Source organism: Bubalus bubalis, chromosome 8, assembly GCF_019923935.1.
Source record: "Bubalus bubalis isolate 160015118507 breed Murrah chromosome 8, NDDB_SH_1, whole genome shotgun sequence".
Classification (NCBI taxonomy): domain Eukaryota; kingdom Metazoa; phylum Chordata; class Mammalia; order Artiodactyla; family Bovidae; genus Bubalus; species Bubalus bubalis.
The window spans coordinates 58316220-58460398 of record NC_059164.1 but is presented as its reverse complement, the minus strand read 5'-3'; positions in this window follow the sequence as shown (position 1 = coordinate 58460398).

Sequence of the window (144179 nt, the reverse complement as noted above, 5' to 3'; positions counted from 1 at the left end):
ATTCATGTTACAGCTTTATTCTTTAATCATTGAATAGATCGATGACTTTTTTCTTCTATGAAGCATTCCTCTACCTATATGCTAAGTAGACTCTAGGAATGATATCCCCACTTACTTTTTAGGCGTTCTTTCTTTTAATCAAATTCTCACAAGTTTCACTGTCTGACAGTTCAACTTTTTTCCACTCAAGTATCCAAGAGAAGCATTTCTTTTTCTTCTTTTTGACTCCCATCATGTGAGGATGCCACCTATTATAATGCAAAAGCTTTGCGAAGTAGATTTCCCTATTATATTTTGCTTTAAACATGTAGCGAAGTATTTCACATAAAATGAGTACCAGTAACTTTTTCAAAGATTGATTGATCGACCTACTTTTTCAATATGAAATGATGTAGTGGCCTCATGAAACATTAGTGTTCATTTCCCATGTTGCTTTTCTGACAGAACATGCATTATACAGGGTATTTCTTTCACTTTAATTGAAAATAGGTGTTACAGATCATCCTCAGAAGATTGTAAATGTGTATAAATTCATACATCTTTGGTGAAGATTCTTTGCTGGCTAAAGTTGAATTAAATGACCTCCCTCTCTTTAGGGAAGTGAAAAAAAGTACAGAAAAGGCATTGCATGCAACCTGGTGAATGTTCAATAAATAGTAAACATCAACTAGAATAAACACTTTGAATAAGTATTGTCAATAATTGTGATGTTAAGTATGAAAATTTGATAAAGGGATTTTTCAAAATATTCTTTAATAAGTTGTATTTAAAAAGAAGACTTTCACTCATAAGCATTCTAAATACATGAGGAAAAAGTAAGGAGATGATTGTAAACATCGCCAACAATGATGTTAACCATAATGGCTAACCTAATAGGAAGAATGAAGTAGAAAATGGCAACCCACTGTATTCTTGCCAGGAAAATCTCATGGACAGAGGAGCCTGGCAGGCTACAGTCCAGGGGGTCGCATAGAGTCAGACACAACTGAATGACTGAGCACGTATGCAAAAGGAAGGAAGTTATATATCCCTTGTAGGAAGGCAAACAGTGACAAGGAATTCTCTGGAGATCATGTCTTGTTTTTTACATGTTTATGTATGAAGAACATTGATTATTTTACTATTCTTATAAAAATCTGAATTGTTAATTTTAAGGCATCAATATTATCAGGTTTTTTTCTGAAAAAAAATTTGACTTCAAAATTGGAAATTATTCAAAACTTTATTCAATTTAAGTAGAAATATAAAGCTTTCTCTAATATTTAGCAAAATTGACATTAAATATTAGATATTTTGGACATTCCAATAAAGTATTCAGGTTTAACTTTAGTAATTTAGAAGTTCTCAGACTAAATAGAGATGTGGCTTATAGACAGGCATGTAAAAATATATCATGTAAGATATATGGTAGCGTTCTATTTTTTGAACAAACTCAGCTCTATAGAAGAAGCCTAGTATGAAAAGGCTTCTTTTAAAAAGTAGTTAACACTAAGCCCTAATGCTACTTTTATTTATACTGTTTCCCCAAAATTATTTATTTGATTTACAATACTTTAGTGGATGCTTTCTTTCTTTTCTTTTTTTCTCTTCTCTTCTTTTTTTTTCTTTTTTCTTTTATCTTTGTCTGCTCGTGTTCCCTTCACTAGCAGGATGAATATTCACTGCTAATGGCCCAATGTTACCCCCTCTTTGAGAGAATTTCCTTCAGCTAAATAGGAGCAAACCTCCCTGGGAAGCTATGGATTCCTACCCCAAACTGCCCACTCCACTCCCCAGGATAGCCATCAGTCAACAACTGACTGAAATGAGCGAACGAACATAAACCTGACTGGCCAGGAGAAATCTCAATCACCTCAGATATGCAGATGACACCACCCTTATGGCAGAAAGTGAAGAAGACCTAAAGAGTCTCTTGATGAAAGTGAAAGAGGAGAATGAAAAAGTTGGCTTAAAGCTCAACATTCAGAAAACTAAGATCATGGCATCTGGTCCCATCACTTCATGGCAAATAGATGGGGAAACACTGGAAACAGTGTCAGACTTTATTTTTCTGGGCTCCAAAATCACTGCAGATGGTGACTGCAGCCATGAAATTAAAAGACGCTTACTCCTTGGAAGGAAAGTTATGACCAACCTAGATAGCATATGCAAAAGCAGAGACATTACTTTGCCAACAAAGGTCCGTCTAGTCAAGGTTATGGTTTTTCCAGTGGTCATGTATGGATGTGAGAGTTGGACTGTGAAGAAAGCTGAGTGCCGAAAAATAGATTCATTGGAACTGTGGTGTTGGAGAAGACTCTTGAGAGTCCCTTGGACTGCAAGGAGATCCAACCAGTCCATTCTGAAGGAGATCAGACCTGGGATTTCTTTGGAAGGAATGATGCTAAAGCTGAAACTCCAGTACTTTGGCCACCTCATGTGAAGAGTTGACTCATTGGAAAAGACTCTGATGCTGGGAGGGATTGAGGGCAGGAGGAGAAGGGGATGACAGAGGATGAGATGGCTGGATGGCATCACAGACTCGATGGACGTGAGTCTGAGTGAACTCTGGGAGTTGGTGATGGACAGGGATGCCTGGCGTGCTGCAATTCATGGGGTTGCAAAGAGTCGGACACGACTGAGCGACTGAACTAACTGAAACCTGACCCCCTTGCCTCATAATGTAGAATGGCTCTGGTTGAGTTCATGTTCCAGAGCTCCCTGTGGGCCAGGCTGAAGCCAGTACTCTGGGCAAAATCCCATCTTTGCTTGACTTGTTCTCCTTGTCTATCCAGCTTCCCTCATGACCCTTCTCCTGAGAGCCCTCCCTCGATACATCTTTGTCACCAAGTTTCTAGCTCAGGCTCTTCTTACGGAGTCGAGCCTACCAAAAAAGTTCCAAAATATTTAAAATCCACAAATTAGAAAATTATGGATTGCTAAGTATAGCCAAAATGAAAGGCAGTCATGAAAGATGATAGCTTGAAAAAAATTTCATTTCAAAACAGGACTCAGAACTTCTCTTTCAGCCTTAACGGGTTAAATGGCATTCGACTATATTCCCATACCAGGCATTTGACAACAGACAGCAAAGAATGATGAATCCTCAGAGAAGTGAAACATACAGATTAAGTCTCATGATTGTGTCGGCTTTCTCTCTGGGATGACTCTGACAGTACAGCATGGAGATAGAGCCGAAGGGGAGAGCAGTCTTGCTAAGCAGAGGTGGTACAGATCAAAGTTGGAAGCTTCTGAGGTGACTGTGGAGCGGAACACATGAGGAAGGACAGCTGAGCAGAGGAAGGCATCAGGGTCTAAGAGGGATTTAACCTCAGGCATTTGGTCCAAGGCTGGCCTGTGCAAGACAGCAAAACTCAGCAAGTCTAACAAAGATTGGGGATATACGTATAATTATGGCCGATTCGTGTTGTATGGCAGAAACAAACACAACACTGTAAAAGAAAAAATAAATAAATATTGGCTGCTGTGGGGCTAGAAATAGCTCGGACAGACATCAGGTTATTCAATGCCAGAAGACATTGATGTTCCAATCCAGACAGAGTGGAGAAAATGGCTGATGACCTCAGGCACTCAGTCAGATACCATAAAAATTATTACTAGGTGCTTATGGCTACAGACATGGAAAACTAGGAAATGATACAAAGAGACCTAGAGCAGTCAGTAAGTCTCACCTGGGAGTAGGATGAACCCTGCCAGTGGAAAGCACAGAAAAAGTTTCAGGTAGATTTGATTCCAGGCCAGCTATATAGGCATCCCGCAATGAATTAAAGTGAATTGTGTGATGGAAGAATAGATGAAGAAGAATAAACAGGCTCAAGAGGGCTATTGAAGATTGTAGCTGGGGATGAGGCAAATTCAGGGCAACATGACCAGAACTCTACTTTGAATGTACAGGTATCTCCTCACCACCCCACCTCCATTCCCAGACCTATGCTTCCCTAATATACTTGCCACCCCCCCACCCCCCCCCCCCGCCCACACACACACACAAGAGCTTTGAGGAAAAGCATATCAGGTAAGAATAAATATTTCTTCAAATGATGAAAAATTAAAAAGTTCCAGCTCATTTAATGTACCATATTTCTAGAGACACATTAAAATCAAGGTCATGCTATTTAATGATCCAATCACGTAGAAATATATTTTGAGTCCATGCATGTTACAGTTTTTTCCCTGTTGCTGCAGATTCTTTTCATTGGTTGTTAACTTTTGCATGTTTCAGAATCGATGGAGAAGCTCCTAGAATTTCTGATTCAGTAGGTTGGGAAGAGGCCCCAAGAATCTGCATTTTTATCATGGTCACAGGTGGCACTGACACTAGGCCAGGAACTACATTTTTAGCATTACTAGGCTCTATGACAGTGGCAGAAGAGGACAGATAAATCCTAACCCACTGAAATTCTTTTCAGGAGAGTATGTTATATGTTAGGAAGAAATAGTGTGTTTGGGGAGAGGTATCTGACTCCATACAAAATTAATGCTTAATAAAATGTCATAAAATTCAGAAGAGTCCTGGTCAATAGAAAATCTTTTGCTTTGCTGAGTTTTGGCATTAGTTGCAATATGAATGTCTGTGGAGAAAAACAAGGACTAAATTTAATCTCTCAGCATTTAAAGGAGAAAAGGCATTAAAAGATCTCAGGAATAAATGGAGAAAGGAGCCAGGAAGACCTCCTACAGAGAGGGGAAGAGAAGCAAAAACAATTCTTTAGTAATGCAAAGTTTAAGATGGAGTTTAGCAAGTGGAAAATGTATAAGGGATTTTAAAGGAATTAGTTCTGGGTTATGGATTATCAAAAATGCTATGGGGTAAAATAATCCTTAAGTTGTAAAGGAAATCAACCCTGGATATTCACTGGAAGGAGTGATGCTGAAACTGAAGCTCCAATACTTTGGCCACCTGATTCGAAGAACTGACTCATTTGAAAAGGCCCTCATGCTGGGAAAGATTGATGGCAGGAGGAGAAGAGGATGACAGAGGATGAGATGGTTAGATAGCATCACTGACACAATGGACATGGATTTGAGCAAACTCCGGGAGATAGTGGAGGACAGAGGAGCCTGGCGTGCTGTAGTCCATGGGGTCATACAAAGAGTCAGACTGAAAAAAAAACAAGGATGATGAGAGAGCCCTAATGCTTAACCCAGGTAGCACAGTGGTCAAGAATCCACTTGCAATGCAGGAGATGTGGGTTCAATCCCTGCGTTGGAAAGATCCCCTGGAAAAAAAAAATGGCAACCCACTCCAGTAGTCTTGCCTGGGGAATCCCATGGACAAAGGAACCTGGCAGGCTACAGCCCACAGGGGTACAGAGTGAGATGCAACTGAGCATGCATGCAAGAGAACCCTTTGCAAAAATGGAAAATATTGCTATTTGAACACAAGAATCAAAGGATAGTGAAGGAGTTGATGACCGGTTAAGGTAGCCTCATGGAAGATGATTAAAATAACCATTTTAAAATTTAAATTGTACCTCAAATTGGAATCATAATGATGTTTTATTTTTTCCTCTGTTGTATTCAAACATTTGAAATGTATGCACTACTTTTCAAATGAAATAGACACTTCAAAGCTGTCATTTGCAAGGAAAGTAGAACAAAAAAAATCTCAAGAGCTTTGGGGGCAAGTGTATCAGATAAGAATAAATATTTCTTCAAATGATGAAAAATAAACAAATTCCAGTTCATTTAATGTCCCACATTTCTAGAGACATGTTAAAATCAAGGTCATGATATCTAAGAATATTCCCTGGGCATAGCCATTAATCCCAGATTTATACATCTTTGCTAAAATAACAAAGCACTGACTTGACTGGTTAATTAAGCAAGACAAATGAGAAATATTCTGCTCAAACAAAGTAAGAAATAAGCCAGAGATATTTGTTTGTTTGCTTTTTCATAGACATTTTGACTCCATTTTTAAAAATCTTAAAGTATATAGTTTTAAGAAAGAAAACTGTAAATATAGAAATTACAAATTCTAAAATCACCCTCAAGTACCAATAAGTATAGAAATTTAGGGATATAATTTAGCTCTATCCATTCACATAGGCAAAATATACAAAAACACTTAAAATTTTCTATATTCAAAACTGTTTCACATTTTTAACTGGCTTTTTTTTACTCTTTTGCCTTAGTTATTCTCAAATACAGTATATTCTTGTAATTTATTGCTATTTTATCCAAATAAAATACATATTTTCTCTTAATGGGTATTTTTAATATGTTAATATCTAGTTTGTCTTTCTATGTATTATTTTTCATGATATTGGAAATTATTCTAATTACAGTATTGGTTACATAGGTAAATCTTTGCTTTTACACTTGTCTTAAATGATTTAAAGTTTATACAATAGTATTAAAATAATACCTGCAATTAAATTTATGATTTTCAAAATTTCCATATTCAAGAACAATTTTATTACTTCTGACTCCTTAATTAAAAATGAAGAATTTACCTTAATACTCTCTTGCTCCTTAATTTCTTTGTTTGCAATAAGACATGGGTTTATAGACTTGTATCATTCATTTTATGTAATCATCCTGTAAAAATCTATATTGGTCTTTTCCTTTTCCATTTTTGTTACCATATTGTTCATTACTTTTTGTCAGTATTTGTTGCCTAGCATAGTCCTTGGCATATTGGTGCTCAAATATATATATATATTGAATGAGTGAGTGACCTAAACTTAATTTTAAATACATAGAATAGCCATCACAAAGATGATGATATGAGATAGAATCAAGATTATGCCATCTTATATCCAGCCTTCAGTTTTAGCGTTTGTGTTTTCCATTAATGCACTTTGGGGTTAGGTAGCAGAGATCATTTTTTTTTAATTTTGTGTTCTTATTTTTCATATAAAATATCTCCTTAGGTTGTCTGTGCATGTTGGTGGTAGTTTATGAAAATGTAATAATAAACCAGAATTACTTAATATTCCCTAAAAATGGTCATTTATGTTTTTATACATGAATGTTTATGACTTTTATTTTCTCTATTATCAAAACTTAAAACTTTTCCAGAATATGCTAAACTTATGTTATTTTTGCATTATTTGAGCCTGGAATACAGTGAATTCTTATAGTCACTAGGTTATTTATTTTTTTTTTTTTAAAGAAAAACACATACACATTAAAAACATTTTTGTTTTTTCTTTATTTTTGTATTGTATTTATTCTAGTTTATTTTTCCAGAAATATACTTTACCTATGATATGAAACTATATTCTCTATATATTTCTATTGATATATATGCTCAGCTTTTGATATCCACCATGTCTTTAACAGGTATCATATTTTAAAGATACTTTTAGTGTATTTCCCAAATTGCATGTTTGACTTGGTGTTGGTTCATTCCATTTACTCATAAATAATGAAAAGTATTTTTTCTGTTTTCATCTTTAATATCTTAGCATTATTTCATATATATCTCAGTACTTTTTTCATTTAATTTTTTATACTTGGATTCATGAAGATTATGTTTTTTAATATTTCTGAAAACTCAAAGCTAATAGTTTTACATGTCCTATTGTTTCCTCTAGTAAAATTGTTAAGAAGGTTTGCCCACCTTCTGCTTATTGTACAAAAATGGCTCTATGCTTTAATATTGTGGAAAGGAATACATCAAAGCTGTATATTATCACTCTGCTTATTTAACTTACATGCAGAGTACAACATGAGAAATGCTGGACTAGATGAAGCATAAGCTGGAATCAAGATTGCCAGGAGAAATATCAATAACCTCAGATACGCAGATGACACCACACTTACGGCAGAAAGCGAAGAAGAACTAAAGAGCCTCTTGATGAAACTGAGAGAGGAGAGTGAAAAAGTTGGCTTAAAACTCAACATTCAGAAAACTAAGATCATGGCATCTGGTCCCATCACTTCATGGCAAATAGATGGGAAAACAATGGAAAGAGTGAGAGGCTATTTTTGGGGCTCCAAAATCACTGCAGATGGTAACTGCAGCCATGAAATTAAAAGGTGCTTGCTCCTTGGAATAAAAGCTATGACCAACCTAGACAGCATATTAAAAAGCAGAGACATTACTTTACCAACAAATGTCCATCTAGTCAAAACTATGGTTTTTCCAGTAGTCATGTATGGATGTGAGAGTTGGACTATAAAGAAAGCAGAGTGCCGAAGAACTGATGCTTTTGAACTGTGGTGTGGGAGAAGAGTCTTGAGAGTCCTTTGGACTGCAAGGAGATCCAACCAGTCCATCCTAAAGGAAATCAGTCCTGAATATTCATTGGAAGGACTGATGCTGAAGCTGAAACTCCAACACTTTGGCCCCATGATTTGAAGAACTGACTCATTTGAAAAGACCCTGATGCTCGGAAAGATTGAAGGCAGGAGGAGAAGGGGACGACAGAGGATGAGATGGTTGAATGACATCACTGACATGATGGACATGAGTTTGGGTAAACTCCGAGAGTTGGTGATGGACAGGGAAGCCTGGTGTGCTGCAGTCCATGGGGTTGCAAAGAGTCAGACATGATGAGTGGTTGAACTGAACTGAATATTTTATAAGCCTCTCAGCCTTATATTTGCCCTCATCTCCCAAGTTTGTACAGTTTTGAAGCAATAGAGATCTGTTCTGACCGAGAGACTGCCGACAGGATGTCTGTGTCCTGTACTTCCACATATCTTGACTTTGCTTCCCAAACTATGCAAGATAACTCTGTGTAAACCCTACTTTATATTAAACATTTATATAATGCAGCTCTGTCTTCCTGAGGTGAGAATTTTACATTTTTCATTCCTGGTTCGAGTTATAATTTAAAGCAATTTGTAGGCCTTCTTTTGCATGTAAACAGAGTTCTCTCTGGAGTCTACAGCTCTGTATGCTCATCTTTTCACTGCACATGACTTAACTGAGAATAAAACGCAGCATCACAGATCCCCGTCTGTCTCAGGCTGTGTTGCCTTACAGGGAATTTTTTGATCGATGAATATATAATAAATATTGAGATAAGAGGTGGAATGGAGAAGGAAATGGCAACCCACTCCAGTACTCTTGCCTGGAAAATCCCATGGACAGAGGAGTTGGCAGGAAACAGTCCATGGGGTCGCAAAGAGTCGGACACGACTGCGTGACTAAGCACCAAGAGGTGGAAAGAGGAGGAAGGCTGATCTAGAAACGGTGGCACAGGCACTAAGTCTCTAATGTTGAAGTGAGATTTGAGGTTTGGAGAAAGTCTCTTGTTTTCTCCCTTTCTAGTTGTTTTATTATTTCACAAGTCTTGGTATGAGTTGGTTGCTTACAATGTCTAAAAATGATACATTCATTTATTTATAAATTCATTCATCTCAGGTGAAATAAGCAGCATGGTCAAATCATGAAAATTGAATGGCCTGAAAAATATCCAGTTATACTGTAGAAGCAAAGGCAAGGAAGAGTATGTTGCAAAAGAAGCCTGAAGGATGGAACAATACATTCTAATAGACATAAACTATCAAATATTTTAAAGAAATTTTGCCCTTCTGCTAAGAACAGTGATGATCCATTAATTTCCAGTGGATTTCCAATCGCTTACTTAAGAGTAAAATGTAAATTATTATTATTTTTTGATAGATCATTTTATGTGACAATAACATTTGCCTACCTGCCTGGTGCCATGCATGCCATTTCTTCTCTTACCTGCTTTAATAACATAGCTGCTATTTTTATTTCTCAAAGATGTACAGTTAATTCTTATCTTAGGGTATTTGTACCAATTATTCATCCATTAGGAATTACTTTTATGATGATTTCATATCATTAATTATTCTTGTAATTCATTTAAAGAGATATTTCCTGTCTGCCTCCCTTTAAATAATCCTTTGCCTTAACTAGCTGAACTTTTCTGCAGAGTCCTTATCAGTTGCTATTTGTTCTTGTTTTTTTCCTCCCATGTTTATTATCCATCATTCCTATTAACATAAGTTCTATTAGAAGAGACATCTTACTTTACATCTTAAAGAACTAGAAAAAGAAGAATAAATTAAGCCCAAAGTTAGCAGAAGGAAAGAAATAACAAAAAGCAGAGCAGTAAAAAATGAATTCAAGGACAACAGAAAAGATCAGTGAAACTACGAGGTGGTTTATTTAAAAGATAAACAAAATAGACAAACTTTTAGCCAGACTCAACAAGGAAAAAAGAAAGGAATCAAATATACAAAATTGGAAATGAAAGAGGCAACATTACAACTGTTACTATACAAATACAAAGGAGCATGAGAGACTACTAAAAATAACCATACTGGAAAACTGGACAGCCCAGAAGAAATGGATACATTCCTGAAAACACACAACCTACTAAGACTGAATCATGAAAAAAATAGAAAATCTTAGCAAATAAATTACTGCTGAGCAGGTTGAATCAGTAATCAAAAATCTCTCAATGAAAATTCAGGACCAGAAGCCTTCACTAGTGAAATCTACCAAACATTTAAAGAATAATTAATACCAACACTTTTCAAACTCTGTCAAAAATATTAATAGAAGAGGAGGAAACTAAAACTCATTTACAGGGCTAAATAAGACAAAGATACCAAAAGAAAAGAAAATTAAAGGCCAGTATCCTTCATGAACATAGATGCAAAAATCCTCAACAAAATATTAGCAAACCAAATTCAAAATACATTAAGAGAATTACATGAAGAGGATCATACACTATGATTTAATGGGATTTATTCCAGAGATGCAAATGTCATTCAATATCTGTAAATCAATCAATGTGATGCACCACATTAACAAAATGAAGGATAAAACCACTTGGTCATTTCAAGAGATGCAGAAAAAGCATTTGACAAAATTCAACATCCATTTATGATATATATATATATATATAAAAAATCTCTCACCAAAGGGGATATTACCACTAGAAGGGAACATGCATTCATGCTTGCTAAGTCACTTCTGTTGTATCTGACTCTTTGTGACCCTATGGACTCTAGCTACTCAGACTTGTCCTTCTCTGCCCATGGGGTTCTCCAGCAAGAATGCTGGAGTGAATTGCTATGCCCTCCTCCAGGGGATCTTCCCAACCCAGGGATCAAACCCAAGACTCCTATGTCTCCTGCATTGGCAGGCAGATTCTTTAACCCTAGCGCCATCTGGGAATCCCAACAGGGAACATACCTCAACATAATAAAGGCTATATATGACAAGCTCACAGCTAACATTATATCAGTGGTGAAAAGTGAAAAATTTTCCTCTAAGATCAGGAAGAAGATGAGAGTGCACACTCTTCCCACTACTATTCAGCATAGTATTGGAATATCTAGTCACAGCAGTCAGACCCTCAAAAAGGAAATAAAAGAGATCCAAATTGGAAAGTAAAAAGTAAAATTGCCACTATTTGCAGATGACATAATACTTTACCTAGAAAACTCTAAAGACTCCACTAATAAGCTATTAAAACTAATATATGAGTTCAGTAAAGTTTCAGGATACAAAATCAATATACAGAAATCTATTGCATTTCTTTACATTAAGAATGAACTATCAGAAAGAGAAATTAAGAAAACAATCTCACAGTTGCATCAAAAAGAAAAAAAAAAAAGGTTAGCTATAAATTTAATCAAGAGGTGAAACTCCTGTACTCAGAATACTATAAGACATTGATGAAAGAAACTGAAAGCTGCATAAATAAATCAGATGATAGCCCATCTTCATAAATTAGAATGATTAACAGTGTTAAATTTCCACACTACCCAAAACTGTCTATAGATTCAAAGCAACTTATATGAAAATACCCATAGCATTTTTCACAGAACTATAACAAATAATTCTAAAATTTATATGACACCACAAAAGACATGGTATAGGGCAATCTCAAGAAATAACAAACCTGAGGTGTCACACTCCCTGATTTCAAATTATACTAACAATACTAGCTACAGTAGTCAAAACAGTACGGTTCAGTTAAGTTCAGTTGCTCAGCTGTGTCCAACTCTGCGACCCCATGGACTGCAGCATGACAGGCTTCCCTGTCCATCACCAACTCCGGAGTTTATTCAAACTCATGTCCACTGGGTCAGTGATGCCATCCAACCATCTCATCCTCTGTCTTCCCCTTCTCCTTCTGCCTCCAATCTTTCCCAGCATCAGGGTCTTTTCCATTGAGTCAGTTTTTCGCATCAGGTGGCCAAAGTATTGGAGTTTCAGCTTCAGCATCAGTCCTTTCAATGAATATGCAGGACTGATTTCCTTTAGGATGGACTGGTTGGATCTCTTTGCTGTCCAAGGAACTCTCAAGAGTCTTCTCCAGCACCACAGTTCAAAAACATCAATTCTCTGGCACTCCGCTTTCTTTATAGTCCAACTCTCACATCCATACATGACTACTGGAAAAACAATAGCTGTGACTCAATGGATCTTTGTTAGTAATGTCTCTGCTTTTTAATATTCTATCTAGATTGATCATAACTTTTCTTCCAAGAAGCAAGTGTCTTTTAATTTCATGGCTGCAGTCACCATCTGCAGTGATTTTGGAGCCCCCCCCAAATTCGAGCCTGTTACTCTTTCCTCTGTTTCCCCATCAATTTGCCATAAGTAATGGGACCAGATGCCATGATCTTAGTTTTCTGAATGTTGAGTTTTAGGTCATCTTTTTCACTCTCCTCTTTCAGTTTCATCAAGAGGCTCTTTAGTACTTCTTCACTTTCTGCCATAAGGGTGGTATCATCTGAGTATCTGAGGTTATTGATATTCCTCCCATCAATCTTGATTCCAGCTTGTGCTTCATCCAGTCTAGAATTTTTATGGTGTACTCTGCACGTAAATTAAATAAGCAGGGTGACAATATACAGCCTCGACATACTCCTTTCCTGATTTGAAACCTGTCTGTTGTTCCATGTCCAGTTATAACTGTTGCTTCTTGACCTGCATACAGATATTTCAGGAGCAGGTCAGGTGGTCTGGTATTCCCATCTCTTGAAGAATTTTCCACAATATGGTACAGGCACAAAAACAGACACATAGACCCATAGATCAATGGAATAGAGGAGAGATCCCAGAAATAAACCCACACTTACATGGTCAGAGGATCCAAAAACATCTGATGGGAAAAGGACAGTCTCTTCAGTAAATGGTGTTGATAAAACTGGACAGCTACATGTAAAAGAATGAAACTAGACCATTTTCTTACATCATGTGCAAAAGCCAACTCAAAATGAATTAAAGATCTTACATAAGGCCTGAAACCATAAAAATCCAGATGAAAACACAGGCAATAACGTCATTGACATTGGTGTTAGCAATGTTTTTGTGAATTTGACTCCAAAGGCAAGGGCTGTGCTGTGTTAGTCACTCAGTCATGTCCGACTCTTTGTGACCTCATGGAGTATAGTCCACCAGGCTCCTCTGTTCGTGGAATTCTCCAAGCAAGAATACCTGAGTGGGTTGTCTTTCCCGTCTCCAAAAGACAAGTGAAACAAAAGTGAAAATAAACAAGTGGGACCACATCAAATAAAATGCTTCTCTATAGTGAAGGAAACCATCATCAAAATGAAAAGACAGCTTATTGAATGGCATAATATATCTGCAAATGATATATCTGGTAAGTGATTAATTTCCAAAAAAAGTCAAGAATTCATACAATTCAATATCAAATAAGCAAACAATTCATTTAAAAAACAGAGGACTTGAATAGACACATTTCCAAAGAAGATATACGAATGGCCAAAAGAAATATGAAAATATGCTCAACATCATGAATTGCCAGGGAAATGCAACTCAAAGCCTCAATAAGATATCAACTCATATATGTTAGAATGGTTATTATCAAAAAGAAAACAAATAAGCATTAGTGAGGATGTGGAGAAAAGGGAACCCTGGTGCACTGTTAGTGAGAATGTGAACGGATGCAGCTAATATGAAAAACAGTTTCAAGATTCTTCAAAAAATTTAAAAGATAGCACCACCATTCTATTCAGCAAATCCACTTTTGTGTTTGTCTGAAAGAAAATGAAAACACTAATTCAAAAATATGTATGCACCCTGATGTTCACTGTAGCATTGTCTTTTCCAATAGTCAGATTATGAAAAAAACATAGCTGTCCATTGATAGATGAATGGATAAAGAAGATTGGCATATCAACCAATGTAATACTACTCAATCATGAAAAAGAGTGAAATCTGGCCATTTGCACCTTGATGCTGTTATTTTAAGTGACACATGTCAGATAAAGACAAATACCATATGATTTCATATATATGTGGAATCTAAAGAAAAAACAAAGAAACATAATAAAACAGAAATAGTCATAGACATAGAGAACAAAGTGGTGGTTGCCAGAGGGGAGGGAGAGAGGGATACGGGCAAAATAAGTGATGAGAATTAAAAGATATAAATTACAGATATAAAATAATCACAGAGATGTGATTTAAAGTATAGGGAATACAATCAATAATATTGTAACAACTTTGGCGGATAAATGTTGACGTAGTGTGGTGATCATTTTTGTAGTGTATAAGAATATCAAGGCAAGACTGCCTTTCTGAAGATTACAGGTGAACAGATTTAAAGGGGTAGATAAAACTGAATAAGAATAATGTATTCTCAAATATAAATCACATGACAGAAATATAGGATCTATAAAGAACATAGTATTCAATGTACTAACTTGAAAAATATTTTAACATCATCTTTACAACATTCACATTCATGTATTTTAATTGAAAACAAAATACTCTAATTTGATTAATTTAATTTAATTAATTATGTCTAACCATCATAAATTAGGTAACTGTTTCATGAAGATGATACTGTTTTGGTATATTCTATTTTTATGTCATCAGCTTTTAAACTCCATTAATTTCCAATTTTCAGATTTCAAATATTTTCATCAATCTGCTTGACATCTTAGGATTTTATATCTCTTTCCTGTACCTATATGCTTCATGAAACAAAACACTTTAATGTTGGGCTTTGTAAAATATATTAATGTGTACTTATGTGTTTACAATGATAATCTCTGCTAAAACCTTATAATTTGTTTAAAAGCAAATTTATATGTAGTTATATCTTACTAGATGTTAATAAAAACCCATACAGTGATCATTCACATGTTTCAGTTCAGTTCAGTCACTCAGTCATGTCCAGCTCTTTGCAACACCAGGGACTGCAGAACACCAGCCTTCCCTGTCCATCACCAACTCCCAGAGTTTATGGACAGACTTATGTCTGCCGCATTGGTGATGCCATTAAACCATCTCATCCTCTGTCATCCCCTTCTCTTCCCACCTTCAATCTTTCACTGCATCAGTGTCTTTTCCATTGAGTCGGTTCTTCGCATCAGGTGGCCAAGTATTGGAGTTTCAGCTTCAGCATCAGTCCTTTCAATGAATATGCAGGACTGATTTCCTTTAGGATGGACTGGTTGGATCTCCTTGCAGTCCAAGGGACTCTCAAGAGTCTTCTACAACACCACAATTCAAAACCATCAATTCTTCGGTGCTCAGCTTTCTTTATAGTCCAACTCTCACATCCATACATGACTACTGGAAAAACAATAGCTTTGACTTGATGGCTCTTTGTTGGTAAAGTAATGTCTCTACTTTTTAATATGCTGTCTAGTTGGCCGTAGCTTTTATTCCAAGGAGCAAGCATCTTTTAATTTCATGGCTGCCATCACCATCTGTAGTGATTTTGGATGACTGCAAAGGACCTCACTGTTTTGACCTCACCCAAGAAAATAACGCTACTCACTATTTCCATTGTTTCCCCATCTATTTGCCATGAAGTGATGGGACCAGATGCCATGATCTTAGTTTTCTGAATGTTGAGTTTTAAGCTGACTTTCCACTCTCCTCTTTCAGTTTCATCAAGAGGCTCTTTAGTTCTTCTTTGCTTTCTGCTGTAAGTGTGGTAGCTTGAATTTTTCTGATTGATTTATGGGAATTTCTTACATATGAAGGATGTTGGTCCTCTGTTATATATTGTAGATATTTATTCTAATAGTGTCATTTATGACCTTTATTGATAGTTCTTTTGTTTATATAGAACCTTTAAATGTTATGTATTTACTGCCATCATTTGGTTATAGTTTTCATAGAAACATTGTATAAAATTAAAATATATTAAATTAGAGAACTGTATTCATAATAGCATTTTGTTTAAAGGGAGGCTATTGCTAGCCAGGTCTAGCAGGATTTTTGTAGGGATGCAATACTACTTGAAATGTATAAGATTTGAGTTCTATAAAACAAGTCTCCTTTTATCAGGATTTCACTGCAGTGTTGTACTCTGATATGTATAGGTGAAGAAGCTCTTTTAGTATTCTAGTAGCAAGCAACTAAGAAGAACTCTGCAAAATTAAGATTATTATCAGTCGCAAAGTTTTGTTTGACTCTTCACGACCCCAAGGACTGCAGCACACCAGTTTTCCTATCCCTCGCTAAATTCCTGGAGATTCCCTAAGTTCATGTCCATTCAATTGGTGATGCTGTCCAACCATCATCTCCTCTCTTACTCTCTTTTCCTTCTACCTTCAGTCTTTCCCAGCATCAGGTTCTTTTCTAATGAGTTGGCTGTTTGTATTAGGTAGCCAGAGTATTGGAGCTTCAGCTTCAGCACCAGTCCTTCTGATGAATATTAAGGATTGATTTCCTTTAGGATTGACTGGTTTGATCTCCTTGCTGTCCAAGGGACTCTTAAGAGTCTTCTCCAGCACCACATTTGAAAGCATCAGTTCTTTGGTGCTCAACCTTCTTTATGGTCCACCTCTCACATCCATATATGACTACAGGAATGGGTTCTTAATGGAGATCTTTGGGTTGCAAAAGTTAATGAATGAGGGAGTGGAGCAGATAAGCAGTGCAAGAAAATAATGTCTGTGCTTTGGGTGATATTCAGTACAGTTCAGTTCAGTCTCTCAGTCGTGTCCAACTCTTTGCGACCCCATGAATCATGGCACGCGAGGCCTCCCTGCCCATCACCAACTCCTGGAGTTCACTCAAATTCACGTCCATTGAGTTGGTGATGCCATCCAGCCATCTCAGTCTCTGTCATCTCCTTCTCCTCCTGCCCCCAACCCCTCCCAGCATCAGGGTCTTTTCCAATGAGTTAACTCTTCGCAATGAGGTGGCCAAAGTTTTGGAGTTTCAGCTTCAGCATCCGTCCTTCCAAGGAACACCCAGGACTGATCTCCTTCAGAATGGACTGGTTGGATCTCCTTGCAGTCCAAGGGACTCTCAAGAGTCTTCTCTAGCACCACAGTTCAAAAGCATCAATTCTTTGGCATTCAGCTTTCTTCACAGTCCAACTCTCACATCCATACATGACCACTGGAAAAACCATAGCCTCGACTAGACAGACCTTTGTTGGCAAAGTAATATCTCTGCTTTTCAATATCCTGTCTAGATTGGTCATAACTTTCCTTCCAAGGAGTAAGTGTCTTTTAATTTCATGGCTGAAATCACCATCTGCAGTGATTTTGGAACCCTAAAAAATAAAAGTTTGACACTGTTTCCACTGTTTCCCCATCTATTTCCCATGACGTGATGAGTGATATTAGACAAGGGTTTTTAAATTTGAGGCTGATCAAAGTATCTGTTTGGACTTGTTGGTAAGGCATCTGTGTCTTTAGGGCATAAGGGTGAAAACTAATTCTTTAAAACATTATGGATGTGCTGAGTGCATGAAGATATAGTTCACCTATGTCTTAGATATCACCTTGTGTTAGATCCTAAATGTTTGTTTGGTATCTGGTAGGAGAAGTTACTGTAGTAGGCTATTACAGCACATTTTCACTTCCACATACAGTACATTTTAAGATGGTTTGACAAGTTTCATAAAAGTCCAGTAGGGATTTATAGAGTAATTGAAGGAGAAATGACATTTTTACAATGGTGAGCTCTCCCTTACAGGAATATGTTCTCTTTTAGTTCATTGAGGTCTTCTTTTATGACTTTCAGGAAAGCTTTATAGTTTTTTTCATTTCATTTAGACATGACCATTTTTTGGTTATTTGTGAGTTCTAAAGTGGTTCTTGTGTGTGTGCTACACTCTTGTTATACTTCGTTTATTTTCTATTTGATAAAAATGGTACATAAGTAGAAATTTATTTATGTGTGTTTTTAATTTCGCCACTTATTTCTTTATTTTATTTTATTTATTTTTTTAATTTAATTTTATTTTTAAACCACTTATTTCTTTTATATATCTAATATGGAAGTTAATTTTGTTTTTATCATTGTGAATAATTAACATGTTTGAAAATAATTACAACTTTTAATTCTGCATCCAATATTCTGTATCCATTTTAATCCTAGTTTACTGATTTTTAAATTACATAGGTGTTAAATTATAATTGTTAATGTATTGAATTATGTTAAATTGTTAATGCATTACATATTGTCTTTCACTTTGTATTTTCTCTTTTGAGTGTTGATTTTTTTTTCCCTCCTGCCCACTTATCCTAATGGTTTGTTACTTTTTTATTTATCTGAGGAAATCACTTATAGTTTGTTTTACAAACACTTTTCCCTGCAGAAGCAAAACTGATACTTTTAGTTCTGACTTTATGAGTAAATAGATTTTATAGTCAAAAGAGAAACAAGCAATCAAGCAAGCAAGCAATACTTTTCCCTCAAGATTAAAAAACAAAACAACAAACAGTTATTCTGTTTGTTTTGTCCCCAAATAAATGAAACCTGTAACATTTCCCTTAATTTACTGACTCCCTAGTAAAACCAAATTTATTTCTCAATTTTCAATATTCCCATTTGAAGCTATGTCACAATCTGTGTGGTTAGGGTAATCATGAAAAAAAAAAAAAAGTATTTTTCTGGTTGGCCTTGAATACAACATCGCTGCTGAATGCACTTATAATTAGATTGTTGTTGTCTTGTTCGGTTGCTAAGTCATGTCTGACTCTGATCCTGTGGACTACAGCATGCCAAGCTACTCCGTCCTCTACTGTCTCGCAAAGTTTGCTCAAACTGATATCCATTGAGTCAGTGATGCTATCCATTTCATTCTCTGCTGCCCCCTTTAAATCTTTCCCAGCATCAGGGAAAGATTTCCAATGAGTAATAATTAAATAGGTTACCTATATATATTTTAGACTCTCTATACAGTCATATCATCTAGGAACATTCTCTATATATTTTCTCTCATTTTATTTTTCATTACTTACATTACAATGCTGAATTATGATGAAAGTGGACATTGCTCTCTCATTTTCAATTATTGGAGGAAGGCTTTAAACATCCAACTGTTAAGCTTGTTTTTTCTGCTTTATTTTTCTGTATATACACTTTAATAACTTAGGGGATTGCTGTTGTAGTTTTAGATGGTTGAGAAATTTTCAATCATTAGTGATGCTTTTTTGCATTCATATATGATCATATTATTTTTCTCATTTATTTTATTAGCATGTTACATTGATTTATTTAATCAGTTTTAAAATTTTATTATATATAGAACTTGTATTTATTTTTATTTATAACTTTGATCATATTTTTTAGATTTATACCTAAGTGCTTAATTCTGTTTGTGTACTAATATAAATGATACTTTGGTGATTCTAATTTTTAGTATGCTATTAAAATTTTTTGAAACAGCTTTAAATGTGCAAAAAATGTAGAGATACTACAGAGAATGCCCATGTTCCCTACACACAGTCTCCTCCATTGTTACTATTCTATATTAGAGAGTAACTATGAAACAATCAACGAAGCAATACTAATATATTCTAATTTACTAAATCCATACTTAATATGAATTTCCTTAATTTTTACCTATTTTTTTCTGTAACAGGATGTCATATTACATTTAGATTCCTCTTGGTTGTGACAATTTCTCTGAATTTTCTTGTTTTTGATGACCTTTGTATTTTAAGTACTGGTCATTTATTCTGTAGTGTCCCTCAAGTGGGACTTATCAGTTGCTTGTCACATGATCAGACTCTGATTCCGCATTTTGGGGAGAAAGACCAGAAAAGAAAAGTGCCATTCTCATTACATCATATCAAGAATACATTGGCAACATGGCTTAAAAATGATGCTGTTAATCTTGAGTTTGTTTGGCAGGTGTTTCTATTGTAAAGTGACCTCATTCCACCCATTTCCCATCGAGTTCTCCTTAAAAGGCAGTCACTAATGTACAGCCCACCCATAACGAATGGGAAGTGATACTTCAACTCCTTGAGAGCAGAGTGCTAAAAAATTATTCAGAGTTTCAGGAAATTTGTCTATTTCTCCTCATTTATTTAATTCAATAACTTGTTTGTATCAGTATGAGACAGATGTTTATTTATATTGTAATGTACTATTAAAAATGCCTTATTTTTTATTGTTCAGTGTGTTCCAGCTTTGGCTATTGGGAAATCTTTCAATTAGCTTTTATATTCCTTTGACATAACCCCATCATTTGTGGGCTTCCCAAGTGGCACTAGTGATAAAGAACCCACCTGCCAATGCTGGAGATATAAGAAATGCTAGTTCAATCCCTGGGTCAGGAAGACCCCAAGGAGGGCATGGCAAACCACTCCAGTATTCTTCCCTGGAGAATCCCATGGACAGAGAAGACTGATAGGTTACTGTCCATGGGGTCACAAAGAATTGGATATGACTGAAGCAACTTAGCACGCACATCATTATGTATATACCATTTTGGGGAAGAGGAGGCATATCTATATTTTCTGGCATTATAAGGTAAGAAAGCTGTGTTAAATATAGACAGTGTATTATAAAGCAGAGACATCGCTTTGCCAACAAAGATCTGTATAGTCAAAGCTATGGATTTTCCAGTAGTCATGTATGGATATGAGAGTTGGACCATAAAAGAAGGCTGAAGACCAAAGAATTGATGCTTTTCAACTGTGGTGTGGGAGAAAACTCTTGAGAGTCCCTTGGACAGCATGGAGATCAAACCAGTCAATCCTAAAGAAATCAATCCTGAATATTCATCAGAAGGACTGGTGCTGAAGCTCCAATGCTTTGGCCGCCTGATGTTAAGAACCAACTCACCGGAAAAGACCCTGATTCTGGGAAAGACTGAAGGCAAGAGAAGCGGGTGACAGAGGATGAGATGGTTGGATGGTATCACTGACTCAATGGACATGAATTTGAGCAATCTGTGGAAGATAGTGAAGGACAGGGAACTTCAGGCATGCTGCAGTTCACGGGCTCGCAAACAGGCAGACACGACTTAGTGACTGAACAACATCTTGTACATTTACTGTCCCAGTTCTAGAATCAGCCATTTTTTTCCAGGAACACTAGTTATTTTGTTGTTGTTGTTCATGACATTAGAAACCATGAGCTGGGCAGTAGATGTGCTCTTTGCTTCTAGGCCCTCTCAGCTGACAGAACAAGGGAATATATGCATGGCTATTAACCCATGTTTATACAAACATATAACTATTTTTAAGTGTAACCGTCTGTATCTATATCAAGGTAATTCATGAGTTCATACTGATGTCACCACATCTTATCCATTACTACACAGAACATTTATTTGCTTATTTGTAACTCTCACTTCAAGGCTGAGAAACCTGGCTCTCATTATCTACTGTACATTTACTTGATTGCTCAATTCTAATATAAATATTAGTGATTTTAGCCTTCTTAGCCCAAATCCCTGGACACAAATTTATCAATGAGAGTACAGTGCTACAAAAGGTTACTTTGCCTTTTGTTTATAGACTAAACAAATTTACAGAGTTACTTAGGTAAGCACCCCTTTCTCCCATTGGTAGTGATATTGATGACTTTATAATACATTTATATGATTTTTATGTACATATTTCCATTTCTGTACCAAAATTCTACATCTTGTGTTTTTATGTGAAACAGTCTTGTGTTTTGTAAGATAATTTCCTTTAGACTTTTCCTGTAGTCCTTTTATTTTGTTTGTTACTGTTGTGTTTACTCAGTTTGTCCTGTTGTATTTGTGTGACTTTTGTTTACAAGTTAAACATTGCATCTGAAATGTTTTAGAGAGCATTTGAGCTTCTGGATAATATTGTTCTCCAAAGAGGATTTACTTTTTCTCTGGCAGATAGATGACAAATCTAATTAGTACAATCAGCCCTTGAAATTATCACAGCTGGTCTTTACTCTCTGGTTTATTTTCAGTTCAACTTTAATTATATTTTGTAGCCCTTTAGGTTCCCAGTGAGCACTTTTCCTCACTGCCCAGTCCTGATTTCCATCCCAATTTCCATGACTCCCTTAACTCCATGAGATGATGAAAATTTCTGTTCAAGTTTTCAGATACTTCTTAGTCACAGCTTTTGATATGACCAATCAATATTATAGAGAAGCAGCAACCAATGTCATTTTTACCTCTTTTGAATTCCAGTTTCTCCTAAATAATGCATCAAAAATTCATATTGCTTAAGTAACTTTTGGATGGTTTCAGTGAGATGGTGTTTAAATATTTTTGAAAATTATTGCATATGATCATCCCATCATTCCTGGAAAAAGCAAGTACTCACTCCAAATCCTATTTGTATCTCTATCCTTACATCTGGGATGAATTTTCTTCTTCCAGAATCTTTTAAAAACAAGAAAAACAGACTCAAAATGGTGCTGCTTAGGCTAATCCCTATGTTACCAAACTGAGACTTAATTACAGTTTGAACTGTCCAAGAAATGGAATCTTAAACCAGTCAGTCAGGAATCGTCTGATAGCGCTAGTGAGGTAATCTGCTTGATAGACCCCTGTGTGTGTGTGCATGCACACACACGCGCACAAGTGCACTTAGTTGCTCAGTTGTGTCTGCCTCTTTGCTACCCCTTGCACTGTAGCCCACCAGGCTCTTCTGTCCATGGTATTTTTCAGGCAAGAATATTGGAGTGGGTTGCCATTTCCTTCTCCAGGGGATATTCCTAATCTAGGGATCGAATCCACGTCTCCTGTGTCTCCTGCATTGCAGAAGGAGTCTTTACCCACTAAGCCATCTGAGAAGCCCCTGATAGATCCCTACTATCCCCCAAAGAAAGTCTTGCAGTAACCAACCCACTTTTTTGTCCAGTATTAACTACCTTGTTCCTGTTTCCTTATGCCTATAAAAGTCTTTCATTTTTATAGAGCTACTCAGAATTCCTTTCTATTTGCTAGATAGGATGCTGGGTAATTCACAAATCATTGAGTAAAACCAATAAGATCTTTAAAAGTTGAATTTTCTTTTTCATGTTTTTAAAGTCATACTTCTGTACTGCATATGTAGATCTTTGGGCATCGGGATTTATAGGTGGATGCATATACTTTTGGATTCTCTGCCTTAGGTCTCTACCTAGATTTGTTTTCAAACCTCTTGCTCCATAAAGATGAGAAAATCTGAAATCCAGTCCATTCAGGTTAAAAAAAATATCATTGGGGGGGGAACTGATTAATTCTTCTCTTTACCTTTCTGACTCCAATCTTTACCAGATTAAGTAACTTGCCATTTTTTCAATGCTTTGAAGATTTTGTTTTCTTGCTCCTGTACCAGTAGCCATATTATATTAATAAAAATAAAAATACTGCTTAAATCTTACCTCTTATCATTTTATATATTTTTCTTTTCTTTTCATTATGGAAAATGTCTTGTTTGACTGCTATTTCACGGAATCATGTTTTAAAATTTTGAATCTGTATTTTCGGCTTTCATTTGGTTTTATCTTCTTTTTTAAGTTCCATTCAATTTTTTTTTCTTATTTAAATGGCTCCTAATTGAGACTTCTGAAAATTTTATAGATGCAGTTGCTTCTTAAATATCATTGAAAACAGATTTACAAATTTTCTGAAATTCATTTGTCCTTCTTTTTCTATTTCATAAAATAATTTTAGAGAATTTACAAAAAGGTTTATTTCTATTTAATTAAAATTGCGTTCTTATGTTTAGTGAAGCTTTTAAAATTATGTTTTAAAGACAGTTTTCTTCTTTTCAGTAGAAAAATGTAGATGATATCTGTCCAATTGCTTCTATTCCTGTTTTGATATGATCAAACAGTTCAGTCCTAACAAAACAAAGTAGAAATGCTTAGCTTGTTCATAACTTTACATTGCTAATTTAGAAACACAGAAGCTTGCTGGGAATAGAGTGGAAGCCAATTATAGGTTGGCTTCTGTGTCAATTAATTCTGCATTTTCTGTGGTAGCAAGGAATTAGTGTTTCCATCCACGCCAAAATGAGCTTGTTAAAGCACTGCTATAGAATCCAAATTCAGGGTTGCTGGCTTGGTCTGGTGTGCTTCCCAGAAGTGATAGAGAGAAATATTTATATTGTGCATGCCCAATAACTTATCTCTGATTCCAACATTTATTAATTGATAAGGTTTCTAAGTAAATAAAGCTCTTCCAGGTTTTCCCCCATTTACTTTCATGTGGTATATTTTTTTGTATTATCAAGGAGCCAAGTACAGTGTCTCCTTTCTCCCATCTGGTTATGTCCCTACTATTTGTGGGAGAAATTAATCAGAATTTCTATTCTGTGGATTTTGTTTTGATATTTTTCTGAATTTGTTAAAATCTAATTTTAATGAGTTTTTTTTTTTTTAAAGTAGAGGCAGTGAAATTAAATTAGGTAAGCGTGCTCAGATGTTATCTGAGAGTACACAAAATATTATTTTATTTTAAACATTGTTTTCTCCTAAACTGATGATTTAACATATCATAACATAGGACATTGCTTTTAAAAGGAAATTGATGTCATAAAATCCATATTTATGAATGAAGATTTAAAAATTCTTATTGGAAGAACTCTTTTAAATATATATGTGCTTGCATGCTAAGTTGCTTCAGTCGTGTCTGACTCTTTGCGACCCTATGGACTGTAGCCTGCTAGGCTCCTCTGTCAATGGGATTGTTCAGGCAAGAATATTAGAGTGGTTTGAAATGCCCTCCTCCAGGTGATCTTCCTGACCCAAGGATTGACTTAAGTCTCCTGCACTGGGGGGTGGGTTATTTACCACTAGCGCCACCTGAGAAGCCCTTAAACATATATGTATATAATCATATAGCATTATTTATATACATTAAAACATATATAAGCAAAAAAAATTGGTAAGTTATTTATAACATTTTTACAAATTCTGAGACTTACTATTCTTAATATGTTTGTAACTTATATGCAGGGCAGAGAAGGCAATGGCACCCCACTCCAGTACTCTTGCCTGGAAAATCCATGGACAGAGGAGCTGGGTAGGCTGCAGTCCATGGGATCACACAGATTTGGACATGATTGAAGCGACTTAGCAGCAGCAGCAGTATATGCAGGGTGACTTGGTTAAATACTTGATCAGTTCAGATCAGATCAGTCACTCAGTCGTGTCTGACTCTTTGCGACCCCATAAATACTTGATACTCTCTACCTATATCTACTGGAATAGTTATTTGATTGGTTAGCTTCTTCTGGATTTGTCTAATCTTCACAACTGATGCATTTCAAGTTTTTCAGTTCAGTTCAGTTCAGTTGCTCAGTTGTGTCCAACTCTTTGTGACCCTATGGACTGCAGCACACCAGGCTTCCCTGTCCATCATCAAATCCTGGAGCTTACACAAACTCATGTCCATCAAGTCAGTGATGCCATCCAACCATCTCATCCTCTGTCATCCTCTTCTGCTCCCGCCTTCAATCTTTTCCCAGAATCAGGGTCTTTTCCAATGAGTCAGTTCTTCACAAGAGGTGGCCAAATCATTGGAGTTTCAGCTTCAGCATCAGTCCTTCCAATGAATATTCAGGACTGGTTTCCTTTAGGATGGACTGGTTGGATCTCCTTGCTGTCCAAGGGACTCGCAAGAGCCTTCTCCAACACCACAGTTCAAAAGCATCAATTCTTTGACACTCAGCTTTCTAGTCCAACTCTCACATCCATACATGACTACTGGAAAAACCATAGCCTTGACTAGACGGACCTTTGTTGGCGAAGTAATGTCTCTGCTTTTTAATATGCTGTCTAGATGGTCATAACTTTCCTTTCAAGGAGTAAACATCTTTTAATTTCATGGCTGCAGTCACCGTCTGCAGTATTTTTCAAGCTGTACTTGTTCTTTATTTTTCCAGTAGACTCTGGGGTCTATCTTGTATAACTGCCAAGGAAACATGGAGAACTAATTTTCAATCCACCTTCCTGCTGTGTATTATTGATTGTGTGCACCAAATAGGCTGACCATGTTCCTTTTTACATTTACTATTATCTAATAGAGAAGATCATTAAGTGATGTATTGAAACCTTGTGCTAAAAAATCAATTTAGATGTTTGTTAACAATGCATATTCCAGAGTCTATACTGTACTTATTGAAGCAGAATATCTTGGGAAATAGTGCAGAAAACTAAATATTTACCAAGCTCACTGGGTGATGATTGCACACACTGAAGTTGAAATCCACTGCTGCCTTGATTCAGAACAAGTCTTGTAACTAGACAAATGTGGAGTCTAATGGAATTGCTATTTACTATATGCAGGATTGTAAAAATGAACTTAACATATATGGTTTATTTTACATATCTGAAGTACAGGAAAGTGTAGACTAGATATAAGGATGCAGTAAAACACTACTTATAAATCTTTTAGTACAATTCTTGGAACCAACTATGTATTTTATCAAATATAAGATGCCATTGATTTAAAGATGTTTGGTTATTTATGTATGGTAAGAAGAGGAATTACACTTTGCCACAGTACTCAGTAATTACTTTTTATTTTATACTTTTATTTAAAAGACATTTTATTTTATACTTATTGAAAGAGTTCTTTTAAAATATATGTACATATACCTAATCATATACATTTGTGTAACTTAAAAGAAAACATAAGCAAAATGAATTTATGGAGGCATTTCTAAAACTTCTAAACATTCTGAGATTGATTTTTCTTAATATCTTTGCAATTCATATCTCCATCCTTTCTTCTACCAGCATCATTATACAAACATTATTGAAAATAATAGTCAACTGTTGGCTCAGGACATTTACTTTTTCAACCAGTGACTGATTTTTCCTGTTTGGTGCTAGAAATAAAATAATTTGATCAGAAGATGTCAACAGAAGAACTTTCAAATTATACCATGATTGACATTCTTTCTTCAAATTGGCCCCAAAAGATTTTGATTCAACTATTAAAGTGATTGCAATTGTCTAGTCAAAATTCCATGAGTAACAACCATATTCACTCAAGTACAATTGACAAACATATCACAACTGCCACGAGGCTGAGAGTGATTGAAAGATTTAGTAGTTAACCCAAATGTAGAAGTTTCTGAGTCTCCATTACTCTGCCAGATCCCCTTGTAGCATAGTTCCTCTTGCCTAGAGTTAATCAAATACCTGTTAACTAAGGTTGAATATCTAGAATCCAGGATTTTACACATAGCAGTCCTTCAATAGGACTCCAGGCAAGAATACTGGAGAAATGGCAACCCACTCCAGTATTCTCACCTGGAAAATTTCTTGGACAGAGAAGACTGGCGGGCTACAGTCCATAGGAATGCAGAGTCGGACATGACTGAGCAACTAACACTAATAAATGTCAGGTTTTGTCCTTTGCCCCTAGGCTGCTGAGACTCTCCCTAATGCCTTGTCTCCAGATCAAAACCATCCCTAACCTGGTCTTTCCCAGCATCCTAAACCCACTGTTAATGCCTATAAAGCTTTCTGAACTCCACCCAGAGATTTATTCTATTTCCATAAGGATTTTGTGAACCATGAAATACTGTACAAAAATATCAATGATGCATTTCTTCTCTTTTCTTTTTTTTTTTGCAGACACTTAGCTTTACTGCTGCAGGATATTGGAAATTTGTTCAAGGTTTTAACCTTTTATGAATCTGGATTTTGGGGTTCCAAGTTAGCCAGAGTATTTAATATAAGATGAAGATTATGTACAAAGATCATTTTCCCCCTTCTGCTTCATGAGCGGTATTTATTATAGTTAGTAATCATTTTTTACCAAAACTTAGAGAGAAGTGTCTGTTGGTCCCTATGTCATTTTGACTCGTAATTCTACAGAACAAAATCAACTATTTAAATGGACTTTCAATCCCCCTGGTAATCTGGCTCCATATTAATTCTTCAACCCTATCTCTTTATGCTCTTTTCTAAAAACCTCTGTTCAAGTCAGGTTGATCTCATCACGGTCTTCTGATCACACCATGAGCATTCCCACCTTTACTCTTCAAACATCCCTCCAGCTAAAATATACTTTTCCTGCTATTCTAGACACACTCATATTTTCCTTTTTTTCAAAAAATATTCCTTGAATACATAATATTATCAGGCAAGTAAAGAGACAAACAAAAGCCCTGTCATCTTGGAACAATAAAGGGTATAGGAAATAACCAAATAATAGACCTAATTATAAAATATATTTTTATAAGTTATGATTATGGAAAACTTGAGTGATTGGCTAGATTAATATACTTAATCAATAACTGTCAATTTCTTTTTTTTTTTTAACTTTATTTTATTTTTAAACTTTACATAACTGTATTAGATTTGCCAAATATCAAAATGAATCCGCCACAGGTATACATGTGTTCCCCATCCTGAACCCTCCTCCCTCCTCCCTCCCCATTCCATCCCTCTGGGTCGTCCCAGTGCACCAGCCCCAAGCCTCCAGTATCGTGCATCAAACCTGGACTGGCAACTCATTTCATACATGATATTTTACAAGTTTCAATGCCATTCTCCCAAATCTTCCCACCCTCTCCCTCTGTCAATTGATAACTGTCAATTTCAATCTATAGCATGTTCAAATATTGTGCACCGGATTGTTATTTTACTCATATGTATTATATATAGCTTGCTTCCATAATTAAAAGATAGAATCAAAGACACTGAATTAATTGAAATCTTCAGTAGAATTAGCAGTGCATTAAGAGAAAAGAAAGCAATTCAAATTTTACTCATTTCCCCCATTAGATGGCTTATGATCACCAGGTATATAAACACATTAAAGCCTCACAATACCAAAAACATCTCTAACCGACCCTGATTCTTGTGTTTTCCCTACCCTGGGCAGGGGAGGTGGACATTCTCATGTTCTCCTAGAGGATAAGTAAGAGTCAAAATGACTTAGAGGAGACGATGATACTTATCTCTTGCCAGATTATTGACCAACAACTCAGACTAAGGAGCAGAGAGGAAATTCCTATGTTCCCAAGTGTTTTCCGGGGCCACTAATTGGAGAATTTTTAGTATTAGACTCATAGTCCAGAAAGGTCTTGCTAGCCACAGAATCTGCCCAGAATAAAGCTGGAGTGAACAAATTCCATTCTATGCAATCTAAGTGCATAGACTCAATGAACAATGGAATAAGAAAAATAGACCCTTACATCTATGTTGACAAGCAATAATAAGTTATTGTAGAATTGCACTGAATATTTAGAGGGTAGTTTGTTTCACCTGTTATGGTTAAAACCAAATATGTTGGTAATATTTTCCATAGAGTTAGTAAGCATCTAATGTCCTTGCCACATGCTTAGTATTAACTGACAATTCTGTAGATACCAAACTTTTAGCACACTACTTATATAATTTTATAAAACTTCTCTTTCATGCTTATTGAGATAAAAACTTGACAGTAAATTCAACACATGGGATACTAAAATCTACCTTTCACTCCTGCATTTTAAATGATATATGTGAATAACTAAAAAATGTATAGGGAAAAAAAGAGAAAAAAATCTATAAGAATGTTTCTGGGTCTTTTCCCTTTGTCTGCTGGTACCTTCCGAGTTCCAATCTGAATTTGGGAATCTGTAATAGTTAGTTTTATGACTCCATGGATATTATATTGACTCCTTGTAATTGAAGATAAATTATCTTTATGTTTCCTTCTTCTGGTTGAAGAGCTCACACTGATTTCTCTTTAAACATGTGAAAATCTCAGTTCTTCTCCCACTCTTTGAGGCTTACTCAGATGTTTCTTCTGACAAATTATTTTTCCTCTCTTATTCATGAAGTTACCATTCCTTCCTTTTTATTTTTCAAGAGGCATTATAGTTTAATTGCAACAGATGTACTGCTTTAAAATGCCTTATTATGAATTGTATTCATCTCTAAAAACAGATGGGTGGACAAAATAACTCAAAGAAAAGTGTATACCAAAACTCATGATGTGAGTCTTGAATGATTCCAGTCACCTGGGGAAACAGGGTTACATTTTGTAATCACTCAGAGTTGCTAATCAAATATTGTCTATTTGGTTTTTTTACCCCTGTTCTGTTTTCTATTTTCTGCTATTTCTATCATCTTAGGCTCAGGGATTTTGACTTTGGATTCCAGCCCATTTTTCCCATTGGAAGGTTTTAAGAAATCCAGGGGGTAAGAGCATCTGCTATGATATTTATAAATGTCTGAGCTGCCTACTATGCCTAGTTACTAAAAACAAATATGGACCTGCACTGAAAAAAAAACCTGACAAATGCAGGCTTAAGCTTGGAAATTGTGTGGCATTATTCCACAGTCCTTTCCAACTGAAGTTTAGAAGGTCATGTTCAATGTCCTTTCTTTGCAAAGATGTCAACTTAAAAAATGATCTTATTTGCCAATACTGAAAATAGACTTCAGATAACCCATACAGCTTAGCACACTGCACAACAAAAGCTCTCTGATGTTTGAACTGATTCATTCTGAATGAGAGATTATACAACCTCTATTGCTGTTTGCTCATTACTATTTTAAAATGTTACTTTTTTCTTCTGGATAAATACTGCATATATCTACCTCAGTTTGGGGCTTCCCAGATGGCTCAGTGGCAAAGAATCCATCTGCCAATGCAGGAGATGCAGGTTTGATCCTGGGATTGGGAAGATAACCTGGAGGAGGAAATGGCAACACACTCCAGTATTCTTGCCTGGAGAATCCCATGGACAGAGGAGCCTGGTAGGCTACAGTCCTTGGGGTTGCAAAGAGTCAGACATGACAGCAACTAAACCATAGCAGCAACCTCAGTTTACTCATAACAAAATTAGAACTCATACATTTAAACCACATTATTTGTAAGTTAAATTCACTTTTCAGAAACAAGTTTTCTTTATCTGAAAAATGAAAGCAAAAAATTATGCTACTCTTGTCTGCCACTTTACTTCCTTCTGTACTTTTGCCTTCCTGGCTTTATCAGTGCTTACTCTTCTCCTTTTGATTTTATTATTTAAAAGATATGCTGTGCTTTCCTCTAATACTTGATGTCTATGGATCCTCCAGCTTTAACAATACACAGAAACTTATCTATGCACCATTTCTTCAAAAGGGTGCTACTATGATGCAAATGAATTTTAACATTATATTTCAGTTAAAAATAATGTTAAACATTCTTTTATACATAAAAATACATCTCTGATACAAACATAGTTCTTCACACATATGCTTTTTATCCTAATTACAAACTCATCCTTATTTAGAAATGGTGAAAAAGGATTTGGGTTGGACAAGAGATGATGGCACTGAAGACAAGTACTAAAATAATGGAATTGGAAAGACTTGACATATGAGCTTTTTCTGGACTAAATTTCTCCTTTTATAACATTTTTTCTTTGGGTGTGTTCTTTGGAGCAGCTCCAATACAGTGGGAAAGAAGATGAAACAGATATTCAAAAGACTTGGATGCTAATCCTGGCTCCACCGTTTATTAACTGGATGTTCTTTCGGTTAATTATCACCCTTACAAGGTCCTTGTAAGGATCAAATATGTATGAAAGTACTTTATAAATTATGAAATTCCATCTAAGTCTAATCTATTAATATTTATTGCCATATCCCTAATTTGCAAAGTGGGGTTATTTATAGAAGCTTCATAATGAATTGTTTTCAATTAAATGTTTTTAAATTGCAAAAGATGGATGCTCCTTGGAAGAAGAAAATCAATGAAAGAATATGTAAAGACACAATTGATAACTCTCCTGTAAAATCCTTTCTTAACTTTCAGACACAGGTAATATTAAAAGCACAGTATATAACATTCCACAACTTTGTTATGTTTGTGTAAATTGTATATTAATGTAGTTAATTTTTTGTTTTGTATTTGCTAATTATACTTATCTTCCTTCATTATTCTTTGCTTTTGTATGTTCCTGTGGTTTTGTGTTTCTTTTTTGCATCCTCTTTTTAGCTTAAAATATGTCATATTTGTGTACTTTTAGATGTCTATACATGAAAGTTGGAAATCTAACACATTCTTTAAAATTTATAATTTTATATTTTGAATGTACCATAAGTTATTCAACTATTCCTTTATTGATATATATTCATGTTGTTTCCAAGTTTTTGCCACTAGAAATCATTCTAAATAAGCTTCCTTATGTAATAAAGCCTTACTTTCTATTTGATAGATTCATATAGTTGGGTCAAAAATATATGCTTTTTAACTACAGAAGATATCTGATCACATACTAAATTCAAATTCACACAAGTCATGAATGAAGAGGGCCGATTTTTAAAGTTTGGTTAATCTTACAGATTTTTTTTAAGTCATCATGAATACACTCATTTTATTTGACTAATAGTTATGTTGTGCTTATTTTCATATGATAGTCTACTAGTTAACATTATGCCTGTTTTTATTCTTAGCCAATTAAGAAAAAAAATCTATTTTTTATCTTTTTATTGTCCATTTGTAGAAAGTTAGAACTATGGTAGTCAATAACCTTATGTTCAATATTATTATATCTTTGAAGACTCCTATAAGACTTAATAACTGGATGGTCTCTAAGACACAAGAGATTAATTTCAGCCAATGAAATTCTCTAGATCCATGTCACCCAATAGAATTTTCTGCTCTGATGGAAAGGTTCTGTATCTATGCTCTCCGGTATGGAAGCCCTGAGTCACATGTGACTGCTGAGCATTTGAAATGGAGCTAATGTGACTGAGGAACTACAAACATAATTTTACTTAATTTTAATTCATTTAAGTTTGAATATAAATAGCCACACGTGGCTAGTGGCTTCTTCAATGGAGAAGAAAGTCTAAAGTTCTTTTATGTGTTTAGAGTTGATTCTCTTAGGGGTGGGGGTAGGTGTGATTTTTAAACTCGACAGTTAACATACATGGACGTGGTCATTTTGGCACAAATAACCATTTGTGTGTATTACTGAAGAAATGGTGAGAGTGATTCACAATCCTTTAAGTTGATCCATTTGGGCCTGTCTAGTGAATCAGTCCGGAGAAGGCAATGGCACCCCACTCCAGTACTCTTGCCTGGAAAATCCCATGGACGGAGGAGCCTGGTAGGCTGCAGTCCATGTGGTTGCTAAGAGCCGGACACGACTGAGCGACTTCACTTTCACTTTTCCCTTTCATGCATTGGAGAAGGAAATGGCAACCCACTCCAGTATTCTTGCCTAGAGAATCCCAGGGACAGAGGAGCCTAGTGGGCTGCCATCTATGGGGTCGCACAGAGTCGGACACGACTGAAGCGACTTAGCAGCAGCAGCAGCAGCAGTGAATCAGTTAGAGAAGGCAATGGCAACCCACTCCAGTACTCATGCCTGGAAAATCCCATGGGCAGAGGAGCCTGGTAGGCTGCAGTCCATGGGGTCGCTAAGAGTCGGGCACAACTGAAGCGACTTAGCAGCAGCAGCAGCAGCAGCAGCAGCAGTGAATCAGTTCTCTTGCAATCAGACTTATTTAGTTGCTCATTAGTCAAAAATAGTAAATGATTCTGTTCAACTGAAATTGAATTGGTCAGCTATGAGGAAATGCCTCTATAACATTGCTATTGCATTTTGCCACTATTTTGTTAAGATATTTTTACAAGGTATGCACCCTTAGATCAATAATATGCATTTTTATGTAATGTCTTGTAACATCTTTTTTCCTATTTTATAGAAGGAAATGTTTTCTTTTACCTAAGTTCTGACTCACGTGACTTTAGTCAGCACTGGCATTTTGGCATTTTTTAAAAAGGTAAGTTTAATAAAAATAAAGTATTCTACTATTCACCCTGAATTTTGAATTTCCTATAATTAGCACTTGAAATGATTTTTTTCTCTCCCTCTTTCTGTCTCGCTCTTACGATATCAGAGTCTCATTTAATGACTGAGTCTCATCTAATCATGAGCTTTCAAAGCAAATACTTCGAAGGAGTACTTTTATCTCCTATTTTTTCTTTGCAGAAAGAAAAGTTCTAGCTGTTATTGGCACAAATCTGGGCTTAGTAGTGCTTTGACAGTTTCTAAAACTTACCAGTTTCATATGCAAATATTGATGGCTTGAGTAGCAGAGAGTGTAATCCTATTATAGTCTCAAATTTATCTGAGTTTTTAGAAATGCTGATTAGCCTTGGTAATCACCTGGCTTCTTTCTCAGATACTATTAGTATCTGTGGTGGTTTCACATCCTTTCATGTGAGACAACATGATTTTGGCTACAGCTGCTTCCAATGTTCTCTTCTGTCAGAGAAGTATCACAGCATAATTCCATTTACTTCTGAGTTTTAGTTTTAATAATAAAATATCTACATAGATTTTTTTGTTCTATATCCCTTAAATTAAGAAATTATCTATTTGAAAATTGAATCCATATGGAAACTTAATTGTTTGCAATTCATTTACCATTTAAACCATAAATGGATTTCTGTCTTAACTCTAGTTTTACATATAGGTAATGGAGTCATGTGATGTTTTCAAATGCTCATATCCACTTAATATTATTTAAGGTGAACTGGAGATGGGAACACTTGTAAATGCCCAGCCAAGATTATTCCACACTTCCATAAAAGTATGGGCTTAGCTATCATTTTCCCAAGTAAGCTACATTTTTTTTTAATCTGTAAAAATCCAACAAATGAACTATAATGATATATTAATATTATAATCATTCCTATTGCAACAATTAAATAAGGTATGTTATCTGCCAGTGGTTACTATATATCAGTCAATATACCCAGCAATGTAGAGCCACTGATACATGGTACTCTCTTTTGTTTCCTTTTCCTGTCAATTTCATTCTGATAAGATGTGATCGTACTATCCATTCTTTATTCACAAAACACTTTAACAATATGCAATAAGCCCAAGCAGTGGAAAAGGCTTTTCAGATCAAATTTACATGAATTTGAGTCTCAGTGATATCAAAACCTTACAACATAACCATCAGTTCAGTTCAGTTCAGTCACTCAGTCACCTCTGACTCTTTGAAACCCCATGGGCTGCAACACGCCAAGGCCTCCCTGTCCATCACTAACTCCCAGAGTTTACCCAAACTCATGTCCATTGGGTCAGTGATGCCATCCAACCATCTCATCCTCTTCTCCTCCCACCTTCAATCTTTCCCAGCATCAGGATCTTTTCAAATGAGTCAGCTCTTCACATTAGGTGGCGAAAGTATTGGAGTTTCAGCTTCAACATCAATCATTCCAATGAATACTCAGGACTGATCTCCTTTAGGATGGACTGGTTGGATCTCCTTGCAGTCCAAGGGACTCTCAAAAGTCTTCTCCAACACCACAGTTCAAAAGCATCAATTCTTCTGTGCTCGGCTTTCTTTATAGTCCAACTCTCACATCCATACTTGCCTACTGGAATAACCATAGCCTTGAGGGACCTTTGTTGGCAACAACATAACAATAGTAAAACCAAAAATGTATGAATCATGTTAAGTTGAAAGTTTAAATAAAACTAAAGTGTTATATGACAGTTTACAAGTATAAAATAAAGAAGGGCCCCTTTAGTTATTTCAGTGTAACTTAGAATGCCTTAAGATTACTATAAATTCTGATTAAACATTGATTAAGAAAGCTTTAGATATTCTAAGTCAGAAGGATAAAGGAAATAATATAATTATTAAAGCTTTGAATACAGCCTTTGTGCTCATAATGAGTCATGCAGGATTAGGGGTAACTATAAATGATTGACACTCCTCCTATCACTGAGTAGTGAAGGGTTACTTCACTACTTCCTTAACAAATAAAGCATGGTAGTGGTAACACCATGACAGTTCTGGCTTAGCTTTTAGCAGGACAGACATGTTCCCTCTTATCTCTTGGAGCTCTAGGGTGCCATGTAAGAAGTCCAATGACCCTGCTAAAGAGTTCACATGGAGAGGCTCTGAGGTTTACATGGAGAAAGAAAGTGATACAGTTGAGACCAATCTTATAGCCATCTACACCAATAAAACAAAAATCTAGGTAAAGTTATCTTGGACCCTCTAGATTTACCCATCCACCAGCTGAATGCCATAGAATGGCCCCCAGGAATGTGATGCAGAGCAGAAAAATCCCTAATCTGAGCCCTGCTCAAATTCCTAATCCACAAAATCATGAAATATACTAACTTGTTTTAGATCACTAAATTATAGCGTAGCTAGTTACACTGTAATAGATAACAAAAGAAAAAAAGGGAAGGAAAAAAATTCTTATCAATTACCATAACATAGACAACTATATGATTAGTTTTTTATGTATTAACTGTTAAAATAGTAATCGTAAACTAATGTATGCAAACTCTTTTTGTTTGCATATATTAACAGACCAACAGCTTGATTAATATGTATAAATAATCTTTGTAATAATTATTGGTCTTTACTATTTTATTGTATAGAAGTAAACATAAAAAATCAAGAGAGGACACAGGAAAATTGGTTATTTATAGAGGCAGTTTATTGTATTTATAGAAAAGAACTAGGTTCCTATCAAAGATCTGAGATAAAAGATCTACTCTGCCATTCTTTAGCTGGAGACTTTGATCAAGTCACTATCTTTGTGGGTTTTAAATTCTCCATCTGTAATATTAACTCATTAGACTGCCTCTCCAGAGGTTGCCTCAATCTCCTTGAAAAATCTTTAAGCCCCTGCTGTGCCAGTGTCCTATATTCTTTCATCAGATGGTCAGTCAGGTGTGGCCACAAGAGAGGACACAGGACAGATGCAAAAACAACATTTCTTATACTCACAGGTCCCAGAGTGACAGGGTCATGAAGGGGCCTCATGAGGGGAGCGCCATGGGAGCTGGCTCAGCCAGGTAGTTCAAGAGCTGAGAGAGAGTGAGGACCTGAGGGCTAGCGAGGGTCAGGGCAGAGTACTCAGCAAAAAGTGCCAGAGGATTTCATCAGTGTGTTTGGATGTCACTAGGTACAGTCAGGGGAGGGCAAGAAGGTGAACTTCTTATCATGGCAGGGGTCAGCCTTATCATACTAGTGTACTAGGTCACCTGGGAGGGGTGCTCATCGCCTATTTAGGGGTATGCTGAGGCAGCAAGAAAATAGAGTTTTAAACTTTACCATCTAGTCACTAGGTTGTGCTATGGTTCATATTGTTTGGGTCCCCCTGAGATCCATATATTGAAATCCTAATGCCCAATGTGATGATATTAGGAGATAGGGGCTTTGGGAGGTGCATAGGTTATGAGTGTGAAGCCTCTTGTACTTTTATAAAAGAGGGCCACAAAACTCCCTAACCTCTTCTGCCACATGGAGATCCAAGGAGAAGTCTGCCCTGAGAATAGGGCCACCCAACATGCCAACCCAACCATGCTGGCACCTATCTCAGCCTTCCTGCCTCTAGAATCAAGAGCAATACGTTTATAATATTGTTTATAGGCTACTTGGTCTATGGTGTTTTATTATATCAGCCCAAATAGACTAAGATGGGTTACAAATATTTTAACATATCACAACTAAATTTACACAGCTAGGAGTTTCGAGAGCAGATAACTTCCTTCCCTGCCACTAAGTTGTATAGTATTGTAAAATTTCATGGCTTTTCTTAAGTATTTCATTCTCATAAAATAACCCATGATAGTTTCCCAGTAAGAACTACCTTTAGGAGAGGGAGTTGATACATACAGCTTGATTCTCAGGTACTGGATTGTCAAGTAACAGGTGTACTTAGGAGAATGCTTACCTATACATTATTTATCACAGAGGCTATACTTTCTTATGCCTCATGGTGAGCAATCAAATATATAAATAATAGGTATTTTTCCATTAATTTGATTCCTTCTCTAGAGTTTCCATACTTTAATTGAGACAGATTCAAATTATAAAATAATATTAAAGATAATTCACAATATAATATTAGCTATAGAAATTTTCTAACTTCATTGAGTTCCCTAAGCATCTGAGTTTTAGGGGGCACATTATTACTGCTTGTGGGTTTTACCTTTAGATTCAAGTAAATTGCTTACATTGTGTGGTTCACTGTAGCATTTTCTGTCTCCTTGCTTTCATTTAAGGTGACACTTTGATCAAAGGTGACAAAGCATGAAATTATGGCCGGCTGTAAAAATGTCACATGCTATTTCAAAGTCCTCCTGCGGTTGGAAAATTTCCTGATTATCAGGATACACCATGGGAATTAAAATTCAGTGCGCCTGACATTACAGCATGTTTTAACAAGAGCACAATTATATTCCTACCCTGTTCCAATATAGAGTTGCCTAGTCAGAATTGTCAGACAGCTCCATGGGGAAAAGGAACTGTCACCAAGTATCAGCTCACACAGGAGGGTAAAATGAAGTCAATGGTTTCTTCCTTTATGAAAATCACTAATTGTATTTTCTTTGAAAATATGTGCTCCTATGCCTGGAGCAAGCCCTGAGAATGTAAAAAAATCAGTCTATTTTCAAGTTTTATGGCAAAATCCTTTATGTAATAAGAACTGTTAGCTATTTTCTCCTCTGTAAAATGAAAAAAAAATACTAGGACATATGCAGCAACTGTCACAATTGTGAAAAATAAGACATTTTGAAAATATGTCTGCAAAATTACCAGATTTATTTTTATGGAGAAAGAAAAAATGTCCTTTGTGGGCCTCAGTTTTATTGAAAATTACTGACTGAGCACCTACTTCATACCAGGTTATTTGCTAGGCTCTAGGAGTACAAGAAATGCATAAATATATTTTCTGCCTTCATAGAACTCACAGGCTAGTAGAAGAGACAAAAATGCAAATAAAATTAATTTCCTAGTCAGAAGGAAAACAAAGATGAGAAGTAAATAATTATAACTCAAAGATGATAAGGCTGTCTTATAACATAAGTTCAAAGTGCTTCAGTTCAGTTCAGTTGCTCAGCCATGTCCGACTCTTAGCGACCCCATGAACTGCAGCACGCCAGACCTCCTTGTCCATCATCAACTGCCGGAGTTTACCCAAACTCATGTCCATCGAGTCGGTGATGCCATCCAGCCATCTCATCCTCTGTCATCCCCTTCTCCTCCTGCCCCCAATCCCTCCCAGCATCAGGGTCTTTTCTAATGAGTCAACTCTTCGCATGAGGTGGCCAAAGTATTGGAGTTTCAGCTTCAGCATCAGTCCTTATAGTGAACACCAAGACTGATCTTCTTTAGGATGGACTGGTTGGATCTCCTTGCAGTCCAAGGGACTCTCAAGAGTCTTCTCCAACACCACACTTCAAAGGCATCAGTTCTTCGGCACTCAGCTTTCTTCACAGTCCAACTCTCACATTGATACATGACCACTGGAAAAACCATAGCCTTGACTAGATGGACCTTTGTTGGCAAAGTAATGTCTGCTTTTGAATATGCTATCTAGGTTGGTCATAACTTTCCTTCCAAGGAGTAAACGTCTTTTAATTTCATGGCTCCAGTCATCATCTGCAGTGATTTTGGAGCCCCCCAAAATAAAGTCTGACACTGTTTCCACTGTTTCCCCATCTATTTCCCAGGAAGTGATGGTACCAGATGCCATGATCTTTGTTTTCTGAATGTTGAGCTAAAGCCAACTTTTTAACTCTTCTCTTTCACTTTCATCAAGAGGCTTTTTAGTTCCTCTTCACTTTCTGCCATAAGGGTGCTATCATCTGCATATCTGAGGTTATTGATATTTCTCCTGGCAATCTTGATTCCAGCTTGTGCTTCTTCCAGCCCAGCGTTTCTCATGATGTACTCTGCATATAATGCCAACTGAAGAAAACTGATGTCTGCCAAAACAGCAATCATTCCTTGAACTGTCATTGTTATAAGAAGGTGAAAATATAATTCAGCAATTTATAATAGTTTTCTGATTAATGTATATCTTCTTTCTGAATTCAGGAACCAGTAAATACTTGAAATGTGTTTAAAATTGTCAAAAACGTTTAAACTTTAGTTGAAAAGAGAACTAGTTTTTATGGATGTTTGTTGTTTGCACCTAAAAAATAATAAGAATTCTAACATAACCAGAAGTCACAAAGTAATGGTACAGTTAAGAAAAAGGAAAAAGGAGTTTTGTGGAGCTGTCTCAGTAGCTCCATGGTAGGAAGATGCAGGTATGCTGAAGAGGTATCTGAGCTTCTATTCTGCATCTGTGAGAGTAGCTTTAAATTCATCTACATCAGATACTGAGCATCAGCAAATGACTTACTTGAAGAAAAGGTCATCCTGCTGAAAATATTTTGTGTGCTTCATTTTTTTCCTCACTGCTTTAATGCCATAAGAAGGCATTCCCATTTCTATGTCAGGCAAGAGCAGTTTAATCCCATTGCATATCTGACCCACATTTATAGCTTTTTGATTCCTCTGAGACTCATGGTCCCACTCATTTTTGTAATTAGAACACCAAGTATTTTAATATACTGCCTTTTATCTCTTTGGTGTTTCTCTTCCCATCATCTGGCTGACCTAAAAAATATCTCAATATGTGAACTTAACTAATGACTGCTAATCAAAGGTGATAGACCTCTCTTGTCTTCTGTGTGCCCTTGATCCATCTTTTGTGAATTCTTCTTACTCAACACCACGGGGTCTGTGGGGTACGTTGAGATACCCCTTCCAAAGTGAAGAATAAATTGTTACATATGGCCCCTCCTACAACCAAATTAAAAAAAAAAAAAAGGCACAATATCTAGTGTCGTCTTTAGATTCTGAAAGCAATGTTTTGCTTATTTGAGTGTGTTATTCTGGCTCATTTACTTTTGACCAGAAAAGCTACTAGTTTTAAGTGGGGCCAGAACAGAAGGCTTTACGACAGGTCCAGGCTGTGGTGCAAGCTGTTCTACCACTTAGGCCATAAGATCTAGCATATCCAGTGGCACTTGAAGCATCAGTGGCAGAGACGGATGCTTGGAACCTTTGACAGACAGGCTCAAAGGAGCCTGCCTAAAGTCTGGGCAAGAAGAGAGAGGATGGGGTCAGTGTAGCTACAATTTTTCAAGTTTGTTCATCATACAAAGAAACTGTTTTTGGTTTTATTTGATTTTCTGTTGTTTCCCTGTTTCCATTTAATTGACCTCTGATTTTTACTTTGATCTTCTGCCTAATTTTTGTTTAATTATTTTTCCTAGTTTTTTAAGGCAAATGTTAGAGTACTTCTTCAAGACCTTTATAATTTCTCAAAATAGGCATTTAAAACCATATATTTTCCCTCCAAGAATTGATTTATCTGTCCCCATAAATTTTCATTTGTTGCTATTTTCACTCAGTGAAAATATATTTAAAGTTCCCTTGCGTGCATGCCTGCTAAGTCTTTCAGTCTTGTCCAACTCTTTGTGACCCCATGGACTGTAGCCTACTGGGCTCCTTTATCAATAGGATTCTCCAGGCAAGAATACCGGAGTGGGTTTGCCATGCCCTCCTCCAAGGGATCTTCTCAACCCAGGGATTGAATCCGAGTCTCTTAGGTCTCTTGCATTGCAAGGTGAATTCTCAACCACTGGACCACCAGGGAAAACCCCTCTATGCTTTTAATTTTCTTAGATTTTACTCCATGTTCTTTATTAGGTTCATATATGTTAATAGCATTATATTTTCCTGATATATTGATCCATTTATTATTATGAAATGTTTCTCTTTGTCTCTAATAGTATCTTTTGTCTTATACTCTGTTCTGATATTAATCTATCCATTTCACCTCTTTAATGTTTGGTTACTGATTGCATGATGCAATTTCTTCCATCCTTTTACTTTTAATCTACCTAACTTTATGAAGCTATAGTCTTATAGACAGGCTATAGTTGGATATTGTTCTTTAATCCAGTCTGGCTAAATGTTTGGACTAGAATTTTAATCTATCCATACTTAGTGTTATTGCTGATTGGATTAACCTTGTCATTTTGCTATATTATTTTTAATGTGTCGAGTCTTTTTGTTTCCTCTATTTTTTTCTTTCTACTGTTTTTGTGATTATTAAATTATATTTATTGTATCATTTTCTCTGTTTTTCTTAGCACTTTTTAAAAGTTATTTTCTTAATGGTTGCTATAGAGATTAGAATACAAAATTTAATTTATCATAGTTAACTTCAGGTTAATACTTTGTTAATTCTGAATATAGATAGCAACACTTCTTGAGTATGGCTTTACTCTTTTCCTTCTTTCATACTAATATTTTCACTTATATTTCATTTATGTATGTAATAAATCCAGCAATATAGTGTTATAGCCATTGGCCTTTGCAACAATATTTTCTTTAGCTATTTAAGAAGAAATGGAAAAATACATTTGCAGTTTATATTTATCCATGTTTTTGCCATCTACAACGCTCTTTATTTTTTCTTGTAGATCTGAGTTATCATCTGATGTCACATATCTTAAGACTGAAAGACTAATATATTTTAAGGCATTGCTGGTAGGAATGAATTCACTTAATCTTTGTTTACCTCTGAATGTCTTTATTTTCCTTTATTTTTGATGGGAGTTTTATTACATATACGTTCTTGGTTGACAGGTTTTCATTTTTTCCCTCAGCACTTTGGAAAACACATCTTGTTGCCTTCTGGATTCCATTGTTTCTGATGAGAAGCAAGCCATTAATCATGTTGTTGTTTCCTTGTATATAATTAGTCATTTTTCTCTTGCTGCTTTCAATTTTTTTATATATTTGTCTTTTGGCAGTCTGACTACTACGTGCTCAGATGTAAGTCTCTCTCTGTCCCATTTGAAGTATTTTCAGGTTCTTGGCTCTGTATAGTTTTCTCTCCTTTACTTCTGGGACTCCTGTTACCTACGTGTTGATATGTTTCATGTCATTCCATAGGTTTTTAAAACTCTATTATCTTTTCTGTCTTCAGATTGGATAAATTAAATGGATTCATCTTCAAGTTTGATGGTATCTCTTCTGCTATTTAAAATATGATGTTGGGCTAATCTATTTGCATATTGGTTATAGTACTTTTCGATTTTAGGTTATCCATTTGGTTCCTTTTAAAGTTTCTATTTCCTTATGAGATTCCTTTAAGTGTTGATTCATTGAACATATAAAACCTTAAAGTATGTCTTCTATTAATTATTGAACATATAATATGTTCTTTGAAGTCTTGGTTATATCAATATCTGCACCCATTCAGAAACAGTTTCTACTGACTGCTTTATTCTTGAGTTGGTCACATATTCTGTTTCTTTGTATGCCTCATGGTCTTTTGTTGAAAACTGGACATGTTAGGTCTTGTACGTACCATAGATTGTGCAGTAGTTGATATCTTTGCTCAGTTATTTTATTTTCTTATTTTTTTCAACCTCCTTGACTTCCTGGGGTTGCTCCTTTCTCCACATACCCCATTGGTCAACCAATGATTGATTAGTGTTTGTGCTTGAATATTGTAACCCCATATGATTTCTACCATATGCAGATTGATGTGTTTAGTTAGGGAACATATGTAAAGTTCAGATAGCTTTCAAGTCTTTTGGCATTTGCTTTGAACCATGACCCCTTGGGGCTCCCTTGCCTGTGCGCTTAGTGTGCTTGGAAGCCAGGTATGAATTCAGTTTAATTTTTTTTAACTCTTAATTTTTAATTTAATAATTAAGAGTTTATAAAAGTTTCACTCTTATAATGCTCTTGCATTCCTATGATTTCCCTGTAAATTAAGTGGCAGGTCCATTGATAACCTCAATTGGGACTAAATTTAAAGACAGCTGAGCTGAAGGCTTTTCTTGTGTATTTCTTATTGAATGTTCTACTTTACTGACGTTGCCCTTTATCTCGTGCTTTGCACCTCTGCCACACGTCATGGCAGCACTTCCCATGCAGTGAAGTTCCTACTCTACATGGTCAGCACCAACCTGGGAGTGGGTATAAGACCAGGTTCTTGGGGAAAAAATGGATTTTATTCAGTTTTTTGGAAGCTTTTCATAAATAGTCTTTTCCATTTATTGCTCATAATTTTCAGAGTGATTTTTGCCCAGTTTTAGTTTTTCTAGGGGGAGAAAATAATTTACCAATTTTGTATTCTTTCATATTCATATTTTTTTAATGAATATTGAGTGGGGATTAATAGTAATCCAGTGTATTTATGACTTACTATAAGTAAACTATAATTAATACAGTATGAACCTGGAGTAGAAATAATTTACAGTTCTATAAATAAAAGTTCATAAAAGAATCTAAATGAAACATGAAAAAGCTATGTGACAGTGTGCTGCTTTAAATGAATGGGAAAAGGGTAGTTTATTTAATAAATCATGGTGGTATAGTTGGCTCTCTACCTAGAATAAACAAAATATTGTCTAGCAAGTATGAATTACATCATAAAATACTAAATTTCAATGAATCAAAGAGTTAAAAGTCAGTAATTTGAAAATAATAATAATAGCAGAAAACTATAGAGGAAGGGGGTGAGTAAGATTTTTCTTAAGCAAGACTAGAAACACAAAAGCTTCAAATGAAAACAAAATACCTGGGTGGTGGGGGTTCGGGGGATGAGGGCAAAAGCCAAATAACACTCTTAGAAAAAAAAATTGGTAATAAAAAGACCCAATTTGGCACTATTCAAAATGTATCCTTTTTTCTTTAAACAGATATGAAGATGATTCACCTGTCAAACACAGATCCCTAGTGTATTAGTCAGGACAATTTTTTTAATGACAAAATTCCATAATCATAGAAAAATATTAGTGACTTCTATATAATTAAAAATTGTAAGATGAGAGGTGGTTTTAAGCAAGACAGGTACGTGGTATGGATACAATTCCCTCAGAACTATGTCTCTCTTTTTCCATTTTTGTCTGTACTTTTTGCCTTTTCATTTTTTTTCTCAGGCAGGCACTCCTATGTGGGCAGGAATTGACTAGCATGGTTTTTCCAGGAGTATCCAGGAGCGTCAGGAGGAAAGAAATTCTCTCCGAGCATCCATAGCAGTTCCAAAATTGATGTTAACTTCCCTGCTTGAGTTATATGCCCACCCCTGGACCAAGTGTGGAATCCAAGGATACAGCTTATCACTGTTGGCCCTCCCAACTAGGTGAGTTGGAAACCTTTTAATTGACAACTCCTGCATATGGGGCCAGTATAGGTATGACAGCAAACTAGTGGTCTATTCAAAGAAAGGAGAAAGAATAACTAACTCACTCTGCTGTACACTTGAAACTAACACAAAATTGTAAATCAACCATACTCCAATGAAAATTTGAAAGAAAGGGGAGAGAGGACAGACAAGCAAGGATAACAAGTCCATAGGGGACATGTTTGCATGATGGTACAAGTTTTTTGGTATCCCCATTTTTTTTGTCTGGTATGATAAAGGGAGCAAAACCCTAATCCACCTTGAAATAGCAGTGTCTGTAAATAAACACTCACACTATATATTTTTTTTTCTTGAAAAGTAAAATGTGCTTTATAAGCAGTGTTTGGCACCAAGATTTCAAAGAATTAGTTCTGGAGAAACTCAGGTTCTATTCAATTTGTTCTCAGTTGAGATTCACTTTGTGTTTTTCCATATTGAAAGCAATGGCAGAAAACCAATGAAACAACAAAGTAATCTTGCACCTTAATAATATCAAAACCATACACCGTACCTGAATGTCCTCCTTTATCCTTCTCAACAAGAAGTTGTTAAGCGGCACTTTGCTGAATCTGAAGTCATCACATGACAGTTTAATCAACTCTTCCCTTTCCTTTGCCAAGAAGCCGTCTGGCAGTGTGTCTTTTTCATTGAAAATGTGTCCCTGATCCAATTTTCATTTGTTACTCTGTCGAGAAAGCATTCATTCCAATGGGGGACCAAATTTGAGCACTGTTCTTTCCTTTCAAGACTAAGGGTGAATCTTCCCTTTATTTCCAATGAGTAAATTTTCTTAAGGTTATGGAATGATTGGCAATTCTTTTCTTGCTGCTTTTATATGTTCTGCTGATGTTGCTTTCTTGTGGCTTTTGTTTTGTCATGAAAATTCAAAGGCAAGCTTTTTAGTTCTAATATACTGGCATCCTTTGCTTGCACTGTGTATGTTAACAAGTCAGTTAAGTAGATTCAGCTTCACAGACATGATACATCCAAAGAGAAATGGCTGAATTAAAAATAAAAAAAATACATACCTCCACAAAAACATACCTCTACAAAAAAAGGAGAATAAGTCCTTTGGAAATATTTATTTTAAAAATATAGGAAATACAGTTTTTGAAGTGTCTTTCCCTCCTTCCTTGTCCCCTCCAGCTTTACTGATGTATAATTTACATTTAATGTGTATGCTTTTAAGACATACAACATGATATTTTGATATATGTATACACTGTGAAATTATTGTAACAATCAAGCTAATTAACATATCAGTCACCTCATATAGTTACCATTTTGTGTGAGGGGGGAGAACAATAAAGTCTTACTCTCTTTGCAAATTCAAGTATACTAACTATTATTAACTCTTGCTGCCATGCTGTACATTAGATCTTTATAACTTATTTGTTATAGCTGAAACTCTATACCTTCTAATTAACATCTTCCAATATTCCAAACCCCTCAGCCGCTGGCAACTATCAATTCTATGCTCTCTTCACACTGAACTGTGCCCCATAATAGAGGAGGAATAACTTGAGTAAAGTGAAATTTGTTCTTTTTACCTTACTCGATACATCTATCTTCAGGCACTTTTTGCTCAACAGAGTCCTATGGCCTCTCTGCTGGAGTCCCTGGTTCCCAAAATGGTATTGTCATCCATGTGTGGTTCTCAAAATCGATGTATCTGCAAGGCAGATTGATTATATTCTTTGCAGCCAAAGATGGAGAAGCTCTATATAGTCAAAAAAAAAAAAAAAAAAAAAAAAAAAAAAAAAAAAAAGACCAGGAGCTGACTGTGGCTCAGATCATGAACTCCTTATTGCCAAATTCAGAATTAAATTGAAGAAAGTAGGGAAAAACCACTAGACCATTCAGGTATGACCTAAATCATATCACGTATGATTATACAGTGGAAGTGAGAAATAGATTTAAGGGACTAGATCTGATAGATAGAGTGCCTGATGAACTATGGACTGAGGTTCATAACATTGTACAGGAGACAGGGATCAAGACCATCCCCATGGACAAGAAATGCAAAAAAGCAAAATTGCTGTCTGGGAGGGCTTCCAAATAGCTGTGAAAAGAAGAGAAGCGAAAAGCAAAGGAGAAAAGGAAAGATATAAGCATCGAATGCAGAGTTCCAAAGAATAGCAAGAAGAGATAAGAAAGCCTTCCTCAGTGATCAATGCAAAGAAATAGAGGAAAACAACAGAATGGGAAAGACTAGGGATCTCTTCAAGAAAATTAGAGATACCAAGGGAACATTCTATGTAAAGGTGTGCTCGATAAAGACAGAAATGGTATGGACCTAACAGAAGCAGAAGATATTAAGAACAGGTGGCAAGAATACACAGAAGAACTGTACCAAAAAGATTTTCATGACCCAGATAGTCACGATGGTGTGATCACTCACCTAGAGCCAGAAACGTGAAGTCAAGTGGGCCTTAGAAAGCATCACTATGAACAAAGCTAGTGGAGGTGATGGAATTCCAGTTGAGCTATTTCAAATCCTGGAAGATGTTGCTGTGAAAGTGCTGCACTCAATATGCCAGCAAATTTGGAAAACTCAACAATGGCCACAGGACTGGAAAAGGTCAGTTTTCATTCCAATCCCAAAGAAAGGCAATGCCAAAGAATGCTCAAACTACCACACAATTGCACTCATCTCACATGCTAGTAAAATAATGCTCAAAATTCTCTAAGCCAGGCTTCAGCAATACATGAACCATGAACTTCCTGATGTTCAAGCTGGTTTTAGAAAAGGGAGAGAGCCAGAGATCAAATTGCCAACATCCGCTGCATCATGGAAAAAGCAAGAGAGTTCCAGAAAAACATCTATTTCTGCTTTATTGACTATGCCAAAGCCTTTGACTGTGTGGATCACAATAAACCGTGGAAAATTCTGAAAGAGATGGGAATACCAGACCACCTGACTTGCCTCTTGAGAAATTTGTATGCAGATCAGGAAGCAACAGTTAGAACTGGACATGGAACAACAGACTGGTTCCAAATAGGAAAAGGAGTACGTCAAGGCTGTATATTGTCACCCTGCTTATTTAACTTATATGCAGAGTACATCATGAGAAACGCTGGACTGGAAGAAGCACAAGCTGGATCAAGATTGCTGGGAGAAATATCAATAACCTCAGATATGCAGATGACACCCTTATGGCAGAAAGTGAAGAAGAACTAAAAAGCCTCTTGATGAAAGTGAAAGAGGAGAGTGAAAAAGTTGGCTTAAAGCTCAACATTCAGAAAATGAAGATCATGGCATCCGGTCCCATCACTCCATGGGAAATAGATGGGGAAACAGTGGAAACAGTGTCAGACTTTATTTTTGGGGGCTCCAAAATCACTGCAGATGGTGACCGCAGCCATGAAATTAAAAGACGCTTACTCCTTGGAAGGAAAGTTATGACCAACCTAGATAGCATATTCAAAAGCAGAGACATTACTTTGCAAACAAAGTTTTGTCTAGTCAAGGCTATGGTTTTTCCTGTGGTCATGTATGGATATGAGAGTTGGACTGTGAAGAAAGCTGAGCGCCAAAGAATTGATGCTTTTGAAGTGTAGTGTTGGAGAAGACTCTTGAGAGTCCCTTGGACTGCAAGGAGATCCAACCAGTCCATTCTGAAGGAGATCAGCCCTGGGATTTCTTTGGAAGGAATGATGCTAAAGCTGAAACTCTAGTACTTTGGCCACCTCATGTGAAGAGTTGACTCACTGGAAAAGACTCTGATGCTGGGAGGGATTGGGGGCAAGAGGAGAAGGGGACGACAGAGGATGAGATGTCTGGATGGCATCACTGACTCGATGGATGTGAGTCTGAGTGAACTCCAGGAGTTGGTGCTGGACAGGGAGGCCTGGTGTGCTGCGATTCATGGGGTCGCAGGAAGTCGAACACGACTGAGCAACTGAACTGAACTGAACTGAACCACAAATTGGCAGTTGCCAAGAGCATTTCTAATGACTGGACAATGAGGGCGTTTGCCATCTACCTCCGTGGAGATTAAATCTTGTGCTGCTGCAGCTGCTGACCTTCAGCACCCCCTGAGGGAGCTCAGGGTGAAGTGAGGCACTCTGTGCTCCAGGGAATCTGCTGGGACAGGTCTTTGACAGGTCTTTAGATAGTTGGATATTTTCAGGAATAGATTTTATGATCACAATCCTTGCCTCTCCTCATATCTAGAACAGCACTAAATCCCTTCATGATAACATCAGATCATCATGACTAGCAGAAAACCACTTGTAAAGTGAGGACTTGATTGCACTGAACTCCCCCTTCACCGAAATCTTACATATTGACCTTCTCTGACTGTCTCTTTGGAACAGTCTCTCAGAGCTATCTGAGGTTCTGCCCCCTGGGCTGCAGTCCTCATTTTACCTCAAATAAAACTTAATTCACAACTCTCAAGTTGTGCATCTTTTTTAGTTGACAATAGGCATTTTTTATGATATTTGGAATTAGGTGATATAAAATAAAGTGAATGCATTCAGCAAAATATATAAAATTCCTGATTTATTGTTTAAGTGTAAGAAATAGACAATCAAGGAGATGGGCTAGAGACATTATGACAAAATAAAAACAAGCAATTTGAATATTGTTTTAGAAGTTTGTAGATTGCTGCTTGAAAAAGGTAACACTTAGGCAGATTAGCTTGCCTGAAAAATTCTATCTTCCAGTGACTGACAGACTCCTTGTTTTTCACAAGCAAGGGCCTCCTCTGCTGAGAAGTCTTTGTTGACCCCTTTGTTCTCTCCCTGTGTGTCTCTTTGTAACATTTACCGTATGACCTTGCTATTATATGTTTAACTTCTTGTGTCTTGTTAAGATATGAACTCCTATAAAGTCTGTTCCTCATTATCTTTTTTTGCCAATGCCTAGCATTTTGTGCTAGGTACATAATTTGCATGTATGAATGACAAGGTGTTTAAATTAGCAAAAGACAGCTCTCTCGGAAACTTCCAAAGGACTAAAAACTCTATAGTTATTTAGAGGAAGAAGAGGAAAAAAATACATTTATCTAAAATCTCAGAAAATGTACTCATATGGACAGCCTGCGGGATCTGTGTTTGTTAATAAATAAGCACAGTATTATAAATCCATACTTAAAGAAAGATGTGAAATAATTTGAGAAATGGCAGTCTACACATGGCTTGCTAGAGAGGATGAAAATTTAGTAAATAAGATGAACAAAACAATAAAATCTGGAATTAAAAATGTTTTGAGCAGCTTTTACAGAATCAAAGATGCCTGTTAGGCCAATAGAATATCACAAGGGAGGTGAGGAAACAAACCAGCATTAAAATAAAAACAAACATGAGGTTTCATCTATAGAACATTAAACCTTCAAAAGAGATCATAGATAAGTCATTTCAAACCAAAATAAAGGGAATGTTCACTGACACGAATATATATATATATATATATATATATATATATATATTTTAATCTGCTATGAGTTTCTGGAAAAAAGATTTGTAATATGTGAAAAATTGTTTAAGAATTATAGTTGACTTAAACCTAAGACCAGCAGTTTAATTTAGAAGGGGAAAGCCTCAGCTAGTTCTAAATTAATGTATTTGGTTTCAGCATTTGAGTTTCAGAAGTCTCATTAAAAAAAAAAAAAGTGAAGTATACATAGAAGAAGATCTAGGCTGGTAGTCGGAATTCTAGAAATGTTGTCATATGATGAATAGAATGAATTTGGAGAATGGGATTGACGTATATGTACTATGTTGTATAAAATATATGACTAACGAGAACCGACTATACGGCACAGGAACTCTACTTGATGCTCTGTGGTGACATAAATGGGAAGGAAATCCAAAAAAGAAGGGATATACATATAAGTATGTCTGATTCACTTTGCTGTACAGCAAAAACTGGCACAGCAATGGAAAGCAACTATACTCCAGTAAAATTTGTAAAAAGTATAGAAAAGTTCATATGATCGTAACATTTAAGCATCTAAAATTTAAACCCATTTGTTAACAGGAAGCAATAAGAGGAAGTAATTTTACCATCAACTGAAAAACAACTTAGCACAGAAAAAAAAATTATCTTTATGATGCTAAGAAAGGAATTTCTGCATTAGTGACCTATTCAGTTGGTGACCCCTAATAGTCTCTGCCATCCTTAAGATGGAGCTTCCCAGGTGGCTCAGTGTTAAAGAATTTGCTTGCCAATGCAGGAGATGCAGGAGACATGGGTTTGATCCCTGGGTCTGGAAGATCCTCTGAAGGAGGAAATGGCAACCCACCGTAGTATTCTTGCCTAGAAAATCCCATGCACAGAGGGGCCTGGCAGGCTACAGTCTATGGGGTTGCAAAGAGTCAGACACAACTGAGGGACTGTGCACATCTTTAGGATATTATCATTTTGGGTAGCGAGTGGTAACAGATCTTTGCAAGGTAATTTATTGTTACCAAGTATAAAAGAATTAACAACCTTTCTCCTAGCCACCCACATTAAAAACTTGAAAGCCTTGAAAGAAAGTGAAGTCGCTCAGTTGTGTCCAACTCTTTGCTACCCCATGGACTAATAGCCTACCAGGTTCCTCTGTCCATGGGATTTTCCAGGAAAGAGTACTGCAGTGGGTTGCCATTTCTTTCTCCAGGGGATCTTCCTGACCCAGGTCTCCCACATTGAAGGCAGATACTTTACCATCTCGAGCCACCAGGGAAGCCTCCTAAAGTGAAAGTGGCTCAGTCATGTCCGACTCTTTGCGACCCCATGAACTATACAGTTCACGGAATTCTCCAGGCCAGAATACTGGAGTGGATAGCCTGTCCCTTCTCCAGGGGATTTTCCCAACCCAGGGATCAAACCCAGGTCTTCTGCATTTGGTATTGCATTAAACCAGCTTCTTTATTAATATGATTGGTTTCATCATTTTTTAAATGCTATTTTCTTTCTATCCACAATTCTTACTATTTTAGTAAAAGTTCTTTTTCTCTCCTAAGGATTCTCTTGCCTCCAGGGTCTGTTCTCTACACTACTCAATAATCATTTTTGTACATAATATAAAAGAGAAATGGGCTCGTCTCTCATCTACTTAAAAAATATTCAAGGAAAGAAGGAGTTTTGTTTATATATTAAGATGATCATAAAACCACAACACCTGGACACAACTGAATCTTATTTTGTCATAGTCACCTTCTTTCTCATAAGTTGCTTGAAGGACATATACTCAAGAGCAAAAATAACAAATGTCAAAAAGTTACTGCTTTACAGCTGGGCTTTGGCCTGAGACCCTAGTACTAGAATCTTTTGATCCAAACTTGTGGTTTGACCAAGATGTCCTTAGTGTCCCCCTCCAGCAGTAGCAGCAGCAGCAGTTAGACTACATTTTAGATTTTTTTTCCTGACTATAGGTCCCTGACCTTTCTTTCCTTACAGCATTTACTTTAGAAAACCTATAATTCCAAATTTTGCTCTGCTGCTTTGAAATGAATATGAATCTCTTTAAAAGCCTCTTTCTAATAGTTTTAAGACTCAAGAAATTCCTGGGAATATCTTTTTTAAGGACTTGGGAGTCCTTTCATAGAAATGTAATTATCAAGGAATGTGTGCCCCTCTCTACCAGTCTCTGTGGGATGGGATCTACTTAACTTCAGTGGGTTCTGATCAAGGTTGTAAAACTACCTCCTGTCATAAAGATAAGAGAAAGTTTAATTTTTGGGGGGGTAAACTCAATTAGCAAACAAAGATGCCCTAAGATTTTAGGTCCTAAAATCTCTCCAACCATTTTTTTTTTTTTAGTGGAATTGAGGTCAATCTCTCTCCTTGTTGCAATAGTCTTGAGTAAAATTGTCCTTGCCTGTTTAACTTTGGTGCTTTGTTTTAAACTTACATAGGCATTTGCCAGTGGAGAAGGTAAAAGTTCTTCTCCAACATCAAATTCAAAGCTCTTAACATCAGCCATCTGTTGAGCCTTAACCATGGTCATATTCAGTGAATGATGAGAGGATAAATAAGGTGACCTATCTTACTATTAACTACCTCATTCTGAATCATTTTTCTAAGGGCAAAGAAATACAAGAGTATAAGAAGGCAACATGTAGCTAGGCTGGACAAGGTAGAGTATCAGTGAGTGAGAAGCCACATCTAGTGTCTACCAAAATGCACACCAAAAAATGGAGCTTAATCAGTGTCCTAGAGTGAGCCCCCATCTGATTATTATTAATTCTTGTCATTTAAAGCAGAAGCCAAGGCAGGAGAGATAGTTTGGGAGAAAGAAAGACAAGTGCATTCAAAAGTTACCCTTGACAATGCAGTAAAGCCCAGCCTCAGACTATCAGCTAACTTAAGAGTTTCATTTCCAAATAGTGCTGTGATGAACTAGGCTATTGTTTGGCAGGTATGTACTCAAATCGTTTTCATTCTTGAGGTTTGCATGCATTCACTGATGCATGAGCTTAACCATATGACTCACTCTGGTCAGTGATAAATGGTGTACGACAGATTTTAAATAAACCAAGGTTTTTAACATGCCAGGATAGGTTGGCTTGTTCTGCTACACTAGTATAATTTCCCATGAAAAGAATTTGCCCAAGCAGCCACTAGCAAAAGGATAATGGGAGAAATATAAAACAGATTACATTCCAGTCCACAGTTTGGAGACAGGCCCAGATGCTCCAAAGCCTGAAGCAGTGCTGCTAAACCCATCCAAGGCTAGATCAACTGAACCTGTGTGCAAGAAACAGTTTCCCATTTGTTAAGACATTGAGATTCTGAATTGTTTCTTATGTGGTTAACACTAATACATGTGCTAATAAACTGCATTACAATGATTATATCTGTCTCTCTCCTGAACTATACCATGGAAGTTAGAGGGCAAAGACACTATCTTATTCATTGTTATGGCTAAGAACCCAATACATAGTAGATGTTGTTACTGTGTCTAATATACACGTTTGATTGAACTAGTCATTCTGGTGATGCTAACCAAATTATTCCTATTCAGGACATAATTTATTATTTTTGAAAACTCATGATAGATGTTATTTTTTCATAGTTTTTGGAAGTAAATAGAATATAAAATTAAAATTCTAAATATTTGAATGATTTCAAACCCTTGGGAGTTAGGTGCATATTTTAGCTATAAACACCTGCTGCTATTGAAATTTAAGAAATGCAATACACATATATATGTGTGTGTGTGTATATATATATATATATATATATATATAATGTAATTTTACTTTTATTTATTCATCCAGTTATCCAGCAAAATAACATCTTTTCACTTTCTACCTTTGTGACACTATTAAAATAAGTAGAACTTTCTGGCCAGAGACATAAGTAAATGCCAATTTATTTCCCAAGCAATTGTTTCTGTGTATAAATTCAGTTATTTTACATAAAAATGGGAACACTTTAAGGAAAATATTAATCTTTTCAATGGAATATGTTGTGAATATTGATAAAGGAAAGCAAGAGCCTAAGGACACAGAGGATATAAAAATTAAAAACCTGAATGAATGTCTGCATAGAGTATTATTACAAGTTCTTTTTGATACTCAATCACAAAGCCCAGTGTTTTCAGCATCACCAAACACTGGAAAAATTTTACTCTATTGCCAAAAATTCATTGGGAAATAATAGCTAGGTGAATCTAAACTATCAAATATCTTCTAATTTCCTCAAATATTAAAAAAGAACATTTTTTTGCATGCAGAAAGCCCTAATTAATTATTTAGCAGCCTTTATGTCTGATCTTTTAATCAGTTATCAATCTATCATTTGAAGTTTCGTCTGGTTCTGATTTATCCCTCAAAAGGATATGAAGTGAGGATGTCAGTGCCTATTAAAGCACAACATATTTAGGAAGCTGCTGTAACAGTGAGAGAAAATGAATGCTAGAAATTCAACAGGAGCTGTAGAACCTGAAATGAAAGAATAAATATAATTCACATTAATTCTTCCAAGCTTTCATGTGATTGAGTGAGCTGAAGTAAAGGGAAATATTTATATATTTTAATTCAAATTAATTTGATTTCAAATGATTACACATGGATTGTATCATACTATGGACACAACTGAGCGACTAAGCATACACCACATATTTTAACCATGAATTATAAAATGGTGTCATATCATTTCTGTATTCAGAAGTATTTAGGCAGGACCAATGCCTATCACTGGAGAAGGCAATGGCACCCCACTCCAGTAGTCTTGCCTGGAAAATCCCATGGACGGAGGAGCCTGGTAGGCTGCAGTCCATGGGGTCGCTAAGAGTCGGATACGACTGAACGACTTCACTTTCACTTTTCACTTTCCTGCATTGGAGAAGGAAATGGCAACCCACTCCAGTGTTCTTGCCTGGAGAATCCCAGGGACGGGGGAGACTGGTGGGCTGCCGTCTCTGGGGTTGCACAGAGTTGGACACGACTGAAGCGACTTAGCAGCAGCAGTATCAGCAGCAATGCCTACCACAAATTGCTATTTCATATTAATTCCTGATATTCAATTGTATATATTTTTCTTTAGCTCTCAGATATGAAAAAATCATGAATTCTGTGACTTAAAAAATTTCTAGAAACTGTTAGCATTTGAAAAATGTCTGAAATCTTTTCCAGCCTCCTGCAATTAAGGGTTGACCAAAAATATATGTGTTTCCTCTTTACACTGAAAATCTAGCAGGAATTTTTCTCTTCCCCATGGTTTGTGTCCTACCTAATCACTACCCTTTCCAGAACCTCTACTTTACAGGAGTGGTCAAAACATAGAAAGACCCTGAGCTCACTTCCTCCCAGGGCTATGCCAACATTGCAACATATACAAAGAAACTATTGATGAGATTGACCTGAAGACTGGCAGAAAAGATCTTATACAATTAAACAAGCAAAAGGATCCATAATGAGGTGGCAGGAGGACAGAGATGCAGTATAGTCAAAATACATAGTCTTGGGTGAAGACCCACAAAGGGAAGGACAATTAAAATTGCAGAGGCTGGCAGCCTCTGCACAAGGTAGGGCTTGGTAACCAACCAGATTGGGGCCCATTATGTTTTCAAGAGGGTCCTCAGAAGTCAGCCAGCCACAACAGAATGACCTACACAGCCCGCATAGAGGGTGCTCCTAGAGCACAAATGAACCTACACTTAAATGAGCAATTAAACCCACCACAAAAGAGGTATCATGGAAGAGACAGCCTCTTCCATAAATGGTGCTGGGAAAACTGAATAGCTGCATGCAAAAGAATCAAAACTGGACTCCTTTCTCACACCATATATAAAAATAAAATCTATCAAAGACATAAAATATAGCAGTTGAAACTGTAAAAGTTCTAGAAGTAAACAGATAGTATACATTTTAATGTGTATCAGTCTTAGAATATTGTCTTTTGGGATACATCTACTCAGACAAGGGAAATAAAAGCAAAAATAAACAAATGGAACTACATCAAATTAAAAAGCTCTTGCACAGCAAAGAAAACTATCAACAAAATGAAAAGCCATCTAAGGAATGGGAGAAGATATTTGCAAATGATATATCCAGTGAGGGTAACCCCTTACAAGATTATATCTATAATATACAAAGAACTCATACAACTCAATATCAAAAAACAAGCAACCTGATTTTTAAAAATAGACATTTTTCCAAATAAGACATATAGATGGCACGTAATGTTGGGCTCAACATCACTAATCATCAGGAAAATGCAAATCAAAAACTCAATGACATATCACCTCATGCTTGTCAGAATGGCAGCAAATAAGTGTTGGTGAGGATGTGAAGAAAAAAGTACCTCTGTGCACTGTTAGTGAGAATGTGAATTTGTGCAGCCACTATGGAAAACAGTTTGGAGATTCTTCAAAAAATAAAAATAGAGCTACCATGCACTCCAATCTTAGGGCCTCCCTGGTAGAGCACTGATAAAGAATCCGCCTGCCAATGCAGGAGACCCAAGAGCCACAGGTTCCACCCCTGGATTGGAAAGATCCCCTGTAGTACGAGATGGCAGCCCACTCCAGTATTCTTGCCTGGGAAATCCCATGGACAGTGAAGCCTGTCAGGCTACAGTCCAGTGGGTTGCAAAGAGTCGGACATGACTGAGTAACTGAGCACACAGACCCCAACAATTCTACTCCAGGGTATTTATCAGGAGTTAAAGAAAACTAAAATGCTAATTAGAATAGATACACACACCCTATGTTCACTGAAGTGAACATAGGGTATGTGTACATACACAATGTATGTGTGTACATACAATAGCAAGGAGGCAAAAGCAACATAAGTGCCCATCAATAGGTGAATGTATAAAGAAGATTTTACATATATATGTAGATATAAAATATATATGATACATATAATTGGCTATTATTTACATAATAGATTATTACTTGGATGTCAAAAAGCAAGACAAATGGCTGTCTTGCTATTTGTAACAACACAGATGGGCCTAGAGTATATAATGCTAAGTGAAATAAGAGAAAGGCAAATATTGAATAATTTTACTTATATGTAGAATCTGAAAAAAAAAGGAACAAACATAAAACAGAAACAGACTCAGAGAACAAACAAATGGTTGCTACAGGGGACAGGGTGGGAGGAGGAAAGAAATTGAGGGAAATAAATTGATACAAACTTTCAGCTACAAAATAAATGAGTCACAGGGACGAAAAATACAGTGTGGGAATATAGTCAATAATTATATAGCATCTTTGTATGTTGACAAGGGTACTGGTCTTACCATGGTGATGATTTTGAAACATATAGAAATATTTAATCACTATGTTGTATACCAGGAGCTAGCATAGCATTGAAGGTCATTTACAACTGAAGAACAAACAAACCCATGAAAGAAGATAGCAGATTTGTGTTTACCAGAGGCAGAGGCCTGGGGGAGAAGGCATTGGATGAAGATGCTCAAAAGGTATAAACATCCATTTGTATGATAAACAAGTACTATAATATAATGTGTGTGTTAGTCCCTTAGTCATGTCTGACTCTTTGCGACCCCATGGACTGTAGCCCATCAAGTTCCCTTGTCCATGAGATTCTCCAGGCAAGAATACTGGAGGAGATTGCCATTTCCTTCTCCAGGGGATCTTTGTGATCCAGTGATCGAACCTGGGTCTCCTGCATTGCAGGCAGGTTCTTTACTATCCGAGCTATAGGGAAATCCCATGAATGTAATGTACAGAATGATAAATATAATTAACATTGCCATATGGTATATGGAAGTTGTTAAATTCTAACAGTTTTCATCATAAGGAAGAACATTGTTTAATCTTTCACTTTATATCTACTTGAAATGATGGATGTTCACTAAACTTATTGTGGTAATCATTTCATGATGTACGTAAGTCAAATCATTATGCTGTACACCTTAAACACATACAGTGCTGCATGTCAATTATATCTCAGTAGAACTGGAAGGGGATAAAAAAGCAAACAAAAACAAAACAAACAAAAGGAATCATTGCTTTGATTAGCCACAAATACTCATAGGATTATATCAATGCCACAAGCATAGGCATTAAGAACTTCTGATAACTGTGCAACCCCATTTACACATGAGATAAAATAATGTGCCCAACTTGCATAAGTAATTATTGACAGGGATAAGAGAGACCTCATTCTAGATAATCTAACTCCTAACCTAATATGATGTCTAGTATATTGATGATGTTTAAACCAAGGAGAATAGTAGACATATTGATCAATCTGTTAGAGAGTCATCAAATTTTCATCTACTTCTTCCCTGTATGTCAGTGGCAGGGCAGAGAGAGAAAGCTTTCTTTTTATTGTGTCATGAAGCTATTGGGATTTCAAAAAGGTCTATAGGATGCAAGAATTTTTGATGTCAGTGAGTCCTAAAACTTGTGTATTCTTTCCCCTCCTGTAATACTTAGGTCCTTACAAGTAAAAGCAGAAACCTGTAGCTAGGCAAATACAGCAAGTGATTCCACATGGCACAGTGGCAGAAATACATTCATTTTTAGATAGATGTGGTAATCTGAGAAGGGTAAGAAGAGTTTCCTCAAGATGTGTTTTAATTAGTGGAAATACACTTTAAGTTCAAGTTGTAGAGGCAAGAGATGATAGGAAAGATAGGAACAAACTACTTCTTGGGTGAGGAGGCAAACAGTCCTCATGTTACTCATTAAATTTAATGAATAAAGTGTTATTCAGAAAGAGAATGGTAATTTGAATTAAAAAAAAACCCCACAACTCTGTAGTAGCAAACTCTAGAGGTAATATCCAAGAGATGATGTTTTAATTGATGTAGTTCTCAACTGTCAGTCCCCTAAGCAAAAATAATCCTCCTTGGAAAATGGACATATCAGGCTGTCATAGATCTAAACCTTTAAAGGCTACTTCTTCCAGCTCTCCTTATTGTATTTCAAGGACTACTCATCAACCTTCAGTTTATATTTAGTTTCCTATATACCTCTACCTATAGGGAAAGAATGCAAAAATTATGTGATGAAATGTGCCATTTAAAATGAATCCCTTGGAGTAGGAAATGGCAACCTACTCCAGTATTCTTGCCTGGAAAATTCCATGGATAGAGGAGCCTGGTGGGCTACATACAGTCCATGGGATCTCAAGAGTTGGACATCACTGAGTGACTTTCATTTTCAAAAGAAAGGATGAGGAAAAAAAAAATCATCTAACAGTCAAATATTTGATTCTGAAGGACAACTGTTATTTGATTGTCTTGATTTCTGAAGAAGATCAGATTTTTTTAGTATTCATGAATATGTTTTCTCCTCTCCTATAGTATTAAAGGACAAAGTTGAAAGAGTATTCTATATATCTATTAAAATTACAGTGCATACCAAATGAATATTCAATCCCACAAGGATTGATTTATTAGTACTTGCACAGCCTTGTGAAAAGTGCATGCTGCGCTAGATCCCTTGGGGGCACATTCATTCTTACAGAAAAGAGTAGCATTTTAGGGTCAGGAACTGCGATTTCATGGAGAGAAATTCTATAACTATCAAAAATATTTTGGAAAACAATTATGTTCAAAATTTAAAAATAAATGGGAAACATATGCCTTAAACACACACACACACACACAAAATAAAAAGATAAAACGAATCCCTCAGTGTTCTGGTGTTTATAAGTAATCCCATTATCTTGATTAGTGAGACCTGGTCTCTGAGAGACTGATGCACTCAGTGTCTTGAAACATTTAGATTGAAGTCATCAAAACTGATCAACACATCCTGTCTCAAGAAATTCACTAATGTAATGAAAGGTCCCTTTGAGGTTTCTGGGAGTTGATCTATAGCCCTCACACCTGGAGTATATGGTTACTGAGAGAAAAATAATTCTATGTCTTTCCACCTTCCATGTTTATTCAGTGCAGTTCAGTTGCTCAGTGGTGTCAGACCCTTTGCAACCCCATGAACCGCAGCACATCAGGCCTCCCTGTCCATCACCAACTCCCAGAGTCCCCCCAAACCCATGTCCATGAGTCAATGATGCCATCCAACTATCTCTTCCTCTGTCGTCTACTTCTCCTCCTGCCTTCAATCTTTCCCAGAATCAGGGTCTTTTCCAATAAGTCAGCTCTTCGTAACAGGTGGCCAAAGTATTGGAATTTCAGCTTCAACATCAGTCCTTCCAATGAACACTCAGGACTGATCTCCTTTATGATGGACTGGTTGGATCTCCTTACAGTCCAAGGGACTCTCAAGGGTCTTCTCCAACACCACAGTTCAAAAGCATCAATTCTTCCACGCTCAGCTTTCTTCACAGTCCAACTCTCACATCCATACATGAGCACTGGAAAAACCATAGCCTTTGACTAGATGGACCTTTGTTGGCAAAGTAATGATTCTGCTTTTCAATATGCTATCTAGGTTGGTCATAACTTTCCTCCCAAGTAGTAAGTATCTTTTAATTTCATGGCTGCAATCACCATCTGCAGTGATTTTGGAGCCCAGAAAAATAAAGTCTGACACTGTTTCCACTGTTTTCCCACCTATTTGCCATGAAGTGATGGGAACAGATGCCATGATCTTCATTTTCTGAATGTTGAGCTTTAAGCCAACTTTTTCACTCTCCTCTTTCACTTTCGTCAGAGGCTTTTTAGTTCTTCTTCACTTTCTGCCATAAGGGTGGTGTCATCTGCATATCTGAGGTTATTGATATTTCTCCTGGCAACCCTGATTCTCAAGCCCAGCATTTCTCATGATGTACTCTGCATATAAGTTAAATAAGCAGGGTGACAATATACAGCCTTGATGTACTCCTTTTGCTATTTGGAACCAGTCATTTGTTCCATGTCCAGTTCTAATTCTTGCTTCCTGACCTGCATACAGGTTTCTCAAGAGGCAGGTCAGGTGGTCTGGTATTCCCATCTCTTTCAGAATTTTCCACAGTTTATTGTGATCCACACAGTCAAAGGCTTTGGCATAGTCAGTAAAGCAGAAATAGATGTTTTTTCTGGAACTCTTGCTTTTTCAATGATCCATCGGGTGTTGGAAATTTGATCTCTAGTTCTTCTCCCTTTTCTAGAACCAGCTTGAACATCTGGAAGTTCATGGTTCACGTATTGCTGAAGCCTGGCTTGGAGAATTTTAAGCATTACTTTACTAGCGCGTGAGATGAGTGCAATTGTGCGGTAGTTTGAGCATTCTTTGGCATTGTCTTTCTTTGTTTATTAATTTAACAAATATTTATTGTGTGCCTGCCATGTGCTGAGTAAATAATTTTGCTATATATTAATATTTGAATTTTCTCAGAAGCTTTATAATTTGGCCATATTTTTCCTACTTTCATTATTTCTTAGCATGTGATACAGCAATTGTTTTTTGTCTGATTCAGCCAATTGTTTATACACCAGAGTAGTTTCCAGCATAAGGCCTAACACTTTCTTGCATTTTCTAATTTTGTTATTATGCTTTAATTTTCTGAGAACTCTACATTTACATTTGTCATTGAAGTTACCCTTCAATACATTTTTTTACTGCCCTGCTTATGACCTGTAGTGCCATAATTTGTGTTGTTTTGGTGTTGATGTTGGCTAAGTTCAACTCTTTGTGAGTTGAACTCTCTGTGTTCAACTCTTTGTGACCCCTGTCGACTGTAGCCCAACAGTCTCCTCTGTTTAAATGATTTCTTAGGCAAGAATAATGCAGTGGGTTGCCATTTCCTTCTCCTGGGGATCTTCCTATCCAGTGATTGAACCCATGTCTCCTGCATTGCAGGCTAATTATTTACCATTGAGCCACCTGGGAAGTCTGCTAAAATTTGTACTTCTTTAAAATAAGAGATAATGTTCATTAAAATATTTGATTTCATGTGGAACAATGGGAATATTAAAATTGGTTGATTTTAATAGTGAGATTTGAAAACTCAAAATTATAATAAAATAAAACAAATGTTATGCCACATAATTTTTATTATGATAATAATTACATTATCCCTCAATATATCACTTGGTCTTTTGCTTAGAACTAGACATGGAACAACAGACTGGTTCCAAATAGGAAAAGGAGTACGTCAAGGCTGTATATTATCATCCTGCTTATTTAACTTATATGCAGAGTACATCATGAGAAACGCTGGGCTGGAGGAAGCACAAGCTGGAATCAAGATTGCCAGGAGAAATATCAATAACCTTAGATATGCAGATGACACCACCCTTATGGCAGAAAGTGAAGAGGAACTCAAAAGCCTCTTGATGAAAGTGAAAGTGGAGAGTGAAAAGCTTGGTTTAAAGCTCAACATTCAGAAAACTAAGATCATGGCATCTGTTCCCATCATTTCATGGAAAATAGATGGGGAAACAGTGGAAACACTGGCCGACTTTATTTTTCTGAGCTCCAAAATCACTGCAGATGGTGATTGCAGCCATGAAATTAAAAGACACTCCTTGGAAGGAAAGTTGTGACCAACCTAGATAGCATATTAAGAAGCAGAGACATTACTTTGCCAACAAATGCCTGTGTAGTCAAGGCTATGGTTTTTCCAGTGGTCATGTATGGATGTGAAAGTTGGACTGTGAAGAAGGCTGAGGGCCGAAGAATTAATGCTTTTGAACTGTGGTGTTGAAGAAAACTCTTGAGAGTCCCTTGGACTGCAAGGCAATCCAACCAGTCCATCCTAAAGGAGATCAGTCCTGGGTTTTCTTTGAAAGGACTGATGCTAAAGCTGAAACTCCAATTCTTTGGTCACCTCATGCAAAATGTTGACTCATTGGAAAAGACTCTGATGCTGGGAGGGTCTGGGGGCAGGAGGAGAAGGGGACGACAGAGGATGAGATAGCTGGATGGTATCACCGACTTGATGGACATGAGTTTGGGTAAACTCTGGGAGTTGGTGATGGACAGGGAGGCCTGGCATGCTGTGGGGTTGCAAAGAGTCGGACACGACTGAGTGACTGAACTGAACTGAACTGAAACAACATAGATATGGAAGGGATCAATCTGACTAAATAGTATCTTCAGTGCAGGCTTCTGGTTCTTTGATATGCTTTATATTTCTTTTTTTTTTTACTTTTAAATTTTATTTTATTTTTAAACTTTACATAACTGTATTAGTTTTGCCAAATATCAAAATGAATCCGCCACAGGTATACATGTGTTCCCCATCCTGAACCCTCCTAAGAACTATAGTCTTAAGGCATGAAATTTAATAGTAAAGTAGTTCTTCAGACTCATTCTTCAAAACCACTCCACAACTGGTGTTTAAATATAATACAATAGAATTAAAGTTGTACACCAGAGAGTAAATGGACTCAAATATAAGAGTTTGTTCTTAATAACACCCAGCTGTGTGATAAGAAGTACTTCAATTGAAACTAAGTTAAACATTAAACATGTAATTATCTCTGTTTTTGATATTTCAATGATATTAATTTTGTGAGGATGTTCTTTCTTGTTTTCTACAGAATACTTCTAAAGACATTTTTCAAACCAAGAAATGTATTAAACCTTAATCATGGATGGATTTATAAAAGAAGCACTAGTAAGTGCTAAGAAAGTATAATCTTCGATAGCCCAAATATTCATTATTTAGGTAACAAACCACCTAAACAGTAAAACAAACAAACAAACAAACAAACACGCCTCAGTTCAGTTCAGTTCAGTTCAGTCGCTCAGTTGTGTCAACTCTTTGCAACGCCATGACCGCAGCACTCCAGGCCTCCCTGTCCATCAACAACTCCAGGATTCCACCCAAACCCATGTCCATTGAGTTGATGATGCCATCCAACCATCTCATCCTCTGTCGTCCCCTTCTCCTCCTGCCTTCAATCTTTCGCAGCATCAGGGTCTTTTCCAATGAGTCAGCTCTTTGCATCAGGTGGCCAAAGTATTGGAGTTTCAGCTTCAACATCAGTCCTTCCAATGAACACCCAGGACTGATATGCTTTAGGATGGACTGGTTGGATCTCCTTGCAGTCCAAGGGACTCTCAAGGGTCTTCTCCAGCACATTTAAAAGCATCAATTCTTCGACGACTCAGCTTTCTTTATAGTCCAACTCTCACATCCATACATGACCACTGGTAAAACCATAGCCTTTGACTGCTGCTGCTGCTGCTAAGTCACTTCAGTCGTGTCCGACTCTGTGTGACCCCATAGACGGTAGCCCACCAGGCTCCACCGTCCCTGGGATTCTCCAGGCAAGAACACTGGAGTGGGTTGCCATTTCCTTCTCCAATGCATAAAAGTGAAAAGTGAAAGGGAAGTCTCTCAGTCGTGTTCGACTCTTAGCGACCCCATGGACTGCAGCCTACCAGGCTCCTCCGTCCACGGGATTTTCCAGGCAAGAGTACTGGAGTGGGGTGCCATTGCCTTCTCCAAGCCTTTGACTAGATGGACATTTTTGGCAAAGTAATGTCTCTGTTTTTTAATATGCTGTCTAGATTGGTCATAACTTTCCTTCCAAGGAGTAAACATCTTTTAATTTCATGGCTGCAATCACCATCTGCAGTGATTTTGGAGCTCAGAAAAATAAAGTCTGACACTGTTTCCCCATCTATTTGCCATGAGGTGATGGGACCAGATGCCATGATCTTCGTTTTCTGAATGTTGAGCTTTAAGCCAACTTTTTCACTCTCCTCTTTCACTTTCATCAGAGGCTTTTTAGTTCCTCTTCACTTTCTGCCATAAGGGTGGTATCATCTGCATATCTGAGGTTATTGATATTTCTCCTGGCAATCTTGATTCCAGCTTGTGCTTCCTCCAGCCCAGCGTTTCTCATGATGTACTCTGCATATAAGTTAAATAAGCAGGGTGACAATATACAGCCTTGATGTACTCCTTTTCCTATTTGGAACCAGTCATTTTTTCCATGTCCAGTTCTAACTCTTGTTTCCTGACCTGCATACAGGTTTCTCAAGAGGCAGGTCAGGTGGTCTGATATGCCCATCTCTTTCAGAATTTTCCACAAGTTTATTGTGATCCACACAGTCAAAGACTTTGGCATAGTCAATAAAGCAGAAATAGATGTTTTTTCTGGAACTCTCTTGCTTTTTCAATGATCCATCGGATGTTGGCAATTTGATCTCTGGTTCCTCTGCCTTTTCTAAAACTGGCCTGAACATCTGGAATTTTTCATTAATCTTACCTATTTTAACAATCATTTAATCTTCATTTCTTAATCTCCATGTATAGAAATAGGATCCCTGATATCCTTGACCCAAATGAAATATGTGCAATTTTCTATGGCAGAACATTTGTGTTTTTATAATCCACTAATTTAATATAATTATATTGTAATGAGTTTAGGATTTAGCTAATTCATCATCAAAGCAGTTAGTTCATTACTCACATAAACTCTATGTGCCTATGGAGAATAACCTTTGCACTGGCATAAGGGGACTCAACCACTCACCAGCTTTGTGGCACTCAGTCTCTCTATCTTGCTTACCTGATAGGCGGCTTATAAGGGCAATTAGAAGCTTTGACTCTGGAGCTCAGAACACCTGGGTTTATATCCTGGTGCCATACACTCACTGATATTTCTGACATTGGCAAGTTATTTGTCCTCTTCACCTCAGTTTTCTTCTTTTTTGAATATAGAGAAGGGTAGTACAACTCACATTATAGTTATGAGGGTTTAGTAGGAATCCTGGGAAATATATTTCAGACAGTGCATTTGCACACATTAGGTTTTTAATAAGTGTTCACTATTATTACCTGTTTGCAGTTATCTTTTAAAAGATTTGGGTGTTTAATAGACTAAACAAAACAGATAAAAGCAACAAATTGAAATAAAAATGGAATATAGAAAGTAAGAAAATTCCTACCATAAGCCATCTGAGACAAAAACTAATTATCACAGGCAATTAATTTGACTTTGTTTCTCTATTACTAAAGAATGTTCTGATAAAAAATATGAATAAATGGTAGTTAGAGATTTTAGTCTTGAATAGCCTTTTGCAGAGTATATCCTCAAATTTTATTGGAATAATATGCAATCTGAGCCAACTGCTATGTTGTGCCTTCTACCAGCAGATCTTCCTGACCCAGGGATCAGTTTTGCGTCTCTTGTGTCTCCTGCATTGGCAGGCGTGTTCTTTCCCACCAGCACCACGTAGGGAGCTGAGCTAACTGCTAAGGTATCATCACATGGCAGCAGCAGGTACTACAAACAGCAAGTGGTTCATGAGTCCTTCACGTGGGTCCTCAGTATGCTATTTTAGGGTCCATGTTTCTGCTAGTAGCTGGGTAATCAATGTGTTTCATTCCAAATTTTCAAAGTGTAGAACAGAAAGCCAACTTTGCTAACAGTTGGATTTGCTATGAAAATAGCACTTACATCTTGCTTTCTAGAAACACAATATAATGTTGATGTTAATTGTTCTTTCAAGTTTTTTATGGAGTGGGCTCAATTCAGTGTTGCTGGCTTTGGGGGCAACATACTTGCTATTTATCATTCACATTCTGGTATTAAACATCTCCTAACTTTCCATTAATTTTATATCAAATTTACATTTTAATAGTTTCAAAGTGTATTTATTTTCTAATATTTATTTTAAGAAATTTTGGCAATTTTTGAAACAATCATTTACTCAGCACAATAAGTTGCCATTTCTTAACTGATGGAGAGTCACACTTACACATACCGGATTCCATCTGATTATTCTGTCTAAAAGTTATGCTCATATTGATTGTTAATAAATTAGTAACTCTTTACAAAAATTCTCATTATAACTTGTACATTTAATATCAGTAATGCTCATATTCAAAAGTGGGAATTACTATCATACTTTTATTATTATTGAGGTATAAGTGTAAAAGAAAGGAAAAAAACCTCATAGCTTTAGGAAAGGTTAAGACATGCTCAGATTTCAGAAGACTGCTCCTAAATACATTTCTACTTATTTTCATTAAGTGTATAAAATAAATATCAACTTTTAATCCTCCAAAGTCATGTTTATTTAAATTCTTAAGCCCTGGCCATATTTTTCTTTTCTTTAGAAGATTATGTTTTACTCCTAGAGCCAATTTCTAAATAGTTACAAATACTACACAAATTCTATTTAAATTCCCCATGTTACTGTAAGATTAAGCAGTGCCTGTTTTGACCACGTGTCTATGTGTCTGAATATACAGGACACAGAAGTTAATAAAAAGTTGATGAGTAGATTTTTTTAGCGTCTAAAATGTATTTAAATAGGATGGATGCCTGTAAACCCGCCTATGAATTCAGCATAATCTTAATATTGGCAAAAGTGAAAGCAAAGTTATGGTTTTATGCTAATGGTATATATTTGATGGTTGCTCAGGGAAATAACTATTGTAAGATTAACCTGAAGAGAGCAGGAGCCAGTCCCTTTCAGTGAATCATTTTGAATAAACATCCTTCCTTTTTATTGGTAGGGGAAATAACAGAATCTTTCCAAACTGTGAAAAGCAAACTTTTTTCTTTCAAAGTTTTATGTGAAACAAAATAATGAGTAGTGGCATATAAAGCTGGAAATTCACCTCTTTTAAACAATTTTTATTTTTGTAACATCAGATCGGATCAGATCAGTGGCTCAGTCATGTCCGGCTCTTTGCGACCCCATGAATCGCAGCACGCCAGGCCTCCCTGTCCATCACCAACTCCCGGAGTTCACTGAGACTCACGTCCATCGAGTCAGTGATGCCATCCAGACATCTCATCCTCTGTCGTCCCCTTCTCCTCCCGTCCCCAATCCCTCCCAGCATCAGAGTCTTTTCCAATGAGTCAACTCTTCACATCAGGTAGCCAAAGTACTGGAGTTTCAGCTTTAGCATCATTCCTTCCAAAGAAATCCCAGGGCTGATCTCCTTCACAATGGACTGGTTGGATCTCCTTGCAGTCCAAGGGACTCTCAAGAGTCTTCTCCAACACCACAGTTCAAAAGCATCAATTCTTCGGCACTCAGCCTTCTTCACAGTCCAACTCTCACATCCATACACGACCACAGGAAAAACCATAGCCTTGACTAGATGAACCTTTGTTGGCAAAGTAATGTCTCTGCTTTTGAATATGCTATCTAGGTTGGTCATAACTTTCCTTCCAGGGAGTAAGCGTCTTTTAATTTCATGGCTGCAGTCACCATCTGCAGTGATTTTGGAGCCCCCCAAAATAAAGTCTGACACTGTTTCCACTGTTTCCCCATCTATTTCCCATAAAGGGGTGGGACCGGATGCCATGATCTTCGTTTTCTGAATGTTGAGCTTTAAGCCAACTTTTTCACTCTCCACTTTCACTTTCATCAAGAGGCTTTTGAGGTCCTCTTCACTTTCTGCCATAAGGGTGGCGTCATCTGCATATCTGAGGTTATTGCTATTTCTCCCGGCAATCTTGGTTCCAGTTTGTGTTTCTTCCAGTCCAGCGTTTCTCATGATGTACTCCGCATATAAGTTAAATAAACAGAGTGACAATATACAGCCTTGACGAACTCCTTTTCCTATTTGGAACCAGTCTGTTGTTCCATGTCCAGTTCTAACTCTTGCTTCCTGATCTGCATACAAATTTCTCAAGAGGCAGATCAGGTGGTTTGGTATTCCCATCTCTTTCAGAATTTTCCACAGTTTATTGTGATCCACACAGTCAAAGGCTTTGGCATAGTCAATAAAGCAGAAATAGATGTTTTTCTGGAACTGTCTTGCTTTTGTAACATACAAGGTAAATATAAATTGTTTATAGTGGGCAACAATGTAGGTCAATTAATTCGATATGTTAACTTCTCTCAAATTAAAGATGTTAGAAACATATTTTAGTATTTGGGGCTATCTTGATGCAGCAAAGTAGGAAATGGCACCTGTTAATTATTCTTATGCATCCAATGATTTAAACTTTTTCTGGGAGAGATAGGAAATAGGACAAAAATCTTTATTGAAATAATAAGTCCTAAATGGTCTCACTGACAGAGACAAGATACCATAATATCTAGAAATGGCCCAGAGAATATGTAAAAGAAGTGTTATACATTCTTACTGGGTATTGTTTAATTGAACATGGAACATTAATCAAAAGTTCCAGCTCTGGCACTTTTATGTTGTATGATATCAGACCCTGAGATTTATTTATTTTAATTTATTTATTTTAATTGGAGGCTAATTACAGTATTGTAGTGGCTTTTGCCATCAGATCAGATCAGTTGCTCAGTCGTGTCCAATGAACATTTGTTGGCAAAGTAATGTCTCTGCTTTTGAATATGCCATCTAGGTTGGTTATAACTTTCCTTCCAAGGAGTAAGCGGTTTTTGCCATACATTGACATGAATCAGCCATGGGTGTACATGTGTTCCCCCATCCTGAAAGCCCCTCGCACCTTCCTCCCCATCCCATCCCTCAGGGTCATCCCAGTGCACCAGCCCTGAGCACCTTGTCTCATGCATTGAACCTGGACTGGTGATCTGTTTCACATATGGTAATATACATGTTTCAATGTTATTCTCTCAAATCATCCCACCCTCGCCCTCTCCCACAGAGTCCAAAAGACTGTTCTATACATCTGTGTCTCTTTTGTTTTCTCACATATAGGGTCATCATTACCATCTTTTTAAATTCCATATATATGTGTTAGTATACTGTATTGGTGTTTTTCTTTCTGGCTTACTTCACTCTGTGTAATAGGTTCCAGTTTCATCCACCTCATTAGAACTTATTCAAATGTATTTTTTTAAACAGCTGAGTAATACTCCATTGTATATATGTACCACAGCTTTCTTATCCATTCGTCTGCTGATAGACATCTAGGTTGCTCCCATATCCTGGCTATTGTAAACAGTGCTGTGATGAACATTGGGGTACACATGTCTCTTTCAATTCTGGTTTCCTCGGTGTATATGCCCAACAGTGGGATTGACATATGGGTCATATGGCACTGAGTCATATGGCAGTTCTTTTTTTTTTTTAATTTTATTTTATTTTTAAACTTTACATAACTGTATTAGTTTTGCCAAATATCAAAATGAATCCACCACAGGTATACATGTGTTCCCCATCCTGAACCCTCCTCCCTCCTCCCTCCCCATTCCATCCCTCTGGGTCGTCCCAGTGCACCAGCCCCAAGCATCCAGTATTGTGCATCGAACCTGGACTGGCAACTCATTTCATACATGATATTTTACATGTTTCAATGCCATTCTCCCAAATCTCCAGTTTTTTAAGGAATCTCCACACTGTTCTCCATAGTGGCTGTACTAGTTTACATTCCCACCAACAGTGTAAGAGGGTTCCCTTTTCTCCACACCCTCTCCAGCATTTATTGTTTATAGACTTTTGGATAGCAGCCATTCTGACCGGCATGAGATGGTACCTCATTGTGGTTTTTTGTTTTGATTTTTTTAATTAATTAATTTATTTATTTTACTTTACAATATTGTATTGGTTTTGCCATACATCAACATGCATCCGCAACGGGTGTTCACATGTTCCCCATCCTGAACCCCCCTCCCACCTCCCTCCCCGTACCATCCCTCTGGGTCATCCCAGTGCACCAGCCCCAAGCTTCCTGTATCCTGCATCGAACCTGAACTGGCAATTTGTTTCTTATATGATATAATACATGTTTTAATGCCATTCTCCCAAATCACCACCCCCCCCCCCCACAGAGTCCAAAAGACTGTTCTATACATCTGTGTCTCTTTTGCTGTCTCGCATACAGGGTTGTCATTACCATCTTTCTAAATTCCATATATATGCGTTAGTATACTGTAATGGTGTTTTTCTTTCTGGCTTACTTCACTCTGTATAATAGGCTCCAGTTTCATCCATCTCATTGGAATTGATTCAAATGTATTCTTTTAATGGCTGAGTAATACTCCATTGTGTATATGTACCACAACTTTCTTATCCATTCATCTGCTGATGGACATTTAGGTTGCTTCCAAGTCCTGGCTATTATAAACAGAGCTGTGATGAACATTGGGGTACATGTGTCTCTTTCAATTCTGATTTCCTCAGTGTGTGTATGCCCAGTAGTGGGATTGCTGGGTCGTATGGCAATTCTATTTCCAGTTTTTTAAGGTATCTCCACACTGTTCTCCATAGTGGCTGTACTAGTTTCCATTCCCACCAACAGTGTAAGAGGGTTCCCTTTTCTCTACACCCTCTCCAGCATTTATTGCTTGTAGACTTTTGGATTGCAGCCATTCTGACTGGCGTGAAATGGTACCTCATTGTGGTTTTGATTTGCATTTCTCTGATGATGAGTGATGTTGAGCATCTTTTCATGTGTTTGTTAGCCATCTGTATGTCTTCTTTAGAGAAATGTCTATTTAGTTCTTTGGCCCATTTTTTGATTAGGTCATTTATTTTTCTGGAATTGAGCTGTAGGAGTTGCTTGTATATTTTTGAGATTAGTTGTTTGGCTGTTGCTTCATTTGCTATTATTTTCTCCCATTCTGAAGGTTGTCTTTCCACCTTGCTTATAGTTTCTTTTGTCGTGAAGAAGCTTTTAATTTTAATTATGTACCATTTGTTTATTTTTGCTTTTATTTCCAGTATTCTGGGAGGTGGGTCATAGAGGATCCTGCTGTGATGTATGTCGGAGAGTGTTTTGCCTATGTTCTCCTCTAAGATTTTTATAGTTTCTTGTCTTACGTTTAGACCTTTAATCCATTTTGAGTTTATTTTTGTGTATGGTGTTAGAAAGTGTTCTAGTTTCATTCTTTTACAAGTGGTTGACCAGAGTTCCCAGCACCACTTGTTAAAGAGATTGTCTTTTCTCCACTGTATATTCTTGCCTCCTTTGTCAAAGATAAGGTGTTCATAGGTGTGTGGATTTATCTCTGGGCTTTCTATTTTGTTCCATTGATCTATATTTCTGTCTTTGTGCCAGTACCATACTGTCTTGATGACTGTGGCTTTGTAGTAGAGCCTGAAGTCAGGCATATTGATGCTTCCAGTTCCATTCTTCTTTCTCAAATTGCTTTGATTATTCGAGGTTTTTTGCATTTCCATACAAATTGTGAAATTATTTGTTCTAGCTCTGTGAAAAATACTGTTGGTAGCTTGATGGGGATTGCATTGAATCTATAGATTGCTTTGGGTAGTATACTCATTTTCACTATGTTGATTCTTCCAATCCATGAACATGGTATATTTCTCCATCTATTAGTGTCCTCTTTGATTTCTTTCACCAGTGTTTTATAGTTTTCTATATATAGGTCTTTAGTTTCTTTAGGTAGATATATTCCTAAGTATTTTATTCTTTTCATCGCAATGGTGAATGGAATTGTTTCCTTAATTTCTCTTTCTATTTTCTCATTATTAGTATATAGGAATGCAAGGGATTTCTGTGTGTTGATTTTATATCCTGCAACTTTACTATATTCATTGATTAGCTCCATTAATTTTCTGGCGGAGTCTTTAGGGTTTGCTATGTAGAGGATCATGTCATCTGCAAACAATGAGAGTTTTACTTCTTCTTTTCCAATTTGGATTCCTTTTATTTCTTTTTCTGCTTTGATTGCTGTGGCCAAAACTTCCAAAACTATGTTGAATAGTAGTGGTGAGAGTGGGCATCCTTGTCTGGTTCTTGACTTTAGGGGAAATGCTTTCAATTTTTCACCATTGAGGATAATGTTTGCTGTGGGTTTGTCATATATAGCTTTTATTATGTTTAGGTATGTTCCTTCCATTCTTGCTTTCTGGAGAGTTTTTATCATAAATGGATGTTGAATTTTGTCAAAGGCTTTCTCTGCATCTATTGAGATAATCATATGGCTTTTATTTTCCAATTTGTTAATGTGGTGTATTACATTGATTGATTTGTGGATATTGAAGAATCCTTGCATCCCTGGGATAAAGACACTGAGATTTAGAGCTCTGATATTTAACTTCATGCTTTCTCCTCAGAAAACTTTATAGAGTATCAATTAGGCTTAGTCTTCTAAGAAAAAAACTGAATAGAGAGTAAATTTGTAATCTATTCCGTATTTCGGGTCCTTTTCTACACTCCTCAGTCTTTCTCCCCTGCACTGTAGATCATCAGAGTTAGATCAGAACTCCCTGAGTTCTGCTTCCTGTCAGAGAACTAATTGAGTGATATTTGTTTAGAGATTGATGATCATAAGTTATATAATCAGATACATTTTAAAATAATTTGTTAGATAATCTAATAACTCAGTAGTCTTTAAACTGTATCATTGGAGGTATGATAAGTCACACCTCAGTTGTGAATAGATGGGTAACATCAACTTTCATATATATTCTTTCCTAAAACTGCTCTACCTAAGGAATACCTCTGTTGGCGATGTCTTGATCATTCCCTTTTCTTATCTTCTGTTTTATAATCTTTTTTCTTTCAGGGCATCAAAAAAAGGAATATTTTTTTTTCTGTCTTTAAAATTACTATTGTGCATTTCCCAAAGTTGTATAAAATTCCATAGTGCAACAACAGAAAGAGAATTTGAAATAGGTATGTTGGCTGAGCCTTTTCTAAATAAGATACCAAAAAGCCAGGTTACTTTCCTTATCTTACTACACGTTTCCTAAGGGTGCCATTGTACTTCATGGAGCACATAAAAATTCAGCAGTTGTATGGCAGATGGGTGGCAAATTTGGAGGTACATAAAATATAGGTCTTTTAGTTTGATCAGTTCATGAGTATTTCCTCTCACGGTCCAGTTAGTCATTTTTATACATTATTCCAGCAAAGGGAACATCATATCTAATCATTATTTGCTTTCAAAGACCTCTGAAAAATATTGATTCTTTGGTAATTGGCAAGGGGATTTATAAAACTTTGCATATTTTATTTTTAAATATGAGGATGCTGGGATAACTAGGCTCTAAAGTAATTTTATTAAGATATTCACATTTTAAATTATAATATGGGAAATGTTTGGTTGTAAAAGTATTGAACTGAGATTAACATGACATTTCTTTATTTCCTTGAAACAATAAATATGGCTAAATATAGGACTTTAAATTTCCATCTTTATAATGTGCATTTAGAAATGAGAAAGCAGAAAAGTGAATGATATTAATATTTCTTTATTTGAAATTTTTTTCTGACAGGGAGTATAAATTAATTCTTTTGAGAAAGAAAACTGGCCTTTCCCATTTTGTGATGGCAGACTTCTTTTCCACATTTTTAACCAACGTCTGCAGTCCATTCACTTCCTTTGTTGTGTAGGGGTGGTTGGGTCTTGAGTAGCTAAGTCATGTCCGACTCTCTGCAACCCCATGGACTGTAGCCTGCCAGGTTCCTCTGTCCATGGGATTCTCCAGGCAAGAATACTGGAGTGGATTGCCATGCCCTCTTCCAGGAATCTTCCTGACCCAGGGATCAAACTTGGATCACCTGTGTCTCCCTGTATTGGTAGGCATTCTTTACCACTGAGCCATCTGGGAAAGCAAGTAACCTAGTCTGCTTTCTTTGTGAATAACAGATCTTCGGGCATATAAATGTAACATGTGCTATTAGTAGGAGAACTCTAAACAATGGATTTTAGCAGAATGTTCTAGTTGTCTAAAACTGTTTATGACTAACCAGCAATCCATGAAGGGGCCAGAGGCTCTCTAGAAAATGTCATATTAACTATACATACTATCTGAGTGTAAAATGGAAATGTTGCATGAATCCACTGATTATTTGTATGTAAGCAGAATAATTATAAACCATCTTTATAAACTACATACATTAATCTGTGCCAGAAAATGTCAGATCCAAATGGAACCTGGGACAGTACTCCAAGGGTTCAGGACATTCCCCAGGCTTTGTGCATGGGAAGTATTCTTGAAATTATTAGGAAAACTCGATACTAGATAAGACCTGTGATTCAGGTAAGTTTGATTTGACAATCCAGTTTTTTGGATTATCTCAGTTGGTTTCTAATTCTTTAACAACTTGGAAAAAAGAGTTAATTAAATTATCAGCTGATTGATCAATAAACATATTTTTTTCATGGACATGCAACTCAGAAGTTGTTCAGATAATTGAGTGACAATGTTATAAGAACACATCTGCATTCGAATGCTTAAGCTATGATTCTTAACACTTACATGTGCAGAAATAAAAAAGTATATCAACTTTAGAAATGGAAATGTAACAGACCATGAGACCCCATCCTTATGCCTAAAAGACACCTTAAAGACACAAATACTGGAACATACTCCAGTAGGCAGTTATTGATTTTGTTTATCTTTGGGGGAAAATGCAAATTACTTCTATTGAAGTTCAACCTTCAATTCTCAAAAGATTTTGAAATCATCTCCTATAAGACCAGGTTTAAACCTCACCAGGAAATTATATAACTTTCCTTGGCACACAATAGACTTTCATTTAAACATATTAATTTTCTTATCAAATATTTATAACTTTTGAAAGTACTAAATCCATTTACTAAATTTTAGAAAATAAAAAAAAGTACAAGAACCCAAAACAACCTCTTATTTCATTAACCAAAAAATATAAATATTGCTAACATTTATATGTATTTTTATCTCTTTTTTTTATGGTTCATAAATATTAGTGAATTTCCTTTTTAAAATTTGGAATCATAGGCCTTACTTAGGTTTTTCACTTAAATTTAGATCATTAACATGCTCATGTATTACTAAATATACTTTGAAAGTATGACTCTAATGGCAGAATAATATTCTAGTAGAAAATAAACCAAAATGTATTTCAGTATTTTGTGACCAATAATGTGACCTCAATCATCTTTGTATAGAAATTATTGCCTAAATGTATCTATTTGAAAGAGTGTTCCTGGGTCAGGAAAGTAGAATAGATTACTACACTGATGGGGAGCAAAAATGCCTATCTCTCCACATCGTTCACATCATTTAATATCATTTTAAAAGTGTTTTCCACTTTGATAAGTGATAACTTATAATTCCCTGATTATTTAGAGGTTGAATTTTTTTTCTATTTTTTCTATTTTCTATTTTTTCTATTTTCTATTCATATTTTTGGCATATGAAATTTTTTCTTCCATGAATTGTCGAGAAACCTAATCTTGATAATTAAATGTGCTGTTCATTTTATTCATTCTCCATATCCCCAATAATAAAATACACACATATATATATGTGTATATATGTGTGTGTATATATATATATAACTATCTCTTTATGTTCATCTTAATGAACAGAATTTAAGGTCAATCATTTCAGAATGTGCACAGAGAACATGCTCTCTATAAATGATATCATTTCAAGAAAACTTCATTTTCCATTACATAAGAGGAAACTAGTAACTAGTTCCTACTTGAGTACATGGAGTTTTAAGGGTCTAGTGTAGCAGACAAATGAATTTTCATTTGTCCTGAAATATATGATTTTCTCACATGACTCTGCCAAATGCTTTTCATATATCTCTAACTGTTCTATTTAAAAAAATGTAACAAATCATTTATACACAACTAAGGAGGAAATGTGGTTTTTATTTTAAAACAGTGGGAAAATAAAAAATAAAAGCTTATCATTTTCCAGTGCAAAGGACCTTATTCTTCCTGAAAAGGAATCATGGAAATCTCATGAATTACATATGAAAACTTTCAAGCTGCATTTGTAGTGGAAGCCAAAAATCTCCACACCTACGCACTGCTGATGTAGTATTTTTTGTTGTTAGATTATTTTTAGTTCTAGCTGAGACCAAGCATTTCCATATTTTTGCATTTGCATACTTTTTGTATAATAATTCGCAATTCTGTTTCACAGTCAGCAGTACAACCAATTTACTGACATCAACATTAATTTTCAACAAAGTTTAGGTTACTATTCAGAGTGAAACATTATGTGTTAACTACAGTTAGCAACAGGAATCTTTTAAAAGTCATTGTAGTAAAATTTTAACTATGAACATTTGATGCTTTATATTTGTAATTTGACTCATGTCATCAGTTGAAAATTTACTTAAGTTTATTAAAGCAATATAGAAACTTTTGCAGGTATATTAAGCTCTGCTTATCTGATAAAGAGTAACTGAATTTTAAAGCAATATTTCTGTGCAAGAAGATGAAAAAATAGCAAAGGAAAGCCTTTGGTATTGAGATTTTTCTAAGCCATCCTGGTAAACAGGATGGTAGACACAGTTAAAGATGGTAGACAAAGTTAAATTATTTTCAGGAAACTCTTTGCATCAAGCTGACTGTCTAATTTAAAAGAAAACGTCCTTCAGGAATAAGATAAGCCTACACCTGATAAAAGTTGAGCCTGAATACCTCAAAAGTAAAAATAAGTGACTAGAAACAAATGATTGCAAACATCTATGAAAGAAGATTTTGAAGATTTTTGACAACTATAAACTCTCCTCTACAAACATACACACATATACTCAGAAAAATTCTTAAGTATGACACTATTTCTGACTCTGTGGGCCCAGCCATAGAATCAAACTCATACTATGCAGCTGAATATATTCAGTTGGCCCAGTAATCTGATTTCATGAGCACAGTGATGGGTACATGGAATAACTGTGGGGTCAAGTTTTCTTGACTGTGCCAGCTGGTAATTAAACTTCACTTATGTAGTTGTTTCATTATACATTTACGTGTGCCATGGGTCTGTACATTACTTACAAAAACAGATCATCTGGAGGAATATTAAGCTTTGTGGGGTATAGAATGTTCAATCTGGGAGAGATTTTGGCTCAGTGACCCAATACTTATAAATTCCCTATTAATTCTCCTAACAGTTGAGCTTTTTCCAATGTAGTCCAGAGAGGAGAACTGTTAAAGCTAAACTGAATTGTGTATACAAATTCCAGCATTCCCTATAGGGAAAAACACTGATACTAACAGCAAAAAGAGAGAGCATGCTTGGCACTGCACACCTGAAGAAATAATTTAAAAAACTGAGGTTTGAAGAAATAGATATAGCCATAGTAATATATATATATATATATATATATATATATATATATTCACATTAATTGGAGTTACATCTTATGAACACCTATTATGAGCCAGATATTAAAGACTCTCATATGCATTTTCTTATTTCCATATCAAATTAATTCTGAGAGGAGAATCCTAAGTACCAGATTTGAGCAAAAACATAGCATTGTGTTAGGACTGCTCTTTCATATCTTCAGTTCTGGAAAAATTATTTGATGTGAATAATACTTTTAGGAAAAAAAAAGTTTACTTCTATTGTCCAGACAGCATTCAGCCAATTCTCTTTCTCAACCCCAGTTGCAAGAGAAGTAATGCACTATTCAAAGAGCTAACTCATTGGAAAAGACCCTGATGCTGGGAAAGATTGAAGGCAGGAGGAGAAGGGGACAACAGAGGATGAGATGGTTGGATGGCATCACTGACTCAATGGACATGAGTTTGATAAAACTCTGGGAGAAGGTGAAGGACAGGGAAGCCTGGGGTGCTGCAGTCCATGGGGTCACAAAGAATTGGACATGACTGAGGGACTGAGCAACAACAACAATGAACTATTTAAAATTAGAGCTATTTCAGATAACTATAGAGAGGGAAATTGGTAAAACAGTTAGTAACTAGCATTTAGTTTTTTGGATTCCAATTGTTAGTGTGCATTTGTGAAACTGGTATCCTTAGACTACTGTATAAATGAGTGAATTTTAAATCTAACAGTAAAACAACTAATATTGTTATTGCTCTTATTTAGTCATTAAGTTGTGTCTGATTCTTTTGCAACATGAACTCCTTATTGCAAAATTCAGATTTAAATTGAAGAAAGTAGGGAAAACGACTAGAGCATTCAGGTATGACCTAAATCAAATCACCTATGATTATGCAGTGAAAGTGACAAATAAATTCAAGGGATTAGCTCTGATAGAGTGCCTGAAAAACTATAGATGAAGGTTTGTGACATTGTACAGGAGGTGGTGATCAAGACCATCCCCAAGAAAAAGACATGCAAAAAGGCAAAATGGTGGTCTGAGGAGGCGTTACAAATACCTGAGAAGAGACGAGAAGCTAAAGGCAAAGGAGAAAAGGAAAGATATATCCATCTGAATGCAGAGTTCAAACAAAAACAAAGAGAGGTAAGAAAGCCTTCCTAGGGGATCAGTGCAAATAGAGGGAAAAATAGAATGGGAAAGACTGGAGATCTCTTTGAGAAAATTAGAGATAACAAGGGAGAATTTCATGCAAAGATGGGTACAAAACAGGACAGAAATGGTATGGACCTAACAGGAACAAAAGATATTAAGGAAAGGTGGCAAGAATACACAGAACTATGCAAAATTGATCTTCATGACCCAGATAACCACAATGGTATGATCACTCACCGAAAGCCAGACATCCTGGAATGTGAAGTCAAGAGGGCCTTAGAAAGCATCACTATGGACAAAACTAGTGGAGGTGATGGAATTCCATCTGATCTATTTCAAATCCTAAACAATGATGCTGTGTAAGTGCTGCGCTCAATACGTCAGCAAATTTGGAAAACTCAGCAGTGGCCACAGGACTGGAAAAGGTCAGTTTTCATATCAATCCCAAAGAAAGGCAATGCCAAAGAATGCTCAAACTACCACACAATTGCAGTCATCTCACACGCTAGCAAGTGATGCTAAAAATTCTCCAAGCTAGCTTTCAAAATTACATGAACTAAGAACTTCCAGATGTTCAAGCTGTATTTACAAAAAGCAAAGGAACCAGAGACCAAATTGGCAACATATGTTGGATCATAGAAAAAGCAAGAGAATTCCAGGAAAAACATGTACTTCTGCTTCATTGACTATGCTAAAGTCTTTGGCTATGTGGATCATAACAAACTGTGGAAAATTCTTCAAGAAATGGTAATACCAGACCACTTGAACTGCCTCCTGAGAAATCTGTATGCTGGTCAAGAACAATAGTTAGAACTGGACATGGAACAATGGAACGGTTCCAAATCAGGAAGGAGTACGTCAAGGCTGTATATTGTCACTTTGCTTATTTATCTTATATGTAGAGTACATCGTGTGAAATGCTGGAATTGATGGATCACAAGCTGAAATCAAGATTTCAGGGAGAAATATCAATAACCTCAGATATGCAGATAACTTCACCCTTATGGCAGAAAGCAAGGAGGAACTAAAGAACCTCTTGATGAAAGTGAAAGAGGAGAATGAAAAGCTGGAATGAAATTCAACATTCAAAAAAATGAACATCATGGCATCCAGTCCCATCACTTCATGGCAAATAGATGGGGAAACTGTGGAAACAGTGAGAGACTTTATATTTGGGGGCTCCAAAATCACTGCACATGGTGAATTCAGCCATGAAGTTAAAAGACGCTTGCTCCTTGGAAGAAAAGTTATGACCAACCTAGACAGCTTATTAAAAAGCAGAGACATTACTTTGTCAACAAAGGTCCGTCTAGTCAAGGCTATGGTTTTTCCAGTACTCATGTATATGAGAGAGTTGGACCATAAAGTAAGCTGAGTACTTTAGAATTGATGCTTTTGAACTGTGGTGTTGGAGGATACCCTTGAGAGTCCCTTGGACTGCAAGGAGACCAAACTGGTCAATCTTAAAGGAAATCAGTCCTGAGTATTCACTGGAAGGACTGAAGCTGAAGCTGAAACTCCAATACTTTGGCTACCTGATGAGAAGAACTGACTCACTGGAAAAGACCCTGATGCTGGGAAAGATTGAAGGCAGGAGAAGGGGAATGACAGAGGATGAGATGGTTGGATTGCATCACCAACTCGATGGACACGAGTTTGAGAAAGTTCTGGGTGTTGGTGAGAGACAGAGAAGCCTGACTTGCTTCGGTTAATGGGGTTGCAAATAGTTGGACATGACTGAGCAACTGAACTGAACTGAACTGAACTGATAACTGACAGACACTACATGTCTGTTCAAAATCAAACCAATAAAAATATATTTCCTAGGAGGTGAAACATAAGTATCACAAAATTTTGTGTCTCCTTGTCAATAGCAGATTAAATCAGATGGGCTGGGGGTGAACCTGGCAGATATTAGTAACCTACAAGAGAGGTGAATAACCAACATATAAGCTCTCAGCAGAAGCACAATAGCTTAATTCTAACCACAGTAGTTATAGTAGTCTATGGGCCAAGGAAAAAGAAAACAGATGAGCAAAGAGAATGGCAGAGGTATAAAATAAAATTAGAAACTATAGTGATTGTATAGTTCTTTGGTCAGGCCAGACTTGCTGTCTTTCAATTCCAGTTCACTTAAAGCCTGAACATAGTTTCTCTACTTAGGTTCCATGAGATTCTCTTTATATTTAAAAACACATACAGTCTTTTGCGTGGAACTTTTTTTTACTTCAATCTTAAAAGACCCTAGCTACAACATATTTGTTCATTAAAAACATCTCTCAATCTCATATATATACAGTAACATACCAAATTACCAAGTGTCTTAACATTAGGAAGCTTCAATAACAATTGGAAAATTGTCCCTCTCTTCATTTTTATCTCTGAAAATAGATACCTGGGTTTCAATTGGGCTGATCTATGTAGTTCTTTGGTGAAAAACCTTTTCTTAGTAAACTTCTGAGTTCTTGATTGCTAAATCGCTGTTATTAGGTAAACCGCATTTAACCTACAACAGATCAACATTGATTTTTATTTTGACCTATGGATGTATTATCAGTCTATTTTTTCTGAACTTCACTTCAAGTTAAGAAGGCTAGCTGAGTTCTCTACCATTATAATCAGTGTAGGTCACCTAGAATTTGTGACTGTTTTGAGGATACTTTGCTCAATTTAGATACTCAAGCTCTATACTTAATTTTCCTAAGAAATTTTCATTGAATGTTTGAATTATCAGAAACCATATATTTGCATTTATTTTTCCCAATGCCTGAATAGTTTTGTTCCTCTTGAAAGCTCCTATTATCATGCAAAATGTGTAGTTCTCATCTTTGAATGAGAGGTTAATATAACTCTGGACAACCTGTGAAGTAGTTAACATATCTGAACTAATATTTAGGTTGTCTTGCACAAGCCACTTAACTCTTCTGCCAAGTATCTTTATGTTTTTATCTCAAATATCTCTTGATATTTGAGAGAAAGTACACACTCACTTGGGAAGGAATTTTTCTGAGACATTAAAATGTCAGTGTAAGAAGATGTCAAAATTGAAATTTCAATTCAGGTACCAAGAGGCAGTAATTGTCACAGAAGGTGCCAGGTCAATATTAAAAAGAAAATGAAAAAAAAAAAAAAAAAAAAAGACTGGGAGCCAAGATTCTTAGGAAACTCTCAAGCAAGAGCATAAAAAGGTATCAGGTTTAGAGGCAAAAGCTTTTTAAAGAGTTTTTGTGTATGTGTGAATATTATTATTTTTCCTGTATGTATAAAAGTGCTACTGTAATACTTTGAATGAAGATTGAAATATTGATTAATATCTTACACTAAATGCTTCTAATCTCTAAATTGATATTATGTTTTAGAATGAGATAAATCTAGACCCATCCATTACACTAGATTCAGCACACATTTTCATCCAGAGGGAGAAAAAATAAGCTTCCTCACTGAATAAAATTAAAAAATGAAACTGCGTTTTATCTATATCCACAGGGTGTACATTCCAACATATTGGCTACACCAATTTTTATTTAGCCAAAATATGCTGTTGGAAAGTTATTTCTTTTGTGTTTCACACATAAGGTAGTCAGGAGAGGTCATTAGAAGTAAAACAATTGTTAGGGTTTTTTTTTTCATTGCTTTATTCACTACTTGGCACCTTGCTTTAGTTTTGTTTTCCAGTTTGCACTTTAGTTAGTTTTGTTCTTAACTGGTACATATAATTTTTACTTTCCTTTGTTTGCCGGGTCAATCTACTGTACTTTATTTTTGTAGGACTGTTTTGATTTTACTTATATATGTGTGTGTGTGTGTGTGTGTATTCCATTATTTTGATCATTATTTGCCTGATTTTGTAACTGCCATTTGTCTGGGATTCATCTCAGGTTTCTCATTTTTAAGTATTTGTTTTAATCTCACTTAATGCCATAACAAACCACTTGTGGACTCTTCTTTCCCGACCAGAGATCAAACCCCGAGCCTTTGTAGTGGGAGCACTGACTCCAAGACACTAGCCTAACAGAGAGCTAACCCTAGGGAGTATCAAATAGTGAGAATTCACACAAAGGAAACCACTTGAATACAAGACCTGGCATCACCCAACCACCAGTAGCACCCTGTGCAGTATGCCTCATCTAAACAACAAACAAAACAAAAATACAAACCCAATCATCAGCAGACAGGATTACTACCTCACTCAGCCTTGCCTATCAGAAGAAAAACAAACAAACAAAGGGGGGAAAAACAGAAAGAAAACCCAGCACAAATCTCACAATCTTACACAAAACACTGGACCAACCTTAGGAAGGAAGAAACCAAAAGGAAGAAAGGATTCAGCCTTGAAGCCTGGGAAAAGGTGACCTCAAACACAATAAGTTAAAAAGAATAATGAAAAGGCAGAGAAACACTACACAAATGAAGGAACAAACTAGAAACACAGAAGTCCAAATAAAAGAAGAGAAAATAGGCAAACACCTGAAAAAGAATTCAGAATAATGATACTAAAAATGATCAAAAACCTTGGAAACAGAATGGAGAAAATGCAGGAGTCAATTAACAAAGACCTAGAAGAATTAAAGAATAAACATACAGGACAAACAGCACAATTACTGAAATTAAAAATACTCTAGAAGGAATAAATAGCAGAATATCTGAAGCAGAAGAACGAATCAGTGAGCCAGAAGATAAAATGGTGGAAATAACTTCTGAAGAGCAGAATAAAGTAAAAAGAATGAAAAGAACTGAGGATAGTTTCAGAGACCTCTGGGACAATATCAAACAAACCAACATTCAAATTATATGGGTCCCAGAAGAATAAGAGAAAAAGAAAGGATATGAGAAAATTTTTGAAGAGATTATAGTTGAAAATTCCCCCAACATGGAAAGGAAAATAGTTAATCAAGTCCAAGAGGTGCAAAGAGTCCCACACATGATAAACCCAAGGAGAAACATGCCAAGACACGTATTAATCCAACTAACAAAACTAAACACAAAGAAAGAACATTAAAAGCATCAGGGAAAAAGCAACAAGTAACATACAAGGGAAACCCCATGCACTTAACAGTTGATCTTTCAGCAGAAACTCTGCAGGACAGAAGGGAATAGCAGGATATATTTAAAGTACTGAAAGGGAAATATCTACCACCAAGATTTCTGTAAAAGACAAGGATCTCACTAAAAGTTGATGGAGAAATAAAAAGCTTTTCAGAAAAGAAAAAATTAAAAGAATTCAGTACCACCAAACCAGCTTTACAACAAATGTTAAGGGGACTTATATAGTCAAGAAATACAAGAGAAGAAAAGGATCTACAAAATCAACCCCAAACAATTTAAAAAATGGCAATAGGAACATATATGTCAATAATTACTTTAAATGTAAATGAATTAAATGCTCCCAACAAAAGACACAAACCGTCTGAGCGGATATAAAAATAAGACCCATATATATGCTGTCTCAAGAAATCCACTGCAGACCTAAAGACACATATAGACTGGAAGTGAGAGGATGGAAAAATATATTCCATGCAAATGGGAAGCAAAAAAAGCTGGAGTAGCAATCCTCATATCAGACAATTAGACCTTAAAGTAAAGAAGATTACAAAAGATAAGGAAGGACACTCCATAATGATCAAGGGATCAATCCAAGAGGAAGACAACAATTGTAAATATCTATGCACCCAACATAGGAGCACCTCAATACATAAGACAAACACTAAAAGACATAAAAGGAGAAATTCACAGTAGCACGATAATAGTAGGAGACTTTAACACCCCACTCACACCAATGGATGGATCATCAAAACAGAAAATTAATAAGGAAACACAATTTAAATGATACATTAGATGAGATGGATCTCACTGATATCTTCAGGACATTCCATCCAAATGCAGAAGAATACACCTTCTTCTCAAGTGCACATGGAACATTCTCCAGGATAGACCACATCTTGGGTCACAAAGCAAACCCTAGTAAATTAGGAAAATTGAAATCATATCAAGCATCTTCTCCGACCACAGTGCTATGAGAGTAGATATCAATTACAAGGGAAAAAAAAAAAAAAAACTGTAGAAAAACACAAACACATGGAGATTAAAAAATAGTTTCTAAATAACCAACAGGTTATTGAAAAAATCAAAAGGGAAATCAAAAAATTTCTAGAAACAAATGACAATGAAAACACAACAACTCAAAACATATGGGATGCAGCAAAAGCAGTTCTTAGAGGAAAGTTTATAGCAATACAATCCTACCTCAAGAAACAAGAAAAATATCAAATAGACAACCTAGCTTTACACCTAAAACAACTGGAATAAGAAGAACAAAAACAAAAACAATAAATACCCAGAATTAGGAGAAGGAAAAAAAAAAAAATCATAGAGTTCAGAGCCGAAATAATTGAAAAAGAAATGAAAGAAACAATAGTAAAGATTAATAAAACTAAAAGCTGGTTCTTTGAGAAGATAAACAAAATTGACAAACCTTTAGCCCTACTCATCAAGAACAAAAGAGAGAAGAATCAAATCAACAAAATTAAAAATGTAAAAGGAGAGGTTACAACAGACAATGCAGAAATACAAAGGATTATAAGAGACTATTATGGATAACTATATGCAAATAAAATGGATAACCTGCAGGAAATGGACAGACTCTTAGAAATGGAAATGGAAATGGAAGCTGTGATCAAAAGTCACCCAAAAAACAAGAGCGCTGGACCAGATGGCTTCAGAGGAGAATTGTATCAAACATTTAAGAAGAGCAAGGAAATGGCAAGCCACTCCAGTACTCTTGCTTAGAAAATCCCATGGATGGAGGAGCCTAGTGGGCTACAGTCCATGGGCTCGCCACGAGTGGATCGCGACTGAGCGACTTCACTTTCACTTTTCACTTTCACTCATTGGAGAAGGAAATGGTAAACCACTCCAGTGTTCTTACCTGGAGAATCCCAGGGATGGCAGAGCCTGGTGGGCTGCTGTCTATAGGGTTGCACAGAGTCAGACACGACTGAAGCGACTTAGCAGCAGCAGCAGCAGCAACAACTATCCTTATGAAAACTCTCAAAAAATTGCAGAGGAAGGAACACGCCCACACTCATTCTACAAAACCACCATCACCCTGATACCAAAACCAGACAAAGACAACACACAAAAAAAGAAAACCACAGGCCAATATCACTGATGAACATAGATGCAAAAATCCTCAACAACACTTTAGCAAACAGAATTGAGCAACACATCAAAAAGCTCATACACCATGATAAAGTTGGGTGTATTCCATGAATGCAAGGATTCTTCAATATATGCAAATCAATCAATGTGATACACCATATAAACAAACTGAAAGATAAAAACCATATGATAATCTCAATAGATGTAGAAAAAGCCTTTGAGAAAATTCAGCACCTATTTATGATTAAAACTCTTCAAAAAATGGGCATAGAAGGAATGTACCTCAACATAGTTAAGGCCATATACAATAAGCCTACAGCAAACATTACTCTCAATGGTGAAAAACTGAAAGCATTCCCCCTGAGATCAGAAATAAGACAAGGGTGTCTAGTTTCCCACTATTATTCAACATAGTTCTGGAAGTCCTAGCTACAGCAATCAGAGAAGAAAAAGAAACAAACGGAATCCAGATCGGAAAAGAAGTAAAGCTCTCACTGTTTGCAGATGACATGATACTGTATATAGAAAATCCTAATGATAGTATCAGAAAATTACTAGAGCTAATCAGTAAATTTAGCAAAGTTGCGGGATCACTTACATTTCTATATACTAACAATGAAAAATCAGAAAGAGAAATTAAGTAATCAATCCTATTCACCATTGCAACAAAAGAATTAAATATTTAAGTATAAGCTTACCAAAGGAGACAAAAAAACTGTACACAGATAATTAAAAACACTAATGAATTAAATCAAAGATGACATAAACAGATGGAGAGACATTCCATGTTCCCAGGTATGAAGAATCAATATTGTGAAAATGACTATACTACCAAAAGTAATCTACAGAGTCAGTGTTCCCTATCAACTTACCAATGGCATTTTTCACAGAACTAGAACAAAAAAATTCAAAATTCATATGGAAACACAAAAGATCTCGACTAGCCAAAGCATTCTTGAGAAAGAAGAATGGAGCTAGAGGAATCAACCTTCCTGACTTCAGATTATACTACAAAGCTACAATCATCTAGACAGTATGGTACTGGCACAAAGACAGAAATATAGATCAATTGAACAAGATAGAAAGCTCAGAAATAAATTCATGCATGTATGGGTACCTTATTTGACAAAGGAGACAAGAATATACAATGGGGTAAAGACCGCCTCTTCAATAAATTGTGCTGGGTAAACTGGATAGCTACATGTTAAAGAATGAAATTAGAACACTTCCTAACACCATACACAAAGATAAACTCAAAATAGATTAAAGAACTAAATGTAAGACCAGAAATTATAAAACTCTTAGAGGAAAACATAGGCAGAACACTTGATGACATAAATCAAAGCAAGATCCTCTATGACCCACCTCTGAGAGTAATGGACATAAAAACAAAAGTAAACAAGTGGGGCCTGATTAAACTTAGAAGCTTTTGCACAGCAAAGGAAACTATAAGCAAGGTGAAGAGACAACCCTCAGAATGGGAGAAAATAATAGCAAATGAAACTGACAAAGAATTAATTTTCCAAAATATACAAGCAGCTCATACAAATCAATACCATGAAAACAAACAACCTAATCAAAAAGTGGGGAAAAGACCTAAACAGACATTTCTCCAAAGAAACTTACAGATGGCTAAAAAACACATGAAAAGATGCTCAACATTGCTCATCATCAGAGAAATGCAAATCAAAACTACAATGAGATCCTCACACCAGTCGGAGTGGCCATCATCAAAAAGTGTACAAACAATAAATGCTGGACAGGGTGTGGAGAAAAGGGAATGCTGTCGCACAGTTGGTGGGAATGTAAATTATAGCCATTATGGAAGACAATATGGAGATTCCTTAAAAGAATATGAAGAAAACCACCATATGACCCAGAAATCACACTCCTAGGCATATACCCAGAGGAAACCTAAATTGAAAAAGACACATCTATCCCATTGTTCATTGCAATAGTTAGAACATGGAAGCAACCTAGATATCCATCAACAGATGAATGGGTAAAGAAGTTTTGGAGCATATACACAATGGAATATTACTAAGCCATAAAAAGGAACAACTTTGAGTCAGTTCTAATGAGGTGGATGAACCTAGAACCTATTATACAGAGGGAAGTAAGTCAGAAAGAGAAAAATAAATGTGTATTCTAATGCATATATATGGAATCTAGAAAAAAAATGGTACTGAAGAATTTTATAGGGCAACAATGGAGAAACAGACATAGAGAATGGACTTATGGACATGTTGAGAGGGGAGGACAGTGTGAGATGTACGAAAAGAGGAACATCAGTTCAGTTCAGCCGCTCAGTTGTGTCCAACTCTTTGTGACCCCATGGACTGTAGCACGCCAGCTTCCCTGTCCTTCACCAGCTCCCGGCATTTACTCAAACACATGTCCATCCAGTCAGTGATGCAATCCAACCATTTCATTCTCTGTCATCCTCTTCTCCTCCCATCTTCAATCTTTCCCAGCGTGAGGATCTTTTCCAATGAGTCAGTTCTTTATATCTGGTGGCCAAAATTTGGAGTTTCAGCTTCAGCACCACTCCTTCCAATTAATATTCAAGACTGATTTCCTTTGGGATTTAATGGTTGGATCTCCTTGCAGTCCAAGGGACTCTCAAGAGTCTTCTCCAACACCACAGTTCAAAAGCATCAACTCTTTGGTGCTCAGCTTTCTTTATAGTTCAACTCTCACATCCATACATGACTACTGGAAAAACCATAGCTTTGACTTCATGGACCTTTGTCAATAAAGTAATGTCTCTGCTTTTTAATATGCTGTCTAGGTTGGTCAAAACTTTTCTTCCAAGGAGTAAGCGTCTTTTAGTTTCCTGGCTGCAGTCACCATCTGCAGTGATTTTGGAGCCCCCAAATATAAAGCCTCTTACTGTTTCCATTGTTTCTCCATCTATTTGCCATGAAGTGATGGGACCAGATGCCATGATCTCTATTTTCTCCAGTAGCATATTGGGCACCTACTTACCTGGGGAGTTTATCTTTCAGTATCATATCTTTTTGCCTTTTCATACTGTTCATGGGATTCTCAATGGAAGAATACTGAAGTGGTTTGCCATTCCTTTCTCCAGTGGACCACATTTTGTCAGAACTCTCCACCATGAACTATCCATCTTGGGTGGCCCTACATGGCATGGCTCTTGGTTTCATTGAATTAGATAAGGCTCTGGTCCATGTGATCAGTTTGATTAGTTTTCTGTAATTGTGGTTTTCATTCTGTCTGCCCTCTGATGGATAAGAGTAACATGGAAACTTACATTACCATATGTAAAAGAGATAGCCCATGGGAATTTACTGTATGACTCAGGAAACTCAAACAGGGGCTCTGTATAAACATAGAGGGGTGAGATGGGGAGGAAGATGGGAGAGAGTTTCAAAAGCAAGGGGATATATGTATACCTATGGCTGATTCAGGTTTGATAGAAAACAACAAAATTCTGTAAATCAATTACCCTCCATTTAAAAAAATGAATAAAAAAAGAAGCAAAACAAAATTTTCAAAAGACTATAGTGTCAAGATGATGACTCTTCTTGGAAACCACAATTTATCAGAATGTTTTATTTTGTGATTTATAGAACTAGTGAGAGGTATTCCTTAAATATCACTAATTTTTTTTGAATGACATGCTTTTTTATATGCCCAAGGTAGTTGGGTGAAGCAGGGTATTTTGATGCAATATATGGAACCCTTAAACTAGAGCTATACAAACAAAAGCAATGATATAATTATCATTCATATAGAAGTGATAAGGAATGAATTCAGGTTGGGCCTGAGATTTTGAAAACAGCAAACTAATTAATAGGAGAGCGGTATTTTAAATTTTAGTTCCATTAATAGCTAAAGATAAGATTTGTTGCATTAATCCTGACAAGAATATAAACTTTGAAAATGACAACTGGCTGCAGTGAGGGCAACCAACACATTACTGGAGAGTAAGAGTTAGTTGGCTAGAATTTTGTTTAAAGTAGCTTTTTTATATGCTCCTATGAGAGCCAATGGAGAAACCTGACTATATTTGTATGGAGAAGTGAAGAAAATGGAAACTACAACAACTCATATTTTTAATACATGATTGAAAGAGAATGAGAAAGAAAGGACAGGCAGTGAAAGCTAGCACTGAGGTTATGAAAGAGGCCATGAGGGTACATGCATTAGTTTTTATCATTAAACCTAGTTACTCAGCAGAATAAGGGACAGAAGGAGAGAGCAGCTGCCAGCACTAGAAGAGAATGTCCTCGTGCTAAGAGACAATTCTGGAGACACTGTTTCACTTCACTGAATATGTCACTTACTCAAAAAGCCTCTTTAACAACCCATGGTTGATTTTACATGAGTTGGAATTGATATAACCAAATTGATGGAAGAAATAGAGAACAATAAAAGTAGTGTCCATTTATCCAGTTTGCCATCATTAAAACATCCCCATGCAGCTTAATGCCATAATTGACAATAGAGATCTGAGAAGCTGTAGTTAATTAGAGAACCGCCTTAGTAATAAATGTAAGTGAGCTATTGACATCTGCATACTATTATATTTGAGAAATAGAGTCACATAAACGCAGGGTAATTAACATTTTATATTTAACTTTCAGGTTTCATAGCCTGATTAAAATGGTACTGGATTCGTAGTCTCCCCCTTTCCTTTAACCTTTTTTATTCCCTGTTGCTGACCACTTTTCAATTATTTCCCTTCATGTCAAGAGGTCCATCAAAGAGTTGGAAGAAAACAACAGAGATGCTGTAAAACCTGATTCAGTATTTGCAATTGCTAGTAGTATTGCTAAGAGTTTATACAGAGTGAGATTGAAAATACTGTTGAAAATGATAGTGTATTATTTGTGGCTTTAAATTACCCAAGCAATTTTTGTCTCACATTATCACATATAATTGAGAAGTAGCCACTCATGACAAGTCAATAATAAGCAAAATCCTTGTCCTTAACAAACAGTAGAAGCTATTAGCTTTTTAAGTATTAGCTTAAGTATTAGCTACGGAGAAGGCAATGGCATCCCACTCCAGTACTCTTGCCTGGAAAATCCCATGGACGGAGGAGCCTGGTGGGCTGCAGTCCATGGGGTCGCTAAAAGTCGGACACGACTGAGTGACTTCACTTTCACTTTTCACTTTCATGCATTGGAGAAGGAAATGGCAACCCACTCCAGTGTTCTTGCCTGGAGAATCCCAGGGATGGGGGAGCCTGGTGGGCTGCCGTCTATGGGGTCTTACAGAGTCGGACACGACTGAAGTGACTTAGCAGCATTAGCTAATATTCTACCAGTTTTAATTTGTGAAATTATCCCTTCTGCTACTCGAGAGCTTACTTAAATGTAAAGAATCCCGACTGTTTCTGAAAAGCAGGACAAAACTTATTCCATTCCTTTCACAGGCATATGTTCTTTCTGAATGTTATGAAACTGAATTTATGAAGTTGTTTTCAATTAATCTACAATTATAAAATTAATATATTTTATTATATTTGATTTGCCTGCCAATACAGGAGATGTGGGTTCAATCCTAGGGTTGGGAAGATCCCTGGAGGAGGAAATGGCAAACCACTCCAGTATTCTTGCCTGAAAAATCCCATGGACAGAGGGCCCTGGCGGGCTACAGTCCATCAGTCCATGGAGTTGTAAAGAATCAGGCATGACTGAGTGATTGTATGTACACACATTATATTTTGTATAAAATTTTTCTTTAAAACACAGTCTTACAACCTGAAGATATATTTCCTGTTATAATATCACCCTTTTAAAATCTTACTTCCTAGAGATAAGCAGCCACAGTTAAAAATTTAGTTTGTAACTTGCCAGAATATCATCCATGAACATATAGCTATACATTTATCCTACTTATAGGTAACCTGCTTATTGAGGAGTCACAATTCATTCATTAATTAACATAATGACTTTTAGTTTTATGCCTTCTATCTTCAGTGGGTTTAATTCTTCTCTTTCAATTACTACTTCCCTTAAGTTCCCTACCTTTGTATATTAAAATTGAATTCAGTATTCAGTATATTTTAAGATTCCAGTATCTTATTTCATTCAGCAAATTTCCTCCCTCTAGCATTGAGCATTTCTCATTTGTTTTTTTTTTTTCTTTTTAGGGGGAAGGGAGCAGTCATTGGATTTAAAACTGGAAGGCAGAAGAGACAGTGGTCTGCTCTTTCACTCCCTGGCCACAGCCCTTTGAGCATGGGACAGGAAAGGGGAAAAGTGGAGACCAGTGGTTTTCTTATGAATATGGACTAAACTCCAGTGGTGAGGGACATCTCCAGGCTCATGCTGATTTGTTCAATTTCTATCAGGATCTTTCCATTGCTAGTGACTTCCACTGGTGTGTGATTTCTGAGTTCACAATGTGTATGATTTCTTGAGGTAGATTTTAGCTTCACTCCCAGTCACATAGAAACACCTGAGTGAGAACAACTTATCTCACTTTTGCCCCTGATCAGCATCTGTTTCTTCTGCACGGGATATGGCCTCTCTGGGCACCAACAGCTCTTACGCCTACCCTAGGCTCCATACACCTTTATGAGACCCTTTTTATTCTTCAAAAACTGCAGAGATTAGACATGGGAGTCTTCTTCCCTCATCTCAGGCAGACTATCCCAAAAATCTTTTCCAACATTTTGCTGGCTACAATTAAAAGTCCCTACCTTCAGAAATTTCACACAAGATATTGTCTTCAGCCTCAAAATTCATACTTCCTCCAAAACTCCAGAAACACAAGTCCAATTTTTGAGAAACTTTGTCACCATATTGCTCTATTTTGGTTGCAGTAAGAGTCCCGACTTTCAGCAGTTGAGCAAACTGTCAGTGGGAAAGAAGATGCTTTTTCATAGAATTTGGATGTGATTGCTTTAAAGTTTTCTTTCAGTTGTACTAGATAAACTGTATTTCCTATTTGTAACTCTTTTAGCCTTTTTTTTTCTCATGGAGACATAATGTTCTGATATTATTTTCTTTTAGAGTTACACTATTTTCTTATAATATCTAATATCTATTCTGCCTTCAACTTATATGTACTCATGTTATCTCCCTTCCCTTTGACCAAAAGTCAAAAAGCATTATTTGACAACTTCATATTTTATAAAGACCTGGCCCTTGGAATGACTTAGCCATGTTGCTGCTTTACTGCTTTTATAACTCATGATTTTCAGTATTTAATTTGGCTGTCCATCTTCATTTGTTTCCCAAAAGCTTTGTTTCACAGTTTCTGATTTTATGAGTTTACTGAATTTCTCCAAAAGGTCAGTCATATATCATTTACTGTAACTGTTTAATGGACACTAATCAAAACTTTATTCTTTCATTGCAAGGTGAAAATGTGGAAATATAATCATCATATAATATTTAATAATTACTTAATTCAGTTATCTCATTTATTTTTCTACTCAATAGAAAAGGAAGTTATGTTAAAACTGTTAATCTTTTCTAAGAGTTCAATGATTTATTTATATGTGTAATGACATACAAAGCAATGCAATGCATACAATGCAATCTATTCCAGTATTCTTGCATGGGGAATCCCATGGACAGAGGAGCCTGGTGGGCTACAGTCCATGGGGTTTCAAAGAGTCAGACATGACTGAAGTGACTTAGCACAGCACACGGTTTATTATTACTTGTTTCTCAAATAATAAAAACTTCATTTAGTAGATTTACTTCATAGTCTACCTAGATTCATATTTTTCTTTTTGTTTCCTTTAATGACCTGTGGCTGGTGTGTATTTTATCTTATATTTACCTAATTATTTGAGTTTTTGTGGCAACAATGTTTGCCTAAATTATGGTGTTGTTTTTCTATGTTAATCATGGATTTACATAATTTAATTGATTGTCACAGCTCATTTTAATTATTGTTTTATTTTCTATTCATTACATTGCCAGTTTCTTGAGGCCTGGCATTGTGTAGTTTGTCTGAACATCCTCAAAGACCAGTAAAAATTCTTATTCATAAACCATACTAAAAAAATATTTCTTTGATGAACAAATGAATCTTTCTATCCCTTAATTTTTCATTCGACAATGTATATACTGAAATCCCAGGTCAAGTGTCAAAACATTTCCTTTTAGTCCTCAAAACTCCAAATTTCCCATTGTTTTTTTAGCAATTAGTCTATAAAATAAATATGAAATTAAGCACATTTCTAGTCATGTATAAATGTTTAAACTGATAATACCAGACTCTTCAGAATGATTTATAAACTAATGCAGAAATTTTATTTACTTTTAGAAGTGTAATCTTTAAATTTTTCTAAAATAATTGACCAAATCATCAGAAGCAATATTTATTTGGAATAAATAATGGGATTGTGCATGCTCAGTCGCTTCAGTCATGTCTAACTCTTTGAGACCCTACAGATTGTATTCCATCAGGCTCTTTTATCCATGGGATTTTCCAGGCAAGAATGCCAGAGTGGGTTGCCATTCCTTTCTCAGAATAATACGACTAGTAATCACACTGAACTGTTGAAAAGAATTCTGAGTAGGCAAGTACACTTTCTGGGTTAAATTACAAAACATAATAAATTCTGTTAGAAATAAATACTCTGGAAATTCTGGTACATACTTTATAGATGAGCTACTTTGACATTAATTCAAAATTTAATCCTTAAAATTATTCTCACAGTTAATTGTAAGGTTACATACAGAGTTATTCTCCATCACATATATTAAAATTTATTTTCCTAGGCATTTTGAGTGTAGTAAAAATTGTATTTATTTAAATTGCTTAATTAAAAGAGCAGTGGGAGTTAAATATTAACTGCAGGACATTTTTCAATCAATGTGATGACTGGTAATAGACCAACATATTGCCTTGAAGATGATCAGATCTCAGTGTGCTTTATTATTTTGTACAAATGACTTATGCCCTGAAATCTAAAGCTTTTAATATGTAAAATTAGAGTCATATATATTTCAATTAGTTTTGAGGTAAGAATGAAATTGCGAATTTAAACAAAATTAAAACTGTGTCTGGATTTAGTACATATTATGCCTAAGATTAGAGTCCAGATCAGTCACCAAATTCTCAGGAAGGAGTGGAAGAAATCATGGGTATTCTCACTCACACACCTCACATATTCTCAAGGAACTAGCCAAAAGAATTCATGGCAGAACAGAGGTCCCCACCAGCAGGTCTTTAGTATCCTCACAACTCTTTCTCTGACTAAGGGCTAATTCTTCCCTTTACTTTCCAGGACTAGGCGTGAATAAAAAATCTTCCTCCTATTCCACACTAAGAGCCTCTGGAGAAGGAATGGCTATCCACTCCATATCTTGCCTGGAAAATCCCATGGACCAGAGGAGATTGGCAGGCCACAGTCCATGGGGTTGCAATGAGTTGGACACGACTGAGTTAGAGGAAGCAGGGTGATATTATGAAAAATCATCAAAAAGACTACTGAAGATACAAAGCAAAGAAAAGAGGGCAAAAAAAAAAATTATGGAACAGAACATAAATCTACAATACTTTTTGATAGTAAATGGGTTAATGGAATTCACAAATCTGAGTTTTATTCTTCTTATACAATCTCATGGTGTTTGCCAATAAAATTTTCTTTTCATATGTGTAAATAATTATTCCTATTATTTTCCCCTGCATTTTCTCTTGGAGTGGACCAATATATAAGTTTTTTAGACAGCTATTTTCAAGATGTCATGGACAATAAATAGTATTAATATTATTCCTTAACTCATGTTCAGAGGCTTTCTTTATCTTAGAAATCTATAACAGAAAATTTTATAAATTACTGTGTAAACGAATGCATAAATATATTAGTGCTTATGTGTGAAAATACCACCAGTGAATTATGTTTATCTAGAATGAACAATTGGAGAAGGCAATGGCACCCCACTCCAGTACTCTTGCCTGGAAAATCCCATGGATGGAGGAGCCTGGTGGGCTACAGTGCATGGGGTCGCTAAGAGTCGGACATGACTGAGCGACTTCACTTTCACTTTTCACTTTCCTGCATTGGAGAAGGAAATGGCAACCGACTCCAGTGTTCTTGCCTGGAGAATCCCAGGGACCGGGAGCCTGGTGGGCTGCCGTCTATGGGATCGCACAGAGTCGGACACGACTGAGGTGACTTAGCAGCAGCAGCAGCAGAGTGAACAATGTTTTATAATCTAAATATGCAAGTTTACTATGATATTATCTTGTCCTTTCTGCTGATTATAATTTGTATCATTTCTAAATCTGTATCAGGGACTTCTCTGGTGGTCCAGTGGTTAAGACTCTGTGCTTCCAATGCAGGGGGAATGTGCATTGATCCCTGGTGGGACAATTAAGATCACACATGCTGCATGGTGCAGCCAAAAATAGAATAAAATAAAATCCACTGAAAAAATAATAAAAATAAACTAAATCTGAATCAAAGTCTGAAAATATTATTTTATACCTTGTCCTTAATAAAAGACTATTCATGATTTACAACATATCCTCTTCCACTGCCTAATTTCAACAAATTAATGGAAATATTATCACTTAATGAGTATATGAGAAGTGTCCCAATAATAAAAATGAAAAATATTTTTATATGCAATCCCAGGTAAGATTTCTCATCAGGGGAAAAATGATAATTTCAAAGCAGAAATTTTAAAATATTTTTAAAATAATTGATGGCAGTAATTTGAAGGAGATAAAGACATTTTATAAAGAAAGCAAAATATTTCTGGTATCATATTTGCATAAAATTTAAATATTAAGACAATTTTATCATATTAATATGCAGTTACTTCAAAGATGTTCCACACTCGAAAACTTATATTTACAAACTATGCTTTATCATCATCATCTCTGTTCTTTATTTAAATCTCTCTTAAGAACTAAAACCAAGTGTCCCTTTGTCTATTTCAAAACTTTTCTCCCCTAAACTCCTCTGCAACATTGTGTATTAGAAATGAATAACAGTTTCAAAAGACCTTCTCCTAGTACTCTGTTTATTTCAGCTCCCATGACTCAGTCCACCATTTTTCCTTATAATAAGAATGCAAAATGTTTATTCTGAATCTAGTTTATTTTTGACCTGTAAAGTTTGAGACAAAGTAGATCTTTCAGCTTGTGTTCTAACTAGTGTATGAAAATAACTTAACATAGTAGAATGCTTGTTGTTATGCTAAAACTATTCCCAAGGGTTAGCTGAGCTGAAGGAACAGCTGTTACAGTAAAGAAAATGCAAAAAAAAAAAAAAAGAAAAAAGGTTTTATATCAGTCTTAGAGAGGAAGATGAATGGCATTCCTCCCATTATTGAAGAAAGACTGCTTCAAATGTGAATGGACAATCAACTTCAGTTCAAGAGTAGGTTACTGAGAAACTTTCATTTATTAACACAGAAGGTGCTCTCAAAAATGACTCAAATTATTTTTCTAAAATTTTTAAAATAGCAATAAGTTTTAATTTTAGTTTAACAATAATACAAATTTATATTTGAAATTGCATTAATTTTTGACATTCATTTTATAATACTAATAAACCTAATTAATTCTAAGTGGAAAATACTTATATAAATCTAACAAATTACAGGTCTTCTAAAAATAATTGATCTTGATTTAATAACTTTATTTATCCTTATTATTTGAAAACACCAACACTACCTACAGTAAACCACCATACAGTTAACACTTTATTTTTAGAATATCTACTCCTTTTATTCAATTACTATTTAAAGCTTATAAGAGTAAAAGTAAAGCAAGTTACTAAGTTTTATACTCTTCTAAATTCAGGATGCTGGTAAAATATAGAATATTTTCTTTTAATACTTTACTAAAATTATTTCAGATATGTGGTAAAATGGATGTCTGCTCTCCTGCCAGATCTCTTATGTTGGATATTGTGCTCTGATTTGATCTACTTCCTTGTTATTACATGTAAACTCATGTTGGGTTTAGCCATGTCCAACATTTTGACCTTGTATCAATTAATATCATAAATATTAATAGATATCTAATTATACTTTGGTGTTGTGGTACATGGGCCAAATGATTTTTGCACTAAGCAAATTATTAATAATACTATCCTGAATGTTTTTTGATTCTTAAAAAACATAATAGAACCTTGAAAGGTTGTGGACTTTGTACAATATAAAATTAAATATACATATATTGAACCGCTCTAAATTTGGTATTATACACACACACAGACACACACATATATATTTTTAAATCCATTTTGCTTACTCAACTTTAGCTTTACCACTTCTAAAAAAACATGATGTTAGATTGTATTCTTAATCCATTCAGTCTTTGAATTTTAATAGGAAAATTTACTCCATTTATAACAGTTGTCATAAGTGTGTTGGTTGTCTATCATCTACTTTAAGTTTTCTATTTTTTATTCTTTTAACTAACATGAAGTATATTTTATAGACTTTTTTAAATTTTAAAGGAATAATATCTCCATTTTTACCAGTTATTGTTAATACCTTTAAGTTCAAACGAGCGTTCCCTGGTGGCTCAGAGGTTAAAGCGTCTGCCTGCAATGTGGGAGACCTGGGTTTGATCTCTGGGTCGGGAAGATCCCCTGGAGAAGGAAATGGCAAGCCACTCCAGTATTCTTGCCTGGAGAATCCCATGGATAGAGGAGCCTGGTGGGCTACAGTCCACAGGGTTGCAAAGAGTCCGGACACTACTGAGCGACTTCACTTTCACTTTCACTTTAAGTTCAAAATGCATTGTTTGATTATGAGATATGAAAAAGGTGCTTACTCCACATCTCATGTGTACGCTGACGTACAGGTTATAAGTTTAATTTCATGTCTGTGTCATCTTCCCCACAGCAGTTCTCTTATTTAGTTTATGTAATTTGGAAATTTAGATATAGATAAATCTTATTTTATTTCAAGGTGGACTGCTTTCTCCACCTGATAATCTGATTGATTATGAAATAATGTAATCAGGTCAAATGAAGACCCTATATTTCATCAAACTCCACATGTACATAATGCTATAAAAGTCATGATAAGAACAAGAGTTGTCAACTCTTCTCATTATCAACAAATGGCAATAGCAATTATTATAATTTAGAATTTTAATAAATATATTTATAAAAACATTTTGGATCTCTATAATTATTAGCAAGGGTATTTAGGAAACAATTTTGGAATTTAACTTGCTTGTAAATAGAGTCTATGTATTTTATCATGGCAGAAGGATTAAGTATAGAATACCTAACATTCACTGCTTCTAAGAACTTTTCTCCATTTTCCAGCAATTCATTCCATTTTCAGTGATTCAGTGTGCCAATAACTATCCATCCCAATCTAAGTCACATTCTATTTTTGATAATTACTATGTCCCAAATAACTTAGAGCAGAGAGATCTTCATGGTGGAAGTGAGATGAAGTGAAATTTCCCTGACCACCTCTGAGGAAGACCTTTCAATGCATTAGGGATATGGCTTCCCTCCCTTAAACAGTGAATATTCTAGGTGTCTAAGTTAGAAATGCTTACTAGCTATGCATGAAATTCCATTAGTTCTAACTGGCCTTGGTGTTTTTCTATAGAATTTAATTTGCTATTTTATTAGTGGAAACTTCTCTTGATGTCTAGTAGATTGCTGAATAATATTTCAATTTCTCTGCACAATTTTATATTTTTCCCATTTTCTATAGGTACTTTGATGAAAAACAGGAGATACCAACACTAGTGAGCTAGCACTTTGACTGTAAAATTTGAAGAAAAACTTTTAAATAGCTTGAAAAACACTTGTCAGACATTAGATAAATCATCACAGTAAGGCAACAGCTGTCCAAGGAAAAGGGGATTTCTTTTCTTGAATGTACCTTTGCCCATCATTTAATATGTTCATCTTTTAAAGATCAGAACTTTCCATTTTGCTGCCAAGTCTCTAGAGTTTAGCTGCTTTGAGTATGAACAACTGACTGCTTTTTGCCTCAGAGAAATTGCCAACCACGAGTGTGTCAATTAGTACACCTTCAGTCCCTCCATTTGATACTCATCTACTTGCTTATCAGCTTGCATATATATTCACTTTCCATAAACTTGTGTATACATTACTCATCATCCTTATTCTCTCTTAATCTTCTGAACAGTGGAGAGATCTGTATGAGTTAAAACAACAAAGACAACTATGAAATTATAGTAATTTAGTCTTCTAATAGCCAGGAGTATATATATCACAGGAGGAAACATGATATGGTCTTGGGAGTGATGAGATAAAAGTTAGGAAGCCTTAGGTTATGATATCTGTGGGATCAGTCCTAAGAATCAGCAGACCTGGTAAACAATCAAGTTGCCTTCTTTAACGTTTTACCTGATTATTCATTTATTTTTTTTTCCAACCAGATACTGTTCTGGGCATCACCTTGGGTATCTGCACTGGCAGCTGGCCCTGGGCTCGGATTGCCTGAATTCTCTTCTATTTTTGCATCTGGAACAAAGTTAAGTTCACTGACAAGATGAGGTGTTCTGGCTCCTGGTCAGCTTTTTGGGTACACCAAAGTCCCTGGGAATCCTTACAAAGATACTTCTGGAGAGTTCAAAGAAAGAATAGTGCAGTGGATGAACAATGAAGACAAGAGAGTTTCTTCCTGTGCTTACTAATAATTGGTTAGAATGACTGGTTAAATGGCTGCAATGACTCACTGACAATAATGGAGAAATTTCTTCAAATGATCAAGTCAAGGACTTAATGAGGCTGTTCTTATAAGAATGGCAACTAACAGAAAGTGCCAAAGATTAATAGCATCAAGAACCTGTTCTCTGTTTATGAAATACCATGTCTTTGCTGTTGAAGCATATTTCTTAATTCCTAACCTTTAAAAACAGACTCTTGATCAAGAGAATAGAGCCTTATTTTTATGAATAATCAGTTGACAACATGCTAGTTTGGAGAGATTATCACTTTTTGCCAAAGTCTACACCATCTGCTCCACATTCTAATTACCAATAAAAGAAGGACCTAACTCACAATTGCATCATAAAAAAGTTAGATGTGATTTAAATGCACTTGTTTGTATTTTATTTAAAGAAGCTTCAATGATACATCTGTTACACATTTTTCAATATTTTGACACAGATCATAAGAAAGTACTCAAAAAAGTATATGGCAAGTAAACATGCCACATTTCAAAAGGGAAAATTTCTATTAGTATATGGACCTCAGAAATCTGTTATTAATCTTTAGACTAATGATTCAGTAAAGGAAATTCATTAGAATTAGTGGGCATTTTAAAATGTTTAAATTTAGATCACCTAATAAAGCTCATAAGTAAATTTACAAATCACCATTATTTCAAGAAAAACAATCAATTTATATTAGGAGGTGAAGCATTTGGGAGGTAATTAGGGTTAGATGAGGATGTGAAAGAGGAGCCCTCATGTATGAGGCTACTGCCCTTATGAAAGGAGATTCCTTATACATGAACTGAAAGATAGTATTATGAAGATGTTGGTCTCTATAGATTCAATACTATAATCCCAATACAGGTCTCTCCAAGTCTTATGTACAGGCATGTGTGTAACAGGAAAAGCTAATTTTAAAGTACACATAGAAACTCCAGTGGCCAAGCACAGCAAAGATGCTCTTCATGTATATAAAAGAATAATGGTATGTTTTACAAGCAGACAAATGTAGAAGAATAGAGAAATGTGCTATAGCCCTGAATATGTATGGACAATTGATTTGTGACAAGTATTACTGTAGACCGCAGGGGAAGAACTCTATTTTTGATATAGAGTGCCAGAAAATCAGACTTCTATGGAATAAGAAAACAAAAATAAAATGATCTAAATGCCAAAACCAAAGCTATTGTAATTCTATAAAATAATATTGGAGATTATTTTCAGGACCTCTGGATAAGATAGGACTCTTTAAATAGATTACAGGAAACTCTTACCAGAAATGAAAAAATGGATAAATTTGACTACATTGAAATTAAAAACTAAATTTAAAAAATCTCCTGAAGGAATTGAAAAATAAGCCAAGAAATGGAAAAATATATTTATAACACTAAATCCTGCAGATATAAACTACTACTACATTTCCATTAAGAAAAAAATAATAAAACAGAAAAAAATGGGTTAGAATCATGATGGGTACTTTCCAAAATGGATATCCAAATAGTCACTAAGGATATGAAAATATACACAATCTCATTAGTAAGAAGGAAAATGAAAGTTAAAACTACAGTAAGATACACCTACAGTACTCACCAGAATGGAAAAAATGAAAAAGTATAAAGAAAGCCAAAAGTTGGTAAGGATGTACAGCATTCGGAGCTCACATAAATTGCTAGTATATAAGAAAAGTTTGACATGTTTACTATGTTTGAAGCTGCATATGTTCTGAGAGCCAAAATTATATACCTAGATATATAACCCATAGCAATTCATGCACATATGCACTAAGAATTGTCCCATGGCAGCAATATACATAATCTGCATAAACTGAATTATCCATGAATATTAAAATGGATAAACAGATTTTTAATACAATGGAATAATATTCAACAATGAAAATGAACAAACATGAACAATATAGTTAAGTCTCATAAAATCCATGTCAAACAAAAGAAGCCAGACCAAAATATGAATAACATGTGGTTCTATGTGTACGTTCAGAATGGAGAGATATTCAACTACAGTGTTGTTTAAAAAGAGAGAACAGGTCCAAAGGGAGTCAGTTATAATAAGAACATATCACTAAACACAGACTTAATACTTAACCTCATTGCAATTCCAGCCTCTCCCAGGAATGTAGTCTTAACCAGTCTGTCTAGAATTACCTGGCCAGCACTAATGAAGTAATCTGCCTTATAGACCCCTGCTGTCTCCCAAAGGAAGGTGACCTTGACTGAAATAATCCACTCATTGATAGAAGTTTCTTTTTCCCACCCATTTCCATCAATAGTTCAGTTCAGTTCAGTCTCTCAGTCATGTTTGACTCTTACCTGCCCCATGGACTGCAGCACGTCGGACTTCCCTGTCCATCACAAACTCCCAGAGTTTACTCAAACTCACGTTCATTGAGTCGGTGATGCCATCCAATCAACTCATCCTCTGTCATTCCCTTCTCCTCCCACCTTCAAACTTTCCCAGCATCAGAGTCTTTTCAAATGAGTTGGTCATTTGCATCAGGTAGTCAAAGCATTGGAATTTCAGCTTCAGCATCAGTCCTTCCAATGAATATTCAGGACTGATTTCCTTTAGGATGGACTGGTTGGATCTCCCTGCAGTCCAAGGGACTCTCAAGAGTCTTCTCCAACATCACAGTTCAAAAGCATCAATTCTTCGGTGCTCAGCTTTCTTTATAATCCAACTCTCACATCCATACATGACTACTAGAAAAACCGTAGCTTTGACAGATGGACCTTTGTTGGCAAAGTAATGTCTCAGCATTTTAATAAGCTGTCTAGGTTGGTTGTAACTTTCCTTCCAAGGAGGAAATGTCTTTTAATTTCATGGCTGCAGTCACCATTTGCAGTGATTTTTGGAGTCCCCCCAAAATGAAGTCTTTCACTGTTTCCCCATCTATTTGCCATAAAGTGATGGGACCAGATGCCATGATCTTCATTTTCTGAACACTGAGTTTTAAACCAACTTTTTCACTCTCATCTTTCACTTTCATCAAGAGGCTCTTTAGTTCTTCTTCACTTTCTGCCATAAGGGTGGTGTCATCTGCATATCTGAGGTTATTGATATTTCTCCTCACAATCTTGATTCCAGCTTGTGCTTTGTCCAGTCCAGCATTTCTCATGATGTACTCTGCATATAAGTTAAATAAGCAGGGTGACAATATACGGCCTTGACGTACTCCTTTTCCTATTTGGAACCAGTCTGTTGTTCCATGTCCAGCTCTAACTGTTGCTTCTTGACCTACATACAGATTTCTCAGGAGGCAGATCAGGTGGTCTGCTATTCCCATCTCTTCCATCAATAAAAACCCTTCATTTTATGCAGCTCCTTGGAGCTCCTTTGTATTTGCTAAAATGGGATGCTGCTCAATTCATGAATCATTAAATAAAGCCAACTGTATCTTCAAATTGTGTTTTTAAAGTGGTTAGGCACATAGTTGCTATATAATGAATCAAACTTTATGAAGAAGAAAGGACAGGAAACACTTCGGTAAAATTCAGAATAGTGGTTATCTTAGGATAGGAAGAGTGGGTTTAGTTGTTTAGACAGGACAAGATGAAGAATGGGCTTCTGAGGATATCATTTGCTATTTGCTCTCTTGATACTGGTAATAATTACATAGGATTCACTTTGTGATAAAGAATTGAATAAAGAAAATCAAAACAAAACAAAATACTCATTTGTTTTTTCTTTTTGGCTGAAGCATGTGTGATCTTAGTTCTCCCAAGCTAGGGATAAAACACTTGCCCCTTGCAGTGGAAGCATGGGGTCAACCCCGGGACTATCAGGGAAGTCCAAAAAATACACAATCGTAAGTGTCACTCCTTACTAAAATATCCTTCACATTATCTTCACTGTAGGACATCATGCCACTGGGAATGAAATAGGTAATTCAGGCAAGAGTTTTCATGATCTAATATAATTTAGTGTTTTATTTTAATGTAGATACACACATATGATTGAAGTGATGGTCTAAATGTCCCTCTCATTTACAACTTGTTAATGACCTGCTGAGTAAGAAGCCTTGGGCAATCTTTAGATATTGCTAAATCAGTCATTAAGAGAGGAAACTGTAAATGACCAGCAGGAAGTAAATTGCCCTTAGTTAAAAATGAAAATGTGTTAACTTCATTTGACCAGTAAAATTACTTTTGGCACTAGGCCTCAAAATAGGAAACAGCTACAATTCCTACTAGGAACTTGAAATTTAAAAAGTGGCATGATGGTCTTTGATGCCTCTGGACTTGTCACATCATGCTTATGTCCAAATAGTTATAGTTCAAAGGGCTGCAAAGTCCTTTATACATAATTTGTAAATAACAAATAATTTCAAAAAGCATAGGAGCTATAGCAAAACAGTGTATAAAATTTTGAATTCATTTTGTTAAGCAATTGTTTTAAATGAAAGCATAGTTTACTGATGAAAATATGCTTTATTTTTGGCATATCTTAAGGTAAAATACGAACATCAAATTCTGTGTTCTCAGTGTACACAGTACTGCTATATGCACTATAGATTGATACAATGTGCAGGTACTCTTGAGTCTTCCTGCTTGGCTCTCTGCTTTTAACCTTATGTTTTCCTAACTGGAAAGGCATGTCCATCCTCTTTTTTTCTGTTTTCTTCATGGCATGGCCTGGCTCTAATGCCATCTATTCTAGGAGCACTCCTTTTTTTCTCCATCTGCATGAATAATCTATCCTTTGTTCCTGGATCCCTTTGTTTAACTTTCTACTATATTAAGTATTATAATTAACCGATTATTGATTTATCCATTAATGTTTCTATAGCACTAGATTGTAAAGTTCCTTAAGGGCAGGGATAGATTTTATCTGTGTATCTAAAAGACCCCAACTTGGTATCTTAGAAGCCTAGGGAATAGTTGTTGAATCGAACTAAATTTAACTAAGGTAAAGAAGACAGTTATAAGGTGGATTGCAAATTTCATGTTTTCTCCTCTCAAGATAAAATCATTTCAGCTCATTTGGGAATACATGCCTGCTTAGGGACAAAGTTAACTAGAGTGGGTTTCAGTGGTCCTTGTTCAGAGGTTTATAATTTGGACAATATTAATTCCAAGCTAGTGCTGGAAGGAGCCACATTACCAAAGATATGTGATTACATTCACATTTATTAATCAGATGCCTCTGCCATTTTAATAGCTAATGTTTATTAAACACTATGTGCCAGGAAGTCTGATAAGCACTTTAGTTGATTTATCTTTTTTCAATCTTACCACAGACCTGAGGTTGTACTATTTTATCTCTGTATTATTTAGTGAGGAAATAGAAATTTCAGGGCACTGATAACTGGTACAAAATAGCTGAGTTACTGGGGTCACAGTAAAGAATAGTAGATAAAGGTGATACCTAGACTCTGATATCCTAAGCCAGAAATGCATTCCACTACTAATACTCTGGGTACTATGAATTCAAAGACAATACCTTAGAACGTTATGATAAGTACTTTGTACAAACTGCATGTTGAAACACTTACAAATGACTTTGGTCCAGGCATCAAGACTTCTAAATTATTCAGATTTTCATTATTTGCAACAGATGATGGTAAAACAAACAAACAAAAAAACTATGAACAGGATATATATTGACAGTTCAATCATGAATTAAATCATAATTAAGTTTTATAGTATAATGCAGTGAATATGAAGTCAAAAGTGGTTTCAGTTTTGCCCTACTATAAACTTTTGAACAAATTACTTGGTATATAATGCTGATTCTGTGATATTTCTGGTAATATTTAGAAGATTTATTAATTAATATTTGAAAAAACACTTTAAAGAATCTATACATTAAGGAAAGAGTTGAAGTTATTATATCATATTATGGTTCTCTTATCTGAAGAAACTATTATGATGGCAAAATATATCAGGTTTGTTTATTTAATGTGTTGCTTACTTGGGAGTGGAGATGTCTCCTTAAAACATCAATTAAAAAAAAGAGCCAGCACAGTCTTTGCTTGAAAAATGTTTTACTTATTCAAGTTTCTTTAGACAAGCTGATAAGAGATCTATGATCTTGAGAATGCTCTTGTAGCAGTACTTCTTTTCATTTCATTCAGGTGACATTTATTCAAGTATGAGTCTGAGTCATTTAATAATTAGGCTTACTTGGCTTAACATTAGTTTCTCTTAAGCAAAGGGATTGTATTTTTAAACTAGCTGTTTTTTGCTGAATACACAGTAAGGACTCAGAAAATGTTATGGGATCATCCTTTGGATAGAAATGAATTGGGAAGGTATACTCACTGCAACATGTTAGTAGAACACTTAGAGATACAGTGAAGAATTTGAGAAATCAATTCCTCTCATGCCCCACCCAAGAAATCAAACTAAAGCAAGTGGCAGTGGCAAAGGGTGAACCTGGTTATCTTTGCACTTATTCTAGTGTGTTCTGAAGTTAAATGGTTCAGTGTTTGCATGGCTATACCTTGCCTATTTCTCATAGAGATCCAATATTCAGGATTAGGCTCTTTACAAGCAAATCTAAGAACACAATACAATATTTTATGAACTATACATTCAGTGACTTGATTTAGTTAGAGCAATTTACACACCAGTTCAAATCAATAGAATCTAGGATAAACCTACATTCTTAGAAATTGTTCAGGTAGAAGAATTTTAGTTTTAACCTACCCGCACCAAAATATACAATCATGGCTTAAATTTAGGTAGCCCTAAGCTCTATACAGTCAACCAAAACAAGACCGGGAGCTGACTGTGGCTCAGATCATGAACTCCTTATTGCCAAATTCGGACTTAAATTGAAGAAAGTAGGGAAAACCAGTAGACCATTCAGGTATGACCTAAATCAAATCCCTTATGATTATACAATGGAAGTGAGAAATAGATTTAAGGGCTTAGATCTGATAGACTGCCTGATGAACTATGGAATGAGGTTTGTGACATTGTACAGGAGACAGGGATCAAGACCATCCCCATGGAAAAGAAATGCAAAAAAGCAAAATGGCTGTCTGGGGAGGCCTTACAAATAGCTGTGAAAAGAAGACAAGCAAAAAGCAAAGGAGAAAAGGAAAGATATGAGCATCTGAATGCAGAGTTCCAAAGAATAGCAAGAAGAGATAAGCAAGCCTTCCTCAGAGATCAATGCAAAGATATAGAGGAAAACAACAGAATGGGAAAGGCTAGAGATCTCTTCAAGAAAATTAGAGATACCAAGGGAACATTTCATGCAAAGATGGGCTCAATAAAGGTCAGAAATGGTATGGAACCTAATAGAAGCATAAGATATTTAGAAGAAGGGCAAGAATACACAGAAGAAGTGTACAAAAAAGATCTTCATGACCCAGATAATCATGATGGTGTGATCACTCACCTAGAGCCAGACATCCTGGAATGTGAAGTCAAGTGGGCGTTAGAAAGCATCACTACAAACAAAGCTAGTGGAGGTGATGGAATTCCAGTTGAGCTATTCCAAATCCTGAAAGATGATGCTATGAAAGTGCTGCACTCAATATGCCAGCAAATTTGGAAAACTCAGCAGTGGCCACAGGACTGGAAAAGGTCAGTTTTCATTCCAATCCCAAAGAAAGGCAATGCCAAAGAATGCTCAAACTACTGTACAATTGTACTCATCTCACAAGCTAGTAAAGTAATGCTCAAAATTCTCCAAGCCAGGCTTCAGCAATATGTGAACCGTGAACTTCCTGATGTTCAAGCTGGTTTTAGAAAAGGCAGAGGAACCAGAGATCAAATTGCCAACATCTGCTGGATCATGGAAAAAGCAAGAGAGTTCCAGAGTTTCTGGTTTATTGACTATGCCAAAGCCTTTGACTGTGTGGATCACAGTGTCACACTGTGATCACTGGAAACAGTGTCAGACTTTATTTTTCTGGGCTCCAAAATCACTCTAGATGGTGACTGCATCCATGAAATTAAAAGACGCTTACTCCTTGGAAGGAAAGTTATGACCAACCTAGATACCATATTCAAAAGCAAAAACATTACTTTGCCAACAAAGTTCCATCTAATCAAGGCTATGGTTTTTCCTGTGGTCATGTATGGATGTGAGAGTTGGACTGTGAAGAAAGCTGAGTGCCGAAGAATTGATGCTTTTGAAGTGTGGTGTTGGAGAAGACTCCTGAGAGTCCCTTGGACTGCAAGGAGATCCAACCAGTCCATTCTGAAGGAGATCAGCCCTGGGATTTCTTTGGAAATCTGAAGCTGAAACTCCAGTACTTTGGCCACCTGATGCGAAGAGTTGACTTATTGGTAAAGACTCTGATGCTGGGAGGGATTGGGGGCAGGAGGACAAGGGGACGACAGAGGATAAGATGGCTGGATGGCATCACTGACTCGATGGACATGAGTCTGAGTGAACTCCGGGTGTTGGTGATGGACAGGGAGGCGTGGCGTGCTGTGATTCACGGGGTCGCAAAGAGTCGGACATGACTGAGTGACTGAACTGAACTGAACCTTATAATTATTGTGGCTGAAATTATGGAATATTCTCTGTGGTTTTCCAATAGGGTAAGATTAGCACTTCTACCGAGAGCGTGTTAAATTTGCAACTGGAAAATATAGTTTCATAAATTTGCAAAGCATCATCAGGTGGCCTCGTCACATCTTTATCCATGTACTGACATCCACATGATGAAGGAAGTCAAATCCCATTTCACGGAGTTACCTGGACATGCTGTAGTCTCTAATGCTACAAAACATTTTTACTTACACTTTTTTTAGAATGTTCTTCACTGCCCATGATGAATTTTTTTTTATAACTCAGAAAAGACTATCAGATCAAAATGGCATCATTCAGAGAATCTGTTCCAGATTTTCATTAAAATAACACATGGAACAAGATTTTAAAGGGCCACAAATTGAGACCCAAATTGAGATTCCAAAAGCTAAAAAATGAGTGGAACTTTCTGATTATAAGACAGATGAAAAGAATACCTTTTGGGAGGGACTGACTGGAGGAAGTATATGACAGACTCTTGTCACAGGCATGCCTGGCTGGTGAAACAGAGATAAGACAAAGATAGAAAGAGAAGAAGGAAATGGTATAGTAAGCGCCCCCTCACTACAGCACTATCACCAGAATCTTGACTCGGAAACACAGAAACCAACAAAGCAAGTTAAAATTCCACATGCTTACAACTCATATTGAGATTCAGCTGTTTTTCTTGAATGTGTGTGTGTGTGTGTGTGTGTGTGTGCGCGCGCGCACGCTAAGTCACTTCAGTTGTGTCCCTCTCTTTGTGACCCTGTGGACTATAGTCTTCCAGGCTCCTCTGTCCATGGGATTCTCCAGGCAAGAATACTGGAGTGGGTTGCTATACCCTCCTCCAGGGGGTCTTCTTGACTCAGGGATTGAACCCGTGTCTCCTGCAGTTCCTGCTTTGAAGGTAGATTCTTTACCTCTGAGCCACCGAAGAAGACTTTTCTTGAATAAACACCCTTCAAATATTGTAACTTTTTAATTACTATTCAGTTTTTAAAAATTTATTTTGACAGTTTTTGCCACATATCATCGATTTTATGGAGGAGTGAATTTTCAGAGGTCCTCCCTACACCATTCTGGAAGCCAGATCTTAGCTCTTCTTTAATAAAAAATAAACAGATTTCACTGACTATAAATCAATTCTTTGAGTACTGTGAACATTCCCAAGAACATATGTAGTTGGATACTTTAAACACTTCCTTGACCTGGAGAATGTCACACAGAAAGAAAATGATTTGTAAACTATTTTATTGTGACATTGGTTATGGGTGTGCAAAAAAAGAACAATCTGGGATATTCTCCCAATGAGCAAGAAAATTAAAAAAAAATAGTAACTCAAATGCAAATGTGCATGCTGTTTTCAATTAACTGCATTTAATATTCCCCTCATTTGAAACACAAGTAGCAGTTTTGCAAAACATTCAAGCAAAAAGCAAAGAATTATTTCACATTATTTCAGCTAGGGTTTAAATAGGTTTTTATGTAATAATAATAACAAAAGTAAGATGACTGAAGCAACTTATTAAACATGGTAGACAATTCCAAAAAATAATTTATTCAATTTGAAATAAGAAAATATCACTACTTGAGAATTAAATTTTAGAATCCCAGTGCTCTTCATTTCATCACACCTGGAAAATCCCATGGACGGGGGAGCCTGGAAGGCTGCAGTCCATGGGGTCACTGAGGGTCGGACACGACTGAGCGACTTCACTTTCACTTTCCACTTTCATGCTTTGGAGAAGGAAATGGCAACCCACTCCAGTGTTCTTGCCTGGAGAATCCCAGGGACAGGGGAGCCTGGTGGGCTGCCATCTATGGGGTCACACAGAGTCGGACACGACTGAAGTGACTTAGCAGCAGCAGCAGCAGACTTGTGTAAAATAATGCACGTACTTCTGAAAAACGTTTGCGTTAAATTATTAACAAATGAATGACATTGTATTTACTTTAGTGGTAAAGATACAGTTTTCCAGTATAATGAGAAAGAATTGAGAATATACTCTGTGAGAAGTATGGATAAATCAAGTGATGTGGCCTGATAATGTAAAGAAAACTTTCATGGCTGCTTAAGGAAGAGTTTCAGGAAATATTTCAATAAAATTTTTGTTTAGCTCACAAAATTATCAAATTAAAGTTGTCACAAAAAAGAGAGAAATTCTCATTTTACTCACTACCATATAGATCCATCTTTACATAATTTGTTTAAAGGCATACTCATTTTTTGTACTTCACTTTATTCACTTGGCAGATGCTGCATTTTTTATGAATTCAAGGTTTGTGGTAAACAAATCTTATCAGTGCTCAATTTTTCCAATAGCATTTGCTCATTTTGTGTCTTAATGTTACATTTTGATAATTCTCAAAATATTTTATTTATTATTATTATATCTGTTATGGAGATCTCTGATCAGTGATCTTTTATGCTACCACTGCTATTCCCTGTAGGTTCAAATGATGGTTAGCATTTTTTGTTATTAATAAAGTATTTTTTAATTAAAGTAAGTACATTTTTAAAGACATATGCTATTGCATACTTAATAGATTTATGGTATAGTGTAGAGCCAAATTTTATAAGTACTGGGAAATCAAAAATAATTATGTGACTTGTGATATTTGCTTTAATGTGGTGGTCTGGAACTGAACTCACAGTTATCTCCAAGGTATGCCTATATTTATTCATTTCCTTAATTTTTCACTGATACTCTCCTCCTCTCCAATGGTTCCCAAATGGCCACAGAATAAATTGTAGACCTTGTGTTGGTATAAAGGGCTCTTTATCAGTTGATCCCCACATATTGTCCCAGGCTTATCTCTTGTCAGTTTTCCCCCATCTGTCTCTAGAAGCCCAAAGACAGGTAAGCAACTGACTATACTGACCAGATTTGTAGTCCAATGCATTAGTATGTCTGATTCTTTTTGCATGTTCTGTTTTGGGAACTACCTTCTGGTTTTCGGCCTTCAGGATTCCATTTAAATGTTACTTTATAAAGCCTGTTGTGACTTTAGGGCAATATTAAACTACCCTTCTACCTCTAATCACTCCCACCAACAATGCTTTTAGAATGTAAGGAACTTAGGAAGAATTGTGGGAGATGAAACTGGAATGGAAAAGAGGTGATAATTTTTCAATGGAATCTGAAGAAAGGAATTAAGAGACAGCAACATGCTAAAACAACCAAGTGTGGACTCCTCATTTCAGTCATGGCAGGAACAAGACGTGACTAGAATATTCAGAAAGATCATCTTGGGACCTGAATTTCTGCTGCTGCTGCTAACTCTCTGCACACTGGCCAAAATTTATGATAATGCTGCCTTTAAAGTCTTGTACAGTCTCATATTCCTATTACACCCAATTTAGCTTCATTTGAACAAGAAGCACAGAAGACGTTTCTGTCAGAGCAAAAAATGAGTATGCTGGTAGCATTTTTCACAATATATTCCTCAGAGACTTGGTCCCCTGAGATGTTCCTTGAAGAAACATATTACATGCAAAAGTAAGTATGGGAAATATTGCATATTGTCAAAATATATTCCTGTCTTGGTAAATCACAAGTTACATTCAGCCACTAAAGAATTTGCAATCCTTTAGTACACTATCTTGCTTAATTCCATTTAATTCAGTTTTTCCAAATTATTGTGCTCATTCGCTCAGTCGTGACCCCGTGAACTGTAGCCTGCCAGACTCTTTGTCCATGGAATTCTCCAACCAAGAATACTGGAGTGGATTGTCATGCCCTCCTCTAGGGGAACTTCCTGACCCAGGGATCGAACCCACGTTTCTTGCATCTCCTGCATTTCCAGGCAGATTCTTTACCACTAGCTCAACCTAGGCATTAAAAATCATAGTTGCCCCTTTGTTATTTTTTGACTATTATCTAACACCAATTTTATGAAAGCAAATTATGAAACATATAATCTTTAATAAATATTTTTAAACAGTTTTTGCAGTGTAAAATTTTATCTCTATCACTATGAGTTCTGCCTTTTGTGCTGAGTCTTAGCAAATACCATCTTGTAAGAAATTTGATCTCTTTGGTTATTATTATTCTCAAAATTAGTTAAGGCCTGTAGGCCTGAATATATACAAGTAACTACAGCAAGAGTATAATCTCTACATGCAATTAATTATTAATTTTACTATTTTTTTGTTTTTATTTATTTATTTTTAATTTAACTTTACAATATTGTATTGGTTTTGCCATATATCAAAATGAATCTGCCACAGGTATACATGTGTTCCCCATCCTGAACCCTCCCCCCTCCTCCCTCCCCATACCATCCCTCTGGGTCGTCCCAGTGCACCAGCCCCAAGCATCCAGTATCGTGCATCGAACCTGGACTGGCGACTTGTTTCATATATGATATTATACATATTTCAATGCCATTCTCCCAAATCATCCCACCCTCTCCCTCTCCCACAGAGTCCAAAAGACTTCTATACATCAGTGTCTCTTTTGCTGTCTCGTATACAGGGTTATTGTTACCATCTTTCTAAATTCCATATATATGTGTTAGTATACTGTATTGGTGTTTTTCTTTCTGGCTTACTTCACTCTGTATAATAGGCTCCAGTTTCATCCACCTCATTAGAACTGATTCAAATGTATTCTTTTTAATGGCTGAGTAATACTCCATTGTATATATGTACCACAGCTTTCTTATCCATTCATCTGCTGATGGACATCTAGGTTGCTTCCGTGTCCTGGCTATTATAAACAGTGCTGCGATGAACATTGGGGTACACGTGTCTCTTTCCCTTCTGGTTTCCTCAGTGTGTATGCCCAGTAGTGGGATTGCTGGGTCATAAGGCAGTTCTATTTCCAGTTTTTTTAAGGAATCTCCACACTGTTCTCCATAGTGGCTGTACTAGTTTGCATTCCCACCAACAGTGTAAGAGGGTTCCCTTTTCTCCACACCCTCTCCAGCATTTATTGCTTGTAGACTTTTGGATTGCAGCCATTCTGACTGGCGTGAAATGGTACCTCATAGTGGGTTTGATTTGCATTTCCCTGCTAATGAGTGATGTTGAGCATCTTTTCATGTGTTTGTTAGCCATCTGTATGTCTTCTTTGGAGAAATGTCTATTTAGTTCTTTGGCCCATTTTTTGATTGGGTCATTTATTTTTCTGGAATTGAGCTGTAGGAGTTGCTTGTATATTTTTGAGATTAGTTGTTTGTCTGTTTCTTCATTTGTTATTATTTTCTCCCATTTTGAAGGCTGTCTTTTCACCTTGCTTATAGTTTCCTTTGTTGTGCAGAAGCTTTTAAGTTTAATTAGGTCCCACTTGTTTTAATTTTAAAATTTGAGGAGTCAGAGACTTCTCTGGTGGTCCAGTGGTTAAGAATCGCTTCTCAATGCAGAGGACATAGGTTCAATTCCTGGTCAAGGAATGAAGATCCTACAGGCCGTGGGGCAACTAATGAATTTTTTTGAAGAAAAGTTTAAGAAGTTTGGCCATAGATGACTTAAATTGAAACACTACTTTTACATGTACCCCTTAACTTTTAAACTCTGTAATAAGATCAGTGACTAACCTACTTTGCCACATTAAAATGAGAACTTCCTTATTCTATCTCCAGGGCAGCCTAAGGTGATGGAACATATTCTGCAGTCCTTACTGAGCCATTTTACCAACTAGAAATTTTTGGTTTCCTCTTCTAATCAATCAGTGCAGATCTAGCTTCAAGGACACCACCTACCCCTTACTGGTCCCCACTCTTTCCTCCTGTCAGCTCCCGCTGCTACCTTTCTTTTATTCTTATAGTTTCCTAGCACATTTGGTGTCAGTCCTCAAGCATATTTTTCACATATGCTGAGTTCTCTATTTAAGGGCTTTATAGAGATACACTTGAAATTAGGAATTTAGGATGCAACTAATTACATAACATTTTAAACTCTTCCTCATGAAAACTTCATGCTTTAGAATAATGTGACATTCTGCATGTGTACTGTCACCTAAAACATGAAGGAAATGTTGCTGGAATTGAATGGACAGCATCATGCCATGCAAAGAGTAAGTTACCACTATCAGCTCACAGGTCATCATCTCAAAGATGAAAACAACACCTACAAGGCTCCAGAAAAGAATGAGAAACATATGTGCTTTATGGCGGGTAAGTGTGAGCTCATAAACTGTTGCCAGAGATTCAGTCTGGGGAAAACAGAAAGTCTAAGGCTTAGAACTGAAAGGTTTAGGGCCCAATCCTCATCAGTTCAGCTCAGTTTAGTCGTTCAGTCGTGTCCGACTATTTGAGACCCCATGAATCGTAGCACACCAGGCCTCCCTGTCCATCACTAACTCCCGGAGTTCACTCAGACTTATGTCCATTGAGTCAGTGATGCCATCAAGCTATCTCATCTTCTGTCATCCCCTTCTCCTGCCCTCAATCCCTCCCAGCATCAGAGTCTTTTCCAATGAGTCAACTCTTTGCATGAGGTGGCCAAATACTGGAGTTTCAGCTTTAGCATCATTCCTTCCAAAGAAATCCCAGGGCTGATTTCCTTCAGAATGGCTGGCTGGATCTCCTTGCAGTCCAAGGGACTCTCAAGAGTCTTCTCCAACACCACAGTTCAAAAGCATCAATTCTTCGGCGCTCAGCTTTCTTCACAGTCCAATTCTCACATCCATACATGACCACTGGAAAAGCCATAGCCTTGACTAGATGGACCTTTGTTGGCAAAGTAATGTCTCTGCTTTTGAATATGCTATCTAGGTTGGTCCTAACTTTCCTTCCAAGGAGTAAGCATCTTTTAAAAATTTCATGGCTGCAGTCACCATCTGCAGTGATTTTGGAGTCCAAAAAAATAAAGTCTGACACTGTTTCCACTGTTTCCCCATTTATTTCCCATGAAGTGATGGGACTGGATGCTATGATCTTCGTTTTCTGAATGTTGAGCTTTAAGCCAACTTTTTCACTCTCCACTTTCACTTTTATCAAGAGGCTTTTGAGTTCCTCTTCACTAAAAGTTAAACAGAGATCATATGAGGTTTGTGGCAAATTATATCTTTGTTTTTCACTTTCTTCCTCGGTACCACAGTCATAATGTTTTGTGGCCTATCCCACAGGGTTGTTGCAAGGGGGAAAAAATGGATTTGGGGGGATGTCACAGCAGTAACACAAATAGTTCCACAATCCTCTCTTCTCTCCCTTTCTATCAGTTTTTATTTTAATTCTCTCCTTTAGATCTTCCTAAGATCTGTCTCTTCAAAATTTTGAAAGTGTCCTTGGTTCCCTTATCTTCCAAATCCACTGCCCATGCTAAATGTTAAATCCCCAGCTATGGATTCATTCTGCTATTACCTTTCTTTCTTCCTCAGCTGGCACTGGAGTCCTAATGGAGAAAAATGATATGCATTCACATATTGGTGCTATTGTAAATTCATGCCCTTGAACTTCAAATGGATTCCAGGACTGTATAATAGGCCTCTATTTCCTGGATACAGAATTGTTCATAGTGGTATTTCCAAAATATTTCCACTTTTCTCAAAAACCCAACTCCTTGCGTTCCTCATTTTTGTCTCTTCCTTAATACAAAAATGGAAATTTCCAAGGTTTTTTTTTTTTTTTTTTTTTTTTTTTTTGCTGCGCCTGTGGTATTCAGGATCTTAGTTCCCCAACCAAGGATTGAACTCTTGTCCCCTGCAGTGGAAACAGACTCCCAACCACCAGATAGCCAGGGAATTCCCAATGTTTTGTCTTTGCAAACACTTTGAAACTATAAAATTACTCACATCACACCTCATCTTTTCCCTCATTGTTAACTGACAGAATAGAAAAGATGACCTGACTCTTACCAAAAATTACCTGTACTTTTAGCCTCATTGGCTGATTCTTCAGTGACCTCAACTTGCAGATTTCCTCTTCTATTTTATATCTTCATTCTATTCATTTCTAAAAATAGACTTTATGCTTTAAACTAGTTTTATATTCACAGCAAAATTCAGCCAAAAGTACAAAGTGTATAGGTGTTGTTGTTATGTAGTTGCTAAGTCCTGTCCAACTCTTTTGCAACCCCATGGACTGCAGCTTGCCAGGCTTCTGTGACCGTAGGATTTCCCAGGCAAGAATATTAGAGTAGGCTGCCATTCCCTCCTCCAGTGGATCTTCCCAACCCAGGGATCAAACCCATGTCTACTGTTTTGGCAGGTGGATTCTTTACCACTGGGCCACCTGGGAAGTCCAAAAAGTACAGCTATATTTCCTATATGCCTTCTGATCTTACTTTGGATGGTGGCAACCCACTCCAGTATTCTTGCCTGGAGAATCTGGACAGGCTATTGTCCATGGGGTCGCACAGAGTTAGACACAACTGAAGCGACCTAGCGTACATGCACATACAATCCTCATTTCTTTTTCTCCAATGGCAGAAATCATCTCTTAGGTTTTGAGATTTGAGATATGTGGCATTCAGCCCACATCCAGACAGCCTCCCCACTGTTAACATCGTTCACCACAGTAGTTCATTATCAATGAACGAACACTGACATAAATCTCATCCAAAGTTCACAGTTTATATTATGATTTACTGTTGGTGTTGCACTTTTATTTGCTTTGATAAATGTATAATGGTATGTGTCCACTATTATTTAGAATAGTTTCACTGCCCTAAAAACTCTCCATGTTATGCTTTTCATCTCTCCCCTCCCTCAATCCCTGGCAACCACCAATCTCTTTACTGTCTCTATAATTTTTGCCTTTTTCAGAATGCCATATATTTTGAATTTTGTAGTATGCTTTCCAGATTGGCTTCTTTCATGTAGTAATATGCACTTAAGTTGCTTTCATTTCTTTCGATGGCCTGAATGAACATTTCTTTTTAGGACAATCTTCTTAATTTCACTATCTCCTTTTTTCCTAGGCAACTGAATACTCATTTAAGTACTTTCAAATCTCATCAATGTTTAACACAAACAACCTAACACACAAAACATTCTTACAAAAACTTTGTCCTTTAGAGATCATCTTTTCTTCTCTTTTTCTTAATAACCCAGCTTCTGTACTTATTTACTCACTCTATATTTGCTTTCCTTCAATTTACTTCCCACCCACACACTGAAGTCTAATTTTCACAAATGTATACATATTTCCAGATTCTTTCCAAACTGAGATTACCCAATAAACCTTTTTTCACCCTTTACTTTAATGAAAACAAAATTCCTGATCTCTCTCCTCTTCCTTTTTCTCTTTGATCTACCTCCCCTTCCCCTTTGATCTTCTTATTAAATAAGGTGATAGACGGATGGATCAGATCAGATCAGATCAGTTGCTCAGTCATGTCCGACTCTTTGCAACCCCATGAATCACAGCACACCAGGCCTCCCTGTCCATCACCAACTCCCGGAGTTCACTCAGACTCACATCCATTGAGTCAGTGATGCCATCCAGCCATCTCATCCTCTGTCATCCCCTTCTCCTCCTGCCCCCAATCCCACCCAGCATCAGAGTCTTTTCCAATGAGTCAACTCTTCACATGAGGTGGCCAAAGTACTGGAGTTTCAGCTTTAGCATCATTCCTTCCAAAGAAATCCCAGGGCTGATCTCCTTCAGAATGGACTGGTTGGATCTCCTTGCAGTCCAAGGGACTCTCAAGAGTCTTCTCCAACACCACAGTTCAAAAGCATCAATTCTTCAGTGCTCAGCCTTCTTCACAGTCCAACTCTAACATCCATACATGACCACAGGAAAAACCATAGCCTTGACTAGACGAACCTTTGTTGGCAAAGTATTGTCTCTGCTTTTGAATATGGTATCTAGGTTGGTCATAACTTTCCTTCCAAGGAGTAAGCGTCTTTTAATTTCATGGCTGCAGTCACCATCTAGAGTGATTTTGGAGCCCAAAAAAATAAAGTCTGACACTGTTTCCACTGTTTCCCCATTTACTTCCCATGAAGTGGTGGGACTGGATGCCATGATCTTCGTTTTCTGAATGTTGAGCTTTAAGCCAACTTTTTCACTCTCCACTTTCACTTTCATCAAGAGGCTTTTGAATTCCTCTTCACTTTCTGCCATAAGGGTGGCGTCATCTGCATATATGAGGTTATTGATATATCTCCCGGCAATCTTGATTCCAGCTTGTGTTTCTTCCAGCCCAGCGTTTCTCATGATGTACTCTGCATATAAGTTAAATAAGCAGGGTGACAATATACAGCCTTGACATACTCCTTTTCCTATTTGGAACTAGTGTGTTGTACCATGTCCAGTTCTCACTGTTGCTTCCTGACCTGCATACAAATTTCTCAAGAGGCAGATCAGGTGGTCTGGTATTCCCATCTCTTTCAGAATTTTCCACAGTTTATTGTGATCCACACAGTCAAAGGCTTTGGCATAGTCAATAAAGCAGAAATAGATGTATTTCTGGAATTCTCTTGCTTTTTCAATGATCCAGCAGATGTTGGCAATTTGATCTCTGGTTCCTCTGCCTTTTCTAAAACCAGCTTGAACATCAGGAAATTCACGGTTCACATACTGCTGAAGCCTGGCTTGGAGAATTTTGAGCATTACTTTACTAGCGTGTGAGATGAGTGCAATTGTGCAGTAGTTTGAGCATTCTTTGGCATTGCCTTTCTTTGGGATTGGAATGAAAACTGACCTTTTCCAGTCCTGTGGCCACTGCTGAGTTGTCCAAATTTGCTGGCATATTGAGTGCAGCACTTTCACAGCATCATCTTTCAGGATTTGAAATAGCTCAACTGGAATTCCATCACCTCCACTAGGTTTGTTTGTACTGATGCTTCCTAAGGCCCACTTGACTTCACATTCTAGGATGTCTGGCTCTAGGTGAGTGATCACACCATCGTGATTATCTTGGTTGTGAAGATGTCTTTTGTACAGTTCTTCTGTGTATTCTTGCCACCTCTTCTTAATATCTTCTGCTTCTGTTAGGTCCATACCATTTCTGTCCTTTATTGAGCCCATCTTTGCATGAAATGTCCCTTTGGTATCTCTGATTTTCTTGAAGAGATCCCTAGTCTTTCCCATTCTGTTGTTTTCCTCTATTTCTTTGCATTGATCGCTGAAGAAGGCTTTCTTATCTCTTCTTGCTATTCTTTGGAACTCTGCATTCAGATGTTTATGTCTTTCCTTTTCTCCTTTGCTTTTCGCTTCTCTTCTTTTCACAGCTATTTGTAAGGCCTCCCCAGACAGCCATTTTCCTTTTTCATTTCTTTTCTATGGGAATGGTCTTGATCCCTGTCTCCTGTACAATGTCACAAACCTCATTCCGTAGTTCATCAGGCACTCTATCTATCAGACCTAGGCCCTTAAATCTGTTTCTCACTTCCACTGTATAATCATAAGGGATTTGATTTAGCTAATACCTGAATGGTCTAGTGGCTTTCCCTACTTCCTTCAATTTAAGTCTGAATTTGGCAATAAGGAGTTCATGGTCTGATCCACAGTCAGCTCCTGGTCTTGTTTTTGCTGACTGTATAGAGCTTCTCCATCTTTGGCTGCAAAGAATATAATCAATATGATTTCGGTGTTGACCATCTGGTGATGTCCATGTATAGAGTCTTCTCTTGTGTTGTTGGAAGAGGGTGTTTGTTATGACCAGTGCATTTTCTTGGCAAAACTCTATTAGTCTTTGCCCTGCTTCATTCCGTATTCCAAGGCCAAATTTGCCTGTTACTCCAGGTGTTTCTTGTCTTCCTACTTTTGCATTCCAGTCCCCTATAATGAAAAGGACATCTTAGATAGCTTTAATTTTTTATATCCTCCTCAGACAATCTTATCCACACCCGTATCTTTTATTACAAAATAAACTACAGGTAATTTTTGAATTTTACAGTATAATATTAACTGAAACATATATGTACTGGGACCATGTCTGCATTTTGCATGGTTACCATGCAAAGTAAGGACATGTTTCCTGCATGCATGAGTTTTAGTTACTACAATATCAGACAAAATGAGGATTGCCTATGTTAATTATATACTCCACGTCTATCACAGCCCTGAACTTGAATACATCACTTTCTATCATTATCTCCACTAGATCTCCCAAGGGCTTCTAAATCTTTGTAGATCTAAATCTGAATTTTTCAACCTCCCCTTGCCATCTTCTCTATCACAGGTAATCAGTCAGTAAACATATTATTAAGCACGTGCACGCACACACACGCACACAAACATATTAGCACGTGTTATTGCCAGGTGCCAGACACCAGTGATATAGTGATGATAGTGTTTCAACAACTTGTGTCCTGCCTTCATGCAATTTACAATCTAGAAGGCATGGCGACTCCCAATGTAATAAACACTCAGTCGCATCTGACTCTTTGTGACACCACGGTCTTGTAGCTCACCAGGCTTCTCTGTACATGGAATTCCCCAGGCCAGAATACTAGAGTGGGTATCCATTCCCATATCCAGAGGATCTTCCCAACCCAGAGACTGAACCCAGGTCTCCTGCATGGCAGGCAGATTCTTTACTGTCTGAACCACAAAGAAAGACAGAATACTGGAGTGGGTAGCCTATCCCTTCTCCAGGGGATCTTCCTGACCCAGGGATTGAGCCGGGGTCTCCTGGATTGCAGGCAGATTCTTTACCAGCTGAGCTACCAGGGAAACCCATATAAATGATAATAGCAACACAAAGTCCTGTAAAAGAGACTGTAACTGAAAGAAAGGTGAATCTGGCACATCTCTTTTGGCAAAACCAATACAATATTGTAAAGTTTAAAAATAAAATAAAATTAAAAAATAAAAAGAAAAAAAAGTAAAAAATAGGCTGAGATGTGAAAAGTAAATTGAAAGTAGATAATAAATAAAGAGCAAAAGAGTATAGAAGGAGAGGAAACCACATATGTAGCAGCTTAAAAGAGGGGGGGAAATCTCCAGCTTCTCTAGAAATTTATATTATAATTTTTCATTATAGTTGATATGATAAAAGTCAGAGAAAGTCTAGCATACAAAAATCTGAAGAGGTGAACAGGAAATGGTCATGAAGGGCTTCAGGATTACCTTTTTCATTTGCATTGCCCAAGTCAAAATTTGCAAGTCATTCTCATTTCTCCCTAACCCTCACTTTATGTAAGCATTCTATTAACAAACTTCATCATCTCTATCTCCTGAATGCCTATTAAATGTATTGCTGTCTTTCTATCCCATTCCCTCACTCATAGTTCTAACCAATAATAGCTCTGCTAGATCACTCTATTATTATTTGGCAAGTGATTATCTTGTAACTGACTTCCCTGATGGCTCAGACGGTAAAGCGTCTACCTACTATGTGGGAGACCCGGGTTCGATCCCTGCGTTGGGAAGATACCCTGGAGAAGGAAATGGCAACCCACTCCAGTATTCTTGCCTGGAAAATCCCATGGACGGAGGAGCCTGGTTGGCTACTGTCCATGGGGTCGCAAAGAGTCAGACTCGACTGAGCGACTTCACTACTTTACTATCTTGTAATTATCTCTTTTCATTTCCTAAAATCCAGGCATACATTGATTGATTGCTTGACTGATTTTAGCAAACACTTAAAGGAAGCTCTGGTCCATATATAAACTCTTTTAATCCTCACTTGATAGTGAGGATTAAAATTAAAAATAGAACTAAACTTAATTAAATCTAATTAAAAATATAATTAGAAAGTACAATTATTCTCCCCTTTTTATAAATAAAGACACTTAAGTTCAGAAAACCTATTTCCATTGCAAGAGTGGCTTATCTTGTTAAAGGCCCTTGCATATGCCACTTCTTGTTCATTTGTTCACCTCCACTTTCCTATTCCTTTTTTCCCAAGCTAACTCCTATTCATCCTTCAAGTGGCTCTTTATTCAGGAGGATTTCCTTTGTCTTGAGGCTTGATGTTATCTCCTTGCATATGTCCCAGACTACATCACACAGTATTATAATCTATGTGTCCATCTTCTACTCTGCACTCTAAGCTTGTTTTAACTCTGTAATTGCAATTCTATGATTATTTTTTTTAATTTTATTTTATTTTTAAACTTTACATAATTGTATTAGTTTTGCCAAATATCAAAATGAATCCGTTTAATCAATTGATTAATGCATCATGAGATAATCTATGCAAAAGTGTTGTGAAAGTAAGTGTGAAATATTATTTATAAATAATAAGTACTGAAAATGATAATTATTCTTAATTTTATTTCTTTCAACTACAACTGCATACTCTTTTTAAGATACTATATTATGAAGAGGGAATAGTAAATTGAATAAGAAATCACTATTGCCCTCAAGGAACTTACATTAAAAATAATTATATCTAATCACCTGAAGAGTTTTCTGAAATTAATGCATTTAGTTATTTGTGTATCTTAAAAATAAAGGCCTAAAAATAATTATTTAATGCCATTCATATTACTTTAATATTTTTCCTTTATGTTTATGAAATGTCAGGACTCATAAAACAAAGCACTTTTGCATAAATATTACACAGATTCCTCTAATAGTTAAGAGGCATATTTTGTATGGTTACTTGATTTTTTTTTTTTTAACTTCCTAAGGTGCAATGGGCTAAAATGAACAGTACACAGGACTACATAATTCATCCATTTTTTATTCCATTTATGTAAAATATATAAATATAATATAAATACTACATAAAAATACTGTGATAAGACCTGAGCTACAACTTTAATTCAATAGTAGACCAGAAATAGGGATATTTAATGGTCATTTATTGTGAGAATGGCCATCAAAACAGGAAATTGTCCCAAAAGTCCTGATCACAATGTTAAAGACACATTATTTTGCCTTATGTCCCACTTGGTTATATGTATTCAAATACTAGCATTCTGTTTTTTATTTAATTTAATATACTCAGATATATTATTAAGGAAGGCAGGGTGGATAACCCAATAATAATGATAATTAAATTGGAAATTATATGTAAAATAACTCCTACAATGCCCACACTATTGGCAATAGTGATGGTATTATTTTCATTAAAAAATATGATATTTATCAGTTTGTAGAGAATAAGAAATGATTTTTGCTATTTTATTGTAGTAAAATTACTTATAGTAAAGTATGGAAATCTCAAATGTAGATGGTTGACAAATGTATATACCTGTGTAACTAACATCTCAATTAAAATATAGAACATTTTATCACTCTAGAAATCACTCCTCATGCCCTTTTTTCAATCAGTCTCCATAGCCTACCCCATCATAGATTAAATAAGAAATGCCTTTTCAAAAATATGTCTCATAGTTGACCAGAAACTATAGTGAAGATCATTTTTGTAAAATATTATCCAAACAAATGCCCTCTAAATTAAAAGAAAAAATATCTCAGTCAGGAGAAATAACTGGAGTTAAATTAGAAAATGTAAGAAACATTTTGTTTTCCATTTAATTCAATTAGAAATACTTGCCACCTACATATCAAATCAAGACTGCTTCTTCGAAAGTAATATGAAAAATAATTATACAATTAATACAATGACTTTCATCCCATAAAACCTCCTACAAGTAAACTCAATCCACAGAAGACTAAGGTATGTATTGAGTGGAGCAATATATTTTTTAACTGAATGTTGAATAGTAGAAATATAAAGTATTTCCCCTAAATAAATTTTGAACTTTAGAACCAGAAATAGTGTCTCTCTCTCTTTTTTTTTTAATTGAAATATAGTTCAATCAGTTCAGTCACTCAGTCGTGTTCGACTCTTTGCGACCCCATGAATTGCAGCATGCCAGGCCTCCCTGTCCATCACCAACTCCCAGAGTTCACTCAGACTCACGTCCATCGAGTCAGTGATGCCATCCAGCCATCTCATCTTCTGTCGTCCCCTTCTCCTCCTGCCCTCAATCCCTCCCAGCATCAGAATCTTTTCCAATGAGTCAACTCTTCACATGAGGTGGCCAAAGTACTGGAGTTTCAGCTTTAGCATCATTCCTTCCAAAGAAATCCCAGGGCTGATCTCCTTCAGAATGGACTGGTTGGATCTCCTTGCAGTCCAAGGGACTCTCAAGAGTCTTCTCCAACACCACAGTACAAAAGCATCACTTCTTCGGCTCTCAGCTTTCTTCACAGTCCAACTCTCACATCCATACATGACCACTGGAAAAACCATAGCCGTGACTAGACGGACCTTTGTTGGCAAAGTAATATCTCTGCTTTTGAATATGCTATCTAGGTTGGTCATAACTTACCTTCCAAAGAATAAGCGTCCTTTAATTTCATGGCTGCAGTCACCATCTGCAGTGATTTTGGAGCCCCCAAATATAGTCTCACACTGTTTCCACTGTTTCCCAATCTATTTCCCATTAAGTGATGGGACCAGATGCCATGATCTTCGTTTTCTGAATGTTGAGTTTTAAGTCAACTTTTTCACTCTCCTCTTTCACTTTTATCAAGAGGCTCTTTAGTTCCTCTTCACTCTCTGCCATAAGGGTGGTGTCATCTGCATATCTGAGGTAATTGATATTTCTCCTGGCAATCTTGATTCCAGCTTGTGTTTCTTCCAGCCCAGCATTTCTCATGATGTACTCTGCATATAAGTTAAATAAGCAGGGAGACAATATACAGCCTTGACGTACTCCTTTTCTTATTTGGAACCAGTCTGTTGTTCCATGTCCGGTTCTAACTGTTGCTTCCTGACCTGCATACAAATTTCTCAAGAGGCAGGTCAGGTGGTCTGGTATTCCCATCTCTTTCAGAATTTCTCAGTTTATTGAGATCCACACAGTCAAAGGCTTAGGCATAGTCAATAAACCAGAAATAGATGTTTTTCTGGAACTCTCTTGCTTTTTTCATGATCCAGTGGATGTTGGCAATTTGATCTCTGGTCCCTCTGCCTTTTCTAAAATCAGCTTGAACATCTGGAAGTTCACGGTTCACGTATTGCTGAAGCCTAGCTTGGAGAACTTTTGAGCATTACTTTATTAGCGTGTGAGATGAGTACAATTGTGCGGTAGTTTGAGCATTCTTTGGCATTGCCTTTCTTTGGGATTGGAATGAAAACTGACCTTTTCCAGTCCTGTGGCCACTGCTGAGTTTTCCAAATTTGCTGGCATATTGAGTGCAGCACTTTCACCTCATCATCTTTCAGGCTTGAAATAGCTCAACTGGAATTCCATCACCTCCACTAGCTTTGTTCGTAGTGATACTTTTTAAGGCCTGCCGGGGTCCAGCCACAGCGGTATCCTAGGGTACCCTCAGGAGGGACAGCGTCGGAGAATGTACTACACAGGAGGAGGCCAAGCTTCGGTGAGCGAGACCCATAACTTTATTTTCAAAAGGAGCTTTTATACCCTTACTTGTACATAGAGGGAAATGAAAGATGCAAGGTGATGTAGAGTCAGCCCAAACACTCCAGCAGTTTTGCCCTTATCAAAACCAGTATTTTTTTCTGCATGCCTTTCCATAAACAAGGGTCTTATGTTCTTATGTTATGTCTGGCCCTGTGTCCCATTAACATTTCATGACTCTTTTCTGATAAAGGTTGCTCAACCAGAAAACCTGTTTTCCCTTGAAGTGTTTTTTCTTTATATTTCTAATCTGTGTCAGCCTCAGAAAGTACTAAACAGAGTTACATTCTCACAAAGCAAAGGTGCAGTGGGTCACAACAAAGAAAGAACTTATTAGCTCAAAGGTCTGATGTGGTTAATACCAAGGCTACTACTTGTTTGTCTTACATTCCAACTACATTAACTAATGCATTCCCAGGTGCACAATGGATAAGGGATATGGGCACTTGGCAGCAAGCATTGGCCCAATAATGAAGCCCTTTACTGCGGGGAGCCATCTCCTGGCATATTGCATATTGAGTGCAGCACTTTCCACAGCATCATCTTTCAGGATCTGGAATAGCTCAACTGGAATTCTATCACTGCCGGGAGCCAGCGTGAGGAACTCCGCCCGCGGCAAAGGTCATGAGGAAGGAGGCTTGGCATACGCAAAGGCGGGATCAAGCCTCAGGAGTCCCCCTGGAAATTCTCAAGCATCTACCCCTAAAACCAGAGTCTGCCTACTTTCTGCTTTGTGCTCTCACCTACACCTCTGACTTTACGGGGGGCTGTCCCCCACTACCTCTCTCTGAAAAAAGAGTTAACTTACAGCTCCAGTTAATAATTCCTGGGTGTGACAGTGTTTCAACCTACAAACTCCTTTGGAAATCCTCTAGCCTGCCTGAATAGGTTTCTCCGGCCACATGTGATTGCTCAGAGCCTCCCAACTGTGAGAGGCATGAGATGTTCTAAACTGTCTAAATACAGATTCCTTTGAGCAGTTAAAAGATTGATTAGAAATTGTATTGGTGAAGGGTTTTTCACTTTTGGGCCAATGTTTGCTGCTAAGTCTCCATATCCCTTACCTACTGTGTCCCTGGCAGTGTATTGATTGATATAATTGGTGTAAGTAGTAGCTTTAATGTTTGTAACCTTGGACCCTTGAGTTAATTCTTTTTCTTGTTATAGCCCACCACACCTTTGCCCTATAGGAATGCAACTTTAATGCTTTTGGAGGGTGGCGCCTGGCCTGACTAATCACCTTTAGAGAAAAATAAGTTTTCTGAAGAAAGGGCCTTAAAATGTTAACAGGCCTCCAGGCCAGAAGATGATGCAAATCACCTAAACTTTTGCATATGATAAGTTTGCAGGAAGAAAGCCTGGCTTACTGCATTACTCTACCGCTTCCCCCATTATCCTCTATGCATAACTTAAGGTATAAAAACTACTTTGAAAAATAAAGTGCGGGCCTTGTTCACCGAAACTTGGTCTCCCCATGTCGTTCTTTCTCTCACCTTCTGGATGAATTATTCAGCCTCTTTTCTCCACCGAATTTCCTCACTGAGCTATCCTTATTTAACCACTCTTTATATCTTTAATTAACATTTAAATAAGCTGTTGTTTCCTGATCGCTGATGCCGTCTCCCCTTCGAATTCCCTGGATCCACCGGGGCTGGACCCCGGCACTTTACCAGTACTATTCTAATAATTTTTTACCCCTTAAAGGACTCTATGCTCATTAGGACTTTTAGAATGTTTTGGCTTCCTGTGCCTTTTAAGGCTGGGGAGTTGTGAACAATCATGTGTGTTAATTGCAAGAGTATGGATAAACCTGTCTAGCAAGCTAAAATGCCAACAGAGGGGTTTGAATTGAAATATTCCTTTAATGCCCAGGAGACTTATTAATTAGAACCCTAAGTTGATTTTGTTCAGAGAAAGGTGGCCAGGGATAGCCCCCTACTAATGTCAGAAGAGTTGTTGAAAGGCATAATATAGTAAACAGTAGACAGATTTTGGTTTCGGGGCAGATGCTCAAGCAGGTCCAGGGAGTCCCTTGAGTCCTGATCCACCTTGCCTGTAAGGTCTCTTCTGCATGACCTTGTCATGGGTGGGATCTCCCGTGCTGGCTCCTGGCAACAGCCCATTTGACTTCACATTCCAGGATGTCTGGCTCTAGGTGAGTGATCACACCATTGTGATTATCTTGGTCTTGAAGATCTATTTTTTACAGTTCTTCTGTGTATTTCTGCCACCTCTTCTTAATATCTACTGCTTCTGTTAGGTCCATACCACTTCTGTCCTTTATCGAGCCCATCTTTGCATGAAATGTTCCCTTGGTATCTCTAATTTTCCTGAAGAGACCTCTAGTCTTTCCCATTCTGTTGTTTTCCTCTATTTCTTTGCATTGATTGCTGAGGAGAGTTTTTGCTAATACACAGAGGTGGAATTGCTAGGTCTCACTATAGTTAGACTTTTAATTTTTTTAGGAACTACCATAATTGATTTCCACAGTGGTTGAACCACCAGCAGTTACATTCCCACTAGCAGTGTACAAAGCTTCCCTTTCCTCCACATTCCCTGCAACACTTGTTTGTCATCTTTTGATAATAGTGATTCTGACAGGTATGAGGTGATATCTCATTGCAGTTTTGATATGCATCTCCCTGATTATTCCCTGGTGGCTCAGAGGGTAAAGTATCTGCCTACAAGGCGGGAGAGCTCAGTTCAATCCCTGGGTTGGGAAGATCCCCTGGAGAAGGAAACCGCAACCCACTCCAGTATTCTTGCTTGGAGAATCCCATGGACGCAGGAGCCTGGTAGGCTACAGTCCATGGGGTTGCTAAGAGTCGGACACGACTGAACAACTTCACTTTCTTTCTTTCCCTGATTATTAGTGATATTGAGCATCTTTTCATGTGTCTGTTGCCCATTTGTATGTCTTCCTTAAAAAAAAAGTCTATTTAGGTCCTCTGCCTATTTTTAATTCATATTTTTATGTTGACTTGTTTGAGTTCATTATGTATTTTAGATATTAATCCGATACTGGATATGTCATTTGCAAATATCTCCTCCAACTCAGTAGGTTGTTGTTTGTTTGTTTGTTTGTTTTGCTTTGCTGATGGTTTCCATCTCTGTGCACAAGCTTTTTAGCTTAATGCAGTCCCACTTGTTTATTCTTGCTTTTGTTGCCCTTGCGTGATGAGACAGATCTATTATCTGATAGATTTGTTATCTATTATCTAATATCTAAAAACATATTCTATATATTTTTCTAGAATATTTTATGGTTTGGGGGGTCTTAAATATAAGACCCCCCAAACCATAACATATTTTGGGGGTCTTTAATAGATCAAGATTGATTATATGTGCTGGAATTTGAGAGTTTGCATTATGGAAATAAGAGCTGAATACTTAAAATAAGGGCCAGACTAATAGTGTATCCAAATAAAACAAGCTTGAGGGGACTATTGGGTGCATGACTATAGAAATGGGAAGTCTCAATCAATTCTAGTCAACAGTAGCCATCAGAAATGGTTACCATGAAGACCCTGGAGGAGGGGTATCCCTATGGAAGTTAACAGTCATTGCACCCCACTCCAGTACTCTTGCCTGGAAAATCCCATGGATGGAAGAGCCTGGTGGGCTGCAGTCCATGGGGTCACTAAGAGTCGGACATGACTGAGTGACTTCACTTTCACTTTTCATTTTCATGCATTGGAGAAGGAAATGGCAACCCACTCCAGTGTTCTTGCCTGGAGAATCCCAGGGGCAGGAGAGCCTGGTGGGCTGACATCTATGGGGTCACACAGAGTTGGACACGACTGAAGTGACTTAGCAGTAGCAGCAGCAGGAATTCAACAGATACCAAAGGAAGGTGTCAAAGCAAAGGTGAAGTAGAGTATGTACTACTTTTTTTTTTTTTTTCACAAACTTTAAGCTTTTTATTTTGGATTGGGGTATAGACAACAATGTTGTGCTAGTTTTGGGTGAAGGGACTTAGCCAGAGTGTATGCTACTCTTAATTTCCCTTTTTTCTTGATGTCCTGCAGTACTGCTTCCCATTGACCAAATCACATTGCAAATCAGTCACTAAGGTGTCCAGTGATGCAGCCAGAGGTCAGTGACCTAGACTCTGAGTAGGGCAGAAAAAGGAAGAGAGCAGATCTCTGTTACCAAATTGAATATAATCACCTTAAGGAGTAGCCTTTTCTTTGCAAAAGTGACATGAAAAATGTAAATCACTGGTACAGTTATGAATCTTTCTATTTTCTTTTGCAATGCTGCTTTGTGTTATTTTATTTTAAAAAGATATGTAATATTTGAAATTATGTTGACATATTGAAACAGGTATACATGATACTCAAATATGGGATGCACTGTTTTCAATTTACTAAATATTTGCTGTTTGTCTACTATGTACAAAGCCTGATCTGAGATGACTGGATATTCTTCTCTATAATCAAGGACAGAACAAGAAATAGGCTTTAATTGCAAGATGCAGAATTTATCATTAGTATTAGTAAGACCATGACATTGTATTAAATATTTACCTGTCTGAGTCAACTTAGATTAGCACAAGCTGCAGAGAGAGAGCTGTAAAATCAGTGTTTTAATACCTAGGTGCCATAATTTTTTTTAACTAATGGAAGAATAATATTCATCTAGAAATAGGAAGGCTAGAATTAATGATTCCTGCTCACAGGTTCAGAGAAATTTAATCTACTCATAATGCCAATTTATGTGAACAAATGTCATGGAAATAAATTGCTTATGAATTTTTTTTTTGTTTTATTTTTTCCCCTGTAAACATCAGCAAATAAATGGTAATTGGTATAAGTAACATATGCTTCTCCATGCTAGTATAGAATTGCTCTGTAGGGCTTGTTTATGAGCTTCAATGTCAAAACTACATTCAATGGTAGAGGCAATTTCCTGAAAAACATTTAAATAGCATGCTCTTGTTTACTATATTTTACTATACTACAAATCAAATGGATAGATTTTTTTCACTCAAACTATTTGAAAAAGACCCTAGAAAGAAACCATTTACACTCACATGAGTGCATTCATTTCCTAGAACTGCCATAACAAAGTACCACAAACTGAGTAGCGGAAAAGAACAGAAATGTCTACCCTCACAGTTCTGGAGGCTAAATGTCCCAAATCAGGCTGTATTCAGGGCTATTCTCCCCGTGAAATCTGCAGTAGAATTCTTCTTTGCCTATTCTCAGCTTCTAGTGTTTTCCAGGTCATATTTGGCATTCCTTGGCTTGTAGCTGAATAGTTTCAGTTTCTGCCTCTATCATCACATGTTATCACTCTGTGTGTCTCTGTCTTTATAAGATAAATCATTTCTGTTTCTCTTAAACCACTGACTATGTGGCATTCTCTTACAGCAGCAATGAGACACTTGATTTAGTTCAGTTGATCAGTCGTGTCCGACTCTTTGCAACCCCGGAGACTGCAGCACGCCAGGCCTCCCTGTCTATCACCAACTCCTGGAGTTTATGTCTATTGAGTCAGTGATGTCATCCAATCATCTCGTCCTCTGTCATTCCCTTCTCTTCCCACCTTCAATCTTTCCCAGCATCAGGGTCTTTTCAAATGAGTCAGCTCTTTGCATCAGGTGGCCAAAGCACTGGAGTTTCAGCTTCAGCATCAGTCCATCCAATGAATATTCAGGACTGATTTCTTCTACGATTGACTGGTTGGATCTCCTTGCAGTCTAAGGGACTCTCAAGAGTCTTCTCTAACACCATAGTTTAAAAGCATCAATTCTTTGGTGCTCAGCTTTCTTTATGGTCCAACTGTCACATCCATACATGACTACTGGAAAAACCATAGCTTGGCTAGACGGACCTTTGTTGGCAAAATAATGTCTCCTCTTCTTTTTAATATGCTGTCTAGGTTGGTCATAGCATTTCTTCTAAGGAGCAAGTGTCTTAATTTCATGGCAGCAGTCACCATCTGCATTGATTCTGGAGCCCCACCAAAATAAAGTCTCTCACGGTTACCATTGTTTCCCCATCTATTTGCCATGAAGTGATGAAACAAGGTGCCAGGATCTTCATTTTCTGATTGTTGAGTTTTAAGCCAACTTTTTCACTCTCCTCTCACTTTCATCAAGAGGCTCTTTAGTTCCTCGCTTTCTGTCATAAGGGTGGTGTCATCTTCATATCTGAGAGTACTGATATTTCTCCTGGCAATCTTGATTCCAGCTTGTGCTTCAACCAGTGCAGCATTTCTCATGATGTACTCTGCGTATAAGTTAAATAAGCATGGTGACAGTATACAGCCTTGATGTACTCCTTTCCCAATTTGGAACCAGTCTGTTGTTCCAAGTCCAGTTCTAACTGTTGCTTCTTCACCTGCATACAGATTTCTCAGGAGGCAGGTCAGGTGGTCTGGAATTTATTACCATCTCTTGAAGGATTTTCCACAGTTTGTTGTGATACACACAGTCAAAGGTTTTGGTTGTCAATAAAGCAGAAATAGATGTTTTTTCTGGATTTCTTGCTTTTTTGATAATCCAAAAGATGTTGGTAATTTGATCTCTGGTTCCTCTGCCTTTTGTAAATCCTGCTTGAACATCTGGAAGTTCACGGTTCACGTATTGCTGAAGCCTGGCTTGGAGAATTTTGAGCATCCCTTTACTAGCGTGTGAGATGAGTGCAATTGTGAAGTTGTCTGAGCAATCTTTGGCATTGCCTTTCTTTGAGATTGTAGTGAAAACTGACCTTTTCCAGTCCTGTGGCCACTGCTGAGTTGTCCAAATTTGTTGGCATATTGAGTGCAGCACTTTCACAGCATCATCTTTTAGGATTTGAAATAGCTCAACTGGAATTCCATCACCTCCACTAGCTTTGTTTGTAGTGATGCTTCCTAAAGCCCACTTGACTTCACAATCCAGGATGTCTGGCTCTAGGTGAGTGATCACACCATCTTGATTATCTGGGTCATGAAGATCTTTTTTATATAGTTCTTCTTTGTATTCTTGCCACCTCTTCTTAATATCTTCCGCTTCTGTTGCATCCATACCATTGCTGTCCTTTATTGTGCCCATCTTTGCATGAAAATTTCCCTTGGTATCTCTATTTTTCTTGAAGCAATCTCTAGTCTTTCCCATTGTATTGCTTTCCTCTATTTCTTTGCATTGATCATTGAGGAAGGCTTTATTATCTCTCCTTGCTATTCTTTGGAACTCTGCATTCAAATGGGTATATCTTTCCTTTTCTCCTTTGCCACTCACTTCTCTCACAGCTATTTTAATGACACACTAATACAAAGTATTCAGGGAGCTAGCCCCATGCCACTCAGTATGTGCCATTACTTTTCTCATTGTTCTTTAGTACTTGTTTCTGATGCTGGGGGCCCCTTTTGTTTGGGTTTTGCCACAATATAATTTAAAAGTTGTATTCAATGTTGATATGCAAGTAAAAGTTTTTCAAGTAACTTTATGGTTTTGTATTTTATATACAAACACTTGCCTACCTGGGTTTATTTTGATGATGCTACTGAGGTTGCTGTTGCTGTTGTTGTTCAGTTGCTAAATTGTGTCCAACTCTCTGCGAACCCATGAACTCCAGCACATATAGCATTACTGTTTTTCCAAATGATGAGCTAGGTGTGCATTTGTTCAATGCACACCTCTGTTTCCTACTGATTTGAGATACATTCAAAATTCTCATGTGTTTTGATATTTATGTCATAGCACTGTACCTGCTCCAGCAACAAACTACTTCCTTTAATATAATTTTTTAAAAATTATTTTTAATTAGAGGATAATTGTTTTACAATGTTGTTTTGGTTTCTTCAGTACAATGTCAGTCAGCCATAAGTATACACATATCCCCTCCCTCTTGTTTTATTATACATTTTAATGGCTTGTAGTTCTATTCTACACCTATTTCATTTCTTTGTCAAAATGTTGCTCATTCTTCTCCCATGTTTATTTTTCACAAGAACTTCTATGTGAAGTCACTTCAGTCGTGTCCGACTCTGTGCGACCCCAGAGACGGCAGCCCACCAGGCTCTGCCATCCCTGGGATTCTCCAGGCACGCACATTGGAGTGGGTTGCCATTTCCTTCTCCAATGCATGAAAGTGAAAAGTGAAAGTGTAACTTTAAATTATATTGCCATTAACACCCATATCACCAATCCCAAAACTACAGAAACAAAACAAATAACCACAAAAACAAAATTATCTGATATTTTAGGGGAGTTAATATTAGCTTTGTAGATCAGTTTAGACAGGAAATGACATATTTGTAATATTAAAGAAAAATAAACTTGGAGGAAGCATCCTGTTTGATTTTAAGATTTGCTTTTCAGTTACAATAAAATAATTGTGGCAATATGTATGGGCAAAACAATGAACACATAGATCATTTAAATAGAAAAGAGAGTCCAGAAATAGAACCATAAAAATATGGCCAATTTTTCGCAAAGGTGCAAAAGCAATTGAAAGGTGAAAGGATAGTTTTTTTTTCACTAAATGATGTTGGAACTACTGGGCATCTGTATGGGGGAGGGGGCTAGGGGGAGAACCTGACCTACTGAGAATATGTTTACAATGGTAAAGCGAACAAGTTCTGAGGAATTTAATGCACACCTTGGCAATTACAATTGACAATACTGTATTCTACACTTGAAAATTGATGAGAGAGTAGATATTTTGTTCTAGCACAAAAAAGAAATAGCAAGAACCCAGATAGGAAATGAGTTTGAATACATGCTTATGTTTATCTGAATCACTGTGCTCTAACACCTTAAAGTAACACAACGTTTTACATCAACTATACTGCAATATAAAGTAAAAACTTAAAAAAAAAGAAATGGCAATTATGTGCCGTCACAGAGGTGTGAGCTAATGCTACAGTGGTAATCATATTTCAGTATATAAGTGTATCGAGTCAACACATTGTATACCTTAAAGTTATACAATGTTATTTTTCAATTATATTTCAGTACAAAAGGTGAGGGGGAACAATGGGGACCTAAACATTACAATTTATATGAGGGCTTCCCTGATGGTTCAGATGGTAAAGAATCTGCCTGAAATGCAGGAGACCTAGGTTCAACCCCTGGGTCTGGAAGATTCCCTGGAGAAGGAACTGGCAACCCACTACAGTATTCTTGCCTAGAGAATCCCATGAACAGAGGAGCCTGGTGGGCTATAGTCCACGGAGTTGCAAAAAGCTGGACACGACTGAGTGACCAACACACACACAACTCAAAATGGAGCAGAGGTCTAAATGTAAAACAAACTATTAAAATTTTAGAAGAAAATATAGGCAAGACCTGGGTATAGGCAGAGATTTCTTAGACATGACAGAAAACCATGATCCATGATTATAAATATATAGGGTATATATTATTTGGCCATAGAAAAGAATAAAAGAGATTACTTGGATCAAAAATAAATACATGAAAATATGTGTGTCATCATTAATCATTAAAAAGTTCAAATCAGTACCACTAAGAGATACCACTACATACTTATTAGGATGGGAGAATTAAAGACCTGTGGCAGATTCATTTTGATATTTGGCAAAACTAATACAATTATGTAAAGTTTAAAAATAAAATAAAATTTAAAAAAAAAGAAAAAAAAAGTTTAAATTTTAAAAATGGTTAAAACTATAATAAGGCCAATTTTTGGCAAGAACACAGAACAACTGCAACTCTCAAACACTAGTGGTGGAAATGCAAAATGATAGAGTCACTCTTAAAATGTTTCCCATTTTGTTATTTGCTATTTACACTTTTAGCCTAACAGGATCTCCCTAAAGAGATTTCAAGTTTCTAAGTGTAGAAGGTATGTTTTACAATTCTAATTACTCCAGAAGTCTGTTTCTTAAACTCAAAATTTATTCTTAAATTCCAAAAAATTATTCCTTTGAAAGATAGTGAATTTTTATATGTGATTTATATTGATGACAATTATGATCTTGACTAATATTTCCTGAACCTGAACACAGCAGTATAAAGGAAATGTAAAAACATGCACAGAAATTAGGTTAAGTCAACCTTCTATCACCCCTCATTTTTTTGGTGTTAAGAAAAAGAGTATAAATTGAAAACAGGAATTTTGTGCCTCTATTTCATATATGAAACATTCAGAGTAGGATAATAGTGACCTTAGTGAAAGGAAGATAAGTGATTGATCTGGTTGTTTAATTCTCTAGATAACGTATCACTTGAAGCTTCTCAGGTGGTTCAGTGGTAAAGAATCCACCTACCAATGCAGAAGATGCAAGAGATGTGGGTTCGATCCCTGGATTGGAAAGATCCGCTGGAGTAGGAAATGGCAACCCACTCTAGTACTCTTGACTGGAAAACTCCAGGAACAGTGCCAAAGAGTCAGACATGACTGAGCAACTGAGCACTCACACCTGTATCACGTGGGGCAACAAATGTAACACCTGTCTGATTATTTTTGTCACTTTGTTAGATTGATGCTATTTTTGTCACTTCTAACTCAGCAGATTCTTGGCAGAGGCCTCTGGAGAAAAGCTGCCCAGATGTCGAACAGGGATTTTGGATCTTACACATGGTTAGTATTCTGGCCATCTCTATTTCCTTTCTATTCTGCACTCATTTATAAACCTCTTAGAAGGATGTAAAGAAACAATCAACTGGGTGAACATTAAAAAAACTCAAGGAAACCAACACAAAGGAGACACCTCTAGCTTTTTAATAAGTTGTTCAAAATAAAAGGAACAGGTGAAAGCTTTATACCCTCTTCATCAAGCTACAAAGAAGTGTATTGAACTCTAACCATGAGAGTGACTTGGAATAAATGTGTTCAGCAAAATTTCAATAGAATGAAGTGAGAGAAATGCAAAATGTGAAAACACTAACTTATGTTTTTCAAAATATTATCTCATAGTTTAATGAAAATGGTGAATAAAGAGTCTTCATCATCAATGTTTAAAAGGGGTTCTGTCTTTTATAATCAGTTCCATTGTGTTTTCAAGCTACTCTGAAATACCCTTTTCAAACAATGGAGACATTCAGTAGGAGGCATGTATATTTAGGGGAAAAAATTCTGGTGAATACTTGGAACATTAGAATTACAGAAAGTCTGGCATTAAAGTAGTTTGTTAATCCAAACCAGCATAAGGATGTATCACATAGAAGTCAGTTGACTTTAAGTAAGATGTATATTTAGCCTGCACTACTGGGATTTCTTTGGAAGGAATGATGCTAAAGCTGAAACTCCAGTACTCTGGCCACTTCATGCGAAGAGTTGACTCATTGGAAAAGACTCTGATGCTGGGAGGGATTGGGGGCAGGAGGAGAAGGGGATGACAGAGGATGAGATGGCTGGATGGCATCACCGACTCGATGGACGTGGGTTTGAGTGAACTCCAGGAGTTGGTGATGGACAGGGAGGCCTGGCGTGCTGCAATTCATGGGGGTCGCAAAGAGTCGGATACGACTGAGCGGCTGAACTGAACTGAACTGAGTAGTCACTGGTCACTGAAAGTTAAGATTAAATGCATTGTTTAGACTTGAGTAATCAATATATGTGGTCATCTGCTTTTGGAGCAGGAATTTACAGTGCCAGCTAAGGAACTTCTTGTGCTGAAAGAATGAAAGAAAGAAACCCTTTACAACCTGTCTGTTCCTCTGTTTACAGCTAAAATTCTGAACAAAATACAAAAGCTACTTTTCAAGGACTCTGAAAAGTTAACAATAGAATGCAGGTTGGTAAGACGAGCCACAGTTTGAAGAATAATCTATAAGTCTAACTCTAATGAGACTCGATTAGGAAAAATAATAAAACAAGCAAACATGAGATATGAAGGTTTTTTTTTTCCCACCTCAAATTGAGTTCTGGGTGGAAAAATATAGTGTCTCTTAAAAATCATAACCACAGGCTTGCTGTCACACACAGTTATGTGTCTACATTTATACTACTTCTGTTATTATGGAAACTTCGAACTGGTAAATGATAATAAAAAATGAATCTCTTATAGTAATTTTCCTGTGAAATCTGGCAGGAAAAAAATTAAACCTGATATTGAGAAACTAACCTTCAATTAATGCATCATGTTACTGTTGCATATGTAGGTCCACTAAGCTTTAGTAAGCAACTCAAAATTACAAAGATATATGAGGAAATATTATGGGGATTGTCAGCAGAAATTAAAGAGAGCAACACAAGACAAGACACTTAGACAATAAAATCAACAAAGCATCAGATTTAAAAAACATGCAATATCCCGAACTCGATTCTAACAAATGAACCTATACCTCATTTCAGTGATGCTGCAGAACACTGAAGGTTAAGTGAAAAGAAAAAAAAAAAAATGAGAATGCTATCACAAAGAATGTTCTTAGACCTAGGGCAGAATTGTAACAAAACATAAATATTCTAAAAGAGCTGAAAAAAATAACTGAAAATGTATGATTTTCTGTCAAGGTAAAATATTCAAGAAGACGTAGAAATACAGACCAGTTTCAGATCATCAAAATTCAGAGAGATTATTGCTAACATTAACAAACTAAAAGATCCTCCATAGACATCTCTGAAGAAGGAGAACATTTTAAGTAACATATCATATTAATAAGCGGTAATCAGGGTGTGCTTCCCTGGTGACTCAGAGGGTAAAGCGTCTGCCTGCAATGCAGGAGGCTTGGGTTCGATCCCTGGGTTGGGAAGATCCCCTAGAGAAGGGAATGGCAACCCACTCCAGTAATCTTACCTAGAAAATCCCATGGACAGAGGAGCTTGGTAGTCTATAGTCCATGGGGTCACAAAGAGTCAGACATGACTCAGTGACTTCACTTCACTTCACTTCACTTCAATCAGGGTGTACTACTAGAAGATTGAAGAAATCATTTATCTTTTCCAAATCAGAAAGAAAAAAGAAAACAAAACCTCTACCAATCTCAAGCAATATACAAAAAGGTGAAAAAAGACAAATTAAAAAATTCAGAGAAAATAGAAATCATAAATATAAGTTGTAGAAACAAATCACAAAACAAATCTAAACAAATTCAAAGGCCAACATGGATGGCCCCAAGACTATCATAACAGTTAAGTCAGAAAGAGAAAGACAAATAGCATATGATATCATTTATACGTGCAATCTAAAAAGGGGAACAAATGAACTTATTTACAAAATAGAAATAGAGTCACAGATGTAGAAAATACACTTGTGGTTACCAGGGGGGAAAGTAGGGAAGGAATTGAAGGGATAAATTGGGAGATTGGGATTGACATATACACAGTACTATATATAAAATAGATAACTAATAATTACCTACTCTATGGCACAGGGAACTCTTCTCAATGGTCTGTAATGACCTATATGTGAAAAAAATTTAAGAAAGAGTAGATATGTGTAAATACATATAACTGATTCACTTCATTGTATGCTTTAAACTAACACAACATTGCAAATCAACAATACTCCAATCAAAATTAAAAAAAAAAAACACACAAATCTTACTCACCTTAATTAATAAACAAAAAAGAACAGACAGGACATTTCAAGCATAGAATATCCACAAAATGAGATGCCATATAGCAGTGGAAACAGCTAGAAGATGAATAACAATATAAGTTGTTAAAGAATGTATATGTTATGACATTATTTACTTATATGTGCATGTGTGTAAAACACATCTGCAACAGATCAGAACTAAATAATAAAAAAGGGAAAAATCATAGGTGCTATAGTACTAGGAGTTTCTCAGGCTTGTATGTGTCTTTTTCTGGGAATGATAATGTTATCTGACTTCCTTTGTATAGTGAAAGAATAAATCATTAGAGTCATTATAAGATTGATTTGGCAACAGCCTTTTTTGTTCTTCAACTCCAGCTGGCTGAAACTTGTCTAATTTGTGAATCCCAGGATGTGTTACTTCCTTTTTGAAGTCACATTATTTATTTTCTACAGACATTAATTTTATGTCATTTTCTCTCTAGCTAATTAGAGTATTTTCAAGTTCTATCTATTGTTCATTTCAGAGTTTATAAATCCTCTGCAGCTTGAACTTCCTTTCTAGATTTGAACATATTTTCAAGGGTCTTTATTCTCCCTTCCACCACAACTCACAGAATGTGCAGTTGAAAGAGAGCCTAACCTTTTATCTGTCATGCTGCAAGTTCCAATATTATCTGCCATACATAAGCAGAATATTTTTGATAATATAAAGAGTAAAAAACTAGTGCATATATATGTATATATATATATATAAACACACATATAAAATATTGTTGTATATTTGATATAACATATAAACTAAGATCATGGCATCTGGTCCCATCACTTCATGGGAAATACATGGGGAAACAGTGGAAACAGTGTCAGACTTTATTTTGGGGGGGCTCCAAAATCACTGCAGATAGTGACTGCAGCCATGAAATTAAAACACGCTTACTCCTTGGAAGGAAAGTTATGACCAACCTAGATAGCATATTCAAAAGCAGAGATATTACTTTGCCAACAAATGTCCATCTAGTCAAGGCCATGGTTTTCCCAGTGATCAAGCATGGATGTGAGAGTTGGACTGTGAAGAAAGCTGAGCACCAAAGAATTGATGCCTTTGAACTGTGGTGTTGGAGAAGACTCTTGAAAGTCCCTTGGACTGCAAGGAGATGCAACCAGTCCATTCTGAAGGAGATCAGTCCTATGTGTTCATTGGAAGGACTGATGCTAAAGCTGAAACGCCAATACTTTGGCCACCTCATGTGAAGGGTTGACTCATTGGAAAAGACCCTGATGCTGGGAGGGATTGGGGGCAGGAGGAGAAGGGGAAGACAGAGGATGAGATGGGTGGATGGCATCACCGACTCGATGGACGTGAGTCTGAGTGAACTCCGGGAGTTGGTGATGGACAGGGAGGCCTGGCGTGCTGCGATTCATGGGGTTTCAAAGAGTCGGACACGACTGAGTGACTGAACTGAACTGATATATATGCTTGATTTTAGTATTTATGGTTATCATAATGCATATATATATTTGCATATATGTTATATATGTATCAGATCAGATCAGATCAGTCACTCAGTCGTGTGTATATCTATATATCCATATAGATATAGATATATATATACACATATACATACATGTATGCACACATGGAGAGAGAGAGAGAGAACAATCTCGACTACATTTAGTTCAGTTTTGCTTCATTTTAGTTTTTACCTAACTATAGTGAGTTAATATTATAGGCTGGTTTGAAATCTCCCCAAAAGTTAGCACTGGACATGGAACAACAGACTGGCTCAAAATTGGGAAAGGAGTATGTCAAAGCTGTATATTGTCATCCTGCTTATTTAACTTATATGTAGAGTACATCATGAGAAATGCCAGGCTGGATGAAGCACAAGCTGGAGTCAAGATTGCCAGGAGAAATATCAATAACCTCAGATATGCAGATGACATCACCCTTGTGGCAAAAAGCAAAGAGGAACTAAAGAACCTCTTAATTAATATGAAAGAGAAGAGTGAAAAAGCTGGCTTAAAACTCAAGATTCAAAAAACATAGATCATGGCATCCATTCACATCACTTCATGACAAATAGATGAGGAAAAAGTAGGAACAGTGTTGGATTCCGTTTTCTTGCATTCCAAAATCACTGCACATGGTGACTGCAGCTATGTAACAGTCACTTGCTCCTTGGAAGAAAAGCTATGAGAAATTTAAACAGTGTACTAAACAGCAGAGACATCAATTTGCCAACAAATTTCCATACAATTAAAGCCATGATTTTTCCAGCAGTAATGTATGGATGTGAAAGTTGGACCATAAAGAAAGCTGAGCACTAAAGAATTGATGTTTTCAAGTAGTGGTGCTGGAGAAGACTCTGGAGAGTCCTTTGGACCTCAAGATGATCAAACTGTCAATCCTAAAGGAAATCAGTCCTGAATATTCATTGGAAGGACCGGTGCTTAAGCTGAAGCTCCAATACTTTGGCCACCCCATGAGAAGAACTGACTTATTGGAAAAGATTCTGAGGCTGGGAAAGATTGAAGGCAAAAAGAGAAGAGGGTGTCAGAGGATGAGATGGTTGAATGGAATCACTGACTTAATGGACATGAGTTTGAGCAAATTCAAGAGGGAGATAGTGATGGACAGGAAAGCCTGATGTGCTGCAGTCCATGGGGTTGCAAAGAGTTGGACCCGACTTAGAGACTGAACAAACATATCTTTGTTCTCTCTAATGCACCTGCCTTAGCTTACTACTGCTTACAGATTTTTATTCAGTACCACAGTGATTGATGAATATTATTACAAATCTGTCTGTGTTCTTCTTCTCTGATATTGATTTGATTCTTTCCTATGGTAAGCCTATTGTGATGTCACTTTGCCAGGCCTATCTCCAGGTCCTTGCCTGCAAATGCAAACATATGCTCACTGATGAATGAATAAAAGAACTTCATCATCCTAACCAATTATTTCAGTGAGGATATATGAACCAACTTAATTCAATCAGGGTCTTTGCTGTGACTTATTAGTTACATATCAGGGTAGACAATGTCTTTAGCCCAAAATATTTAAATTTATGTGATACAAATATGAGACCACTGACAGCCATCTGGACTGCAAAGAGAAAAGGACTACTGTCTAAGAGTTGGAGATCAAGAGTGAAAGAGAGCAGGAGCCCCGGTGACAACATTTGAGGCCCTGGACCCAGTAAACAGAGATCAATAAGCTTGGAGATACAGAGCCTGGACACTTCCATATGACTCAGATTTGCCTAAACCAAGCTGTACCTAGGTATCCTAAATCACATGAATAATTTTTTAAGCTATTTAGGATTGGATTTCTGTCACTTGCTATCAATGGGTTCAGAATGATACTGTTATTCTTTACTTATAAACTTTTAATTGAAATATTTGGGCTTCTCTGGTGGCTCAGACAGTTAAGAATTCACCTGCAATTCAGGATACCTGGGTTCAATCCCCTGAGTCAGGAAGATTCCTTAGGGAAGGGAATTGCTACCCACTCCAGTATTCTTGCCTGAAGAATCTCATGGACAGAAGAGCCTGGTGGGCTACAGTCCGTGGGATCGCAAACAGTCAAACACGACTGAGAGACTAATACATTCACTTTTTACTATAGGATATATACAGAAATAGGTATCACTAGTATTCTGTTCTTTAGGTTCTTAAAAGGTACACAGTCCATTATCCAGCACCCAAATCAAGAAACAGAATACTCTGAGCATCTCCCAAACTCCTTTGTGCCCCTTCTAGTTGTTGATCTTAAGAGTAACTATATTGTCATTTTTGGCT